The sequence below is a fragment of the Lithobates pipiens genome, unplaced genomic scaffold (genome assembly GCF_037356315.1).
Source record: "Lithobates pipiens isolate NorthernLeopardFrog02 unplaced genomic scaffold, aLitPip1_a1.2 Scaffold_27, whole genome shotgun sequence".
Classification (NCBI taxonomy): Eukaryota; Metazoa; Chordata; class Amphibia; order Anura; family Ranidae; genus Lithobates; species Lithobates pipiens.
Genome location: NW_027507788.1, coordinates 38,442,411 through 38,586,589, shown reverse-complemented (window position 1 = coordinate 38,586,589; position 144,179 = coordinate 38,442,411). Strand labels below are relative to the sequence as shown.

The following is a 144,179-nucleotide window of genomic DNA, read 5'->3' as shown; positions in this document are numbered from 1 at the left end:
TGATCTGGGAAGGTGATATGTCCAGTTTACGTGGAACATAGACCATCAGCAGATTACGTTTTTGGACCTTGAAGTTTAAATTAAATAGCTGTCATCATAGGTCATGGCTGTGTAATATTCCAAGGGGCTAATTTATTAGACTCCAACGTAATTGTACGTTGGAGGAGGAGTTTGTATCACAGTCCCAATCTACAATCAATGCGGAAATTGAAAACGTTAGACTTATAGATAGAAAGTCTATTGTGGCTGATAAAATTACCAATGTCGGAACTGCCGACACCACCTCAGGTTTTAAAGTTGTGATGGACTATAGTATCCAACACAAGAAAATGGAGAGAATTATAGCCAAATATTGGCCCATTTTGAAGTCAGACAGGATCCTAGGACCTGTTCTTCCAGATCGGCCTGCATTTATATACTGTAAAGCGCCCTCCCTTCATGATAGTTTGCCACCTGGTGTCATTGACCCACCTAAAATTGCAGACAATAAATTATTTAATTTTTTCTCTGGCTTTTATGGTTGTGGGAGGTGTGCCATGCGTAAAAATGCTAGCAAAAATATTAAGAGACGGAAGGACTTTGTGGCCACTGTTACAGGTAAACAGTAAAAAAATCGAAAGTTTAATTACTTGCGCCTCCGAAGGAGTAGTTTATATGCTTGAATGCGACTGTGGCTACAATAAGTAGGGCACACATCCAGAGCATTACATGCAAGGGTGGGAGAGCATATCAGTAATATAAAAAGGGGTGTCAAGACTCAGTGTATCGCTGCATTTTAGGACGTGTCACAACAAGGACCTCAAATGTATGAAATTTTGGGGCATTGAAAGTCCCTCGGCATTGGAGAGGTGGCCACTATATCCAGCAGTTGAGTCACAGAGAATTGTATTGTATTTTTGAGACTAAAGTTATGACTCCTGCTGGAATGAACGTTGATTTTGATCTTAATTGTTTCATTTCTAATAGAGGATTTTCTATAATTTTTTTATATGTTTTATTATTATTTTTTTGTACGTATTTGATAATTATGTACCTATTTGATGGTTGCGGGCTGACGTCTTACACTTGTAAGTGTAATTTGATTTTATAGTCTAGAGTATCCCTTTAAGTGAAAGGTTTTTGTCTCCTATATACCTTTTAGGCGTTTTAGCTCCTCTCTTATACATTACGTTTTAACTGATTATTAATGTTTATATTTTATACTTTTATGTTACCCTTGTCACCAGTGTATGCAATTGGAGCCAATAGCGGTGATTAGGCCGTGGCTTCCGGGTTCACCGCTAGGCAGACTGTGGGTTCCTATAGTTATTTATACACATTTGCGGGCCGTCTGGGTACACCCTGCCCTGTGCTGAGGAAGTCCCACCTACGGACATAACGCGTACGAGGGGTCAGGTGTCACGCACGCCGTTACCCGCAGCCATCACATCGGATTGATACACATTGTTGTCTGGATGCCTAGCACTCAGCTTGAGGGCGATATTTTGACCTTTTGAAACTTCAGATCCCGATATTTCCATGATACTAGGACCTGTTTGCTTCACCGTTCGTTCACATTATAGTGATTGGCAATAGATTGATGGTCGTAAGATGTGTGGATCCTGACGATCGTTTACTGAATAGTGACCTTTTAGGTCGAAGGTTGGAGGTGAGAGGCCATCCTTTTATGTGGTGAAGGGATCACTGAATAACAGATCTATCGATCTACATCTATCCACTTGCACCTTTTCGGATTGTCTTCCATAGATTATGGACATTTAATACATTTTTTGCGCAGCACTTTTTACATGTTTTTTTTTTTTTTCACTATAATGTCTGATATTGCCTTCAGTGTTTCAATGTTGAACTTTGTAAGTTCCTGAGTTGTGTATGTTATGTTTTGAAACATGCCTGTTTATGTACCCTAAAATTTTTTAATAAAATAAAAAAAATAACCAATAATTGGTGTTTTTATGAAAAATTTGTTTTAAAAACGTACATGCAAATGTGCACAGAATAAAAGATTTTATACTCAACACTGTGTGGCTTTTTCTTTCAATGCTCAATATCAGTTTTTGTGTAAAGTTGGTGTTTATACAGTGACAATGGGTGTTATTTAGTCAAATAACTTTTTATTAGTTTAAAGTGAAACATTACACGTCAAACACTTCGGTTCAGCATTGGGGGAGCGAAAGAAAGAGATCAGAAAAATTACAGGGGAGAACATACCATAAAAGCATATTGGCCTACGTAATATAGCCACCTGGAGCAGGTACAAGCCAGGCCAGGTAGAGCTATTCACAGACAGCATGTTCTGCAACACATGTAAAACAGGGATACAGTCCAACCAGTAATAAACCAATCCTCAAGACTTAACCACCAGTCAAGAGTGGCAATCCGAGGATACATGTGTCAACTAATAGTGTAAGACACTTATAATACACTTTAACCCAATCAAACAGCCCCCCTCGGGGGGGGGGGGGGGGGGGTCTGGAAGAGTGATAGGCATAAGAGAAAGGAAGAAGGGAAAAAGAGAAAAGAAAAAAAAAAAAAAAAAAAAGAGAGAAGAAAGGGATACCAAAGGATAGAAAGAAAGGTAGAGAGGAAAAGGAGGGGGTAGGGGTGGGTAGTCATCCGAAAATTTCCGCTTGCCTGTCAGGGTCGATCGTCCTTAAGATTCCAGGGGTTCCAGACTACGTCATGCGCTTCCAGCCGGTCCTGTATCCTGGCGGTCATCCTCTCCATAAGCTCCACATCTCTAATGCGGGCGTATAATGCGTCCGGGGTAGGGGGGTGCGTTTTTTTCCAGTGGAGAGCAACAAGACACCTCGCTGCGGTCAAGATAACTTCTGTAGGGATTTGGACAATTTGGGGAAAGGGACTCCCAGTAAAAAGTGCTTTGGGTTCAAGTCCAGGGGTTGGTCCAGGATACTGGCCAAGAGCGTACGGACTTCCGTCCAGAAAGGGACTATACGAGGGCATTGCCAGTATATATGCAAGAGGGTGCCCTTATGCCCCACACAGCGCCAGCACCGGTCTGTTGTAGAAGGATAAATAGCGTGCAGGACATCCGGGGTCATGTACCAGAAGAACAATATTTTGTATGCATTCTCCCGGTAGAGCGTACACATGGAGCTCTTGGATGCCTGTGACCAAATCACCCGCCATTGCTCCTCCGTGAACACTTCACTCAGAGCCTCCTCCCATTTAAGCATATATGCATGTTTGCCGTTAAGACCCATAGGAAAGGCGTTATTTTATAAATATCCGAGATCATCCCCTTCTGTGCCGTACCTGATGAGACAACTATTTCAAACATGGTAGGCGGGGAGAAACGGAGGTCTGATGAGATGGTCTGGGCAAAGTGACGGATTTGTAAGTAACTATAGAAGCTCTGCCGGGGGAGGTCAAACCGGGATTGGAGTTCAGTGTAAGTCAGTAGTCTCCTAGATCTGGGATCCACCAGAGATCTCAGATGGAAAAGGTTCCGGGAGGACCAGGGGTGTTGCATCTGGCGGGATAGGCTATCTGGCACTCGAGGGTTGGATATAAAAGAGGTCAGGAGCGATTTAGCCGAGGTCAGGGCAAATGCCTTGGAAGACCTACGCCATAGGTTCTGCAGGTGGGAGGGTGTTATTTAATAATCGAAAAAACCACTAGGCACTACAAGTCAACTAGGAGAACCTAGGAGACATCAAAAATAAACCCCCAGCAGTAAATGGTGCGCAACAACTTAGAGTAGTCACTGAGGATGTCACCCATGGACCGCGCCCCGGGACTATGATGTCAAAGGGCAGGGTCACCGGGTGATATCCTCAGTGACCATGCCTATATAAGTTGTTGCGCACCATTTACTGCCTGGGTTTATTTTTGATGACTACTAGGGCGGTAACCACACCCCATGCCTATATAAGTCGTTGCACACCACTCACATGACATTACAGCGGGAGAGAGCGCTGTGTCAACATTGGGAGGAAGAGAAGAGGGAAGAAGGACTACGCAGAAGACCGGGCCAACGCTAGCAAAAAAGCTGGAAGAAGATAGCGGAGGAGCCCAGCAGAAGAACCGGAGAGCGGGAGAAGAGGCCGGAAAGAAGAAGAACCGGACAGCTGGAGAAGAGGCCAAAGAGAGCAGAGAAGTTGGAAGAAGACCCCCGGAGCTGCCTAATTACTTTAAAGACCTGTCCAGTGTGTTTTTATTGACACTTTTATTCCCTCAGGTGAATGGGTACCCCATACTTATTCACATAGGGTAGGGGTCCTCTTATTAAAGGGGGCTTCCGGATTCCAATAAGCCCACCGAAGACCTTGACAACCAACAGCCAGGGTTGTCGGAAGAGGCCCATGTCCTCATCAACATGGGGACAAGGTTCTTTGGTGTGTGGGGGGGGGGGGGGGCGATCGCTCGTCCCTACCCCCTTTCCTGACCCTTGCTTGCGGTGTGGCTCCTTATTCTTCCTCGCCTGTGGGAGCAAGGTGCTCTTCCCACCTGTGACATTCTTAATGTCATCCAATGAGGCTCCAAATAGCCGCTCACCAAGGAAGGGTAGATCAGCCAAGGCTTTCGGAAGCCTGGTGCGCGGACCAGCATTTTAGCCAAATCAGGAGCTGCAGCACCACTGCTGACACTGAAGTCCTGGAGTGCAAGGGAAGCGTATCCAGGGTTGCATCAAACGTAACTGGTCTGCTAGTTCCACGCTACTCCTCCAATTCACGGTGCAAACGTTTTGCCCATTCAGCAAGTGTCTGCGACACTAGTGCTGTGGCCAGTACTGGTCGTACTGTTGACCCCACAACCGTAAACAAGGAATGGGCCACTGCCTCGACCTTCCTGTCAGTAGGGTCCTTAAATGCAGAAGTCCCCTCTACCGGGATCGTGGTTACTTTGTTTAACCTGGATACTGGGGGGTCCACGACCGGAGGAGCCGACCATTTTTTTTAAATATTTTTTTTTTTTAAGAAGGCTCTCCTCGAAAGGGGTAGCGCACTGCCATTCTTTTAGGAACCGAGAAGGTCTGTTGCGGGCTTCCCCATTCCTTGTATATGAACTTATCTAAATAAGTCAGGTACGGAAATGCTTTAGGTGCATGGACTGGCTTACGGGACCCAAAAGGGATCGCTTCTTCAGCAGAGGATCCTGCTGTATCCTGAATTTTCAGGGTATCACGCACAGCTGTAATAAGTGCACCAACTAGCGCTTTGTCTTGCGTGGACCCGGACGGGCAATCTTCCTCACTGTCCGATCAGTCCTGGTCAGCGTCATCTGATCTATCAGAGCAGGGGTGGCCAGTCACTGCGGGGCCAGAGTCTGAGCTCTCCCCGGAGGACCGGGGGGGGGGGGGGGGCGCTTTTTACCCCCCTTTGCGCCGGTGTGGTTGCAATTGCAGGGAGTTCTGGGGAGGAAACACCAGTTTCTGAAGCCATGCTGATCCACCCTGTCTGCCACCCTTGGGGACTTAGGAAAGGTGCACAGTCCCACCCTCCTAGCTGCTACAGACTGAGGGGCCCCCACTGCAGGACTGACCACCCCGACCAAGTGCTGCGCCGTTCTATTACAGGTGCCTGTGTCCAGAGCAAAAAAAAAACACACATGCTGTGCTGAGCTCCAGGGACTAGCGCTGAGGATAAAAACTGCGCTGAGCTACAATAAAATGGCCGCTGGCTGCCCTGTATAAGGGACAATCACAGGGAAAATGGCCCCCGGCCATACTTTCCCCAAAGACTCTCAGAAAATGGCCGACAAGTAACTGTACACAGTGAATGAACAGAGATAATGGCGGCAGACAGCGCTAAATGGCGGCAGCACATGCAGACCCCCAGAAACCAGCGGAGAGACCACAGACCACCAGCACAACCGCCAATCCAGGATCAGAGCCCCCTGGAGAAACCCTGGCTACAGCTACACACACCGCTCAGCAGCCCAGCCATGCAGCATCCCCCACGGGGGGGGGGGGGGGATAGGGACAGGGAGAGAAGAGGGAGGAAAGGGGCCCCCTAATCGACCTCCCAGGGAATGCCCAGCTGCTCAATCCTGCCGAGGCCGGAAGAGCTGTACTTACCATCTGAAAGAGCTGGGGACATCCCATCACAGACCCACTCCCGAACAGTACGGGGTGGCTGCTGGCCACGGCACACTGTAACAAAGACATCTGTAGTCCAGTCGTGTGTGCCCCAGAGCGTTGCGCTCACCGGCCACCCATGGAGCCTGAGGGAAATGTCATGGCCGACGCAGTGCGTAGCTAGGGTCTGCACACGCTCGATGGCCAGGCTGGGGAGACTACAAGGATCTATATTATCTAGCCTGTCACTCAGCCGGCTGTTGATAGCAGATCACTGGATCTTAAAATCTTGCGCAAAAGGCAAAAAAAAAAAAAAAAAAAAAAACTGAAAAATTCCCAGGACCGATGGCCCCGCAGGGAGCCTAGGTCCTTCTTCACTAGGTAGAAAAAACTGAGCTGCAGGAAGCAGACTGAGGGGTTATTGCCAGAGGGACCTCCCCCTGAGAAGAACTGTAAAGTTCTGTTTTTCACATTTATTACATGTTCTGCCTAGTCCTCTCCTGAAGGTGGTGTAATAACCCTACGGTCAAGATTACTGGAGCTGTGTCAGTGAGTGAACGAAAGAAAAGGTTATTCCCTTTTCCAAACGTCATGAATATACTGTATATGAATATGGTGCTTGTCTTTTAGAAATATAATATCAATCTGAGCTCTGTACACGTTATGCTGAACATACATATACATTATATATATATATATATACACACACACATACATATACACACACATATACACATACATATACACACACATATACACACACATATACACACACACACACATATACATACACACACATATACATACACACACATATACATACACACACACGAAAGTTTACATGTAAATTTTGTGATATTTGATAGAGGAAGTAGAAAGGTCCTCATTAAGGATCTGAACTCAAAGCAGTGCCCAAAAAAGAAAGGCTAGAGTCAAAAGGACTATTTACCGATATTGGCTGTAGGCTCCCCGTGAATTAAGTCCCCCCGACCCCTGTACTTTGGATCTCACATTGCAGATATACAGCCATAAGGCTATAGGCACACTTTTGTACCAGGAAGTGTACGGCCATTTCTCAGAAGGAACATAAGAGATAAAATATACATTTTTCAGAGTCTAGCTTAGACACAAATTTACATTTCTGGATTTTCCCTATAACAAAGCATGTCTTTACTTTTTGAGTTCAGGCCCGATTTGATAACATGCGGTTACAAATGGTTTTAAGCAAAAAGACGCAGAGAACCGATTTTACGTTTATAAAATGGTTTTATTTTCAAAATGCTCTTCTCATTAAAAAAGGGTTGCAGAAAGGCCTAAAGAAAAATACTTAGCTATACTTCCCTAGTGTCAGAGAATTCCTCGGTTATCCAGTGACAATGCTGACTGGTCTTCAGCTGTTCCTGTATGCAGCTTTTCCATTGCTGACCTGGCTGGTCTTTGACCCTGATCCTGGATTCTGCCCCCGGCTCTGCTTACGACCTTGATCCTGCCTACGCTTCTGTAGCCCATTGCACACCTGCTGCTGACGTCTGCTACCCATATGGCCACGCTCTCGTCTCAGATTCGGCTCTACGTTACCATCAAGTGCCTGTCCTGGCTGTCACCTGCATCAACTATCACAGTGGGTTCATGCCACAGGCTTGGGAGTTCTGAGAAATCACATTTCCTAAACTTGCAGTGCAGGTGGAGTTCCTCCCCAACTCAGCCTGGTCTGCCCTGCAGAATCCCTGTTCCAGGCCTGATGTGCTGCCAGTTCTATCATCAAGCTTGACTGGCACTTGTGTTTCTCCTACCCCTCGGTACTGTTTTACCCTCAGTGGGTCCTGGGCTGCAGAGAGGCAAAACTTGTCAGCTCAGGCTTCTATCAGGTATAAAACACCTAGCTGGAACTTGGCTACTCCCAAACTGGACCACATAATAGTTTATTATCAAGGTCAAATTCAGTGGAAAGTAAATTAGTTACTTGTATCACACTGTTTTGGTCTGCCCAAGCTGGAAGGAGATTGTATTGTTTAAGTAATGCACTGTAGTAAGTCAGGTTTGCTTTGATAAAAGGACAAAATTTAAACATAATGCACGAGTGCTCGACTTATTCATAGAGCCCTAGTTTGCGGTCATGTGATATAGGAAACAGGGTGGCCGATAAGGGTGGATTTTCAAGACCTCAGATAAAAATGTTAGTTTGGTTGAGAAGCAAATTAACGCTGCATTTCCATCTTTAAGTCCACATCCATGAAATGAGGAATATGGATTATTTGATACTTTAACTGCTGGTAGGTTATCCCAGGAATTAGGCTGATATACGTACGCAACACTGGATGGCGTTAAAAAAAAAAAAAAAAAAAAAAAAAGCAGTTTGCTCTCAAACATCACACACTTTCAGATTCGTTTTTAACACTAGAATTTACTAATGATTTTTTTTAAATATCTATAATAAGGAGACAATGATACCTGCCTCCAGCGCTGACAGCTGTAATATGTAATAGTGCAGTACTTTTTTCAGAACCCCTTCCCATCTGTTTACTGCATTATCATACATTGGCAGCCAATTCTTAATAGGTTTCTTTATCCCAAAGCAACAGCCCCAAAAAAAAAAAAAATTTATTAAGGGGGCTTCCTTGCGTGCATCAGTGTTTTTCACAGAAAAGGTTCTTAAATCCTAATCTGAAAGTTTTGGTATATGGACAAAAGTGATTAAGGGAAATATAAAGCAATTTTTTTTACGTGGTCAGGATGAAGGTGGCTATAAAGCTAAGATTATTATTGCCCAATCACACAGGGTATTATTTTGCCTAAGCTAAACATTTCAACCCTTCTATAACTGTTCACTAACACAGCAAGCAATGAGTTTAAACAGTAAATGTTCACATCAAACGCACTAATATTTTATGCACTATTCTGAGAAGAGATCATGAAAACATGACTGTTATTGGCCCCCAAGAACAGTTTTGAAAAGCACTGCTATTAACTTTTCACACCAAACACATCAATTAAACATGCTGCTTTGATGTGCATTGAACCCTAAATGCAGACTTCAAAAGAGCAGTCCAACACACCCAAAATGCAGATATTTTCCAAATGCAGGGCAAAAAAAATGGTATAAACTGCTCAGAGAAACAATGGATTTTCACATCTATGCATTTACCTGGACTGGAAGTTGCAGCAAAATGCATGACAAGGAATCTGGTGTGATTGAGCCATGAATGAAAATTTACACAACTATGGTGTGCTTCTACGTGACAGTACAGTACTTAAACAGAACTTCCTAAAAAGCTAAAATGATTAAGAATGGCCTTGCAACAAACTGGTTATTAGGAAGAAGTTGGAACAACAAATTTATAACCAATGTTTGGCAGAGATCACGGTATAAAAATAACACAACACACATTCCATCTCACCGCATTTATTTAATTACAGAACAGTATTTCAATGTGGTTTGGAATGTGTATATTCTCTATGAAGTTATACAGGGTTACAAAAGAAAAAAAAAAAAAAAAAAAAAAAAAAGGGTCCTGCCAATCCTTCTTTGTCCCTGCTTTGGTTATCCACCCCTACTTCATTTGGTTGGCTGTGTCATCCCTTGCCTGCAAAAATCCTTCCTAAATTTTCCATCAAAATAAGCTATAGCATAAAAAAAAAAAAAAAGAATATTCCAGAAAACAGACGCTTGTTGCTGACAACAGGACACGGGTGCATAAATTTACTTTCTTTGAAATAGAATAGAAGCACCCCTCAAATATTTGGGTGCTTGAAGGAATATGGTCTTCATTCTTGCCAAAAGGAGAACATAAATGTATTGCCCTAAAGTAAGGAATAAAAATATTAGAAATAACAAAATTCTGGATCCCTCTCTGGTAAAGGAGTGCACAGAATTTGCAGGATAGTTCATATTTGGGATTTCTGCTCGCCTTCAAGACATACAGAAAAATCCTATAGAAGCTTCTATCCATCCTGATCCTGAAGATAATCTGTGGAAAATACACCACCATCCTTACAGGATCTCATATTTGTCCACAAGGAAAGCCGTCTCAGTTGAAAACCTCACAGGACTGTTCCCATCCACATGAGTCACTTTGGCTACCTAAAAATAAAAAATAAATAAAAATTGGAAGATGCAAAAACATTGATTAGCCATAAGAGATCCTGAAGTGTTACTAACCTCAGGACCCTGCATTCATTATATCTGGTTTTCCACAGTACACAGAAATGAAATTATTTCAGTAAATAAACTGCTAAATACAAGTCTTCTATATATGGCTTATGAGAATAGGTAACTTTCATCTGAGCACTGGTTAAAGATTGTAGGAGGAGTTTTCATTCTCCTTCAACTGTTCTATGAGGCGGCATGATCCCTGACCTTCTGTCTGAACAGTGTTGACTGGCCATGTGCTGATGACATTGCACCCTCCCAAAACACCACACTATCTAGCAATACACATAAACCGGAGAATGCCTCCAAGGCTCCATACTATCAGCAGATGGATTGGGAGAAGGGGAGGATCAGAGAAGACAGGATAAAACAGCCTTTTTACACAATGCGGAAGATTAACCCCTTAGGTACCACAGTGAGTATAACTAGCATGCTTTACCGCATATACAGACCGATTTTACTGTTGTGGGTTTAGGAATACTTTAAGTGAATAAATCAATAAGGTTTCACTGTTCACATGACAAAATTTTGACATCACCCTTTTTTTCCTCTTTCATTGTTTAATGTATTTTCACTCCACTAACAGTTCATTTAATTACATTGTAAATGGTTACATTTTTGCATGTTTTAGATCTATATTTTGTTCATTGCTTAATCATTTTAACATAGTAAATTAATCCACTTGTCTTACCTCGTATCTTCAACATTATGGCTTATTGCTCTGCATTACCAATTCTAAAATTAAAAACCTACCCAACAGGCTTGGGCTGCACACATCCTGCAAGCTACAGGCAAAAATTTCCACGCAAAATTAGAACGTGACCAAAGGTTGTGAAATCAGTCCCATCGGTGAATGCACCTATACGCTACAATATTCTTTATGTGAAAAACACAACCACTGCATTAATTATATAGACAATGTTTGTGGTTGACTTACTAAAACTGGAGACTGCACAAAATCTTGTGCAGCTCTGCATGGTAACCAATCAGCTTCTAATTTCTGCTTATTCAATAAAGCTTTGACAAGATTAAAAAAAATAAAAAAAAATAAAAAAGCTGATTGGTTTCTATGTAGAGCTGCACCAGATTTTGTACTCTGATTTTAGTAAATTAACCCCTTTGTGTCCATTTAAAAGCCCAAAACCACGTTTTTTACCCATATTTAGGTTATTAAAACATGGTCATGCACATCATCCCCAGAATCTACACTGCCCCCTTTACCAGAATTGCAGGAGAATCCAAATGTTTTTCTTTTTGCACAAAGCTCTGCTTGCACAGCTGCCTCACCCAGGGTTGTTACTATTTACATGACATTACTACAAGTCCGAACTGCCATCACGGCAGAGGGAAGACATGTAGAGCATGCCAGCGATCTGTCCTACCTCCCCACCATGAAGTTCAGCTGGCTACAGACCTGAGGCTGGAGGAAAAAAAAAAGCGTGACAAATTAAAGTAGCGTGGGGAAAGCTTACCTGTATGCTGCAGTAGTTTTTCTTGGACACAAAAGACACTGATACTGGGAAGAAATCATTAGGGTGACCAGCAATGCTGAATTCCAGACTTCCAGTTTTGTTTTTGCTGTCAATGACCGGAAGTGTCCACTCTAATATATTCCTTCGGGTATCATGGTGGTAGTCTCCATCTATGTCTCCAATCACTGGAGCCCCAACTCCTGGCCTGAAATAAAGAAAGATAATAAATCATAAACAAAAAAAAAAAAAAAAAAAGGAAGGATTGTTTTTTGTTTTTAAACTGCTTCCTGTCCGGCCTATTGACAAATGACAGTGGAGTGCGAGCTCTCCCATCTTGTGTGGACATGATATAACATCCTCCCATAATTGCATCGCAAGAATCCACCATACACTGTGGATGACCGATTATTGTAACGGCCAGTGATGGTACCATGTGAGCACTGTGATTAATCACAGTGCTTACATGACAGTTGTACACAATGGCTTTCATTCATGGTGTATGGTTGCGTTTATCACTGTGATTGGTTGTAATTTGTCACCACTATTTTGGAAGAAAATTAAATAAAAAGTTTACACTTTTTGTTAAATTCACTGTCACCAGAGCAGTACGGTGGACACAGCAGTGACATTTTGTGCCACAGTGCAACACCTACGGCGTGTGACTAGGATGGTGTCATAACATCCACCCAGGATGGGAGAGCTACTGCTTAGCAGCTATTTGGTTATAGGCCAGGAGGGAAACCGCTACTGATGAGACATCCTAAGACATTACAATTCAGGCTTTAATATACTAATAACCATCTCTGCATTTTCAACATGTAGCCACTGGGGGGCAGTCATAATGGAGTTTAGCTGAACTACGATAGTGATGGCCGGGCCTGTGGTGTAAATGGGTGGGGATCTTATTGTGCACTTCCTTGGCCGGCTTCAACTATCCACGAACAACATGCATATGATCTCTTTTCCTTCTTACCTTATGCCAGATATTCATCTCAGGCAGATTTCAAAAAGGTATGCGCTGCCTCCACCCCCCTTTTTTTTCCACAGAGTAAAGTACAGATTTATAGATATTAGGATGGTTCATCTAGTCACGCAAGTCCAAGATTTTCCATCAAAAAATCTGGCCAGGACCACAAAGCTACTCTGCTAGCTGTGGCAGAACTGAAAGTTTTTCCCGGGGTCATTCACTTTGCATAGGAAACATGTACCACCATTTACTTTATGGAACATCAGCAGTGGAGCTTATTTTGTGTGCTCATAAAACAGGTTAAAGCATGCCTTTTTAATATATAATTTTACCTTAGTTCCATTCGGCCCCGCTGATATGGGTCTCATCTCTCTAAAACTAAAAGCCCCTATTTGCTTCAAAGGTCTCTTAAGGATCTGTACAACTAGTCTGAGCATGTCTAACTTCAGACCATTTATGTCATAGTATGCCTCAATATCTCTCCTGTTTGGTTAGCTGCAAGTTTGTACATGCCTCACTGCTGTCTCTCCAGTGTCTATATAGTTTTTTAGTCCGCTCTGGTACTGTGACGTGATCTCACAGCTCCCCTATACTGTATGTCAGTGAAGGGTAGTGGCTACAGGGAAAAGGAGGGAGCACCAACAACAGCTGTGCCATGGGAGCCTATGAGTGACATCACAGCTCCCAGAATTTATGGCCGTTGAACACTCACTCTTCCTTTCAGCTGCCACTCACTGGCACAGGGAATCACTTAAATGAACCAGACTAAAAATAGGCAAGCATAAACATCTTTTTTTACACAGGCTTCTTATGGCTTTCTTCTTGCCACTCTTCAATAAAGGCCAGATTAGTGGAGAGCACGACCAATAGTTGTCTTGTGGACAGATTCTCCCACCTGAGCTGTGGATCTCTGCAGCTCCTCCAGTTACCATGGGCCTCTTAGCTGCTTCTCTGATTAATGCTCTCCTTGCCCGGCCTGTCAGTTTAGGTGGATGCAACATCTTGGTAGGTTTGCAGTTGTGCCATACTCTTTCCATTTTCGGATGATGCTCCGTGAGATGTTCAAAGCTTGGGATTTTTTTTATATAAACCTACCCTGCTTTAAACTTCTCCACGACTTTATCCCGGACCCGTCTGGTGTGTTCCTTGGCCTTGATGATGCGGTTTGTTCACCAAGGTTCTCTAACAAACCTCTGAGGGCTTTACAGAACAGCTGTATTTATACCGAGATTAAATTACACACAGGTGGATACCATTTACTAATTGGCGACCTCTGAAGGCAACTGGTTCCACTAGATTTTAGTTAAGGGGGCGAAATACAAAAATGCACGCCACACTTTTCAGATATTTGTAAAAAAAAAAAAAAAAAAAAAAGAAGAATGTAACCATTTTTCGTTTTCCTTTCACATCACAATTATGTGTCACTTTGTGTTGGTCTGTCACATAAAATCCCAATAAAATACAATCATGTTTTTGGTTGCAACATAACAAAATGTGGGAAATTTCAATTGGAGTGAATACTTTTGCAAGGCACTGTATATCTGCCATCTTCAGCTTTATATATATATATTCTTTAGAAAGTTCAGATAATGTTAGGAGATTTTTCTCTTCCTGGTTAGCACTGCAGTGAACCCTGGGGATACAGCCAAGACCACCGATAGGAGGAAAGGCACACACCCCCTCTCCCCATATGTAGAGATTTTCAGCTCTGTTTGTTGAATCGTTTAGCACTCTGCTTATTTATAGCATCCTCCCCAACACAAAACTCAGGCTGCTTTTATCTCCTGTGTCAGACCTTTTCATGCTGATAACAGAACTGGGCAGGAGACAGCTACGGGATATAGGGCTTTGAAGAGCGATAAGAAAACACTGCAATTATATGTGCCCAACTCAAATTTCATGAATCGGGTTTACATCCACTTTAACATAATCCAGTTACAGGGAATGGAAGAATGCAGCATTTGGTACTAGGGATTGACCGATTACCGGTACGGCTGATTATTACGAGCCAATATGAGCATTTTTTCGATACATTGCTATCAGTCACAAACTAGACTGATATTACCGATATTGGTCTCTGCGGGCCGTGGCCATCTTTTTGGCCTATAGGGAGACGCACACAGCATCATTACGCCTCCACTCACACATGTTCCGAGTCCTCCACCTCGACACTTGGGGGGACACACCAGCCAACCCACAGCAGGGTGCCAACTAGCCAGCAGCCACCCACATCAACACATTGGAATTCAACACTTCACTTGCTGCAAAGAATAATGAACAGAAGCGAGTTCTGAGCATCTATTCAGGAAAACACTGAGGATAAAGTTGTCCTATTGCTGATCAGTGGGACATTGTAGCCAATGTCATTGAGACCCTCCTCCCCATAGAGGAAGTGACACTAGAGGCGAGTCATTACAACTCATCTGTGTCATCTGTCAACCCATGTGTGAGTGCTGAAGATGCTTCTTCAAGAGAACGAAGAACCCAACACACGTGGCTTTAAAATATTCAGGCAGGTCATGAGAGATAGCCTTAAACGCTTTAAGGGAATAAAAATGTTCTGCTGGCATGTCTTTTAGATCCTCGATGCAAGAATCATTCTTTCTCTTCTGAGGATGTATTGGCCAAGGCAAAACAATGGCTGACAGAAGATTAACACGAGCTGCTGGAGGTTCCTGCAAAAAGGTCAAGTTTGGAAGAGCAGGTGCGTGGCTTGGCACATGGCAGGATAGGACGAGTCTCATCTGAGCTCCCGCACTGGCCGTTATAATCAGCGATACACCGACGGCACTCATCTCTCCCCGTGAGCAAAAGTGGCAGCAGCACAGCTCCTCTGGAGCACAAAAAAAAGAGTGTGAAATTGGACAGTATTTCTAGAAACGTGGCCCGGACTTCAGGACCACCCCAGCTTCCAAGATGGCGGTGTTATGTGCAGCCACAGCTCAGGCTGCCTCACAGGTAAGCTCCAGACATCCACCACACTCCCTGCTCGGTGCACGGTTCTCCCTGCTGCGAAAGCCCCTCGCCCACATCTCACAGCTCCAGGCATGTCTGGGACATAGAAGCATATATGAAAGCACTGCCTACTAAACGATAGAGAGTCCTATATTAACAGGCTGGAGAAATCGTACAAACAAGAGCTAAATGACCTCTGCAGGGACATAGGTCACCGCATTGAGGACATTGAACATACAGTGGATGATTCAGTTGCACAAATCACTGACCATGAGGAGATTCTCCATGAACACACCATACAAATACAGCAACTGTTCTATGGACTGGACAACCAAGAGAACAGAAGAAGACGCAATATTATAAGAATCGGTGGTCTGCCAGAAACAGTGGCACCGAAGGACTTAGCAGTTGTAGTCACAGCCATATTCCACCAAAACCTTGTTAAACCTACTGATTCCCCCGATTGAAATTGATCGTGTCCACAGATCACTGGGGCTTCGCAACCCAAATCCAGCCTACCCAAGGGACGTCATTTACAGGACCCATTTCTTCAACATCAAGGCTTGCATGACTCTGCTGATGAGAAAAGTTTAGACCCATCACAGATGCATTGCAAGCTACAAAGAAAAGAAAAAAAAAAAAAATCAAGTACAGATGGTGATTTCCCTTTCAGCTTTTCACAATGGCAAGACAGCAACCTTCTTCATGCTTTCTCCTTCATCCCCCCACCGTCTGGTGGGAAATATCTTTTCTCTTCTCCTGATCCCAGGAGCCCTGACTAGGAGTGCCGACTCACGATTGGATGTGTGACCCAAGTTGGACAGGGCCGCTGGGATCTGCCGAGTGCGCTGCCAAGAGTTATGTCTTATCTGCATTGTTACTAGTTGAAAAAGGTTTTTTTTTTTTTTTTTTTTTTTAGCTATATGTCTTATTTAATAGATGCTTGCTATTACATTACCTCTGCAAGCGGCTGAGGTGGGTCCTTTGCACCTCAGCTGGCCCCAATCATGGCACGGGCCCTCAAGGAAGAAGACGACACACACCCCCCTATCCTATCACTTACTTCAAGCCAGAATAGTCGTCATTCCCAAAACAGGGGAAGATCACGCGAGCTGCGGTAACTAAAGACTCGTACTCCCTGATTTGGTACACAGTGATCAAGTAGGCTTTATCCCAGGCTGCGAGGCCAGGGATAACACTACAAAAGATCCTTCTTCTGATTTCCTATGCTGAGCGTAAGCATATCCCCGCCTGTCTGCTTGCATGCAACACGGAGAAAGCATTCGATAGGGTCAGCTGGCATAAATTATCACCCTCTACTCCAAACCTTTTGCGAAAGTTATGGCTAACTGAACACTAAGGAGACATTTGAGATTACCAATGGGACCAGACAGGGCTGCCCTCTATCCCCCCTTATTTTTGCTAGAACCATTGAATACCTAGCCCAGGCAATTCATAAAGACGAATCCATACAGGGTACCACCACCCCATCGGCCCATTGTAAGCTCTCCCTATATGCAGACGACCTATTACTGTACGTGACACAACCACACATTACCAGCCCCTCTTTCCTTCATGAGCCTGATCGAGTCAGCTCCCATTGCAACTTTAAATTGAACATAGCTAAAACCGATGTCATACTTCTGGAGGAGATGCAGACTAGAGGGAGACGACAAGGACAAATACCTTAAACTGTGGTATGTTTGGGTTCACTATTCCAACTCCGTACACCGTGCATAGATGTGAGTAAGTGCCTGAGAACTTGTGAAGGTGTGAGGAGCAATCCCTCATGAGACATGTAGTCCTGGGCAGGAAGTCAATGGTTCTAAAAAGGCAGAAGTTTTTTTTTTACCTTGCAATAGGGGGCACGCTATGCTATAATTTGCAGCTTGCTATTTGGGCACTCTGAAGCCAGGAGGAGAACAATGGCTGCTCTGTGTAAACCACTGCACGGAGCAGGCAAGTATTAATATGTTTTTTGTTTAAAATAAAAGCCACTTTAAAATACTCTGTGCAGGGAAGATCAACATCTGAACCCAATGAAGGTGGGAGGCTATGGGTGAAGGTAGGGCTGCAACGAACAATTATTTTCATAATCAATTAGTTGGCTGATTATCGTTTCGATTATTAAGATAATATGGAAACGTGTCCCACAGGAAACCATGTAAAATGAACTCTAGACTGTGACAGGGACCGCCCTGTCAGATCTCTGCTCTCCTCTATGGGGGATCGGATGAACACAGACAGTCTGTCCGTGTTCATCTGATCCGCTCTGCGGACGGATAGAAAAATTGTATTTTCCTCCGTCTGCAGAATCGGACCATTGCGGAGACTGACTATCGGGTGTCTGCGGATATTTATCCGCAGACACCCGCTATCCCATAGGAATGCATGCATGTCCATATTTTATCTGCAAATGGATGGCTGAAATACGGACATACTGTCCGCATGTGTAAAAGGGGCCTAATAGTGTCAGTGTGTCCTGTCTACTGTCTAGCTTTTTGCACTGCAGTAGTGATTTAAATTTAATCAGTGCAATGCACTAGTAACAGTTATACATCTTATATGTTTTGGGAAGCCATTTGAGAAATTATTTTTAAAGCACTTTAATTTTTCCCCATTTATTTTTAGACCTTGTTCATCACACCATGTTGCACTGCACACAGATGTCAGTTTTAAAATCTGTGCGTGTGTTTTTCTCTCATCAGTTTTCACGTGAAGAACGAGCCCTTAATGTTAAAATTAAACATTAACATGTTCCGTTTATACCAGATTTGCGCATAAAATTGGTGTTATTTTTGAAAAGTTTAGATGTACAATATATCAGCAAATATCATCGGCTATCTGCAAGAGAGGTGGCCGAAATATCGGTAACGTATCAGCACCGAAAAAACCTTAATCGTCGATCCCCATTTGGTACTGTTTGAAATAATACAGTTACCCAACATCATTGATCGCAACACAGTTGTTTGCCCATTCAAAATGCAAAGTTTAAAAGCTTGAGTGTGGGGTGCATAACTTTTACCAGTCATGAAAGAGGTACAAAGCTGACGACAATTCCAAGGTTGTCCTTTGGACCCCAAATAAGTATGCATACAAGTCAGAATTTCCTATCTGAATACTTGTTCTGGGTCAGGGACTCCTAAGTTAAGCCAGAGGGTCAGCATAACATCTAGGGAAATAACATTTCCAATGGGGGGGTCAACAATGGCAGTATCCATGTTCCTCTCAAAACTGGTTCCTTTTTATTACATAACAGATTGGACTTAAATTCATATGGTATATCACTTACGGCAATGGAATTGTAATGACAACATCGTTCAGTTCTAGCTTGTCCTCCTGAAGTTCATATTCTATATTTACATCACAACCACTTCCACTTTCTGAAGGCCAACAGTTAACTGTTAAGAAAGACAAAACAGTATTTTCATGAGAGGTACATTTTGTTAAAAAGGGGTTGTAAACCCTCATGTTTTTTCACCTAATGCATCTGAAAAAAAAAAAAAAAAAAAACAAACACTAACCAGTAAAGTTAATCCAATTTTTTTGTATAATGTGAAAGATTTTACGCCACAAGAATCATGATTTTTTTATTCCAAGCAAAACAAATAAATTTTATTTTGGCCAGAATCGTGCAGCTAGTAGGTAGCAGTAGTATGTCACATTAAACGTGACTTGTTCTAGAACCTTATTAAAGCTTAGAAAGCTGCTTAGATGAGTGTCAGGAACATACCCCAGCATTTAAAGCCACAAGGTTAACTCATTTGTCTTAATCTAACCACCATGAAAAGCGTCAATGTGGTAAGTGGTAAAAACAATGTTTGTATCAAAGTGACAAAGTTATAGGTGTGGCTTTGTTAGGGAATGTTGTATATACTTGTAGCAGCCTCCAAACGTTCTGACCCTCTGCTATTCTGCCAGTCAAAGCTTTAGCACTTCACGATACTGAAATTTGTCCACTCCTTGCTGGCTGCTGCACAGTGCCTTTTGGCCAGAGGAGCTTCCCATTACGGTTATGCTCAGGTCCAACCAAAACTCAAGTTCTCATGCTAGAGTACCAACGTTCAAAAGTCTGTACATATGTATGTGCAGACTGTCACCGATAACAAAAAACACATTTATTTGAATTGAATCTTGTGGACCTTACCATTAGATGATTCTGTCAAAATAGTGAAATCAAAAAATATCTATAATATAATCCATAAACAATTCTACAATCTTACTGGTGAGAGGAATTGAGGCCTCATCTGTTGTCTGTAGTCGCCATTTTAAGACTCCAACATCATTATTAAGAGGGAAAGATTTCTCTGGGTTTTTCAGTCCAATAACAGAATCTGACGTAAAAAGTTTCTTGTCCACATTGGGGTGGGTCTATGGGGAAAAAAAAATTTAAAATTATATATATATATATATATATATATATATATATATATATATATATATATATATATATATATATATATATATACACACACACACACACATACACACACACACACTTTGAGCTTAACCTACAACACCTCTTGGTGAGGTTCATTACTTCATTCAGAACAGTTCTTCCACGAGACTTACCTGGAGCTGCACACCTTTCTTGTCCTCATTATCCACATGCACGCGGATTCTTCCAAATTTATCATCAGCCACTCTAAGCATAATGAGACCGTGGACTTCCATATTTTGCAGACCACCATCCCTACTGCAGGTTAAGGTTATCTTCTCTTCAATCTTCAAATGAACGCTACAATTTAAGATCAATATATCTGGTAAATAAAACTGAATGTTGTCTTGGATGTTTGGGCAAATCAGTGAAAGCTGGTAAAACTAGAAAAAAGGCAAAGCTCTTCTATAAGAGAACAGAAAGATGAAGGAAAGACTTTGCAAAGTACTGACCTATCTATGTGGGCTGGTGGAGGAAGGACTTTTGTTGCTTCGTGTTGTTTCTTTCCAGCAGATGAAGTAACAATAGTTTCTCCTTCGGATTTCAATTTGTCCACAAAGTTATCTACTTCTTTTCCTTTAGCCCCAAGTTTTAGTGCTTTGTTGGAACCAGATGGCCTAAAATGATACAAATGCAGCCAAGTCATTTTCATAATACAAGTCCTTTGTATACCATTATTCACATACAGTATACTCAATGCTAAAGATTAGATTGCAAATGCACCCGAACTGCAATTAGATGCGAGAACCCCCAACATGTCCATTTAGAAGTAAGTGGAGAAGTGTTAGCATCCCTGTCAGTTTTTATTGCTAAAGCACAAAATTTACCAGCACATCAGTAGGTAAAAAAAATCTCATATCAAAAGGTCTCAAATGTAACAGCATATTTAGCCATGGAAGACATCAAAACAACAAAGTTTCAGAAAAACTATGGCCTACTTCTTTAAAGGTGACACATGAAGTACGCGGTTATTGCAATTGTTTGTCTTTGTGACCACTGTCACCAGGACTTAAAATGAGAGAAAATCCAAAATGCAGGAGTTGTTCCCAGAAGAAGAATAAAGGGAAAGCTTTTCAGCGGCGACACTTGTTGCAGTAACCACCATCTAGGGGAGGATGTCCTTCACTTAGGAGAGATTTCCTTTTGCTTCCTGTCCCGTAGGCAAAACTGGAAGTGAAAGTAAATCTCTCCCATGGCTTATTATGTTATTTACCAATTGTGATATACCACTAGATCATAAAAAGTTCACTAATTATCCAGCTTCTCAATTCTGCAAAAAAAAAATTGATTTCTTTACACTGGAAATGGAGTTCAATCCCCCAAGTAAAAAAGAGTTGTACAAAATTGATTCCCTGTGTCTCATAGAAGAAATTACATTACAGCTGTGAAAACTTTGGTAAAGTGGTACCTATTCAAGGAATAACTTGGTATAAAGCACTCTATTCTAAACATCTTTATCTACACCTCGTGATTATCACCATGTTCTCCTATCTTTATTTTCTGACTCACTATATTTCTTGCTTCCTTTCTTACACACATTCTACTTTATTTTGTAAAACATGTAATTTATAAATCTTCAGCTCTAAACCTGTGGCCTACATACACAATTAAAAACGAGCATTGAGAATACAGCACAAAGTTTAGGTAAACAAGCTCTTTATTGTGGCAATTGTATGATAAAGGAACCTGGTCTTACAGATTGTGTGTTGCATAAACGCATTAGACAATATTTACGACTATAATGTGTGTTATTATATCATATCGATATGTCATTTAATAAGGGGGATCCCTCCCTATCAAAGTGAACGATGAGCGAGTATGTTTATAAATAAATTGCTGCTAGACCTGAAAAGTGTATACAGTGCACTTAAAGTGGGTATGATATAAAAAGTGATCAGTGCAACTTATTAACAGATGTGTATATCTTAAAATTAATGAGTAGATATTGCTCTGTAAATATTACTGTGCAACCGAATAACTATGTGCAGCTTCAGTAAACGATGATATACTAGTTATCCTGTATGGGTAAATATGCGTAAACGCAGTGCAATATCAGATCCTATATAGCAAGTTAATGATTGCTATACTCAGTATATGAGTAATGAAATAATCAATTCCATATAATCAGACGATAGCGATATAATAGTCCATTAGCTCTGAAAAATAATAATAAAAAAAAAAAAAAAGGTGCAAAAAGTGCTAATGTGCAACAAAGTAACAAAATAAAATCTTCAATAGGTTGTTTTCTGATGTGTGATCTTCCTGTGCTCCACTTAGTGCTCTCTATAGTCTTACCTCAATGGGTAAAAAACGCCAGAGAAATCACTTTGTAGTTTGGGGCCTCCAATGGACCCAGCAACATAGGATATCTTTCAAAATGGTGCATTACGAATGACAGCTTCCAACCGTTTGAAACTTATCATTCGTAATGCACCATTTTGAAAGATATCATCCTATGTTGCTGGGTCCATTGGAGGCCCCAAACTACAAAGTGATCTCTCTGGCGTTTTTTTACCCATTGAGGTAAGACTATAGAGAGCACTAAGTGGAGCACAGGAAGATCGCACATCGGAAACAACCTATTGAAGATTTTATTTTGTTACTTTGTTGCACATTAGCACTTTTTGCACCTTTTTATTATTACTTTTCAGAGCTAATGGACTATTATATCGCTATCATCATCTGATTATATGGAATTATTTCATTACTCATATACTGAGAATAGCAATCATTAATAGATACTGCGTTTACACATATTTACCCATACAGGATTACTAGTATATCATCGTTTACTGAAGCTGCACAGTAATATTTATAGAGCAATATTTACACATTCATTTTAGGATATACACATCGGTTAATAAGTTGCGCTGATCACTCTTTAGATCATAATTTTATTTCATGTTCACTTTTATACTGGATTTATTTTTTATTTTTTCAAAAGTTTTACACTGGATCTTTCTTTGATGAAACTTTATAATATATTGATCACACTCACCGGCCACTTTATTGGGTACACCTGTTGAATTGCTTGGTAACAAAAACTGCTAATTAGCCAATCACATGGCAGCAACCTAATGCATTTAGGCATCTAGATGTGGTGAAGACAACCGAGCATCAGAAAGGGGAAGAAAAGGGATTTAAAAGGCTTTGAACATGGCATAGTTGTTGGTGCCAGACGGGCTGGTCTAAGCATTTCAAAAACTGGTGATCTACTGGGATTTTCATGCACAACCATCTCTAGAGTTTACAGAGAATGGTCCGAAAAAGAGAAAATATCCAGTGTGCGGGGGAAAGTACCTTGTTGATGTCAGAGGAGAACAGGCAGATTGGTCCAAGATGATAAAAAAAAAAAAAAAAAAAAAAAGCAACAGTAACTCAACCGCTCGTTACAGCCAAGGTATGCAGAACACCATCTCTGAATGCACAACACCTTGAAGCAGAAGACCATGCTGGGTGCCACTCCTGTCAGCCAAGAAGAAAACGGAGGCTACAATTTGCACAGGCTCACCAAAATTGGACAATAGAAGATTGGAAAAACGTTGCCCGGTCTGAGTCGTCTTGATTTCAGCTGCGACATTCAGACGGTAGGTTCAGAATTTAATATAAACAGCATGACAGCATGGCTCCATCCTGCCTTGCATCAATGATTCAGGTTGGTAGTGGTATAATGGTGTGGGGGGGGGATAGTTTCTTGGCACACTTTGTGCCCCTTAGTACCAATATGGCATTGTTTAAACACCACAGCCTACTTGGGTATTGTTGCTGACCATGTCTATCCCTTTATGACTACAGTGTACTCATCTTCTTAAGGTTACTTTCAGCAGGATAATGCACCATGTCACAAAGCTCAAATCATCTCACCACTGGTTTCTTGAACAGGACAATTTGCTCACCGTACTCCAATGTATTCCACAGTCACTAGATCTCAATCCAATAGATCATCTTTGGGATGTGGTGTAACAGGAGATTTGCATCATGGATGTGCAGTCGACAAATCAACAGCAACTGCATGATGCTATCATGTAAATATGGACCAAAAACTCTGAAGAACGTTTCCAAAACTCTTGTTGAATTAATGCCACAAAGAATTAAGGCAGTTCTAAAGGTAAAAGGGGGGTTCAACCCGGTACTATCAAGGTGTACCTAATAAAAGTGGTGGATATATACAGTATCTCACAAAAGTGAATGAGCTCACCCCTGGCATTTTTGTAACTGTGATTTGTATGAAAGCCTATTGTATTCGAATGCACTTAATAATAATAAAAACTTTTGTAAAAGAAAATGTCCAAATTGGGCCCAATTAGCCATTTTCCCTCCCACGGTCATGTGACTCGTTAGTGTTATAAGGTCTCAGGTGTGAATGGGGAGCAGGTGTGTTAAATTTGGCGTTATCTCTCTCCCTCTCATACTGGTCACCAGAAGTTCAACATGGTACCTAACAGCAAAGAACTCGGAGGATCTGAAAAAAAAAAAAAAAAAAAAAAAAAAAAAGAATTGTTGCTCTATATAAAGAAGGCATAGGCCAGTGATGGCAAACCTTGGCACCCCAGATGTTTTGAAACTACATTTCCCATGATGCTCAACTACACTGCAGAGTACATGAACATCATGGGAAATTAAGTTCCAAAACATCTTGGGTGCCAAGGCTCGCCATCACTGTCCTAGGCTATAAGAAGATTGCCAAGACTCTGAAACTGAACTGCAGCGCGGTGGCCAAGACCAAAAGCAGTTTAACTGTCAAGAATTGGGAATTCTAAGGATATTGGGGCAGTTGGTGAGGCTGCTCCCTTGATATCCACACCCAAAAATGTTTGTTGAGGGGACTATTGCGGTACTAAATAAATCATAAAAGACTTTGTTATAAAAAAATTACAAGTAATTTAATAAGGACAAAAAAATGAAATCCATCAAAACTTTCATATTGCTAAAATCATATACACCACAATTTAATAAACTACCGACGGGTAACCCCGTAAGGTTTCTATTGAAGAGGGGTACAGAAACGTTTCCTCTACCGGTTTCGCGGCGAACCGCTTCTTCAGGAGGATAGTCTACAGAGTAAATAAAAATATTTGCAAATAATCAAATAGCAGCGAATCATATAATGACATAACAGGGTGGATAACACACCCGTTTTTAAGAGGCACCAACCTCTGAACAGCAACAGTGGTGGGTGTCTCTTTTGAGTGCCTCTATTTTTTGTATCTAGATATACATTACTTTACTTATTTTTTCACCACGATAGCTAGTGGGATTGTCATTCCTTATGCCGTTGGTGACACTGAAGTATGGTTGTTCCCATGCTTTGTTTATTACATTATTACCTTGATTATACGATGTTTGTAGTATTATTGTTTATATATTATTTTTGTATTTTGTGAATAGTGTTGCTGTAAAGGAGATCCGCTCCCCCCAGGGGGAAGCTTGGGTCTTTTCTTGGATCCTTTGTTGTGTTCTCCTGTCTGGCAGATGTGCGCTTGCCCTGGTGGGTCCCTTATTTTGGGTCCTTCTTGTGCTGGATGCGCCCGGACCTTTGGTCCATGGGCCCCTCCGGCACGCACATGCGCTGTGCGCACATCCATGCACAGTGCGTCCGCATCAGCGTGCGCGATGGTTGCATGGCCGTGCGAGTGCGCGGTGTGGGTGGGCGGACCCCCGTGACATCAGACGCCGCCGTTTAGCGGCGTGCGCTGATGCCCGAAGGGTTGGGGGCTTAAATAGTGGTCTGTGTTAGACCACTGTTGAGCAGTTTTCAGGACTCCACATGCCGGGTTGCGCTGTTGGACATGTCTATACAGGTTAGAGTATTGCTGTTTTTGTACTCGATGACTAGGACCTCTAGTACCCTAGGTCTCCTGGTCTTATCTTACTTTATGCCTTTTTTCATATGTGCTTAAAGTGATTGCTCTGTGTGTACCCCCACAGATGGCGATCAATACCCAGGTTCATGTTTGTTTCCTGGCTAATGAATTACCATATTAATCATGATTACCTGGTGTGCTAACCTGTAATACACCTGTGGTGTCCATCTACAACAGCAACCTGTGCATACATGCTTACCAGTTCCTCCCTTTGGGGGAGTGTATTATATATATAGTAGGTGATACCTGCCCTGCACACTATACATTTGCATTCCTTGGCTACTATGGTGTTGCCCTGTTCGATCTCCCTCTATGAACATGGGTGGTGTGCACTGGATAATATAGCACAAACGGTATGTTTGGCTTTTACTTTCACACTTGTTTCACTTATATCCTTTTTACCCTATATTTTGTGGTGGTTTGCCCTTTTCCACAGACTTCTTATTTCTTTTTCCTTTTCTTCCCAATTTGGTCACATTTCTTTGATAATTTTTTGCTTGTTTAGGACACCTTAGGATGCACAATTAAGCATTTCCTTTTTATAGGCTCTTTTTACAGCCCCTATACACAGTCTATTTTCCATCCCTTTTCACCTATATATCGCTCTTTAGGTGTGTATAGGTTAATGTCTCATCTCACTTTAACTCTCATATCATATATATCTGTTTAAATTTGAAGAGTCCTTTACAACCCCCCGCATCTGCCGTGGGAGGAAACCGATGGGTCCTGTGATCTACTGCTTCCTCCTTTGTGGGTGAGCTGATCCCCTCGCTATTTAAATTATTGTAACTCTTCTGTTATGTCATTATATGATTCGCTGCTATTTGATTATTTGCAAATATTTTTATTTACTCTGTAGACTATCCTCCTGAAGAAGCGGTTCGCCGCGAAACCGGTAGAGGAAACGTTTCTGTACCCCTCTTCAATAGAAACCTTACGGGGTTACCCGTCGGTAGTTTATTAAATTGTGGTGTATATGATTTTAGCAATATGAAAGTTTTGATGGATTTCATTTTTTTGTCCTTATTAAATTACTTGTAATTTTTTTATAACAAAGTCTTTTATGATTTATTTAGTACCGCAATAGTCCCCTCAACAAACATTTTTGGGTGTGGATATCAAGGGAGCAGCCTCAGCAACTGCCCCAATATCCTTAGAATTCCCAATTCTTGACAATTATCAATTGGGATGATGGTACTGTTATATGTATTACGTATATTTTGTATTTGAGGCTATACTCAGTCTATGGCTAAAAGCAGTTTAACAAAACAGGTTCCACTCAGAACAGGCCTTGCTATCGTAGACCAAAAAGGGGTTGAGTGCACGTGCTCAGTGTCATACCCAGAGGTTGTCTTTGGGAAATAGACATACGAGTGCATTGCTGGCAGCACTGGAAGGGGGGGGGGGGGTCAGCCTGTCGGTGCTCAGGCTATATACCACGCACTGCATCAAATTGGTCTACGTGGCCGTCATCCCAGAAGGAAGCCTCTTCTAAAGATGATGCACAAGAGAGTCCGCAGTTTGCTGAAGACTAGCAGTCTAAGGACATGGATTACAGGAACCATGTCCTGTGGTCTGATGAGGCCAAGATAAAGCTATTTGGTTTAGATGGTGTCAAGCGTGTGTGGCGACAACCAGGTGAGGAGTACAAAGACAAGTGTGTCTTGCCTACAGTAATGCATGGTGGTGGGAGTGTCATGGTCTGGGGCTGTATGAGTGCTGCCGGCACTGGGGAGCTACAGTTCATTGAGGAAACCATGAATGCCAACATGTACTGTGACTTATTGAAGCAGAACATGATCCCCTCCTTTCAGAGACTGGGCCGCAGGGCAGAATTCCAACATAACGACCCCAAACACAGCTCAAAGACCACCACTTCCTTGCTAAAGAAGCTGAGGGTAAAGGTGATTGACTGGCCAAGCATGTCTCCAGACCTAAACCCTATTGAGCATCTGTGGGGCATCCTCAAACTGAAGAAGGCAGAGCGCAAGTCTCCAACATCCACCAGCTCCGTGGTGTGGTCATGGAGGAGGAGTGGAAGAGGACTCCAGTGGCAACCTGTGGAGCTCTAGTGAACTCCATGCCCAAGAGAGTTAAGGCAGTGCTGAAAAATAAGTGGAGGCCACACAAAATATTGATACTTTGGGCCCAATTTGGAAATTTTTACTTAGGGGTGTCACTTTGTTCCCAGCGGTTTAGACATTAATGGCTGTGTTGAGTTATTTTGAGGGGACAGCAAATTTACACTGTTATACAAGCTGTACACTCACTACTTTACATTGTAGCAAAGTGTCATATTTACAGAAACGTGAGGGGTGTACTCACTGTTGATATTATATCCCCAAATGGGACACAGACAGCAAAACAAAAAACTGACAGGTGTTTTAGCCCTTCCCTATGGTCCCATTCACACCTGAGTGTTTTGTAGTGCATAGCTCCAAAATGCTGAAAAATCTATTATTTCCTATGGGCATATTGGTGTGTTTTTAACCGCTTTCCGACCGGCGTAAGACGATTTACGTTGGCAGAATGGCACGGACAGAAACATGGGCATACAGGCATGTCCCTCTAAATGTGCCATCATGCGTGCGCTGGCCGGGATCTCCATGACTGGCTCACGGGTCCCATGGACTTGATCGCCCCTGGGATACTAGCGATCGCCTCAAGGGGAGGAAGAATGGGGAGATGCTAAAGTGAACAAGCATCTGCCCGTTCTGCCTAGCAACAGTGACACTGATCTCTGCTCCCTGTGAATGGAGTGTAAAACATAGCCACACCCACAACAGTTAGCAACATGCCCCTAGGACACACATAGCCCCTACACTGCCACCTCCCGGTTAACCCCTTCATTGCCATTTACACAGGAATCAGTGCATTTGTATAGCACTGAATGCTGTATAAATGGCAATGGTCCCAAAAACATGTCAAAAATGTCCGATGTGTCCGCCATAATGTCGCAGTCATAATAAATCACTGATGGCCGCCATTACTAGTAAAAAATAAATAAAGATGCCATAAAACGATCCCCTATTTTGTAAACGCTATAACTTTTGCGCAAACCAATCAATAGAATGCTTATTGCGATTTTTACCAAAAATATGTCGAAGAATACGTATCGGCCTAAAACTGAGGAAAAAAAAAGAAAAGTGTTTTTTTTATACATTTTTGGGGGATTTTTTAGAAAAAAAAAGTAAAAAATTTGTTTTTTCAAAATTGGCGCTATTTTTTTTGTTTATAGCGCAAAAAATAAAAAACCAGTGGTGATCAAATACCACCAAAAGAAAGCTCCATTTGTGGGGGAAAAAAAAGGGCCGTAACTTTTGTTTGGGAGCCATGTCATACGACCGCACAATTGTCAGTTAAAGCGACGCAGTGCCAAATCACAAAAAGTGGTCTGGTCTTAGGCCAGCAAAATGGTCTGGTCTGAAAATGGTTAAAGCAGCGGAAAGCAGAAACATAGCCAAAAAATGATGCAAAAGATGCTAGTTTTCTCTATTGTCTAATATGAAAACACCAAAGCTCCAAAACAATTGGAAAATGCTTTACAAAATCTCTCATAAAACATACATAGAAACATGCAGCAAAATGCCAGAAAATATGTGCAAAAAAAAAAAAAAAAAGCAATGCTCAGGTTTGAATGTAGCCTAAACTAAGGTTTGTCTTTAAATTTACCTAATCATGCAAATTCTCACAATGATAATGAATATAATATAATAAATATTACCTGGTTGATACAGGAGCGGTCTTTGTTTTCTCCGATTCAATAATGTTCTCTGTTATCAGGGCTGCAGCATTACTGGAAATAGATGAAGTGCCAGAACTTCCAAAACCTCCAAATCCTGGAGCTTTCTTACCCTGACGCTCAGCATCCCTCCTAGCCTGCTGTAACTCTTTTGCTTTACGTCTCATCTCAGCCTTTGCCTCTCGTTCCTGAGTCTAAAAAAAAAAAAAAAAAAAAAAGTGTGTTTACTTCCTCCATCACAAGAAATATGAGACATCTCAGTAATCATCATAACACAGAAACTGAGATGTAATGCATAATTCAAAAGGATAAGTGATTCCACTTACAATGAAAGTAAGGTGCCACTGGCTGCCTGACTTCCCTGTGCTTTTATAAATGCTGTCAAAAGCTCACTAAGATTTTTCACTTCTGAAGGAAAGCTGCAGTGCAATATTAGCAGTCACAGCTCCACTTAATATAAAAACACACAAAAAATACAGTTTGAACTTTTAGTAACACATTTAAGAAAACTGGGTTTGATAGCTCCTGAGCTATGGAAGACACGTTCTAGGAACCGGGAAAACAAAACCCCAGTGGCACAGCTATCATTTATAATGTAGGCTACAGCACTATTATTCAGCAAGGGTGAGACTATATTGCAGAACCTTAACGTTTCAACATTGGTTCACACTGATGAGAGAGACCAGGCCATAAATCAAATTAACTGCTGCTGCACTCAAATCTCATTGCATAGGCATCGTGAAGAACGTGAAAGAAGTTGCCCTGCATGTGTTCCTACAAAAATCGCAGTACGGGAATTGAAAAAAATAAAAAAATAAATAAATGGTATACTCACCCAGCACCGATCCCAGCAGATTTCTCAAATTTCACTCCTCAACCTACAGACAGCTGGTGACTGTTAGTGAGAGGCTGTCTGCTCCACTCCACCAGCACTCACTGGAGCACAAAACTGTGGAGGGGGATTGCTAAGAGGCAGAGTCAGTTGCTGGTCCAGGATTCTGGGAGATCTTAATCATATGGTCATGTTGGCTGAAAATTGGCCACAGAAGTACAGAACTGCATTCCAGTGACCCACAGGAGAATAGCCACATGTCAGCCCAGGCCAAGAGCCTTCCTGCCTTTCCCCCTGACTTAAAGTGGAAGTAAACCATGCAAAATACCAATCGTACACTTTTGCCATGAAGATTACAAATATACAGCCTCTTACATCAGTACAGCAGCTGTTGTTTAAAAATAGATACACTGGATCTCACCTCTCTGACGGCTCTGAACACTTTCTCTTCATGAGAGTCCATCTCAGTGAATGTTCTAATTTGGGCCAAGTTCACATTTTCTCTATATCCCAAAGCCACAATTTCATCAAATGCAAATATCAGATCAAAACAGTGATCAGAGATTTCAGTCTCTTCCAAGGCTCGACAATATTCTGGAATCTGAAAAAGGTTACAATGTGTTACAAACATTACTCAACATATGAGGGGGGAGTATCAAACATCATTTTGCCAATTCAGGACTGCAAAAAAAATAAAAAATAAAATAAAAGAAGGAGACTACAGAATAATAAAATATAAATTAAGCTTTGGCGCTAAAAAAGGGTAATAATCAATGGTGCTATGAATAGATCTCATTGATCTTGTACCCGATGTGTGCAAAATCAGATAGGGACTGTCATATGAGCACAACAGGCAAAGGGGGAAAGCTGCAGCTGTTGTGAATAACTAAATAAAGCTCCATAGTGAAATGTAAACTGTGGCTATTGAAGCAATGTATCCATAAAGTTCAAACTGTACCTCACTGTTTAGGGGTCCAATTCACAAAAGCTGGGAAAAGGGAATTCCACATCCTGGCCGCACTTACAGTAAAGAACCCTCTACGCAGTTTAAGGTTAAACCTATTTTCTTCTAATTTTAATGAGTGGCCACTGTGTCTTGTTAAACTCTCTTCCATGGAAAAGTTTTATCCCCATTGTGGGGTCACCAGTACGGCATTTGTAAAATGAAAACATATCCCCTCTCATGCGTCTCTTCTCCAGAGAGAATAAGTTCAGTGCTCGCAACTTTTCCTCATAACTAATATCCTCCAGACCCTTTATTAGCTTAGTTGCCCTTCTTTGTACTCTCTCCATTTCCAGCACATTCTTCCTGAGGACTGGTGCCCAGAACTGGACAGCATACTCCAGGTGCCGCCGGACCAGAGTCTTGTAGAGCGGGAGAATTATCGTTTTATCTCTGGAGTTAATCCCTTTTTTAATGAATGCCAATATTCTGTTTGCTTTGTTAGCAGCAGCTTGCTATTGCATGCCATTGCTGAGCCTATTGTGTACTAAGACCCCCAGGTCCTTTTCCATCCTAGATTCCCCCAGAGGTTCTTCCCCAGTGTATAGATTGCATTCATATTTTTGCCACCCAAATGCATTATTTTATAATTTTCTACATTAAGCCTCATTTGCCATGCAGTTGCCCACCCCATTAATTTGTTCAGATCTTCTTGCAAGGTTTCAACATCCTACGGAGAAGTTATTGCCCTGCTTAGCTTAGTATCGTCCGCAAATACAGAGATTGAACTGTTTACCTCATCCAGGTCGTTTATGAACAAAATTAAATAGGATTGGTCCCAGGACAGAACCCTGGCAATTCCGAGTACTCCCCATTTATTGCCACCCTCTAAATTTGCCCATGTAGGCAGTTTTCAACCCATGTACTCATCCTATATTGTATAGTAAACGTTTATGGGGAACTGTGTCAAATGCTTTTGCAAAACCCAGATACACCACGTATAGGGGCCTCCCTTTATCTAGATGGCAACTCACCTCCTCATAGAAGGTTAATAGACTGGTTTGGCAAGAACTAGGCTGCCATTTCAATTTCTTTTTTCTGCAAATTCCAGTTTCTGGTGTCATGCTGATCCTCTTGTTTCAATCAAAAATGTGTATACAGATAAGGACCACTGACTTTATCCAGATCTGCATCTTGCTCCAGGTCAGTAATAATTTAGATTTAAATTTATCTCACACAGATTCTCAATACCTTCACCAGTGCAATTTAATTCATACATTATGAGATGCGCTGAAATATATTGGTCAAAAATTGTGTTTTTGGCATTTTGCAGATAGAGAAAAAAAAATAATTAAATTGCTTATGTGTGTTTTTCATAGGTCATGTGACTCAAAAAAACAAAAAACTTAACACAGGTGTTTAATTAATGTGTTACCAATGCATTTCAAATGGGGAGGTGCGTTTATTTTTTTTTATACTGAACAAAAATTCAGCAAGAATTTTTAACACCACAAAAGGAGGCGCAATAGAACAGTGTGAAGAAATACATGACATTTAAAGGAATGCAATCTTCTTGCCCTAAAAGGTGCCAACAGCTGACAAATTCCTATTAAATTTAAATTCATGATAAATAAAGTTGAATACAAAATTATATTATATTTTATTATTATTATTTTCTATTTATTTTTTTAACTTTTTGATGATATTCTAAATTTTCATGTGTGTGTATACTGGATTAGGATGGCCTCAAGTTCTGTGTTGAAGTACCACTTACCACTCTAGAGAAAAGTCTGAGAGTTTCAAGGTCCTCAAGGATGTTGCTGTTTTTTGTAGTAATTAGAACCATGTATAGTTTTTCCATGGGCTGGTAGACATAGCGAACACTTTCAGTTTCCACAAAGGTGTGCTGTTTTCCAGTATTCATTAATTTTGGAAAAGCAGCCAACAGTCCCTCAATCCGTGTCCGAGTCATCTCCACAAACTGCCTTGATACTATGGCCTTCCCTGCCTTCGTACAGACCGCAGCAGCCAGTAGCACCTGAAAAGAAAAAGAAAAAAGAAAATAAAAAAATCTGGCAGTTCCAACTCTAAAGAAAGCTTTACAAAGAACTTGTAGTATAAATAGTGTAAATCTTAAGAAAAATAAATAAAAAAACCACCACACACACACCACAAAAAAGCCCCCACGCATTTTCATGCATGTAGGAGTATAGGAGTAGTGATCAACAGTCAAATGTCTATTTGACTGAGAAATATAGCAATCAGACAATGGACTGGTAACTGATGAAGCTTATATCAGTATTATACATCTTTGTTTAAAGTGGTTGTAAACCCTTTTTGGTGACTTACCTATAGGTAAGCCTAGAATAAGGCTTAGCTATAGGTAGTGGAAACATATCTTAAACATGCACCGTTTAGGAGATATTCCACTTGTAGTGCGCCAATGTCATCGGTGCATGTGCTGTGAAGAAACGGACCACCATGCCGTTTCTTCCCCCAGCGTGTGCTGTGACTGACGACCCCTGTGTGGGAGTAACGTCATGTGACTCCAGCCAGTCACAGAGTCCGTGGCCCCAGAAGGAAGAGGGGCAAAGATGGACGCGGCCTGTGCAGGGGACATCGCGGGCTTCGTTTGCAGGTAAGTGTCATACTAGCCCATTATGCTTTTCATTTGCAGGCCTTGCAGGGAGCAAAAGAGTTAATAAAACTTGTCGGGGTTAACTTCCTCTAAGCCATGCCCCTACCGAGACTTGCAACGAAAATCTCCCTGAAAACAGTCTCCAAATGTCAGACCTTCTGAAGAGTAGCGAAGGCAATATACAAAAATGCAATGCTCATGAGTGCTGTCAAAGTGGGAATGCCCAGTTACCAACTGTGAGGAACAGTTATAAAAGCAATACAATCAGCACCCTTTGATGTGCTCAATTTATTTAAAGTTTAATGGGAGTTTTACATAGGGAGGATTAGACCCCTTCCACTCTCTATCTTGTACAAGTGCTCCTTTTTAGGTCGGTCTCATTGGGTGCCTGCATTTGTTCAGTCTTCAGTTGTGTTTTGCTAAGTTTTAGCTTTTAATGTACAATTATATACACATTCTATTGATAGCAATCTCCCCATTTAGTGTAGTGCTGCAGAATACAGAAGCATCTTGTCACAGCTACAGAGCTTTCACATATACATTTTTTTTCGAAGTGTGATAGAGATAGATATCTATATCTATATATCTCTCACACTTCAAAACAGGAAACAGATTCGATAATTATATTTCTGACTGGCAGGGCATGGGTTATTGATGGCTTACACAGCACATTACTGCTTATTATGCAGGGATGTGCTTATCCTAATATGTTTATTAGTAACAAGGATGGAATTCAACCACCTCCCTACAATTGCACTGTACAAAAAAGGGAGGGGAGTATTTTTGAAGTGCCAAATCAAAACAGCACTGCAGAAAGAAGGCGAGGGCAGCCAGTGCATTGGTCGAGATGTCATTAGATCAGATCACAGACAAAAGACACAAAGGCCAATCTGATGGACTATGAACATTGTTAATAGCCATTATGGTCAATCACAGTGATTGGAAGAAATGGTATTAACATTTGTAATCTCAGCAACTCTCTCACTTGCAAGAAATATTACTTCCATTGGCCACCAGCAAAAAGGGGCCAGACTCACCAAGTAGCAAAAAAATTTACAGCGAGGGCACATGGACAGCGAGGGCACATGGACCACAAAAGGAGGCAAACTGACTACCAACATTATAGGGCAAAACACCACGGACCACCAACAGTTATGTGGCACTCGCCACTGAATACCAATATTTAAGGGGCATGCATCATTGACCACCAACATTCAAGAAGGAATTCATTACCAAACCACCACCAAAAAGGGGCATTAGCTCCTAACCACTGAAATCTGCACGTTGTTCTGTGCATTACATGGTCCTGACCACTGCACTCTACATGAAATGTCCGAAACCAATGAATTTGGGAAGCATTGCAGGGCCCCAAGAATTGTATCCCTTTATATAGGAAAATCTAAAAAAAATAAAAATAAACCCAACAGTAATTAAGGATTACTAAACCCTCTTTTTTTAAAATAACATATCATACTTACCTCCTCTGTGCAGTTGGTTTTGCACAGAGTAACCCCGATCCTCCTCTTCTGGGGTCATTCCTCTCTCCGTCAGAGAAGCGTGATCCCGAATCCTGCTGCTGTGTCTATTGACACAGACAGCAGGACTTGGCCCCGCCATTGGATTTGATTGACAGCAGCGGGAGCCAGTGACTGCGCTGCTATCAATCTATCCAATCAGGATGCGAGACTCCAGCTGAAGCTGGAGTGCTCATTCCTGTCGCAGGAATTATGATGCTCAGGTAAGTAAAGGGTTGCTTGAGGGGCTGCTGCATGACAGGAGGTTTTTCACCTTAATGCACAGAATGCATTAAGGTGAAAAACCTTGAGGGTTTACAACCCCTTTAAACTACAGCCTGTATACACGCCCACATGTGTGATGTCAATAGCATGTGACCTGGCTAGCTCTGAGAACAAGAAACTGTTCTCTCCAGCATAAAACACAGACACAACGGAGCATGTGCAGGTCGGCTACTCTGCCTGCGGTAGATGGCCTTCCCCAGATAGACAGTGCAGGGAGGGGGATGATCTGTGTATACAGCATAAAAATAGGATTTTTTATACTCACCGTAAAATCCTTTTCTCTGTAATTCACCAACAAACACAGCTCCTCTCTGTAACTAAATGGGTTGTATAGCCTGCCATTAGGAGAAACTAGGCAAAATTGTTACACAATACACAGAACTTTAATCCTGCCCCAGGGGGGGGCAGGCCCCGTGCTAGCAACCCTTGCCACTGCTCCTAGCAGCTTCAGTACGTCAACAAGCAGTATAACGTAGAGAAAAGGAGGGGTGGGTGCTGTGTCAGTCAGTGAACTACAGAGAAAAGGATTTTACGGTGAGTACAAAAATCCTATTTTCTCTTATATTCATATAATGTAACTAAATGGGACATCCCCAAGCAGTGCCAAATGAGGGGTGGGAAAAAAAAAAAAACGCATTAAAACTTCATCCACCATGGCAAGTGGGAACTAGTGAAACTAAACCCACAAAAAAAATAAAAAAAAAAAAAAAATAAAAACAGCAGTGTACGGAAAAAACACACCGCCATATAACCGGGCATTCTCAACAGGAGAGAACGGCAACCTTTTTGCGGAAGTAATGCAACAGTGCATTAACACACAATACTGCGTTTTTAATCGAAAAAACACTCAATTGCAACTACATGGCCGCCTGCAAAACTTTGCGGCCAAAACAGGCATCAGCCGATGCACTGACGTCTACCCTGTAGAACTTTGTAAACGTATGGACAGACGACCAGGTCGCCTCCTTGCACACCTGAGTGACAGACGCTTGGTGTCGGAAGGCCCAAGATGTTCCGATTGCTCTTGTAGAGTGGGCCATGACTGGAAAGGGGGGCACCTGCCCCTTAAAGGTGTAGACTTGGACTACAATCTGTCTGAGACCGCCATACCCTTCCTTGGACTAGCCACCGAAACAAACAGTGAGTCTGACTTCCGAAAGGGAGCCGTGGCAGACAAGTACACCTTCAGAGCCCTAACCACATCGAGAGCGTGAAGGGCTACCTCTTTGGGGTGCTTCGGCTTAGGACACAACGATGGTTATACAATGTCCTCATTGATATGAAAAGCCAAAACAAAGGACGGTTGTGGACGCAACACCACCTTATCCCTGTGGATGACCAGATAAGGCGACTTGCATGACAAGGCCGCCCTTTTCCGAAACCCTCCTGGCCAAGGTAATGGCCACTAGGAAAACCACTTTCTGTGAAAGGGTCAACAGGGGAACCTCCCTGATATTCTCAAACGGCGGCTTCTGAAGCGCCAACACCAGGTTCAAATCCCATGGGGGTAACAGAGGACGCACCAGAGGGACTACATGTCGCACCCCCTGAACAAAAAGGTACTCACTAATGAGTGAGACACCATAAGTCGCTGGAAAAAAAGACAGCCAGAGCTAAAATCTGCCACTTGATGGTGCTCAACGCCAACTTCTGGTCTACACCTTGCTAAAGAAACAGCAGGATCCTGGATATAGAAAAGGAGCGCGGATGCCACCCTTTCTCCTCACACAGAGATATACCATCGTACTTGGAAGGCTTATATCTTCCTGGAAGAAGATTTCCTCGCCCTCAACATAGTTGGAATCACCAAGTCAGACAGACCCCGGTTCCTCAACACCTGGCTTTCAACAGCCATGCCGTTAAAGCAGGGTGAAAGATTGGACCTTGCAGGAGGTCCTCCCGCAGTGGCAGCCGCAAGGGAGCGCCTGCTACCAGACGCACCAGGTCTGCGTACCAGGGCCACTGAGGCCAATCTGGGGCCACCAGGATTACTGGGACCCCCTCGGCTTCCACTCTGCGCAGCAACAGTTTTAGCAGAGGAAAGGGCGTAGATCAGCTGGTACTGATCCCACAGAGCCACCAGCGTATCTGACACATCTGCCCATGGATCCCTGGTCCTGGACACGAATCTTGGTACCTTCCGATTGAGATGGGAGGCCAATAGATCCACATCTGGTGTGCACCACTTCAGGCACAGCAGCCTGAATATCTCCGGATGCAATGCCCACTCTCCTGGGTCCAGCATCTGTCGACTCAGATAGTCCGCCTGCCAATTTTTCACCCACGGGATGCAAATGGCCGACAGGGCCGGTACGTGTCACTCTGCCCACCAAAGTATGCGAGTGACCTCCCGAGCAGCGGCTGAGCTTCTTGTTCCCCCTTGGCGATTTATGTATGCCACAGCCGTGGCGTTGTCTAACTGTATCCTGATCGGACGCCTTTGAAGACTCATCGACCAAGTGTGGAGGCACAGCCTGATCGCCCTCAATTCGAGCAGACTGATTGGCAACTTGGATTCCTCTGTCCACCGGAGGCCCTGAGCCAACTGAATCCCCATCACTCCACCCCAGCCGGACAGACTAGCGTCCGTAGTTATCACCGTCCATTTCAGAGGAAGAAACGATGTTCCGGACTGAATCACCGGGGACCTCAACCACCAGATCAGGGAGTCCCTAACTGGTTGGCTCACCTAGATCTGCCGATCCAGGGACAATGGAGACTTGTCCCATTTCGTCAATATCTCCTTCTGCAGGACTCTGGTGTGGAACTGGGCATAAGGTACTGCCTCGAAGGAGGCGACCATGAGCCCCAGTACCCGCATACAAAAGCAGAGCGACAAACATTTGCGGTTCTTCAGTAGATTGACCGCAGATCTGAAGGGAGAAAAACCCTTGCTTCCCTGGAGTCCAACAGTGAACCCAGGTACTCCAGATGCTGAGTCGGTAAAACCAGCGACTTCTTTAAGGTTCCACAGCCACCCAAATTCTTGCAGGGTCTGCATGGTGATCGCCACATCCTCCTCTAATTCTGAGGCAGAAGAAGCTCTCAGGAGGAGATCGTGGGTTACCTATACTAACGCGATCCCACGTTGTCTCAGCAACGCCAATACTGGAGCCAGTACTTTGGTAAAGACTCGGGGGGCTGATGCCAGGTCAAAAGGAAGAGCCACAAATTGGTAGTGGGCTTCCCCGACTGCCAAACGCAGAAATTTTTGATGCTGAAGGCATATGGGTATGGGCAGGTACGCATCCTGGGTGTCCAAGGATGCCAGGGAGTCCCCTTGATGGAGTGCAGCGACTACTGAGCGAACGGATTCCATTCTGAGCCTCTGCACTTTTACAAAGTGATTGAGGGCTTTTAAGTCCAAGATCGGACGTACCCCTTCCTTCTTGGGAACCACAAATAGATTTGAGTAGAACCCCTGGAAGCGTTCCGGAACTGGTACCATCACTCCCTGATTCAGCAAGTCCCTCACTGCCGAACCAGGGATGTGGGTATGCTGGAGGGGGAAGAATCTGTTTGGCGGCCAAGAGAGAAACTATCTTGTAGCCTGTGGAAATCAGGTCGCAGACCCATTGGTCAGATAACCAGGAGGTCCACCGGGCTGCAAACTCCTGAAGGCTACCCCCCCACCCGAGATGTGGGTTGGGGCAAACCTTCACGCGGTAGCACTTTTGTTTGCAAGCTTGTTAGGCTCTCGGTTCCAGGGACGCTTTTGACCGTCCATGGGCATCCTGTCGGGGCTCGGGGCCTTTTGTCGAAGCACCGGGCGGACGAAAAAGCCGCTTGTGAGTGGAAAAAGAGGGCCCTTGCCTGCGGCGTGAATGCTTAGCTTTCCTGGCCTGTGGGAGTAGTGTACTCCTACCACCCGTGGCATTTTTAATAATGTCATCCAACAAAGCTTCAAAGAGCCGGTCGCCAAGGAAGGGAAGATCCATCAGGGCTTTCTTGGATGCCTGGTCAGCAGACCAGCATTTTAGCCAAATCAGGCTCCTCAGCACCACAGCTGACACTGAAGCCCTGGATAACAGAGGGAGAGTATCCAGGGCCACGTCACAAACATACTTAAGGCCTTGCACTAGTTGATCTGCTAGTTCCACGCAGACAGGGGAGGCCTGTTGCTCACCCAATTCACAGTGCGAAATGTTTTGCCCACTCAGTCAGTGTCTGCGACACTAGTGCAGATGCCAGTACAAGACGCACGGCTGACCCCACAACCCTAAACCAGGAACGAGCCACTGCATCGGCCTTCCTGTCCATGGGATCCTTGAATGCAGGAGTCCCCTCAACCGGGATCGTGGTTACTTTATTTAACCTAGATACTGGGGGGTCCACGGCCAGAGGCGCCGACCATTTTTTGAGAAGGCTGTCCTCAAAGGGGTAGCGCACCACCAAGTTTTTGGGGACCGAAAAGGTCCGTTGCAGGCTACACCATTCCCTGTAGATGAACTTGTCAAAATAAGCCAAATATGGGAACACCTTAGGTGAACGTGCTGGCTTGCAGGACCCAAAAGGGACCGGTACATCAGCAGAGGGATCCGCTGGCTCCTGAATCTTCAGGGTATCATGCACCACTGTGATAAGTGCTCCAACAATCATCAACCAAGGAATCATCCTCACCGTCCGAACGGTCCTGGTCAGCCACATCTGATAGGTCAGAGCAGGGGTCCCCAGCCGCAACAGGGCCCGAGTCTGCATCAGAGCTCTCCCCAGGAGGACAGGGGGGTTTAGGGGCCTCTTACGTGCACCTTTCCTTCCACGCACAGCCTCTATTTTAGCAACAAAAGAGTGAAGGACCACCGTCGGGGTGTCCATGGGCACAGCGATATCCGCAGGTGACCTGGTTGCAATAGCCTGAATTTCGGGGGAAGAAGCACCAGTTTCTGAAGCCATGCTGACCCTAGCCCAGTGATGGCGAACCTTGGCACCCCTGATGTTTTGGAACTACATTTCCCATGATGCTCATCCACTCTGCAGTGTAATGGAGCATCATGGGAAATGTAGTTCCAAAACATCTGGGGTGCCAAGGTTCGCCATCACCGCCCTAGCCTAACTGCCACCTGCAAGGGGACTTAGGACAGTGAAGGTCCCACCTCTCCTGCTGCCGCCGCCGTGTGGGGGGGAGGGGTACTTAGAGCCAGACTCACCACCCTGGGGCGTTCTGTGAATGCCACTAGCTGTGCCTGTAGCCCCTAGGGAGGTTACCCAGATGCAGAGTGGAGAAAACTGTCGGCAACAGCTGTCTACAATAACGGTGAAACTTTCTGCAGAGCTTGCTCCAGCGTTCAGCAAAGAGCCATCCAGCGTCCTGTACACACAGTGGATGCAGAAAACAGCCTGTGAGCACTTGTAAAAGCTGTCACAAGAGAACTGCGGTGAAAAGAGCGCTCGGGCTTCAAGAAAATGGCCGCCAATGCAACTAATAGGAGAATCCTATAGAAGATGGCTGCTGAGGCTCACAAGGAGAAAACTGCATTTCCCACAGTCAAGAGGGCCTCCGGACAGCGCCATGCGGTGACAGGACAAACCCAGAACAGTGCTGCCTGCCTACAGCCAGAACACCAGAACACCTCCACAGACACCCTTTGGGACCCCCCAGACCGGGACCAGGACCAACGCTAGCCACACAAAGCCCTCACAGGTGAGAGACCCAGCGAACCCCTCTCACACACACTGCCAGCAGCGCATGCAGCCACCCCCCTCAGGGGGGGGGGGGGAAGGAGGGGAGATAGGGACTTGGGAGAAGATAAGGAGGTGAGGTGGTCCCCGAATCGACCCCCAGGGAATGCCCAGCTGCTCAACCCACCGAAGTAGGGAGAGCCGTACTTATCAGTCCTGAAGAGCTGGGAGACATTCCATCACAGACCTACTCCTGCGCAGTTACAGGTTAGCTGCTGGTCCGGTATACTGTGATGCAGACATCAGCAGCCCCGTCATATGTATACCCCGGAGCACTGAAGCTCACCAATCACCTCTGGAGCAGAGGCATGTCGTGGCCTGCTGAGCCTTAGCTGCAGCCTGCACATGCTCGATGGCTGGACTGGGGCGACTACAAGGAAAACATTAACCAGCCGGCAGTTGATAGAAGATCCCAGGATCTTTCATCTTGCGCAAAAATATCAAACCTGCAGCAAAAACATGGACCAAAAAGGGCCCGCAGGGTTCCTAGGTCATTCTCCTTACTAGGCAAAATAAAAACGGCGTCTGCTGGGAGCAGTGGGGAGGGTTGTTAGCACAGGGTCCGCCCCCCTGGGGCAGGACTAAAAGTTCTGTGTATTGTGTAACAATTTTGCCTAGTTCTCCTAATGGCAGGCTAAACAACCATTTAGTTACAGAGAGGAGCTCTGTCGGTCGGTGACTATAAGAGAAATTACACAGAGCAGGTCAGTATGACAGGTTTATGATAAAATCCCTAAGACATTATGGGGAGAACAAGAAAGCTTCCAAGTACCAGGAAATCATTTATTTTAATGAGCACCATTACCACTGAATCTCAGGTATCCACCCATCTTTCCCTGACCTTACAATAATAGCTTTTGCCAAAACCTGAGACAAATCTTTTTCTAACCCAAACTCCAGGCCCCGAATAGGATACCTTTACACTATCTAAACTTGCAGCGTTGCTCTTCTAGCAGACTTAAATCTACTGAGGATCTATACACATCACAATAAATTTTCTACCCTTCAATTATGAATAAACATCAAGCAACATATTGCAGCACTCAAGTTCCCCTCTATAAAATGTACTATTATCATGAATTCTTATTTATATAAAATCAAAACAAACCCCCACTTTTATCCCCTTCCTGAGCAGGCCAATATTTTCATCTTTCAGCACTGTCACACTTTGAATGACAATTGTGCAGTCATGCTACCCAAACTTTAAGGCTGCTTTCACACTGTGGCGGTATTCAGGCGTTACAGCGCTAAAAAAAGTGCCTGTGTAGCGCCTGAAAAAAACCGGCCCCTTTCCCTCCAGTGTGAAAGCCGGAGGGCTTTCACACTGGAGCGATGCGCTGGCAGGACGGTGAAAAAAGTACTGCTCGCCGCATCTTCGGAGCGGTGTATTCACCGCTCCTACCCATTGAAATCAATGGGACACCGCGGCAATACCGCCGGCAAAGCGCCGCTGCAGAGGTGCTTTGCGGGCGGGTTTAACCCTTTTTCAGCCGCTAGCGGGGTTAAAACCACCCCGCTAGCGCCCGCAGACCGCCGCTAAAACGACGGTAAAGCGCCGCTAAAAATTGCGGCGCTTTACCGCCGACGCCGCTCCCGCCCCAGTGTGAAAGCAGCCTTATTTATTTATTTAAACACAACTAGAGCATTCTTTTGGTGGTGTTTAATCACAATACAGGGCACTTTCACCCGCTTCCTGCCCAGTCCAATTTTTCATCGTTGCTGTATTTTGAATGACAATTGCGTAGTCATGCAACACTGCACCCAAACAAATTTTTATAATAATTTTTCCCCCCATAAATAGAGCTTTCTTTTGGTGGAATTTGATCACCACTGGGGTTATTATTTTGCGCTCCAAATAAAAAAGCCCGAACATTGAAAGATAAAAAAAAAAAAAAAAAATTCTCGATTTCTGTTAGAAAACTTTGAAAATAAGCAAGTTTACTCCTTCAGTGATGGGCATTAATATGCAGCACTGGCAGGCAATCACTGATGGGCATCACTGGTGGGCTCAACTGGTGGTCTCCAGTGGGCATCCTCGAAGGATCTGCACTGATAATCACTGTGCTGTCAGGAGAGCAGACGATCGTCTCTCCTCTACTCGTGTGTCAGTGCAAGTAGAGGAAAAGCCGATAAATGGCTCTTCCTGTTTGCACTGTGATTGGACACAGCTGATCACATGGTAATGAGACATCAGACACTCTTTACCAGGATCAGAGATGTGGTGCCTTAGACTGACACACTGCCGATCCCCTCACTGCCAGGCGGAAAGTGGGTAATTACCACTGGGTTCCCCCCACCAAAAAAAAAAAAAAATTAAGAAAAAAAAAACACCCTTTCATAGTTTGCTATAAAACTTTGCAAACAGGTAATTTTTCTCCTTCACCGACGTACGGTGAAGAGGAGGCATTGATGGCCACTGATTGGCAGCACTGTTAGGACTGCAATGATAATCAACAAAAGCCGGTAATTGGCTCTCTTTTTTGTTTAAATCCGTGAACAGCTGTGATTGGACACAGATGATCATGTGGTAAAGAGGCGCCGGTTGGCTTTTTACCTCAATCTGTGATCTGTGTGTCCTCCAGGCATTGAGATCACAGAGTGCAATCACGACACGCCATTATATGTTGCCGCCCCAGAACTAGTCGGCCGCGCTGTAGCTGTCGTTTGGCAAGTGGTTAACAAGGTGTTGGAAACATTCCAGAGATTTTGGTCCATATTGAAACGATAGCATCACGCAGTTGCTGTGGATTTGTTAGCTGCACATCCATGATGCGCATCTCCCATTCCACCACATCCCACTGGTGCTCTATTGGATTAAGATCTGGTGAATGTGGAGGCCACTGGAGTACAGTGGTAATGTTCATGTTGATTGTCATCATCCAGTTTGACATGACTTGAGCTTCATGACATGGTGCATTATCCTGCTGGAAGGAGCCATCAGAAGATGGGTACACTGTAGTCAAAGGGATGGACATGGTCAGCAACAATACTCAGGTAGGCCGTGGCATTTAAACAATGCTCAACGGGCCCAAATTGTACCAAGAAAATTTCCCCCATACCATTACACCACTACCAGCCTGAACCATTGATACAGGGCAAGATGGATCCATGCTTTCGTGTAGTTTACACCAAATTCTGACCCTACCATCTGAATGTCGCAGCTGAAATCACGACCTTTTCTTAGCTAACAGAAGTGGCACCCAGCGCGGTCTTCTGCTGCTCTAGCCCATCCGCGTCAAGGTTTGATGTGTTGTGCATTCAGAGATGGAATTATGCATATCTTGGTTGTAACCAGTGGTCGAGTAACTGTTGCTTTTCTATCATCTCCAACCAACCAGTCTGCCCATTCTCCTCTGACATCAACAAGGCATTTTCCTCCATGCAACTGCCACTCACTGGATATTTTCTCTTTTGGGCAATTCTCTGTAAACCCTAAAGATGGTGGTGCTTGAAAATCCCAGATCAGTCATTTTTTTTTTTAAACTCAGACCAGCCTGTCCGGCACCAACAACCATTCCACATTCAAAGTCACTTAAATCACCTTTCTTCTCCATCCTGATCCTCAGTTTGAACTACAGAAAGTTGTCTTTAAAACATCTAGATGCCTAAATGCATTGAGCTGCTACTATGTGATTGGCCGATTAGAAATTTGTGTTACTAAGCAATTGAACAGGTGTACCTAATAAAGTGGTCAGTGAGTGTATATATCTAATCAACATTTAATAGTCCTTCAGACTATCTTGTGTAACATCTGGAGTGTTTACACCACCGTGTAGTTTCCAACAATGGTGAAATCTTCCACCGTCAATATCGGTTTTGGATGTATTGTATGTATACCTTTGTTGATGGGACCACTTTCTGGCTGATCAATCAGCATATGTTTTCCAATAGGGTTAAGTGCTCATGCACACGGACGTTTTAAAAAACTGTCTGCAAAGCTAGCTCCGACGCCTGGAAAAACCTGCGTTAAAAACGCGATTTTTACCGCGTTTTGCTTTGGCGTTTTCACGCGTTTTTTAGCGTCAGCGTTAAGTAGCGTTTTTAAAGAAACATATCTCTTGGCTATAGCACTCAGAAAACAAAGAAAATATGTTACGCGTTTATGCGCATTTTTTGCGCGATTCGCGGTTTTACAGCTCTAGCTCCGCGCCACGGAACACACTGGTCCTGGGTTTTTTTTTTTTTACAGCTTAAAAACGCCTATGCCATTTGCAGATCAAAAACGCCTAGGTGGGCATGAAGCCAGAGACTAACATGGACAGGCGTTTTAAGCTGCAAAAAATGCTCAAAAAAGCAGCTGTAAAAACGTCCGTGTGCATGAGGCCTAAGTATCAGATCTCTGCTCTAAACTGTATTACCCATTCAAACTCAAGATAAAAATAAAAGGAATCATGGTGCTTTCCATTTTAAAACCAAATTAATAAAATAAAAATATCACTCAAATAAAACTGCTTTGTAGAGCTCTGCAGCATGAAGAATAAATAGATAACAAATCCTCGGCATATACAGGCAAACAGCAACTCCTGTAGTAAATCCTCCTGGCTAGTAACAGTCGCTGCCCCTCCACCCCCTTTATTTTAATACATTGTTTTTAAATGATTTCTTTACTGTGTATTTCTCCTGAGTTGGGGCGATAATACAAGGGAGAGCAGAGATCTTTTACTTAAAGCAGAACTTCACCTAAAATGTGAGGTTCTGCCGATCCTCCTCCCCTGTGCAGTTTTCAAATTTTTTTGTTTTTAGAGCTGGTACCAATTTGTGACCCGCATCCTCTTCTGCTCTGTTTGCCTTCAACAAAACCCTTCAATTTAATGGTTTCAAACTGTTTTCTAGCTGGGTGGATAGAGAAAAAAAAAAAAAAAAAAAAAAAAAAAAGGATTCTGAATTTCTATTTATCAAAATTATAAAAAAAAAAAAAAAAAAAAAAAACAACAAAAAACACACCCTATCTAAAGAGAGTTTTCTATTTAAAGATGCATTAATAATTTTGTTTATTCAGCATGAAATGGAGCTTAGTTTTGTAGCACGAGGCTGTATATTCTGCAATATTTACATTTTTGGTAAACTCATGTTCTGCAAGCTGAGAACATGCACTGCATTGATGCATTCACACAATTTCACAGTAATCATGAGATCAAACAAAGATCAGGACTATTCCTTTATTCTATTGCTTTGCAAATCTATGTAAATTACAAACTGTATGATTAAATCAGTTCTGATATCACTGTTTTACTAACCTGACTGACCTTATTATTCTAAACAGGAAATCTTCAATTTTGTTTGCAAACATTAAAGAGGAAGTAAACCCTCTTTTTTTTTTTTTTTAAAAACACCCTGCAGGACAAAGGCATAATGAGCTAGTATGCATAGCATACCAGCTCATTATGAATTACTTACCTGAGATTGAAGCCCCTGAAGCGACCCTTGTTCACCTCCTTCATCGCTGACATGTTGAATCGACGTGTCTTCCAGGTATCGCTGCTCCGGCGCTGTGACTGGTTGGAGCAGCGACGACGTCACTCCCACGCATGTGCGCTGGTACCGCCACTAACGGCACGCAGTGCGTCTGATGTCTATGGTGCATGTGCCTTAGACATCGGTGCTGCTATTTCTGCAAATATCTCCTAAACCTTTTGGTTTGGGAGATATTTCTTGCACCTACAGGTAAGCCTTAATATAAGGCAGCGCCTGTTCGGGGGCATCCACTCACCTGCTGCCACATCACCAGCCGTCCCATTAATAAAGTGAACAAGACTGTCGGTGAGTCAACAGTGGATCAGAGGAGGAGCCGCTGCTGGACAGAGATGACAGTTGCTCTTTAAAAATTATGATTTAGTGCTGATTCACACTTGTGCGATATCAGACATCACATGTAATTCGCAGCGCACTGCTGTTCACATTACATGCGATGTCTGTGCGGGTGCGATGTCAGCCATACAGATAGTATGGCTGATATTCACACCGCATTCGGTCCAAACACACACAGGACCCTTTTTTCTGTTCGGACCAGAATCGGATCGCATGTGTGTTCACACATATGCGATCCGATTCATGTTCGAACTGTCAGTTCGCAGTGCAATACGCGAGCTGAAATGGGGGTGTCATTAACATAATGACACTCCCCAGCAGTTCGCATATGGCAGTGTGAACTGCCATGCGTGTCAGGAGCGATGCGGGAACCCAGACATTATTTGCAAGGTTCTCGCATCGCTTAGAGCGCAAAAAAAACAAACACCACAGAGGTGATCAAATACCACCGAAAGAAAGCTCTATTTGTGGGGGGGGGGGCATAAATATTATTTGGGAGTTAAAGTAACAGTGCCGTACTTCAAAAAATTGCCTGGTCATGAAGGTGGTGTCAATCTTCCTGAAGTGGATATGATAAGAACATTTTACCTATACATGAGAACTGGTAACCACCCCCACATTCCCGCAAAAGCAAAAAGAAAGAAACCATAAGCATACAAAATCAGATTTGCCCCTTAGGACCAATAGCAAATAAATGGATAAGTAACTGGCATTATGTAGGATATGGACATGGGGGGGGGGTCCATATTTGGGTATAGCATCGCATGTCCGCGCAATTGTCAGTTAAAGCAAGGCAATGCCGCATCGCAAAAAATGGCCTGGTTAAAAGGGGAGTAAAGTGGTTAACAGCAAATGACGCTCATCTTAGCCTCCGTTTAGTTTGCAGGTGTCCTGGGGCTCATATGTGATCAGTTATGACAAGACATTTGCTGGCTTGCCAGTTCAGTTGAGTACATAAGAAACTGACAGTTACCCACTGGATGACTTTATTGGAACTGTTTTGGGAAACAATTAAATTGATGGGTTTAGTTTTGTTTCAATTTGTTAATCAAGTCCATGTAAATCTGCTAGTGCACCTAACACTACCCTCTTCCCAGACTGACAATACTGGCTGCTGTACAAAGGTGTGTCCATTGCACCTCAATCCAGAGTGGAGATACCCCAAGACAGGAAGTTAGTAACTGGCCAGATCCCCAGGGGAAACTGAAAAAAAGCCTAAAAAAAAAAAAAAAAACAAACAAATGCAGCCACTACATTTAAGAACTGGTATGCTGCAATAGATTAAAGATTTGTTAAACCACCGTAACTATGAAAATATTTTCCCATCAGGTCCGCCTTGTGATTGACAGCAGTGGATGGATCCCAAAACGGCTGTAAAATCTGCCCCTTGCCATCTACTGTCAATCACAATGAGGGCGGGCAGACCCGATGGAGAATTAGGCTCTCGTTAGTTCTCTGTCAGGCTCCACCCACTGTCAGTGTTTAGCCTGCAATACTGGTTGCTAGGATGCTGGTGGCCTGTGTCCTAGAAACCAATGGAGGAAATACAGTAATGAAGTGAAACACACAGCCTCCCAAAACAACTCTGGACTGTCTGTATCCCAACAGAGTTGGCAAAAATTACCTCCAGGTTTATTATCTATGAATTGGAAGTAAATCTTTTGAACTGTCTCAGCCATAATGGCCCATTGAAAACGCAACACAAATAAGTAATAAAGTCAATCTGTTGCCAAACGGATTTATGAATTAGATGCAGGAAACTTTAAAAACAAATCTTCACCACCCCCTCCTACCAGCTGCTCTTTCAGGTTTAGCCGGCGAGCCTCTTGATGGCGCACTGCTAGGCCTGCCCCCTCCTCCTTTGTGAATGAAAGACTCTAGGCCTCCTGGGATATTTGACATGCATACCCCAGGAGGCACAGTGCACATCATTTGCCTAGGCAAGCAAAAAAAGAAAAAAGCATTATTGATGTAGTTCAGCAGAGGAGGGAATTTTGATTTGAGGGTGAAGATCCACTTTAAAGTGATTTCTTTATTTTTTTAAAGAGCAAACACGAAGGTTTACAAACATACTTCTACTGTACAGCTTGTTTTGCAGTGTGGCCCCGATCCTCCTCTTTTGGGGTACCTTGGTGGCTCTACCTCGCATCAGATAACCCCCTGGGGGTTACCGTGCAGGCACCCTCCCGAGTCCAGCATTTGTGTCCATAGACGCGAATGCCAGACTCGGCCCTGCACCCGCTTTGTTGAATCTGGCTGACATCAGTGGGAGCCAATGGTTGTGCTGCTATCAATCTATCTAATCGAGAGCTGGGACCCCGTGCAGAGAGGGACAGCGCATAGCATTACAGTAAAATGGGGAGGGGGCGGTCACTGTCAGAAGTTTTCACCTTAAAACATAGGATGCATTGGGTGGGAAAAAAAAAAAAAAAAAAAACACGAAACGTTAAAACCCCTTAGGACTGACCCATACCAGTTTTACTGCTATGCTGCAGCTCTCCTGAAAATTGATGACAAAGACCGATTAGTCCAACGGATTTTTTGTTAACTTTTTTTGTCTGACTATAGATCTATGTTTGTCTCAAGCATATTCAAAGCCATTTACTGTTGACTGTCTCACTACCTCTACTGGTAGTTTATTCCAAGCATCAAATACCCTTTTAGTAAAATACTTTAAGATTAGTTTTGAAATTTCTTCCAGTTTGAGGTCATGCCCCCATGTTTTTGATTTCATATTGAAAAAACTGCCCCTCCTGAACCTTATTTACCACCTTGGATGTATTTAAAGGTTTCAATCATGTCGCCCCTTTCCCTTCTTTCCTCCAGACTGTACATATTAAGTTCCTAAAGTCACTCTGGATATGTTTTATCCCCCAGACTTTACATAATTTTTATTGCCCGTCTCTGGACTCGTTCTATTTTATCAATATCTTATATAGGCGACTCTGCACTTACGCCTGCAGGGGGTGTGTGCGCGCCACTGGTGGACCACTTCTGCTCCGATTATTCACAGCAGAAGGTGATCTGTGGTTGGCAGGCACTGGATATCCGCCAGCATCTGCAGATTTTTGTTAATACACTCAAAACTGAGAACTGCCTACATAAACAAGGCAGATCTGTTCTTCCCCTAATAAAAGCACCTCACACAGTACACAAAACATACATTGCACACAGAAACCCTTTGATTGCCCCAGATGTTAACCCCTTCCCCGCCAGTGTCATTAGTACAGTGACAGCGCATGTTTTTAGCACCGATCCCTGCATTAGTGTCACTGGTTCCTGCAAAGTGTCAGTGTGATTGTCCACCTCAATACCGCAGTCCTGCTATAAGTCACTGATCGCCATTACTAGTATATAAAAAAAAATTCCATAAATATATCCCATAGTTTGTAAATGATACAACATTCACGTAAACCAATCAATATACGCTTATTGGGAATTTGTTTACCAAAAACATGTAGCAGAATACATATTGGACTAACTTTATGAAGAAATTGGATACGTTTTAAAGCATGAAGTAAAAAATATTTTTTCCCCCCAAATTGTCGCTCTTTTTTCATTGATAGCGAAAAAAACAAAACAAAAAAAAAAAAAAAAAAACACAGGAGGTGATCAAATACCACCAAAATAAAGCTCAGTTTGTGGGAAAAGATGGCAAATTTGTGTACAGTGTTGCATGACTGCACAATTGTCAGTTAGGGCTCATGCACACAACATTTTTACAGCTGCCATTAGGGCCGTCTTTTTTTTAATTTTTATTATATTTATTTTTAACGGCCTCTAAACGCCCTTCCATGTTAGCCTACGTGTCCATGCACACAAACTGTCAGAGGCATTTGGAGGTAGATAGAGGTCGACCGATATATGATAAAAAGGCCGATTTAGACTTGCAAATGACTTCTGTAATAGAAGTCAATGGAAGTTGCCTGAGTCTTCATAAAAGCAACTTTCCTCCTCTCTGGGCAGTCTGCCAAGAAAAGAGCCAAGAGATACAATGTTTACACTTGAATGAACTCAGCTCTGTGTGTAGAGTTTAACCATTTAAAGACTAAATCTTTTCTGACACTTGTTGCTTACAAGTAAAAATACTGTATTTTCTGCCAGAAAATCACTTAGACCCCCCAAAAATTATATATATATATTTTTTAGCAGAGATCCTAGGGAATAAAATAGCGGTTGTTGCAATATTTTATGTCACATGGCATTTGCGCAGAGGTCTTTCAAATGCAATTTTTGGGGGGAAAAAAAAAAATACACTAATGATTTAAAAAAAAAAAAAAAAAAAAAAAAAAGAAAACACAATTAAAACAGTAAAGTTAGCCCATTTTTTTTGTCCAAAAGTTTTAACTACCTGTTTTTATTTAATAAAAAAACAAAAACTATATATTAAATAAAATCAGGTAGTCAAACCTTTTGGACGAAAAAAATAAATCGGGCTAACTTTACTGTTTTTAGTTTTTTTTTTTTTTATCTAAATCATACATACAAGTAAACTGATTGGAGGTTTGTTTTGTTTAATAAATGTTTAAACGTAGGAAATTTTCTGTACCACAGCGGGCAGGCGTTGATGGTAAAATGCTGCTAGTTTTAGCGGCGCTTTACCATCATCTTAGCGGTGCTATTCGGCTGCTCGTGGGGCGTATATAACCCAGCTAGCGGCCAAGGTTAAATGCACCCGTGAAGCACCGCTGCCACATCACATGCACTTCGGCAGTGGTGCCCATTAATATCAATGGGCAGGAGTGGAGGAGGAGCGGTATATACACCACTCCAAACGTGCTGCTTGCAGGACTTATTTTTTATTTTTATTTTTATTTTTTTTAAACATCCTGCCAGCGCATCGCCTCAGTGTGAAAGCACTCAGGCTTTCACACAGACTGCAGGGGAGCCATTTTGCAGGCGCTATTTTTAGCCCAAAAGCGCCTGAAAAACGCCCCAGTGGAAAAGGTGTCTGTTAGATTTTATGAGATGAAGGGGGATAAAAGAGGAAAAAAAAAAAAAAAATCTGCATCATATATTGGCCATCGGCCTCCATGATTTCTAAATATCGGCATCGGCCAGAGAAAAACCCATATCGGTCAACCACTATTTGGAGGCATAAGCGTTTAGGGGCATTAGAAAAAAAAAACCCACACGACAGCCTGTGCTTCCAGGAGCAGTAAAAATGGAAAATGCCCAAAAACACAGCTAAACACATCAAGCCGTGTTTGACATTTTTACATTGTAGGGAGTGTTCTTAATGAAAAAACGCACTATAACGCTAATGCAAAAACGTGGCTAAACAACCTGTGTGCATGAGTTCTTAACCCCCCTGGCGGTATTCCCGAGTCTGGCTCGGGGGTGGAAGTTTTATACCAAAAGCGGTAACCCCGAGCCAGACTCGGGACCGCATCGCTGAATGCAGGAGGAGGTTTACTTACCTTCTCCCTCGGATCCAGCGATGTCCCCCCGCTGTACGAACGGCTCGTCCTCCACTCGATCTATCACGGAGCCGATCTCCGTCCCCTGCGAGCGTTGTGACGCACAGGGACGGAGATCGGCGCCAAATTCAAAAAGTGAAACACACAGTATACATATAGTATAATGTAATCTTACAGATTACATTGATGTATTTAATAATGTCACATCCCCTTTGTCCCTAGTGTTCTGCCCAGTGTCCTGCATGTAGTTTTATATTATAAAAACTGTTCTTTATGCCTGGAAACTGGAGATTGTCCATAGCAACCAAACTGTCCCTTTACATCGGAAATGATTTTAGACCAGCTAGAAAACAGCGATAATAAATTAGAATCACTCGCAGAATTGAGTGATAGTGATTTGTGTGGAGATCCGTCATCAAATATTGAAAAGTAATGACAGTGACAATTCTGCAACTGAGCAAATTTCAGTGTTTTTGATTTGATTATTGAATAATTTTTATTATTATTATATTATTATTTGGTATAAATTATTTTAGTTATTTATTATATTATAATTTAAGATTTAATTTTTCAATGTTATCTTACCCGGGATGTCTACTACACTCTGGTTTGGACAGATTTAAAGTGGTTGTATAGTCATTTTTTTAACTTTTACCTACAGGAAAGTCTATAATAAGGCTTACCTGTAGGTAAAAAAAAAATATCTCCTAAACCTGTACGGTTTAGGAGATATTCCCCTCGGTATGCGCCGCTGACTGCAGCGGCGCATGCGCACAAGGGGATTCTCGGCTGAAAGTCCGGCAGCGGTCGGCCCGGATGAAATCTCCCGCGCGCATGCGCGGGAGTGACGATATCGCGGCTCCAGCCACTCACAGTGCCGGAAGAAACGCAAAAGGAACATGTCAGCTCCCTCAGCGTGGATCGGGCCAGATGTCGGGGCCTCGTTCTAAGGTAAGTATTTCATAATGAGCTAGTATGCGGTGCATACTAGCTCATTATGCCTTTTGCTTTGCAGGTGTTAAAAATAAAATAAAAAAATTAGTGGGTTTACTACCGCTTTAAGTGTTATTCCTAAGAATTACAGGACTACAATATATAACGCCAACATTTTCATGCAAAATAATTGTACCGCTTTTAGCACCTAAAATCCGAAATAATCATACCGCCAGGGAGGTTAAAGCAACGCTGAGTCGTAACGCAATGGTGTGGGGGGGGGGGGGGGTACATCTTCTAGAGGTCAAGTGGTTAAAGGGTCCATACTGTCAGAAAAGTGTTACCAACCCTTGATTAAATTGCCCCTCCCCTGCATGCTAAACCAATCTGTGCCCAAAATCTGTCCTCCAACCAATGACATTGAGCCATACACGCTGTATATAGTGCCCTATGTATTAGGCCCCGCTTGCGCTTATGTGCGGGTTTTTTTTGAGCACTCATGCGGCAGCACAGGGCAACCGAGTCGCCTGATTGGCCTGCCCTACACGCAGCACACGCGCCAAAGTACCTCCCGCACCTTTTTTGGGTGGCGAGCTTCCCATGTCCTGTTGTGTGTCGGGGTGGCATTGAGAAATAATGGCAGTGCACACCTTTTAGGGACGTGTGCACAATAATAAAATTAAAACAAACAAAAAAAAAAAAGGGAAATGCGTTTCTGTGAACATTCCTGGAGCACACAGGTGTGAATGAACGTAGAAGAAAAGGTGAAGAATATTCGCGTTTCCCTCATAGGTATGCTGTGTGAGTCCTACAATGAGGGGCCTCAGGTGAGGCTGTCATGGTGAAGTGTAGTAATGAAGTATAGAGAACCTCACCAGTCCAGAGCAGAGGACCCCCTACCCTCCCCCTCATAACAAGAGAAGGCCCGTCCCGGGGCCCCCCTCCTACACTCAGTATATGAGGGGCCCCTGTACTCTCCTGTATCGGGCCAACTGACAGGACGCAGCCAGTGACAGTTCCTGTGCTCCGGCCGGCTGTGGCCCCGGGTCCCCCCACCAGGAGGATGTCCGCTCCCCCTAAAACACCCCCCCGAACCCCCTCCTCACCATGTTTGCAGTTCTCACGGCCGGTTATTACGCCTTTCTGCCCGTTCTTTGGACTCCAACAGCCCTCTCCACAATATGGCAGTCCCGGGGCCACGTCTTCAACAGGAAGAGACGTAACGTCCGGGGGAAAGAAACCTAGTAATGGCACGTCTGACAGGGGGAGGCGGTAGCGGCCATGTTGGATGAGGGCAGTGCGTTCTGTAAATGACGTGTGTTCCGAAGTCCGTGATTGTGTGTGGAACACGTAGACGGTTTAGACGTTCCTACCTGGGTGTTCACAGGAGGAATACAAATATATATTGTACTCTGTGTGTAACGAGGTTTTATATCATGTCCATTAGAACAACAAAACCTGAGAGAGAAGTCATTTGTGAAGGAGGAATCTACATTCCCTGGAATCCTCGCATACTTATTTCTGTAGCTAAAATTGGGCAGATTTGTGCATTTTGGGCACAATTTTATTCCCTTAGAAACAAATGGAAACGCGTCGTTTGCGCGTTTTTGTGTGTATTTGTGCATTTTGTTGCAGGGTTTGTGTGATTTTCCGCTCAAATGAAAAAAAAAAAGTAAAAAAAAAAAAAATTGTAATAATATATGAATAAATAAATGTAAAAGAAATACATGAATAACTAAAAATCATCATAAATAAAATAAATTCATAATGTGTAATAATACATAAATAAATAATAATTAAACCCTAACCTTATAAAAAAGAATAATGTATATTGTTAATAATAAATTAATGATAAATAACCACCAAAACCCAAACAGAAAAAGAATATTCATAATTTATTTATTTATATTGTGTTAGGGTGTTTATTATTATTATTGTTTCTTTTTTAAGGGTTAGGGGTTCATTATTTATTGATTATTACAGAGTATTAATTTATTGTATTTATTCATTTTTTTTATTTATTTGTGTATTTATTTTACATTAATTTTTTCATTTATTATTATAATTATTAGTAGTAGTATTAAAGCGGAGGTCCACCCTAAAGTGGACCTTCCGCTCATTGGAACCCTCCCCCCCTCCGGCACCACAATTGGCACCTTTCAGGGGGGAGGGGGGTGCAGGTACCTGTACAGTACAGGTATCTGCACCCATTTCCGGCGTAGATTCTGCAGAAGGTACGCCCCTTTCCGCAGAATCTACGCCCCTTTCCGAAGGTCCCCCGCTGCCTGCTGGGAAACACACGGATCCCAGAGACAGCAGGGACCATCCTTATTGCGCAGCGCGACTCGCGCATGCGCAGTAGGGAACTGGGAAATGAAGCCGAAAGGCTCCACTTCCTGATTCCCATACCCAAGATGGCGGCGGCAGCACCCGAGAGACGATCGAGAGATCGGCTTCGGGTGCCGACATCGCAGGCGCGCTGGGCGGGTAAGTGTCATTATTTTAAAAGTCAGCAGCTGCAGTATTTGTAGCTGCTGGCTTTTAAAAAAAAAAAAAAACGGCGGACTCCCGCTTTAACACTCTAACAAAATGAATAAATAACCCTAACCCCAACCCCTACTCCTAACCCTAACATAACTTTAAAGTGATTGTAAAGCTTTGTTTTTTTTAAAAAATAACAAACATGTCATACTTACCTCCACTGTGCAGTTAGTTTTGCATATAGTGGCCCCGATCCTTGACCTTTTGGGGTCCCCCGGAGGGCTGGTAGCTCCTCCCCACATCATATAACCCCCTAGGAGAAGTGCTATCCCATGGGGGTTACCTTGTGGGCGTGCTCCCGAGTCCAGCATTTGCGTCCATAGATGCAGAATGCCAGACTTGGCCCTGCCCCCTGAAGCCCACGTCATTGGATTTGATTGACAGCAGCGGGAGCCAATAACTGTGCTGCTATCAATATATCCAATCAATAGCCGAGACACCGAGCAGAGGGGAAGAGCGCGCTTCAGCCGTGGGAACGAACGGGCTCAGGTGAGTAAAATTGGGGGGCTGGTCAGTGACAGAAGTTTTTCACCTTAATGCATAAGATGCATTAAGGTGAAAAAACACAATGGTTTACAACCCCTTTAAGTCTAACCTCTTACCCTAAAAAAAAATAAAAAAAATAATAAATGAATAATAATAAAAAATCTAACAACAAATTATGGAACAGATGATAGTTTTCTCTATTGGCTAATAAAAAAATGCCAAAGCTCAAAAAAGTTGTATAAAACGGTGACAAAATCGAACATAAAATGTGCAAAAACAACAACGCTACACTCAGCGGTGAATGCAGCCTTATGCCTTGTACAGACAGTCGGACATTCCGACCACAAAATCCGTCCGATTTTTTCGGACAGATTTTGTCCAAAACTGGTGTTGAATGTACACGGATGGAGAAAGTTGTCGGAAAATCCGATCGTTCAGAACGCGATGACGTTCGTTCGTTACGACGGGACTACGTTCAGGCTAGTAGCCAATAGCTTTGGTCTCGTAATTTGATCTGAGCATGTGTGGCATTTTGTCCGATCAGAATTCTCTACAAATGATCAGAAAAAGTCAGATCGGATTCTTTTGTCAGAAAATTTGAAATCCTGCTCTCAAATTTTTTCCGTCTGAATTTCCGATGGAAAAAGTCCGAAAGAGCCCACACACGATTGGATTTTCCGACAATATAATCCGATCGGACCTTTTCTGTCTGAATTTCCGACCATGTGTACAAGGCATAAGGGTTCATTCACACTGATTGATGTTCGGGGGTGGTTAAACCCCATGTTGAGCTGTAATTTCACTGCAGCTTAAAAAGCAGCTTGAAAAAATGCTGCAATCGCAGTTCACATTTGTGGAGCCATTAATTGGAAATGATAAAACAAAGCAAAAAACAAATCGCCTCTAAGTGTAGCAGTACATGACTTTAAAAGCCCAAAAGGGTTAAAAACACTTATTAGACATAAGATAAAAGGGGGCTCAACATGGTAAGTGAATGGGATGGTGGTCCTACGTTCAGCGCCAGGGTGGTCCCGATCAGGTAGTCCTGGAGGTGGTTCTGTGTGCGGCAGGGGTTCCAGCTGACCAGCAGAGGGAAGCCACAGTGGAAGAAATCACCAGAAGGATCAGCCACCCTACCGGGAACAGCATGGAACGTTGGACCCGGAGATGACACCAGCGGAAGGGGACCAGAACCAGCGTGGAACGCATGGACCGGAGGTGATGTGAAAAGGCGTGATGCGTTTTGGAATGTCTATTGGTTCCTTCTTCAATTTGGTATGAAGAAGGAACCAATAGACATTTCGAAACACGTCCCGCCCTTCAGGTCACTTCCAGCCCATGTTCTTCCACACTGGTTCTGATCCCCTTCCGCTGATGTCATCTCCGGGTCCTGTGCTCCAAGCTGATCCCGGCAGCATGACAGCTAAAGTAAAGTTGAGGAAAGAGTGGAGAATAGGCAGAGGTGGACTGACAACTCATGGGGCCCCCGGGCAATAGGAGATTATGGGGCCCCCAGGCAATCCGAGATTATGGGGCCACACAGTATACACGCACACAGTATACAATCACACAGTATACACATAGATGTACACACAGTATACACAGACAAGTTTCTATTGGCTGAAAGGGTACTGGAGAGGTGGGGCAGCTATAATCTTGGGATTTTTAGACCAAAAGGATGTCGGCAAGGGACATTTCAGAGACAGATGTAAAAAAAACATAGCCTGGACAGAGGTCAGGAAAAAAATAGAGATATCCCCCTTAATGCTGTCTCGCGGCCATTTTACTGAAGTCCAGCTCATGATGAAGAAACAAGAGGCAGAGCCCAAGTGGCAATGAATGCGGATGCCAATAGAAATGGAGCTCCATTGTCACCCGGGCTCCGCCTCTTGGTTCTTCCCCTTCGGTATCCACGAGCTGGTCTCCTGTGATGGAGAGTCCTGGTTCCCAGCGACACGCTGAGTGAGACTCTGCTCTGTCTCACACTCACTGCGGCTGCCTCCTGTCTCAAGCATGCCACTCGGAGAGTGACAGTCTGAGCAAGCAACTCTTACACCTGGTGTAAAGAGGGACACTTCTGGGGACACCTGGTGTAAGGAGTGACTTTGCTGGGGACACCTGGTGTAAGGTGGGACTCTGCTGGGGACACCTGGTGTAAGGAGGGACTCTGCTGGGGACACCTGGTGTAAGGAGGGAATCTGCTGGGGACACTTGGTATAAGGGGGGACTCTGCTGGGGACACCTGGTGTAAGGAGGGACTCTGCGGGAGACACCTGGTGTAAGGAGGAGCTCCGCTGCCAGGGACTAAGATCTGTAAGGAGGGCCTCTGCTTTTGGGGGCACTTGATGTAAGGACGGACTCTGTTGGGGGTACCTGATGTAAGGACACTCTGCTGGGGGCACCTGATGTAAGGACAGACTCTGCTGGGGGCACCTGATGGCATCTGGTGGCAAGCGACGTGGCAGGTGACGCGCTCAGGAGTCCCACTGATTCTGGATCTTTCCTTCCCTCTTTCTTTCCTTCTCTCTCTCTCTCTCCCTCTCCTCCCCTTTCTTTCTCCATCTCTCATTCATCTCAGACTCTAACCACACCCCTATTTTAACCACGCCCATATAAGCCACGTCAACTATTTCACGTAAACCACTCCCATCATCTGGTGCGGCACGCTGCGCAGGCCGCATTTTTAATTTTTTCCTATGTCACACCAACAAACGCATGCCTTGCCCCTAATTATAATAAGACTCCGCCTACAGCCAAAAAAGTGTCCCTAAATTTTTTTTTACAATGCTGGCAACTATGCAACATATTTCCTGGTGATTAGGATGGACAACCCCTTATAGCTTCTCAATGAACAGAGGACTACAATGTGCAGGCAGAAGGTGTTTGTGTAGGTTGTGTCTGTGAGTGCATTAAAATGTGAGGGCCAATGATGAAAGCCCCCTCTTTCTCCTGGAGCCCAGAGAACATACAGAACATTGAGGAAGAACTTACGTAACGTATCATCTCTGCTCTTCTGTTTTATATGCTCTATATTACTATTCTTAGATTTTATGTTAGTGTTCTAATTTTTTTGTAAATAAATAAGACCTTTGCTTCTTTGAGCATTGTGTTTATTTTTATAATTAAAGTGGATGTAAACCCTCACATATACTCAGTGAAGTGAACAGCCTCAGATGACAAACAGAGATGAAACAAATCTCCCTACATAAGTTTTACATGAATATCTGCTGTCTTCAGCTTGCTATATTCTTTAGAAAGTGCACATGGTGTTAGAATTTCTTCTTCCTGTTTCAGCAGTGGGAGGGGAGTCTTCTCATACACTGTGTGACAGCTGATTGGAGGCAAGGCACATCCCCCCCCCCCCCCCCCCACATAGGGAGAAGAACAAAGATACTTGCTGTGAATAGACCAGCTATCTGCTAATCTATTTATAACACTCACCTGAACACAAATTTCCAGCTGCTTTTATCTCCTGTCAGAGAACTTGTCAGAAGTTATCATGCTGATAACAGAAGAATGGAGCAGGAGAAAAACACAGGACTTAGGGCTTTGGAGAGAGATAAGAAAATACTGCAGATATATGTGCCTAGGCCAAATTTCATTGTTGGGGTTTACATCCACTTTAACCACTTAACGACCAGCGCACGACGATGTACGTCCTATTTTTGAAGAGGGATATCTCGGTAACGGCAGCAGCTGCTGCCACAACCGAGAGATCCATCTCTTCAGGTGCCGGTCGTCTGTACGATAACGGTGGTCTCCGCGGCGGATTCGCCGCAAGATCACCGCTATCGGCGGCGGGAGAGGTGCCACCCCCCCTCCCGTCGCCCTCCTGCACCTTCCGCCGCTTACCGGAGCCGTCGGTAGCGGCGGAGGCGATCGGGTCCTTTTGCTAGCTAGGTATGGAGACAAGTGAGGCTAAGATGGCCCCCACTCGTCTCTATACCATAGGAGGGAGGAAGCAACGTCAAAACGTCACTTCCGCCCATAACTCTTAAAGGTATATTTTTTTTTGTTGCATTTTAGTCCAAATATGAGATCTGAGGACTTTTTGACCCCAGATCTCATATTTAAGAGGACCTGTCATGCTTTTTTCTATTACAAGGGATGTTTACATTCCTTGTAATAGGAATAAATCCATTATTTTTTTTAAAAACAGTGTAAAAATAAATAAAATCAATTAAAATAAATAATAATAAAAAAAAGGTTTTTAAAAACACCCCGTCACGACGAGCTTGCGCACAGAAGCGAGCGCATACGTGAGTAGCGCCCGCATATGAAAACGGTGGTCAAACCACACATGTGAGGTATCGCCGCGATCGGTAGAGCGAGAACAATAATTCTAGCCCTAGAACTCCTCTGTAACGCAAAAAATGCAACCTGTAGAATTTTTTTAAATGACGCTTATGGAGATTTTTGAGGCTAAAAGTTTGACGCCATTCCACGGCGCAATTTTGAAGCATGACATGTTGGGTATCAATTTACTCAGCGTACAATTATCTTTCACAATATAAAAAAAATGGGTTAATTTTACTGTTGTCTTATTTTTTTATTCAAAAAAGTTAATTTTTTCCAAAAAAAGTGCGCTTGTAAGACCGCTGTGCAAATACGGTGTGAAAAAAAGTATTTCAATGACCGACATTTTATTCTCTAGGGTGTTAGAAAAAAAACAATATAAAATGTTTGGGTGTTCTAAGTAATTTTCTAGCAAAAAAAACTGTTTTAAAGCGGGAGTCCGCCGGGAGTCCGCGTTTTTTTTTTTTTTTTAAAAGCCAGCAGCTACAAATACTGCAGCTGCTGACTTTTAAAATAGTGACACTTACCCGCCCAGCGTGCCCGCGATGTCGGCACCCGAAGCCGATCTCTCGATCGTCTCTCGGGTGCTGCCGTCGCCATCTTGGGTATGGGAATCAGGAAGTGGAGCCTTTCGGCTTCATTTCCCGATTCCCTACTGCACATGCGCGAGTCGCGCTGCGCAATAAGGATGGACGCGCTGCCTCTGGGATCTGTGTGTTTCCCAGCAGGCAGCGGGGGACTTTCGGAAAGGGGCGTAATCTACACCCCTTTCCGCAGAGAGCTATCCAGGAAGTGGGTGCAAATACCTGTACTGTACAGGTACCTGCACCCCCCCTCCCCCCTGAAAGGTGCCAATTGTGGCGCCGGAGGGGGGGAGGGTTCCAATGAGCGGAAGGTCCACTTTAGGGTGGACCTCCGCTTTAAACATGTAAACACCAAATCTTAAAAAGAGGCCTGGTCCTTAAGTGATTAATATTGTTGTTATATCATTACTATTAATATTAGCAGAGCTTTGATAGACTAATTATAGGAACAGGCAAGATAGTACATATTTATAATTCAAATAGGGGGAATCCAAAATCACCCCCTATTTATTTCACTACACAAAAAACATTTCATCCAGTCTTCCTATTATTGCATATTTTATTTTTCAAAGGCAACCTTTTTTACATAATAATGGGGAAAAAGCACTTTTTCCTACATACTTTGTGCCAAAGCATGTTCCTCTTTGTTATCTCGCAAAGTTAAAGGGTGAGTGTCAGATTCCACATCCTGCGCTGTGATCTGTGGTTTCACCTGGTTGCTATAGACACAGTAGTGACATAGGAGCTAGAAGGCGGAACCAGAGCATGCAACAAAGAGACTCGGCATCCACCGATCCCGGAAGTGTTGGATAGCATCAGTGGCTGCAACAAGATAATGAAGATTGATCTAATTCGGCTTCTTGAACACGTCAGTTCAATGTCATTTTTTTTCTTTCTTGGGACAGAATCACTTGACAATGATACTTAACAATATCCAATAAATACACATCCACTACTTAATGGCTCAGTAATCTAGCAAGAAAGTGTTAGTACCACTTTAAAGGCCCATTCATGCCATAGACCTTGGGCATCTTTGCCCAAAATGTTATACATAGAAAAATGCGTGCCTACTGGTTTGAATCAAAGACAAAACAGAAGAGAGTGCCATCTCTCTAGTCTAAAACCATTTATTTAAACAAGTGTCAAAAACAACTTGCAATGCACTCACATTTCGTAGAAAGGCTCAGGCGCATCAACACAATCCTTGCCACCTCTCCTGGATGGTCCAATATTCAGCTCTTAGGGGAGATGCCTGTGCAAACAAGCAGTTGCTAAACAGCAGTCTTGGTCTTCCAGCCACTGCTCATAACACTGCCGTCACTCTGCAGAGCAGGCAGGACCTAGTGCGGCTGCTTGTTTGCACTTCTTTACAGAATAATGGGTTAACGTGGTTTGTAGTGCACTGCAAAACGTGTCAGAGCTGTGTTGCCTAAGGCCGCGTACACACGCGGGGACTGTTCGGCCAACTTTGTCCGCTGAACAGTGTTTCGGCGGACAGTCCGCCCGTGTGTGGGCTTTCAGCGGACAGTTTCAGCGAACAGTCCGCTGAACAAGGTTTTTCGGAAATTCCGAAAAACTGTCCGCTGAAACTTTGTTTCAGCGAACAATCCCCTCGTGTGTAGGCTTGTTCGTCAAACTAAGTTCCGCGCATGCTCAGAAAGGATTTACACGCCGAAAGTTATAATGCAGTGTATAGGACGTCGTATTTTTCGTCCCGTCGTACGTGCCGTTCACGTCATCGCGCACGGTTTCAGCAAACTGTTCGTTCGTCGTGTGTGGCCATGTCCGTCCATGCTAATTTTGAGCGGACTGTTTGCTGAAACTGTTTGACGGACAAAGTTGGGCGAACAGTCCCCGCGTGTGTACGCGGCCTAAGTGTATTGGGGTGCCATTTAAAATGAATGCTATGCAATGTAACTTGCAGTGCAAAGGCATGGTTCATCCCAGGGCTGGGACAAGGCCACCCAGTACCCGGGACAAAGATGAGTACCTGGTTCCCTCCCAGCCGGATAGAGAACTAACATGTGTGGTACACTGCAGCAAATTGAAGAATTTAAAACTGGTTTACAAATATGAGGCTAACAGTGGCAAAGGTGATGTCACGGAAGTCTCTGTGTCAGTGTTGTCACTGATATGAAAAAGTGTCCCTGCATTGGTGGAGTGACTGACATTAAAAAACGTCCCTGTGCCATCAGTGTCAATGAAAAGAGAACATGTCCCTGCATCAGCGGTTCAACAGTGTCGCTGAAAGGGGAAAAATGTCCATGCATATTCAGTGTCATTGGATGGATTGATGGCCCCATCACCTTGTATGGAGTTAAAGGGGAAGCCCTACGCCGAAAAAATGGCGTGGGGGTCCCCCTCTAGGTCCATATCAGACCCTTATCCAAGCATGCTACCCAACCGGTCAGGAAAGGGGGGGGACGAATGAGCGCCCCCCTCCTGAGCCGTACCAGGCCGCGTGCCCTCAACATGGGGGGTGCTTTGGGGAAGGGAGGGCCACGCGCCCCCCCACCCCAAAGCATCTTGTCCCCATGTTGATGAGGACATGGGCTTCTTCCCGACAACCCTGACCGTTGGTTGTCGGGGTCTGTGGGCAGAGAGCTTATATAATAAGGGTTATTAAAGCTTATTTAACCACTTGCCGACCGCCGCACGACGATATACGTCGGCAGAATGGCACGGGCAGGCATATTGGCGTATATATAAGTCCATGCCTGCCCGTGGGTGGGGGGCCCGATCGGGCCCCCCCCCGGTGCCTGCGGCGGTCGGCATTCGTTCGGGAGAGATCAGGGATGAGGGGACGGCCATTCATTCATGGCCACCCCCTCGCGATCGCTCTCGACGAATGGAAATCCCCCGTGACATCACTTCCTCTCCTGTAATGTAAACACAGGAGAGGAAGTGATGTATTCTCTCCTCCGTGTCGGTATTTTCCGTTCCGACACGGAGGAGAGCGGATCGGTGAGTTGCACCAACACTCTACACACACAGTAGAACATGCCAGGCACACTCACACCCCCCCTTTACCCCCCGATCACCCCCCCAATTACCCCTGCCCCCCAGTCACAGTGACACCAATGTCATTTTTTTTTTTTTTTTTTTTTTTTTTGCATTGGTGTCATTTGTGACTGTAATAACTGTTAGGGCAGTTAGAGTTAGCCCCCTTTAGTTCTAATGTACCCCCCTAACCCCCCCAATAAAGGTTTAACCCCGTGATCACCCCCCGTCGCCAGTGTCACTAAGGCTGGGTTCACATTGCAGCGGTTTATGAGAACGAATGTGATTCGCACCGCACTGCAGTGCAAATCACATCCGATCTCTGTGCGATTCGAGTTCAGCCATTCGCCGCACCCGCCGCACCCGCCACACCCGCCGCACCCGCCGCAAATTCGCACGGGACCCTTTTTTTGGCCCGCAGCAGAATCGGATCGCATGGGTGTTCACACCATGCGATCCGAGTTTGCAGATCGCACTGCGATATGCGAACTGATCTGGGGGTGTCAGTAACATTTCACTGACACTCCCAGCAGTTCGCATAGGGCAGTGTGAACTGCCGCCGGGAGGCATGCGATGCGGGAACCCGCCGCGGATTCGCGGCGTTTCCGCATCGCTCCAGTGTGAACCCAGCCTAATAAGCGATCATTTTTCTGATCGCCGTATTAGTGTCACAGGTGACGCTAGTTAGGCAGGTAGGTATTTAGGTTCGCCGCAGCTTTTTATAGCGCCAGGGACCCCCATATACTACCGCATAAAGCCCCCTGATTGCCCCCTAGTTAACCCTTTCACCAGTGATCACCATATAACTGTTACAGGTGACGCTGGTTGGTTAGTTATTTTTTTATAGTTTCAGGGCACCCGCCATTTATTACCTAATAAAGGTTTAACCCCCTGATCACCCGGCGGGTGTCATTTGTGACTAATAACTGTTAGGGCAGTTAGGGTTAGCCCCCTTTAGTTCTAAGGTACCCCCCTAACCCCCCCAATAAAGGTTTAACCCCGTGATCACCCCCCGTCGCCAGTGTCACTAAGGCTGGGTTCAGATTGCAGCGGTTTGAGAACGGATGTGATTCGCACCGCACTGCAGTGCAAATCACATCCGATCTCTGTGCGATTCGAGTTCAGCCATTCGCCGCACCCGCCACACCCGCCGCACCCGCCGCAAATTCGCACGGGACCCTTTTTTTGGCCCGCAGCAGAATCGGATCGCATGGGTGTTCACACCATGCGATCCGAGTTTTCAGATCGCACTGCGATATGCGAACTGATCTGGGGGTGTCAGTAACATTTCACTGACACTCCCAGCAGTTCGCATAGGGCAGTGTGAACTGCTGCCGGGAGGCATGCGATGCGGGAACCCGCCGCGCATTCGTGGCGTTCCCGCATCGCTCCAGTGTGAACCCAGCCTAATAAGCGATCGTTTTTCTGATCGCTGTATTAGTGTCACAGGTGACGCTAGTTAGGCAAGTAGGTATTTAGGTTCGCCGCAGCTTTTTATAGCGCCAGGGACCCCCATATACTACCGCATAAAGCCCCCTGATTGCCCCCTAGTTAACCCTTTCACCAGTGATCACCATATAACTGTTACAGGTGACGCTGGTTGGTTAGTTATTTTTTTATAGTTTCAGGGCACCCGCCATTTATTACCTAGTCTCACTAGTGTACCCCTAAATTTAGGGGTGTCTACTTTCCAAAATGGGGTCATTTGGGGGGGGTTTGTGCCATCTTGGCATTTTATGGCCTTCAAAACTGTAACGCCCTTAGAAAGCCTGAAGGCGGTGCTTGGTTTTCGGGGCCCCGTACGCGGCTAGGCTCCCAAAAAGTCCCACATATGTGGTATCCCCGTACTCAGGAGAAGCAGCAGAATTTATTTTGGGGTGTCATTTCACATATGCCCATGGCATGCGTGAGCAATATATCATTTAGTGACAACTTTGTGAAAAAAAAAAAAAAAAAAAAAAAGTTTGTAATTTTCCCGCAACTTGTGGCAAAATATAAAATATTCCATGGACTCAACATGCCTCTCAGCAAATAGCTTGGGGTGTCTACTTTCTAAAATGGGGTCATTTGTGGGGGTTTTGTGCCATCTTGGCATTTTATGGCCTTCAAAACTGTAATAGGTAGTGAGGAGTGAAGTCAAATATTTACGCCCTTAGAAAGCCTGAAGGCGGTGCTTGGTTTTCGGGGCCCCGTACGCGGCTAGGCTCCCAAAAAGTCCCACATATGTGGTATCCCCGTACTCAGGAGAAGCAGCAGAATTTATTTTGGGGTGTCATTTCACATATGCCCATGGCATGTGTGAGCAATATATCATTTAGTGACAACTTTGTGAAAAAAAAAAAAAAAAAAAAAAAGTTTGTAATTTTCCCGCAACTTGTGGCAAAATATAAAATATTCCATGAACTCAACATGCCTCTCAGCAAATAGCTTGGGGTGTCTACTTTCTAAAATGGGGTCATTTGTGGGGGTTTTGTGCCATCTTGGCATTTTATGGCCTTCAAAACTGTAATAGGTAGTGAGAAGTGAACTCAAAAATTTACGCCCTTAGAAAGCCTGAAGGCGGTGCTTGGTTTTCGGGGCCCCGTACGCGGCTAGGCTCCCAAAAAGTCCCACATATGTGGTATCCCCGTACTCAGGAGAAGCAGCAGAATTTATTTTGGGGTGTCATTTCACATACGCCCATAGCATGTGTGAGCAATATATCATTTAGTGACAACTTTGTGTAAAAAAAAAAAAAAAATTTTTTTTTTGTCATTATTCAATCGCTTGAGGCAAAAAAATAAAATATTCAATGGGCTCAACATGCCTCTTATCAATTTCCTTAGGGGGTCTACTTTCCAAAATGGGGTCATTTGGGGGGGTTTTGTACTGCCCTGCCATTTTAGCACCTCAAGAAATGAGATAGGCAGTCGTAAACTAAAAGCTGCGTAAATTCCAGAAAACGTACCTTAGTTTGTAGATGTGACAACTTTTGCGCAAACCAATAAATATACAATTATTGACTTTTTTTTTACCAAAGACATGTGGCTGAATACATTTTGGCCTAAATGTATGACTAAAATTGAGTTTATTGGATTTTTCTAATAACAAAAAGTAGAAAATATCATTTTTTTTCAAAATTTGCGGTCTTTTTACGTTTATATCGCAAAAAATAAAAATCGCAGAGGCAATCAAATACCATCAAAAGAAAGCTCTATTTGTGGGAAGAAAAGGACGCAAATTTTGTTTGGGTACAACATTGCATGACCGCGCAATTACCAGTTAAAGCAGCGCAGTGCCAAAGTGTAAAAAGACCTCTGGTCATTTACCAGCAAAATGGTCCGGTCTTAAAGTGGTTAATAAGGGGGCCCCCAGATACCAGCCCCCCACTCTATGTGAATGAGTATGGGGTACAATGTACCCCTACCCATTCACCTGTGAAAAAAAACAAAAAAAAAACCACAACACACAATATTTAAAAATAATTAATTGCACTGCTCTGGGGGTCTTCCGCCTTGGGGGGTCTTCTCGCCAGACTCCTCCACTATCTTCTGCTAGCTATTTTACTAGCGGAGGAGCCCGGCTTTCTTCTTCGTCGCTGCTCTCGTCTTCCGACTTCGGGGGTCTTGTCCCCCTCTTCAGTTCTTCTTGCCGGGCCTCCTCGCCTTCTTCTAGCTCTTTTACAAACGGTGGCCTGGTCTTCTGTCGCCGCCTTCTGTTCTTCTCTTCTGTTCTTCTCTTCTTGAGCTGTTGCCTCGTCGCTGTCTCTGACAGGCATGCGGCGTGCGGCAACTTATATAGGGACATCGCCGGATGATGTCCCCGGCCATAATGATGTCACAGTCCCAGCATCCTCTTTTTTTTCACAGGTGAATGGGTAGGGGTACATTGTACCCCATACTCATTCACATATGGTGGGGGGCCGGGATCCAAGGGCCCACAACCAACGGCCAGGGTTGTCGCGAAGAGGCCCTTGTCCTCATCAACATGGGGACAAGGTGCTTTGGGGTGGTTCAGGGGGGGCTCGCTCATCCCCACCCCCTTTCCTGACCGGCCGGGTTGCGTGCTCGGATAAGGGTCTGACATGGACCTGGGGGGGACCCCCACACAGTTTTTTCGGCGTAGGGCTTCCCCTTTAACTCCATACCAGGTGACGGGGCCAGCAACGCTTCCTTCGCTAGCCCCGGCTACCTGGAGCCGCGCTCAAAATGAGCGGACTTTTTTCCGGCCGGGAAAAGTCCGTTCATTTCACAAGTACGGCGGACTAGCACACACACAGCTGTATTGTCCTCTGGACTAGCACACACACGGCCGTATTATCCTCTGGACTAGCACACACACGGCCGTATTGTCCGCCGGACTGCGAGTCTGGCGGACATATTTTGCTGCAAAACTACTTTCTTAGTCCACCGGACTTTTGGGTAAAAAAAAGTCAGTCGGGGCCCCCAAAGTGTCCTGGCATCTCTCGCTCCTACTGGGCCCTGCTCTAGTATCTCTCTGTGTAGGCGACTCTAGTACCTCCCTGTTTAGGCAGCCCTGCCTCACCTTGCAGGGAGATCATTCTCTTTTGCTTGCAGGGATCTGTTAGATTTGAGTGCTGTTGAGCACAAATCTGTCCCTTGTAAACACTGAACCCTTCTATGTTTAAAAGTAACAGCAGGGAGCAGCAGCGCTGAAGGTGGCAGAATGGAGTTCCGCCATGTCCCAGCTGCAAAACTCAGTGCAAGGTCTATATGACAAGGCCTGACAGGCCGGATTTGGCCCATGGGCCTTGTGTTTGACATATGTGGCCTAGGAGATGCCATGCCTTATATTTTAATTGTATTACACATATTCAATTCACTAATGTGCATTGCTATGTGCTGCAAAAAATGCTGCATGCACTATTGTTTTGGCAGAGAACCTCAATACACATTAGTGCGCTGCCACACATTACGCTGCAATGTATGTCTGTTGAAAAGTGTGTAGGGATGTGACATCATATCGGAGCACTTAGATATTGCTGTAAAGTGAACTTTACCGCAACATAGCGTGAAAGGGCCCTGGGTGGTGTGTAGCGCTATCCCTGAAGGAGCTGCTGGACTGCGGGCCTATTTCCCTCTCACAGCACCCACAGCCAAGCCAAAGCTATTTTCCACACTCTCTCCGATGGCTTAAGAAACTAGAGGTTTTGGTTTTTAGTTTTTATTTTGGGAACATAGAACTTGGATAGGGTTTGGGTGTACATAGGATGCCTAGAACGGAAGAAATTACAAACTCCAAACAAACGGTAGAAGGACGTGCTAGTCTTTGGCTGCAATAATCCAAGCTGAACTGGGCTGTACATCAGTGGGAGTAATGGTGCAGCTAAAACAGGGAATAAAAGTCCCAAAAAGTAATGTCAAAGACACAGCCCCTGGCTATATTGCATGGCACCTGGCTACTCTGGGCCCAAAGTTAGAGGTCTTAGGGTGCTCCTGGCTGTCTTGCAGTGCACTTAAGCTACCCCCGGTCCCAGCCATATGAGATATTGAACTTCACAGTCCTTTCCTTCCTGTTTAGCTGGCTTGTACTCAGTCTCCTAGAAACCAGAGGACTGCTGTGCTGGCCTTTTCCTGAACAGGCTGCTTCTGGCTTGGCATGAAGTTTGCAACTAAGCCTTGCTGAAACAGTAGCTAAGTAATGTCCTGGAGCTTCCCTTTTCTCTCTCTCTTCGGCTCTCGCTCCTTGTTTTCATCCCCAGCACAGAGTTCACCTTCAGACAACTGGACCCTGGACTCTGCTCCCAGACTGCCAGGCTTCAGAATATGTATTGGCTTTTTCCCCACCTTCTAGTTCTGCCGTCCCAGGGATTCATGGAAGCTTCAGGAATATGCAGGCTGAAGCCCCTGTTACTCTGCCCACTATCTTCTGGAAGCATCCAGTGAGTTCTGGGAAAACGGGGAGGTAACAGAGCCACAGCCTTTAAAGCACTGCCCAGCCTTCTAAACACAGCTCCTCCTCCTACAGAGGAGCCAAACTAAATAAACCTACACTAGCAACTGTGAGGGTGCTACAGGTGGCTCCTCCTTTCATAAATCGCTAGCGCTGCTCACTAGTGCTAAGATTCATAAAAAACAGACATTATAAAATGATTTACTGACATAAAAATCACATTGGGGAGAGAAGGCTGACAAAAGGGCAGAGAGATGAAACATCCCATCTCCCCCTGCGCAATGACGTGTATTCAAGTATTGAGCAGGCGCTTTAAGAAGCGCTCACTCAGTACATAGGTAAGTTGGCCAGGAGGTGCAGGGTCATTTATCTGTGTGTAACACTCCTGGCTGTCATGATGATTCTCTGTCTTCAATATTTTATATGCACTGACCCAAAAAGAACATGGTGAGTGGTGTAAGAATTCCTGATCTGCATACTTACACCACATGAGTCATTCATTATAGAGGAAAAAGCCACCCACTACGACATTCCAGACTGACACCCACTCACCCTCAAACCCCTGACAACCCCAACTGACACCCACCTATCCCAACCACTGACACCCCATATTGATACCCACCCCCAACCACTGACACGCACCTACTACCAACCCTTTACACACTCCGAACCCCAAACACTGATACCCCAGACTGACACCCACCTACCCCCAACCACTGACACCCTAGATTGATACCCACCTCAACCATTGACATCTCAGACTGACACCCACCTACTCTCAAGCATTTACACCTCCCCATCCCCAACAACTGACACCCAAACTGACACCCACCTACTCTCAGTCACTAACACCCTCCCACCCCCAACCACTTGCACCCCAGGCTAACACCCACTTAGTCATTGACAACTGACACCCCAGGCTGACACCCACCTACTCTCAGTCACTGACAACTGACACTGAAGACTGAACGCCCTCCCCCCCAAGCTTCTGACACCCAACTTAACTCTCAGAAAAAACAACGATTGATCTCCTGCGCTGTGCAGCAAGTCCCAACACAGTGACAGACTTCTATAACAGAGTATAATAGTATGTGGATAGTGCACCCCTCGCTGCCTTCCAAAGACTGGGGAAGTCCGAAAATAATTAAAGCACAAGAAGGAAGCAGATGGCGTGGGAGTCTGGTGCATTACCCTCTATACATTTTTTATTGAATGAAATAAAATAAAGGTGAATGTACTCACAAACGAGTACCTGTGTCAAAGCCTTATCAAAAAATCATCCGCTTAAGTCCATATTCAAAATTTGCTATACTTGTAGACACATAAACTAACGCATTTCAAGGTTTCCCTCTTCTTCAGAGCCTTGTTTGGATAATAAGTGCTTTATACGGTGCAGGGACATAAAACTCTGTTCAAAGCTGCTGCCATGTGTAACCTCTGCTTATTCCTCCAAGGAACAAGTGGAGGTTCTAAATGGTGGCAGCTTTAAACAGAGTTTTATGTCCCTGCACTGTATGAATCCTCCTCCTCCTCTGCTGTGTATATCTACACAGCCTAGAGTAAGGATACCTACGCTGTTCTGAGGTCTGTACTACATTTATTTTATTGTAGATGGATACAGGAGGGGGGCAGAGTGACCAGGAGGGAGGTCTGTACTGAGGGACAGGGGTCTGCACTGAGGGACAGGGGTCTGTACTGAGGGAGGAGGTCTGTACTGAAGGAGGAGGTTTGTACTGAAGGACAGGGGTCTGTACCAAGGGACAGGGGTCTGCACCGAGGGAGGAGGTCTGTACTGAAGGACAGGGGTCTGTACTGAGGGAGGAGGTCTGTACTGAAGGAAGAGGTCTGTACTGAAGGACAGGGGTCTGTACCGAGGGAGGAGGTCTGTACTGAAGGACAGGGGTCTGTACTGAAGGACAGGGGTCTGTACCGAGGGAGGAGGTCTGTACTGAAGGACAGGGGTCTGTACTGAAGGACAGGGGTCTTTACCGAGGGACAGGGATCTGTACTGAGGGAGGGGGTCTGTACTGAAGGACAGGGGTCTGTATTGAGGGAGGAGGTCTGTACTGAAAGACAGGGGTCTGTACTGAGGGAGGAGGTCTGTACCAAGAGACAGGGGTCTGTACTGAGGGAGGGGGTCTGTACAGAGGGACAGGGGTCTGTACTGAGGGAGGGGGTCTGTACCGAGGGACAGGGGTCTGTACAGAGGGAAGTCTTTACTGAAGGACTGTGTCTGTACTGAGGGAGGGGGTCTGTACTGTGGGACAGGGGTCTGTACTTATTGGAGGGGGTCTGTACTGAGGGAAGGGGGTCTGCACTGTGAGACAGGGGTCTCTACTAAGGGTCTGTACTGAGGGACAGGGGTCTGTACTTAGTGGAGGGGGTCTGTACTAAGGGAAGGGGGTCTGTACTGAGGGAAGGGGGGCTACACTGTGAGACAGGGGTCTCTACTGAGGGACAGGGGGTCTGTACTGAGGGACAGGGGTCTGTACTTAGTGGAGGGGGTCTGTACTGAGGGAAGGGGGTCTGTACTGTGAGACAGGGGTCTGTACTGAGGGACAGGGGTCTGTATTGAGGGAGGAGGTCTGTACTGAAGGAAGAGGTCTGTACTGAAGGACAGGGGTCTGTACCGAGGGAGGAGGTCTGTACTGAAGGACAGGGGTACTTAGTGTCTGTACTTAGTGGAGGGGGTCTGTACAGAGGGACAGGGGTCTGTACTTAGTGGAGGGGGTCTGTACTGAGGGACAGGGGTCTGTACTTATTGGAGGGGGTCTGTACTGGGGGAAGGGGGTCTGTACTTTGTGGATGGGATCTGTACTGAGGGACAGGGGTCTGTACTTAGTGGAGGGGGTCTGTACTGAGGGACAGGGGTCTGTACTTATTGGAGGGGGTCTGTACTGGGGGAAGGGGGTCTGTACTTTGTGGATGGGATCTGTACTGAGGGACAGGGGTCTGTACTTAGTGGAGGGGGTCTGTACTGGGGGAAGGGGGTCTGTACTTTGTGGATGGGATCTGTACTGAGGGACAGGGGTCTGTACTTAGTGGAGGGGGTCTGTACTGGGGGAAGGGGGTCTGTACTTTGTGGATGGGATCTGTACTGAGGGACAGGGGTCTGTACTTAGTGGAGGGGATCTGTACTGGGGGAAGGGGGTCTGTACTTTGTGGATGGGATCTGTACTGAGGGACAGGGGTCTGTACTTAGTGGAGGGGGTCTGTACTGAGGGACAGGGGTCTGTACTTAGTGGAGGGGATCTGTAGTGACATCGTGTTTCTAGGTATACAGAGGTTGTGTGTCTCCAGAATAGCAGACTTTGGGCACTCGGGTTCAAAAAGGTTCATCAAAAAGGATTTTCACATCACTGCCCTAGATTATTATTCGCCCCCAAACATGACACCCATCCCAACCAACGCCACCCTAGGTAATTCTTACCCACCCCCAACCATTGACACTTCTGACACCCATCTACTGTCAACCACCCAGACTTACGCCCCCCTCTGGAGGGCAGGTAGCAGGAGATCTGATGATTGTGGTGTGTAGTATGTATACGGTAGAGATCTCGGGAGTGCAGGCTGCTCCGGGGGGGAGGGGGGGGATTGATTACGCGGCTCCTCTGTGCGATGACATCTGTCAGATAACCACCCGCTTGTTACATAGTAAGGTTATCCGACGGGCACACACAGAACTCATTTATGCACGCTCGTCGTTCGGCCCCATGTCCTGCTACTTGCAAGTGAAGGAAATGGCGCATGCCCAGTAAGTAGGTAGTCCCAGGTAATCAGGTATAGCTTGCATTGGATACAGAAGAAGAGGAGACGAATGTGTCACATGGCATAATTCTCCGCACACCTCACACCGCCCGCCTCATCCGCAACGTCACTTCCGCCAATCTCTCACCTTGTGTAGCATCCGCGGTCTCCATAGTGATTGCTCGGGGATCTGATAGAGGACGGTGACTGGGCAATCACCTTACCTGCACGAGGCGGGCGGGATGGACAAGAGGGACGCAGAGGGGCTGCAGGTAATTGTACAGAGATCATAGGATAGGATGGTGACACCCTATACTGATCTATGGGACGGAGAGAGGAGGAAGACTTGTCTGCATAGCAGTCTCGTGCCAGCTGCCCTTCTTCCTCTCAATTTACCTTCTTTTCACCCCCTCGATGGTGTTTTTTTTCCTTCTCGCCCATCGTTCTTTTCCCCCCTCGCACGTCGTTCTTTTCCCCCCTCGCACGTCGTTCTTTTCCCCCCTCGCACGTCGTTCTTTTCCCCCCTCGCACGTCGTTCTTTTCCCCCCTCGCACGTCGTTCTTTTCCCCCCTCGCACGTCGTTCTTTTCCCCCCCTCGCACGTCGTTCTTTTCCCCCCTCGCACGTCGTTCTTTTCCCCCCTCGCACGTCGTTCTTTCCCCCCCTCGCACGTCGTTCTTTTCCCCCCCTCGCACGTCGTTCTTTTCCCCCCCTCGCACGTCGTTCTTTTCCCCCCCTCGCACGTCGTTCTTTTCCCCCCCTCGCACGTCGTTCTTTTCCCCCCCTCGCACGTCGTTCTTTTCCCCCCTCGCACGTCGTTCTTTTCCCCCTCGCACGTCGTTCTTTTCCCCCTCGCACGTCGTTCTTTTCCCCCTCGCACGTCGTTCTTTTCCCCCTCGCCCGTCGTTCTTTTCCCCCTCGCCCGTCGTTCTTTTCCCTTCCTCACCCGCCATTCTTTTCCCTTCCTCGCCCGTCGTTCTTTTCCCTTCCTCGCCCGTCGTTCTTTTCCCTTCCTCGCCCGTCGTTCTTTTCCCTTCCTCGCCCGTCGTTCTTTTCCCTTCCTCGCCCGTCGTTCTTTTCCCTTGCTCGCCCGTCGTTCTTTTCCCTTGCTCGCCCGTCGTTCTTTTCCCTTGCTCGCCCGTCGTTCTTTTCCCTTGCTCGCCCGTCGTTCTTTTCCCTTGCTCGCCCGTCGTTCTTTTCCCTTGCTCGCCCGTCGTTCTTTTCCTTTCCTCGCCCGTCGTTCTTTTCCCTTGCTCGCCCCTCGTTCTTTTCCCTTGCTCGCCCCTCGTTCTTTTCCCTTGCTCGCCCCTCGTTCTTTTCCCTTGCTCGCCCGTCGTTCTTTTCCCTTGCTCGCCCGTCGTTCTTTTCCCTTGCTCGCCCGTCGTTCTTTTCCCTTGCTCGCCCGTCGTTCTTTTCCTTTCCTCGCCCGTCGTTCTTTTCCCTTGCTCGCCCGTCGTTCTTTTCCTTTCCTCGCCCGTCGTTCTTTTCCCTTGCTCGCCCGTCGTTCTTTTCCCTTGCTCGCCCCTCGTTCTTTTCCCTTGCTCGCCCCTCGTTCTTTTCCCTTGCTCGCCCCTCGTTCTTTTCCCTTGCTCGCCCCTCGTTCTTTTCCCTTGCTCGCCCCTCGTTCTTTTCCCTTGCTCGCCCCTCGTTCTTTTCCCTTGCTCGCCCCTCGTTCTTTTCCCTTGCTCGCCCCTCGTTCTTTTCCCTTGCTCGCCCCTCGTTCTTTTCCCTTGCTCGCCCCTCGTTCTTTTCCCTTGCTCGCCCCTCGTTCTTTTCCCTTGCTCGCCCGTCGTTCTTTTCCCTTGCTCGCCCGTCGTTCTTTTCCCTTGCTCGCCCCTCGTTCTTTTCCCTTGCTCGCCCGTCGTTCTTTTCCCTTGCTCGCCCCTCGTTCTTTTCCTTTCCTCGCCCCTCGTTCTTTTTCCTTCCTCGCCCGTTGTCTCTTCTCTCTCTTTCCTTCTCGTTTGTCTGTCTTTCCCTGTCGATCTTTGTTTTTCCCTCCTCTGTCGTAATTTTTTCCTCTCGGTTGTCACTCTTTTCTCCTCTGTCTTCATTAAAGAGGTAAAATTTCTGGAAATGTTTAGTCCATGAGAAGAAAACATTTTTTTTCCCTATTGTTTTCCATACATATTTTTTTTTTTTTGTGGAAAAATTGAAAAAGAAAGTGAGTGTGGAGGAGTTTTTACAAATTTGGAAGTCATTTTGTTACCCTGGGAAGGTGAAATGTATATAAAGTATTACGCTCGAAATAAAAGGACCGTTTATTCAGTAAATAAATGAAACTTTCTTTTTAAAATCATATTTTTAATTACAAATGTAATAACAAGGACTGCGAGATGTAATCACTCGCCGACCACCCCATAGCACATTTATTTACTGCTACAGGGCGGCCGCGCTGCGCAGGACCACGTATACAAGGGGTGCTGATAAGTATTGAGCCTTACCTAATTGAGATAGGAAGCTGTAACTGCCACACTATTCTACATATTCCACCAGGAAGTTGATGCACTTATGATATCTGTCCTGCAGCTTCTTAAAAGAGAAGTTCAGCCTGAGCTCATTCCGCTGGGCTTCTCCAATTCGTTTTGCTCTCCTGTGACCCGTTTTCAGCAGAGAGCGGGCTGAAGTCTGCTCTCTGCTGATGTCACACAGATAAGTCCACGAACCGTGTCATCCCGAGTCTGGATCCGCCAGGTGCCTGGACTGATGGTCGTCTCAGCATCTCAACAAGCAGCTGAGATGGCCGCTCCCCGTCCCTCCACAGCTCAGCACTCCAGTGAGCATGGAGGAGCAGAGCAGGAGAGATGCTGATTGACATGCAGATGCTCTCTTCTCTGGGAGCCGAGAGAATCAAGTTATCGGTGGTGTTCGGTGGCTCGGTTTTCAGTGCAGAGACAGCGGGGGACAGATGCAGCATTGCACCGATGCTGCATCCATCTAAGTAAGTATCATGATGGGGAAAAAAATTCCCATACTTCTCTTTTAAATTCCTACAATTAAAATCTTTTTCCGACTGCTGGTGTAACCACTCATTTGCAGCATTAGTTGCCTCCGGAACTGTCACGTACCTGGTAGGAGAGCCCAGAATGCAGGGAGCGGCTCCTCGTAAGCCTCCGGCTCGAGAGCCCCTGGAAGTGGAGACAGGGATTCAAGAGTTCGGAGGGAACAAGTGCCAAGCTGGAATATGGTAGGTCGGACCTGTAGCAGCAAGAGATCCACGGAGGTACTGGAAGGTAGACACCCGGTAAGCAGCTGGGGATGCGGTCACACAGTAGGCACAGGTGAACGACTGGAACAGCTGACGGAGGTCCGTGTGAACAGCAGGCACTGGTGGTCAGGCTGGAACAGCAGGTGACAGTCAGCGGGTATCAGCAGGCACTGGCAATCAGGCTGGAACAACAGGTGGCAGATGACAAGGTCGGAACAAGCCAGGTCGGTATCAGGCGGGCAGCAGAGGTACATGGGAGGAGACGTAGTCAGGCAGGCAGGAGGTCGGTGGCAGGCAGCAATCAAACGAAGTCGGGAACAGGCCGGGTAACGGTAATCAGGAACAACAGGAACAGATAGCAGAATCACCGGACACGCTGTAGACAGGACAGCAAGAAGGAACAGAAGCTGGTTCCTTAAGTAGTCCTTTGGGCGCCAAGAACGGTCGCACGGCGAGTCTGCGTGCCCCCGCGGGTGACCGTGCGCCCGTTCGTGACCCCGCGTGTGCCCGTTCGCACCGTCGCGCACCCGCGTGCGCTCGTTCGTGCCGTCGCGCACCCGCGTGCGCCTGTTCGTATCTACGTGCACTCGCGTGCGTTCGTTCGCGCTAACGCGCGCCCAAGGATACCGACAAGCTCTCCGCAAGGGAATCCTGCGAGCAGGTCTCCTATGTACGATCGGGACAACAGATCGACCATGACAGGAACACTCCCAAATCATTGTCCCTTTAGGTGTTTTTTTGAGATTGGGGAACAGATAATAGTCAGAAGGAGCCAGGTCAGGCAACTAGGGTGGATGGGGCATCACTTGAAAGCCTAAGGCTTCATTCCCATGAAGCGGATCCGCTGCCTCTGAGTCCGCCTGTGTCCGCCAGCTCAGCAGGAGATCTCTCCATTGATCTCTGCTGAGCCAGTGGAGAGATGGAGAGATCAGATGAAAAAGGACAGCATGTCCGTTTTCATCAGATCTCACCCGATCAGCCAGCGACGGATCCAGACGTATCTGCTTTTGGCAGATCGGACCGGGTCGGATGTCAGCGGACATGTCACCGCTGACATCTGTCGCTCCATAGACCAGCGTGGAGCGCCTGTTCAGGTCCGCCATCAAAACTGACAGTCGGACCTGTACGGTCTGACAGTGTGAAAAGGGCCTAAGGAAGTCAGTTTTGCCATTGTTTCACCTGCAGCGTGTGATGAGGCATTGTCATGCAACAGGATGACACCTTTTGAAGAGCTTTGCAGACACAGAGACAGAAACAGGCCTTCCACTGAGTTTCTCACTTTCAACACAGAAATGGCCAGTTTTAAAGAGGAAGTAAAGCCTCTTAAAAAAAATAAATAAATAAAATACACCCTTCAAGGCAAAGGCATAATGGGCTAGTATGCAAAGAATACTAGCTCATTATGAATTACTTACCTGAGATCGAAGACCCGGCATCGACCCTCATTCGCTTCCTCCGATGCTGCCATCTATCCCGGTGTGACTTCCGGGTATCACGGCTCCGGCGCTGTGACTGGCTGGAGCTGCGATGACATCACTCCCGCACATGCTCGCTGGTGCCGCCACTAACGGCATGATCGCCGTTAGAAACGGCACGCTCAGTGCGCCTGCGCCTAATGTCTATGGCACATGCATTTTTTTGGGGGAAAAGTGCGTGTTATAGAGTGAAAAATAGGGTAATTTGTCATACAAATTTACCCTATATTTCTACTGTATCCCAACAATCGCCCAACTGTAGGAGGTACAAGATGGAGCCCACAAGTATACTAAACTGGAGCCTTTCCCCTGCAGTTCCCCCTAGTTCTTTTGTTTGAGAACAACATTGAGAAGTACAGTGTTACTTGAATTGTATTCCAGGATTTGCTTGTCATCACCTGAGTGAACTTGCAATAATTTAAGACTTTACATAAAGTTTCAGAAATCTTTAATTAAAGTGGTTATAAAGGCTGCTTCCACCTCAGCCCTCCCTCAATACCCACCTGAGCCCCCTCTTGCTCCAGCGATGTACACGAGAGCCTCGGCTGTCCCAGGACTCCCTCTCCTGATAGGCTCCCCCTGCTATCTCAGCCAATCAATCACAGCTAGTGAGACAATGAGGAGAGAGCGGGGGGAAGGGCTGAGCCACAGCTCTATTTGTCTTAGGGACGCATAGAGCAGGACTTGGGAGCGAGCATGCGCCAGTGCCCCTATAGCAAGCGGCTTGCTATTAGGGGCACTGGTCATGGGGGAGGAGCGCCAGTGGGGGACCCAAAAGGAGGAGGCTCAGGGCTGCACAGAACAGGTAAGTTTACAGGTGTATTTATTTCTTTTTTTTTAAAGCCGAACCTTTAATACCACTTTAACCGGTTCCCAACCAGCGCACGCTGATGTACGTCGGCAGAATGGCACGGGCAGGCATATTGGCGTACAGGTGCGTCCAATCTTTAATGCCGCCCTGCGGGACCCCCGTGAGTCCGGTCGTGGGTCCCGCAGACTCGATCGCCGCGGGCATACCCGCGATCGTCTCATGGGGTGGCTGAACGAGGAAATGTCGTTGTAAACAGCATTTCCCCGTTCTGCCTAGCAACTAGTGACGCTGATCTCAGCAGAGATCAGTGTTCACTAAATTAAAGCCCAGCCCCCAACAGTTAGTAACACACCCCTAGGAACACTTAACCCCTACACTGCCACCCACTGGTTAACCCCTTCACTGCCAGTGTCATTGTCAGTGTTACACAGGAATCACTGTATTTATATAGCAGTGATTGCTGTATAAATGACAATGGTCCCAAAAATGTATCAAAAATGTCCGATGTGTCCGCCATAATGTCGCAGTCACAGTAAAAATCGATTTTTTTTTTTATATATATATTTTTGGGGGATATTTATTATAACAAAAAGTAAAAAATAATGCTTTTTTTCAAAATTGACGCTTAATTTTTGTGTATAGCGCAAAAAATAAAATTCACAGGGGTGATCAAATACCACCAAAAGAAAGCTCTATTTGTGGGAAAAAAAGGACGTCAATTTTGTTTGGGAGCCACGTCGCATGACCGCGCAATTGTCAGTTAAAGTGACGCAGTGCCGAATCGCAAAAAGTGGTCTGGTCTTTGACCAGCAAAATGGTCCGGGACTGAAGTGGTTAAGGTCTTCATGTTATATAGATTGAATACTATGTCATAGATCTATTATATACCATTGTAAATTAACATATTCCACACACACTTATGTTTTTTTTCCAGGGGAAAAAAAAAGGCTTTGTAAGAAAATTTAAAAAAATGTGTTTTTCCAGGCCTTCCCATCTCTATTCTTCATTCTTTCCCCCTCAGCAATTGTTCTTTTTCCCTCGGTTTGTCGCTCTTCTCTCCTCAGTTGTCCCTCTTTTTTGGTTCAATGTACTATAGACCTCAATAAAAATCTACTAATCTACTACCAAAACTGTTATACTGCAATATGTCTTTCATATAACCTCCTATATTTCTGCATTTTGTTATATTTAAAAATCAAGAAAATATATTAAAAAAAGCACTTGTTGGTTTACCTGAGCATTTTCTTGTGTATTGATTCTTCCTGATCCTCATCCTTGGGGACATGGCGGGGCTGCGTCCTTTTTCATCTACATACGTTGTGCTAATGGTGTCCCTTGTTTTACCGTGGTAAACAAATGCATAAGATAATAAAAATGATTAAAGTTACAATTATTTCTCCCAAATTTTTTTTTGTTGAGAAAGAGCTTTTTTAAAGGGAATAAACAAAGTGATATATACAACAGTGGTATACAGAGCATAAATATATGGGGTATGGACGGCTATCGCAGGGCAGGAACTGCATTGCCGGGCATCGCAGCACATAGGTAGACTTTGCTTGTAGGAACAGGTTCTTGCTAGTAGTGTTGTTTGTGGATTAATACAACTGTCTGTAGGGGCATGTTGAAAATCTACTTCTCCCGATGTTGTCATTAGTTGTACATAACTATTTGGTGACCTATATACCACAAGTATTAAAGTGGAGCTCCACCTTAAAAAAAAATTATTAAAAGCCAGCAGCTACAAATTCTGCAGCTGCTGACTTTTAATAAATGGACACTCACTTGTCCAGGGTGCCCGCGATGTCGGCAGCAGATGACGAGCAATCGCTCATCTCTCGGCTGCCCCTGCTGCCATCCTCGGTCAGGGAATCAGGAAGTGAAAGTAGGGCTGAAACAACAAATCGATTATGAAATTAATCGATTACTATTTTCATAATCGGCCAGTAACATAATGGGGTTACAAAAAAAAAAAATAGCCCTTTATTATACAAAGAACAAATAATTGCTACTGTAAATATTACTTTCACATTTCTACAGTAAAAAAAAAAAACGAACCCATTACAGTAGTGATCTGCTTTTTTTTTTTTTTTTTTTTTTTGTACTATAAAGGGCTAATTTTAGTTTTTTTTAACCCCATTATGTTACTAAACATCTTAGGCCGCGTACACACGGGCGGACTGTTCGCCCAACTTTGTCCGCTGAACAGTGTTTGGGCGGACAGTCCGCTCGTGTGTGGGCTTTCAGCGGACAGTTTCAGCGGACAGTTTGACGGACAAGGTTTTTCGGAATTTCCGAAAAACTGTCCGCTGAAACCTTGTTTCAGCGAACAGTCCGCTCGTGTGTAGGCTTGTTCGTCAAACAAAGTTGCGCGCATGCTCAGAAAGGATTTTCACGCCGAAAGCTATAATGCAGTGTATAGGACGTCGTATTTTTCGTCCCGTCGTACGTGCCGTTCACGTCATCGCGCACGGTTTCAGCGAACTGTTCGTCCGTCGTGTGTGGCCATGTCCGTCCATGCTAAGTTTGAGCGGACTGTTTGCCGAAACTGTTTGACGGACAAAGTTGGGCGAACAGTCCGCCCGTGTGTACGCGGCCTTAGACTTGGTTCACATCTATGTGTTTTTTTTTCAGAAACGCACAACAGTTCATTTGCATGATTTCCAATGAGACACATTCATGCAAAACTGTGCTTTTTTGGTTCAATCTACTGCAGAGAAGCATGTAATGTGTTTTTGCAGCAATTTGTGTTTTTTATTCTGCCCAACAACAATTTGGCCAAAAAAAAAAGCAAAAATGCAAATTGCAGCAAAATCACGTATGCAAAAATCAAAACGCACAGCAAAAAGTACTGCAGAAACAGATCAAACGCAAACTGCATACAGTGGTGTGAAAAAGTGTTTGCCCCCTTCCTCATTTCCTGTTCCTTTGCATGTTTGTCACACTTAAGTGTTTCGGAACATCAAACCAATTTAAACAATAGTCAAGGACAACACAAGTAAACACAAAATGCAATTTGTAAATGAAGGTGTTTATTATTAAAGGTGAAAAAAAATCCAAACCATCATGGCCCTGTGTGAAAAAGTGATTGCCCCCTAAACCTAATAACTGGTTGGGCCACCCTTAGCAGCAACAACTGCAACCAAGCGTTTGCGATAACGTGCAATGAGGCTTTTACAGCGTCCTGGAGGAATTTTGGCCCACTCATCTTTGCAGAATTGTCCTAATTCAGTTACATTAGAGGGTTTTCGAGCAGGAACGGCCTTTTTAAGGTCATACCACAACATCTCAATAGGATTCAGGTCAGGACTTTGGCTAGGCCACTCCAAAGTCTTCATTTTGTTTTTCTTCAGCCATTCGGTGGTGGACTTGCTGGTGTGTTTAGGATCATTGTCCTGCTGCAGAACCCAAGTTCGTTTCAGCTTGAGTACACGAACAGATGGTCGGACATTCTCCTTCAGGATCTCTTGGTAGACAGCAGAATTCATAGTTCCTTTTATCACGGCAAGTCTTCCAGGTCCTGAAGCAGCAAAACAGCCCCAGACCATCACACTACCACCACCATATTTTACTGTTGGTATAATGTTCTTTTTATGAAATGCAGTGTTCCTTCTACGCCAGATATACTTGGACACACACCTTCCAAAGAGTTCCACTTTTGTCTCATCGGTCCACAGAATGTTGTCCCAAAAGTCTTGGGGATCATCAAGATGTGTTGTGGAGAAATTGAGACGAGCTTTGATGTTCTTTTTGCTCAGCAGTGGTTTTCTCCTTGGAACTCTGCCATGCAGGCCATTTTTGCCCAGTCTTTTCCTGATGGTGGAGGCATGAACGCTGACCTTAACTGAGGCAAGTGAGGCCTGCAGTTCCTTGGACGTTGTTGTGGGGTCTTTTGTGACCTCTTGGATGAGTCGTCGCTGCGCTCTTGGGGTAATTTTGGGCGGCCGGCCACTCCTGGGAAGGTTCACCACTGTTCCATGTCTTCGCCATTTGTGGATAATGGCTCTCACTGTGGTTCGCTGGATTCCCAAAGCTTTGGAAATGGCTTTATAACCCTTTCCAGACTGATAGATCTCAATTACTTTCTTTCTCAATTGTTCCTGAATTTCTTTGGGTCTCGGCATGATGTGTAGCTTTTAAGGATCTTCTGGTGGACCTTACTGTGTCAAGCAGCTCCTATTTAAGTGATGCCTTGATTGTGAACAGGTGTGGCAATAATCAGGCCTGGGTGTGGCTAGAGAAATTGAACTCAGGTGTGGACAACCACAGTTATAGTATGTTTTAACAAGGGGGACAATCACTTTTTCACACAGGGCCATGATGGTTTGGATTTTTTTTCACCTTTAATAATAAACACCTTCATTTACAAATTGCATTTTGTGTTTACTTGTGTTGTCCTTGACTATTGTTTAAATTGGTTTGATGTTCCGAAACACTTAAGTGTGACAAACATGCAAAGGAACAGGAAATGAGGAAGGGGGCAAACACTTTTTCACATCACTGTAGGTGTGTACCGAGCCTTGTGCTGGCCAAACGGATCAATTTTCAGACGAGAATATTCAGACGAAAAATCTTTGTACATTCGCTGAATTCGCTGGTAATTTCTTAATGGAAACCACATGCACTGTTTGAAAATTTCTTTGACCAAGCAGTTTTCGATTTCCAAATTTTCCCGCCACTGTGATTGAAAACAAACGTCGATTTGACCCAACTAACGATTAGAAAATAGAACGAACATTCTTAAAATGACTTTTTTTATTTTTTTTTGAAGGAAGACTTTGTTTTTAATAAAAAAAAAAAATTGATCTCTGAGTCTGATGATATTTACCAGATTCACCCTCTAATAGTATATACAGTATATCTCCTCTAATAGTATATACAGTATATCTCCTCTAATAGTATATGCAGTATATCTCCTCTAATAGTATATACAGTATATCTCCTCTAATAGTATATACAGTATATCTCTTCCATTTGTTAATCTCAGAGTGGATTAAATATTTTGCTCCCTAACCATATAGTTGGTTATTTATATTTACCAAGGCATGGAGACATTTAAGAATAAAGTGCCTTTTTTTTTAAACTTGACATAGTAACTAAATTGTACACCACATTTTTTTTTTAAAGGTTATTAATCGAAACAATAATCGGCCAACTAATCGATTATGAAAATAATTGTTAGTTGCAGCCCTAAAGTGAAGCGTTGCAGCTTCACTGCCCGGGTCCCTACGCAAGTAGCGCTGTGCTTCTTCACTGGTCCCCGTTGTGTTTTGGGAACTGTGTGTTTCCCAGAACACAACAGGGGGTGGGGGGAAAGGGGGCGGGCATCCGCGGATATTCTGCGGCCAGGGGCGGACTGACAACTCATGGGGCCCCCAGGCAATCGGAGATTATGGGGTCACACAGTATACACAAACACACACACACACAGGTTACACATACATGTATACACAGATATGTTTCTATTGGCTGAGAAGGTACTGGAGAGGTGGGGCAGCTATAATCTCAGGATTTTTAGACCAAAAGGATGTCTGCAAGGGACATTTCAGATGGCAGATGTAAAAAAAACACAGATTTTTACATACTGTCCCTGGTTTTACTGAGGCTGATGCAAACTGTTGAGTTAAGTGAACTCATTCTGATGCCGCGTACACACGGGCGGACTGTATGGCGTACTTAGTCCGTCGAAACACATTTCAGCAGACAGTCCGCTCGTGTGTGGGCTTCAGCTGACTTTTTCAGCGTGCAGTCCGGCGTACTAAGAATTTCGGATTTTTAGAAATTCTGTCCGTCATACTTTGGTTTCAGCGGACAATCCGCTCGTCAGTATGCTAGTTCGACGGACTAAGAATGGCGCATGCCCAGAAAGGATTTACACGGCGGAAGGGTGCTTTGCTGTGTATTGGACTTCCTATTTCTAGTCCCGTCGTACGTGCTGTACACGTCATCGCGCAAGCTTTCGACGGACTGTTTGGGTATCCGTGTGTGGTCAAGTCCGTTCAGTGGAAAGTATGACGGACTGTCCGTCGGATTGTATGACGGACTAAGTACGCCATACAGTCCGCTCGTGTGTACGCGGCATGAGAAGTTCCAGGTCTAGGAAACTTGGTCTGCTGAAGCAAAGGCTGTAGGGATGCAAGTGTGCTGTAGAACCTCCAACTCAGATTCTTGAAACTTTCGCAGCCCGTCTATGGACCTTCCTTTACTGTCAGATGATATAACCCATTCTATGGAGTTACTGTCCATACACAGACTGGTTCCTGCATTGGTCATTTTTGGAAGACATTGCCAAGTCCGCACACTTGAATAAAGCATTGCAGGGAGTCCTCCCCAGAAAGGATTTATCTTTACGCAGAAAAGCAAATCAGGCTCTGTCTGTATACATAAAGCATGTGTGTTACTTTTTTGTTTCTCTACTCAACAGGGTGATTTTGATTTAAATCAAGTCGATTTAAATCATGATTTAAGTCACTAGGGAAATGGCTTGATTTAAATCAACTTGATTTAAATCACAATTTTTAAAGAGCAACTGTCATCTCCGTCCCACAGCGGCTCCTCCTCTGACCCGCTGTTGACTCGACAGTCTCATTCACTTTTCATGGGATGGCTGGTGATGCGGCAGTGACACAACAAGGTGAGGGACATGCCGGCAGCAGGTGAGTGGATGCCCGCTAACAGGCGCTGGCATGATTGATCTGAAATGACAGGTGCTCTTTAAATGTAAGGACTCTTGCTTGCTGGTAGTTAGGATATTTGCAAACAAAATTAAGGTTTCTCTTTAGTTCATTGACAGACACAGCGCTCCATTATTCAGAACCATAGGGTTATACTGCCCCCTACAGGAGTAGGACACTTGGCAGAAAAAAAGACTTGGCTATGCCTATGGGCAGTCCTTGATGGTATACACTCCCCTCTCTGCTATAGGCTTTCAGTTTTTTTTTATGTCTAGTCAGGAGTAAGGACCTAGTTCCCTGCTGGGATCTCTAGTCCAGAGAATTTTTTTGTTTGTTGTTTTCTTTTTTCCTGAACTTTTCTCAGATGAAATCTACAATCAACTGCTGGGCTGGGCGATGGCCTGGACACAAAGATATAATGGTCTTCCCAGTCTGGCCAGCGAGCGCGTGCAGCCCGCAGATACGCGCTAGGTCAGCCATGACATAGCCCCACTGGATGGGGGCTGGCCCTGTGAGTAATACATCTTGCGAGGTCGCATACGACCGGGTCTAGGCCTGAGTCACACCATGGCCGACAGCCCCCCCACATCGGTGGTGAGGGGATCTGTCTGGGAGCGTTACCTGTGTGCTTCGCTGGATAGGTAAGCACAGGGCCCCCTCTTCTCCTTCCCCGAATGTGGTGTGGGGCACGGGTACTCCCTAGGGTGGTCGGTCCCTCCGGGGTTCTCCTCCACCCTCGTCCCTCCCTTCCTTCCCAGAGGCTTCTGGCCTAGGTGCTTTTGGGACACACTGTCCCCCCTTCGACCCTCGGGGGTTGCTACTGGGGGGGGGGGGTTTCCCTTGGGCCCACCAGACGTCCGTGATCGGGGGACCGCCTTAGGCGGCCCTCCCGTAATTCAGGCTGTGGCTTTGTGGCCTACCAACCAGCACTGGGTGGGCGGCCTCCGTTCCGCGGCTCGGATTGGTCCGTTCCCCCCGCGGGCTGCGCACTCGCAGCAGGGGGCCGGAAATCTAGGCCGCGCCTTTTGCGGCCTGCTAGGCCTCGTGGCTGCACCCCTACCAGAGGGGTGGCACTGTGGGGGCTCTGAGGGCAATCTCATTTTGGGGGTTCATTAGGAGGGGCCTTGGCGCTCCCTGTGAGGCCCCCTGTGGGGGACCTTAGAGGTGCACCGTGTGGGCAGCATCTGTCAGTGCCCCCTGAATAAACTAAATTATTAATGTATCTTAAATAGAAAACTATCTTTGGATAGATTTTTACTCCAAAAGCATTTTATTAAAATTAAATTTGATAAAAAACAAAAAAAAACAAAAAAATGTTAATAAAAAAAAAAAAATTATATATATATATATATATATATATATATATATATATATATATATATATAAACAATTTGAATATTTATTTTTTATTTTTATCAAATTTATTTTAATAAAATGCTTTTAGAGCAGAAATCTATCCAAAGATAGTTTTCTATTTAAGATGCATTAAGAATTCAAAATGTCTACTTGAGAGGCAGGTTGGATATATATATATTGGAAAATGGGTAGTAAGCCTTACTTTCCAAGAAATGTTCCCACTTTCTCCTGATGTTCTTCTCTTGTATGCCCTTGGTGTGGCTGTTATTGCTTTTAAATTTACTGAGGGCCAAGGGGGATGAATGGGATTTTTAATATATTTTTTTCCTTCAAATGTTATATTGTATATGGCTGCCATGAATGATTTATCACATTATTGCACCTGAGGTTTTTTTTTTTTTTCCACCTGAAAGAAAATGAAACATATGCTGGAGTTTATTTTATTATTCTTACGCTCATTCCAGACGAAACTTATCCAGAACCAGCCATATGACGAGAGCCTTGATATTAATGACTCGGAGGACGTTGCTAGTATTCACTCTCCAACTCCACGTAAACCAGGTGAGAAGAAGCTTGGACAAAATGAGAATTATGGACATTTTTCAGGGGGGCAGATAGCTTGTTTACCATCTTTGATAATCGTATTTTATTTCACCAGCTCCTAAACTCCTATCTGGGAAATTGAAAGGTATAATGCATCCAAGCAGCCGTGGAGGTGATGAAATGACTAAGGTAATTATTAAATGTGATGATGGCAAACGGAAGGTTGCTGTTTGTTTTACATTGCATTGTAATTTGAAAACTGTATAGGTTAGTAACATAGATGCAAGCTTATATATATATTGTATATAACTGTGACAGTTATCATTCATGCCTTGCCTTCAATGTAACCGTTTTGGGAAATGGATAATGTTACCGCTAACAACTTTATAAAAAATTGTTCTTTAGCAAGAAACATACATTCCACAATAATAATTATGCTAGCAAACTTAGCTTGTGCTGTAAATTGTTTCCAGCATTGTTCCTGTTTCTTCTTACTGGAGGCTGCCATTTTGCTGAAGCCAGAGCCCCTGAACAGCGGTAAATCTTTAGGCTGTCAGCAGATCGGCCTCTACAAATTCGGCACAGTGATGAAAAATAGAGAGCAGCTGAGCATGTGCAAATCAGGATGAGACTGTGTATTACTGGATTTTAAACAGTGTAGACACTGATTTCTTTAATGTTTTACATAGCTATGCCTGCAATAGGGACCAGCCTGAAGTGATGTAGCAGGACTTAATTTTTTGACTAAAGTTCCATTTTAACCACTTCAGCCCCAAAGGATTTTACCCTTTTCCTGACCAGAGCACTTTTTTGGATTCGGCACTGCGTCGCTTTAACTGACAATTGCGCGGTCATGCGACGTTGTAATCAAACAAAATTGATGTCCTTTTTTTCCCACAAATAGAGCTTTCTTTTGGTGGTATTTGGTCGCCTCCTGCAGTTTTTATTTTTTGCGCTATAAACAAAAAAGAGCGACAATTTTGAAAAAAAACGCAATATTTGTTACTTTTTGCTATAAAAAATTTCCCTCAAAAAAACGATTTTTTTCCCTCAGTTTAGGCTGATATGTGTTCTTCTACATATTTTTGCTAAAACAAAATCGCAATAAGTGTATATTGATTGGTTTGAGCAAAATTTATAGCGTCTACAAAATGGGGGATAGTTTTATGGCATTTTTATTTTTCATTTTTTTTCATTAGTAATGGCGGCGGTCTGCGATTTTTATCGGGACTGCGACATTATGGTGGACACATCGGACATTTTTGACACTATTTTGGGACCATTGCCATTTATACAGCGATCAGTGCTATAGTTTAAATGATAGTGTTTTATTCCCTCGCTACCACTGGTGATCTATCAAATGTCAGGGGCTGCTGCTACTACCGGAATGGATCACACCGTATCCACTTAATATGAAACTAAAGATATGTTGGTATTGCGCTGCCCCTATATTAAATAACCCTCCGAAGGTGATAAGTATAATGCCTAGTTACACAAATCAATAGTGTAATATAAATATATATATATATATATATATATATATATATATATATATATAAATGTCTACTAAATAATATCAAAAAGTGCAAAGTGCTACATTAAATAAAATAAACACACCACAGAGGTGATAGAATCCAAATAAATGAAAATCAAGTGAACAAAGGTAAGTAACTAAAAACAGTCTCTTAAAAAATTACTATTTTGATAAAGTGCAGAGAAAATGCAGAAAAAAAAAAAAGTAAACGCACTACAGAGTCAATTGAAAACCTCCACGGAAACACAACTGCTTCAATTAAGTGCAAAGCCAAAAAACAGTGAATTGATCATAAAGTGCCAAGTGCGTCTTATAAATGTGCAAATAAGTAAACACTCTCCAGAGGTGATATAAGTGAACTACCCTAATAATAAACAAATGATATACAAGGAAATAAGAAAGAGTATACCTAGACCAAAAAGAGGGTACCCTCTCCTGATCACATGGAAATAAACTTTAGAATTACACAGAAAATATTTATAGTAGTAAACGCACTACATAGCCGGCTGTAACATACATTATATCAGAATGAATCTGGCCTCTATAGATTAAATATACATATTGAAATCCATCAAAAATAAAAAAATAAAAAGATAGAAATATTCAAGTCCATAAATAAACAACGGTCTCCTTTAAGTGCAAGTGCTTTATGCAAACTTGTGCAAATTCAACTGAGGTGTGGATCTCCCAGTGCTTAATCCCGCTGTGATCACACTTTAGTGGGCAGTGGCCCCTTACCTATAGCAAGGGGGGATTCGCATAGAGGTATATAGATTTCTTTATATGTCTTCTCTCCTGGTAAATTCGGTCACCTTCTCCTTTAAATTGTATTCTTATTGCTCCATAGGACCCAATAGATTAATAGAGAGGGAATACCATAGTGTAGTATTTCACAAATAGCATTTATTAAAAATTTTCATACACAGGGTACTCACACATTAATAGATTGAAAAAAAGCCTTTTTCTTAGTAATCAGCAGAAAGTGCATCCACAGTCAGCGTCCTTCCCGTCCCTACGTGTGACATCACATCACGTGACTTCATCAGGGGATTCTCCCCTGATAAACCCTGCTGCGTGGAAAGGTAGTGGAGATTTTCTCAGGAATCTCTCCTTCCATGTATTGTGTTGTCATGTCATGTCTATGTCTCACCACTGGAGACTGTATTGAGCACTCACTATTCTGACACTGGAAAGAGGAAAAGATGCACTCTCCTCTCTGTTCAAGCCAGCTCAGAACCTCAGGTATGAAGGGGGGTTGTAATCACTTCTTGGACCCTCAGATTGTCGGTTTTTGATCCTTTTAATGCCAGCCAGCTGCCTCTTTTTCTAGGCAGGTCGCGGCCGCTCGTCAGGAGGAGGACTTACACCCCCACCACGATGCCGGCGCTCACACACTTCCCTGTTGAAAGAGGAAGAGGGGGGCATTTTCACGCGGGCTGATCTAGATCTCGGAGATCTGAATCGGCACTTGAACATCCGATCCTTTCATAATTCGATTGGTTGTGTCCATCCTGCAAGGAGGGGAGTTGCATATCTCCATGTGCCATCCGGCTTAGCCATAGCACAATGAGTGTTCTGAAAGATTCTGGCACCTCCTTTAGGGAGGCTAAGTGCTCTAGGCATAACAGTCCTAGCCTATTAAAAGGATCTACTTTTAATAGATCATTCAGTCTCAGGTCTAAAGACAGAGTCTGATCTCAGCTGTAGACATCTGAAATCTCTAGGTTGGATTCTGGAACCTAGGAAGATTCTCCTTAAAACTATCAAGCCGGTTACTTGGGGGCTGGTTATACATATCATACAGAAGAAGGTATTCTTACCCCAGACAAGAATCAGTTCCATTCTAGGACTAATTCAACTTATCAAGATTAAGGAAAATTCCTTCATTCGGCTGCAGGAGATTTTTAGGGGAAATGGTGGCCTCCTTCAGGACCGTCCCTTACGTGCAGTTTTATTCAAAGACTGCTTCAAGACACCATCCTGTCGGTCTGGAATAAAGAGGATTCAGGCCTTGTTTGTTTCCAATAAGCTTGGCTCCCGACATAGGTCAGAGCCTAAATTGGTGGTTGTTATCCAGCAGGAGGGAAAATCTTTATCCTGCAAGGTGTTAACAACAGATGCCAGCCTTCTAGGCTGGGGAGCAGCCCTGGAAGAAGATTCTGTCCAGGGGAGATGGTCCAGGTTAGAGGACCTTGCTGGCCATAGAATCTTGGCGGTCAGATTACGGGACTGTCCTGACAGGATTCAGTCTGACAGAGCCACGGCGGTGGCTTACATCGATCACCAGGGGAGGCACGGGAAGTCGTGCAGCCCAAAAAAAAGAGGTGAATAATGTTCTAGCTTTGGCAGAACACACAGTCCTTGCCTATCGGCAATTTTAATATTTCAGGCGTACTGCTTGAGACGGCAACAATTATTTCCTGGATAATGATCTCTTCACCCCGACATCTTCCTAGCAATATGTCAGATGGGGTACTCCTGACATGGACCTATTCGCGTCCAGATTCATTAATAAGGTCAACAACTTTATGTCAAACAAGGCTCCACTAGAAGGCGGAACAGACGCATTAGTCTTCCCAGGGGATCAGTTCTCACTGATCAATACATTTCCTCCAGCTCTGCTACTTCCGTGCCTTTTCCACAGGATTAAGCAGGAACAGAAGGAGGTGATTTTGGTGGCCCCAGCCGGGTCCCAGAAGATCTTAATTTATCGAAATCATAAAGAGGGCAGTAGAAGTTCTTTAGACTCTCCCATTATAGCCAGACCTTCTTGCACAAGGTCCGGTATTTCATCCTACTTTACGGACAAGGAGTTTAACAGGTTTGACTGTTGAATCCCACTCTATAAAAGATTGTGGGTGATCTCCTTCAGAAGTGTCTACTCTGACTAATGCCAGGAAGCTGGGTTCCAGAATCACTTACTATAGAATCTGGAAGGCACAGGTTTCTTGGTATGGATCCAGGGGTTGGCACCCCAGGAAGTATGTCAATAGGCAGGATTCCAGCATATGGGATCTGAAATGAAGCTGGCCTTGACTTTTATCAAGGCCATGTTGATGTCTTTTCCTATGGCCTCTTGCTTCCCACTCTTGGTGCATAGCTTATACAGGGTGTAACACGGTTTATCCCCCTATCAAGGCACCTTTTAAATCCTTAGGATTTAAAATCAGTCTTTTCGGCTTTCCTGAATCAGCCGTTTGAACCTTATGAGAAATTCTCTTGGTTCTTTGACAAGAAAGATCTGGGGAAGAGAAAGCACTACAGTCTCTTGATGTAGTAAAAGTGATCAGAATCTATTTAAAGGCAACCACTCCGCTTCGCAAAACACAGGTTTTGTTGTACTGCCAGAGGGTCCAAGATATGGAAAGGCAGCGTCAAGATCCAATATTTTCCAAATGGGTTTGTCAAGTGATTGATCCAGCTTCAGCTTAAAGGGATTGTAAAGTGATTTTTTTTTTAAAATAACAAACATGTTATACTTACCTCCACTGTGCAGCTCGTTTTGCACAGAGTTGCCCCGAACCTGCTCTTCTGGCGTCCCTCAGGTGGCTGTCTCTGCTTCCTCCCGCAGGTACTTCTCACATTCATACGAGCTCCCTCACATGGTGAGAAGCATCTGCGGGCGCCCTCCCGTGATACAGCCGGCGGCTATAGCCGCTCTCTGTATCACATGGCCCCGCCCCCAGCGCTCCGCATCAGTGGATGTGATTGACAGCAGCGCGAGCCAATGGCTGCGCTGCTTTCCATCAATCCACTCCAGCCAATCAGCAGCCAGGCTGAACGGTGGAAAGGACGTCGGGGGACAAGCGCGGGACTTTCGAGGGGTGAGGTAAGTAAAACGGGGGGGGGGGGGGGGGGGCTGGGGGCGCAGACACTGTCAGATGTTTTTTCACCTTAATGCATAGAATGCATTAAGGTGAAAAAACATTTACCTTTACAACCCCTTTTTAAAGAAGAAAATTCTTCCTTCTCATACAAGATAAAGTACACCATAACATTAAATGAGTTTGGTTTCTCCCCTGCTCGTAGAATTACTTCATTCTGGGCTGTTTTCTGCCATTATGTTGTGGAGAAGGACCCTCAGTGTAGGGAAGCAGTGGTCTCTCTGCAGAGGTCAGACATTCCCTCACAAAGCGCAAAGGTTCTTCGGTGCAGCATGCTGTCAGGGGACACGCTTTTCTACTCGGGCTGCAGCTGCTTTCTAAAGAAAACTAACTGTAAGTTTTTGCAGGAACATATTTAGCTTACCAAAAAACATTTCATCAACGCATTTAGAAAATTGTCTGATTTGATAAATACAATATGAAGTATTAGGCTGGGTTAACACATGCTGCAGCTGCGGCTCACAGCAGGGGGTCCGGTGCATCCCCGTTCACCAATACAGGTGCGAATCGGGTCCAAGTTTGTGCAGACCGCGGCCGCCCCGGAGGTGTGTGAACCGACTCAATTGCGAGCTGGGCACACTCTCCTGTCATGCGAATTGGATGCTGGGAAACCTGCATCCAATTCGCATAAGTGTGAATCCAGCCTTAGTCTATCTATGTTAAAATACTGTTGATCATTTTATTGTTATGTTTATTTTTAATGCACTTGTATACTTCAACATAAAGAAAGGGAAAGCTGCTAATAAGCCTGGAGCGGTTCGTGTCAGCTCTCAACACGATTTTAGTGATGATGAAGATCTAGACAATACAGGAGATGGGGATGAGGATGATGACGAAGATGATGATGATGACGACGATGATGATGACGATGACGACGACGACGATGATGATGATGACGAGGAAGGAAATAGCATTTCAAATGTGGGGTGAGTGTACGAAAATAGTTTTATGATATAAAAAAGGGAGAAAAGGTGGGTAAATAGAGGCCACTAGCCAAGAAGTTGGTTGGCAAGATGGCTTCCCACTTTTATAATAAATGGGGAGCAAAACTTACAGAAAACTATCACTAACTCACCATAATGAAACTGAAGGCACCCTGTAAAATAAGAAAAACAATACACACTTATCCTGGGTACATGGACTTCAGTCTTCATTCCGTTGTGGAGCGAAGGCTACAACTGGTATCCACCTGGTCCCCGCAGTTTGCTGTGGTACCTCCCATCAGCCCCTACATCTCAACAAGACATAGTGCCCTGGGGGGAGGCAGGTGAAAACGCAGTACATAGTGAGGGACCTGATCTCTGACACACCAGAAGTGTTGTATACCAGTGGCTGCCATAACTTTTCATATTAAAGCACAACAGATTGCCCGCCAACCAGACAAGTAAGCTTTTTTTCTATTACAGTGTACCTTTCATTTTTATTTTGGTGAAGTATGTGTATTGCTTTAAATGCATTTATATGGTAACTGTAGTAACACCCAATGTAAGCTAAATGCAGAGCTTGATCTCCATTTGTCAGATGAAAGATGAGTATTGTACATATAACAATGAGCTGTCAAAAAGTCATATTGTTAAAATGTGTTCATCTAAAACTGCTAGTCTACAATTAAAGAAGTCTCATAACCTGTCTCCCCAATGAAATGTTTCTACAGGTAATCTCTCTGCATTCTGTCATTGTGGTTTGTTTTTTTTTTGTTCTTTTTTCCTATAGGGATGGTGTTAAACACTTTAAATATATTTCTAGGTTTGGATTCAGTGGGGAAGGATTAGAACCCTTCTCTGATTTTTATTTCTATTAGAAAATGCTCCATATTTAGTGCCCTGGTGACCACAGTTACCAAAATCATTTGCATTTTTGTTTGTGCTGCTGTTGGAGATTTTTCCTCACTTCCTGTCTGGTGAAACCGTGGTCACTGTGACAGTAGGTATGAGGAATTCTCTCTGACAGAGCCCTCAGTAGCAGGTATATATAAAAAGGGTCTATTTTGTATCCACTCTATCCAGAGTGAAAATGTAAAAGATTTTCATTTTCCTCTTGGCAATATATATAGTTACATAGTAGATGAGGTCGAAAAAAGACACAAGTCCATCAAGTCCAACCTATGTGTGTGATTATATGTCAGTATTACCTTGTATATCCCTGTATGTTGTGGTCGTTCAGGTGCTTACCTAATAGATTCTTGAAACTATCAATGCTTCCCACTGAGACCTCCGCCTGTGGAAGGGAATTCCACATCCTTGCCGCTTTTACAGTAAAGAACCCTTTACGTAGTTTAATGTAAAACCTCTCTTCTTCTTATTTTAATGAGTGGCCACGAGTTTTGTTAAACTCCCTTGCTTGAAAAAGTTTTATCCCTATTGTGGGGGATAAATGGTACAAATACAAATATGGTATTTGTATATTGAATATTGAAATCATATCTCCTATCAAGCGTCTCTTCTCCAAAGAGAATAAGTTCAGTGCTTGCAACCTTTCCTCATAACTAATATCAGACCCTTTATTAGCTTTGTTGCCCTTCTTTGTACTCGCTCCATTTCCAGTACATCCTTCCTGAGGACTGGTGCCCAGAACTGGACAGCATACTCTAGGTGCGGCCGGACCAGAGTCTTGTATAGTGGGAGAATTATCGTTTTATCTCTGGAATTAATCCCCTTTTTAATGAATGCCAATATTCTGTTTGCTTTGTTAGCAGCAGCTTGGAATTGCATGTCATTGCTGAGCCTATAATCTACTAGGACCCCCAGGTCCTTTTCCATCCTAGATTCCCCCAGAGGTGCACCCCCCAGTGTATAGATTGCATTCATATTTTTGACACCCAAATGCATTATTTGACATTTTTCTACATTGAAACTCATTTGCCATGTAGTTACCCACCCCATTAATTTGTTCAGATCTTTTTGCAAGGTTTCCACATCCTGCGGAGAAGTTATTGCCCTGCTTAGCTTAGTATCATCCGCAAATGCAGAATTGAGCTGTTTACCCCATCCTCCAGGTCGTTCATGAACAAATTAAACAGGATTGGTCCCAGCACAGAACCCTGGGAGGACCCCACTCCTGACCATTCCGGGTACTCTCCATTTATTACCACCCTCTGAACTCGCCTTGTTGCCAGTTTCAATCCATGTACTCACCCTATGGTCCATGCCAACAGACCTTATTTTGTACAATAAACGTTTATGGGGAACTGTGTCAAATGCTTTTGCAAAATCCAGATACACCACGTCTACAGGCCTTGCTTTATCTAGATGGCAACTCATCTCCTCATAGAAGATTAATAGATTGGTTTGGCAAGAACAAAATATTGTATATAGTCCCTTATCATCCCCTCCAAGAGTTTACATACTATTGGTGTTAGGCTAACTGGTCTGTAATTCCCAGGGATGTATTTTGGGCCCTTTTTAAATATTGGTGCTATATCGGCTTTTCTCCAATCAGCTGGTACCATTCCAATCAGTAGACTGTCAGTAAAAATTAGGAACAATGGTCTAGCAATTACTTGACTTTTTACTTGACTTGGTGCTGGACTTTGAGTTCCCTAAGCACCCTCCGGTGCAAGCCATCTGGTCCCGGTGATTTTATTAATTTTACGTTTCCCAAGTCTAATTTTAACCACTTGCCTACCAGGCACGAACACCCCCTTCCTGCCCAAGCCATTTTTCAGCTTTCAGCGCTGTTGCATTTTGAATGACAATTGCGCGGTCATGCAACGCTGTACTAAAATACATTTTTTATAATTTTTTCCCCACAAATAGTTTTCTTTTGGTGATATTTGATCACCTCTGCAGTTTTTATTTCTTACACTATAAACAAAAGAAGCGGGACAAGTTTGAAAAAACACAATAATTTTTACTTTTTGCTATAATAAATATCCACATTTTATTTATTTTTTTAAAATAATTTTTTTCTTCAGTTTAGGCCGATATGTATTCTTCTACATATATTTAGTAAAGAAAAAAACCCGTATATTTATTGGTTTGCGCAAAAGTTATAGTGTCTACAAAATAGGGGATAGATTTATTACATTATTATTATTTTTTATTTTTTTTACTAGTAATGGCAGCGATCTGCGTTTTTTATCGTGACTGCGATATTGCGGAGGACATATCAGACACTTTTGACACATTTTTGGCACCATTCACATTTATACAGCGATCCGTGCTATAAAAATGCATTGATTACTGTATAAATGTGACTGGCAGGGAAGGGGTTAACACTAGGGGGTGATCAAGGGGTTAATATGTTCCCTATGGGAGTGATTCTAACTGTGGGGGGAGGGAACTGACTGGGGGAGGTGACCAATCGGTGTCTCTATATAAAAGGGACACACCATCAGTCTCCTCTCCTCTGATAGCACGTGGATCTGTGTGTTTACACACACAGATCCACGTCCTGCTCAGTTACTGGGCAATCGCCGGTGCCCGACGGACATCGTGGCCCACCAGTGGCCGCAAAGGAAATTCCGTCATATGACGGCAGCCCAGAACAACAGATGCTTCTTGTCGCCGTCATATGACAGTGGGTGGGTGGGAAGAGGTTAATTCTGTCCACTGTTAACCATGGAGGTGTTTCCTGCGATGTGTCATGAGGATAAACACTGCAGTTTTGGTTACTGAAGCCCCTCGATTCCCCCGTGAAGACTGGGGAGAAGAATAAATTCAATACCTTCGCCATCTCCCCATCCTTTGTAACCAGATGTCCTTCCTCATTTTTTTATGGGGCCAATATGGGCTGTCCTCCCTTTTTTACTGTTTACATACTTAAAGAATTTCTTGGGATTTTTTTTCTTGCTCTCCTCCGCTATGTGTCTTTCATCATGTTCTATCTTAGCTGTCCTTATTACACCCTTCCATTTCTTGTTGCATTCTTTATAAAGTCTGAATGCTGATGATTATCCCTCAACCTTGTATTTTTTGAAGGCCTTCGCCTTTGCTTTTATATGCAGTTTTACATTGGAGTTAAGCCATCCAGGACTTTTGTTTGCTTTTTTTAAATGTATTACCCAATGGGATGCATTAACTAATGCCCTTATTTAATATGCTCTTAAAGCAAACCCATCTCTCCTCCGTGTTCTTTGTTCCTAAGATTTTATCCCAATTTATGCCTTCTAGCAAGGTTTTTCGTTTAGGGAAGTTGGCTCTTTTGAAATTCAGTGTCTTTGTATTCCCCTTATGTTTCCTATTTGTGTGATTTATACTGAAGCCAATTGACCTATGATCACTTTTACCTAAATTGCCCCGTATTTCCACATGCGTGATCAGGTCTGTATTGTTGGTAATCGGTAGATCCATATATATATAATTTTTTTTTCTGTAGCAGTATTCTGTCATTGTTCTCTTCTATTGTAGTTATGACCCTGCAGACTTTGAACACCTCCCAGTGACGTCGGACATTAAAGAGCTGTTCCAGTACATTATCAGGTAATATGTAAACTGTATTGTAGAGTTGTTCAAATAAGAAAAAAAAAATGAAAAATAGATTTGGTTTTAATGGATGAACTGAATCTGGTTTTCTATGATTGCCTAATGTTTTGTTTCTTCTAGGTAAATTTGTTCATTTTTTTTTCTTTTTATACCTTCACATGGATCACCTTTTGAGGTCATTAGTACAAATAATCAGGTGCAGGTGTAACTGGTGGCAGTATTTATTCAAGAACCAAATAATGCCAGCACTTTAAAAGAACAATCCCTTTACTTGATGCGGAGTTCCACCCAAAAATTTAATTTCCGCTTAGTGCAGGGTACCCCCTGACAGGCCGCATTTGGGGGGGAGGGCGGTCGGATATCTACTTTTTATAGGAGTCCCACTCCCACTTCCTCTAGGGGCACTGGAAGCAAGTTTACCTCTCCACCCACCCCTTCGGCAATCATCTGGGACACATCACAGGTCCCAGGTGATTGCCCGGCCAGTCACAGTGCGCAGCGTGGCTCACGCATGAGCAGTGCGTACCCAGCTGTGAAGCTTCAGCCAGGCGCCCTACAATGACAATTCCGGCACCGCAGAGAGGAGCGGGACTTCATTCGCCTGCATCACTGGACCGTGGGACAGGTGAGTGTCCGATTTAATAAAAGTCAGCAGCTACACATTTTGTAGCTGCTGACTTTTATGTGGGTGGAACTCCGCTTTAAAGTGGAGGCATTTTTTCATGTGTAGCCAGCAATACTTCTAATCAGTGGGTCTTGTACATTTTTGATGTTCCAACATTTTTTTTTTAGCTTTTGGGCATTAAATCTGGATAAGAGATAATCTGGGCTGTAGTGGTGGTATTCACCATTGCTTGGATATAGTCTGGTGCTTTTGTCTTCTGTTTAAAGGATAAGTTCACCTTTTCGCAATGTTACATCCATATTCAGGCTGTAACATGTTACAGAAGTAGCAGCCACCCCCCTTTCCCTGTTGTGACAGTGAGGGAGCTAGGTAGTTCATTGAGTTTTCCTGTCAGTGTGTAACTGCCTGCCAGTACAAAGTATGAGCAGACAACTTATACAGCCTGTCTGCAAGAGCCCTGCATGGCAATGCTTTGCAGGCTCATAGAAAAAAATTAAATAAATGCACATTTTTTAACCTAAAAATGTGCATTTATTATTTTTTTACAAAAGTGAACTTATCCTTTTAAGAGCATGTGAGCAGAAAACGTCAAAATAAAAAAAGTGTCAGGGATATAGTGCCACTTGCTCAAGGTAAGCTCAAACTAATCATACGCAATAGTTTAGATACAGCACACAATCTTTTAACGACAGTGTTGCCTTGTTGCATGCACATTGTTCGGTCCTAGGTCATAAAGCGCAAAGCAAATTCAACCATCTGATATTATAATAAAATGATTGCTGGCTTTGTATTATACCTCTACCTATCTATTCTCTATATTTTATATTCGCACAAGCACAAGGTGGACGTACTGGTATACTACTGTTTGCTGGATATAGCTATGCCCCTTTGCCCAACCACACTAGCAGACATTTTTTAACTCGTTATGTTTCAGAAAGCAATTTAGACACTGCAAATCAATGTGAATAACCTAAAATAGAATAAGCAGCTGATTCTTTCTGTTTTATATATAAAAAAAATGTATTAACCTCTTGCCACCTGCTTAACATATGTGTGGTGGCAAAGGTGTTGGCTTTAACTCGCATAAGCGACACATATGCGTTCAAGGGAGACCGAGGTTTCTGTGCTGAGAGCATGCTCACTGCACTGGATTGTCCAAAATCCAGAGAATTTACATGGATTTTTACAATGTGTGGTTTTAAAGAGCTTTATTAAAAAAGCTGTATATATGATTCTGTTGGTCTAAGGACCCTTTCATGCCAGCGTGCCGCATACTGCGCACACACTGACATGTATTGCATAAAAGGAATTCAACTCTGCAATAGCTTTTTTTTGTTGTTGTAATGGGCCCCCAAGAGGTTTATGTCATAATGTGTTGGTATGCACAGCATATTTAGTGCATTATGACAGACTTCCTTGTCAAACAAAGCCCTCCAGTATAAAGCTGTCAACACTCTGGTGCTCCCATTTTCTCACGGTCTTCTGGGTTAATTTTTTTTGCATACTTGAATGGCTGTGCTGAGATGACATCAGCCACTTCATCTAGGCACAGGTGCTGCATGTACACTACTGCTGACAGGCTAGGAAAAGCATTCATGGCATAAGAGATCAATAGGGTGTCTTTTGTCATAAACACCTCTGCCTGTCATTTTTGGCAGTGTGCCACAACACTGAGCACTGACTACCGTCAGTTTACGTTCCTCTGTCCTCTCCCCTTCCCTCCTTGTCTGTCAGCTCCAGTCTGTGTCTGCATAGCCAATCTCCTCTGGGCCCCTCCCCTTTCCTCCTGCCTCAATTCCAATGCATTACACAACACAATGACTTGTATCTTCTCTGTTTTAGCAAGGTATTCACAGCAGTATGTCTGTTTTTTTAAATGATAATCCTAAATACCTTTTTGCACAACTCCTCTGTGTGGTCACATGATCTGCCTCCGCTGGCTGACATCACTGGGGAATCTCAGCCCCTCCCACTGCTGTTCTTAGATCAAGGAAGAAGAGCAGAGGGAGATCATGTGACTGCACAGAGGAGCTGTGAAAAAAAAAAGGTATTTAGTATTATAATTTAAAAGAAACACACACTGCACTTTATATCTTGCAAAAACAGAGATTATACAACTAATTGTGTTATGTGACTTTACAATCTCTTTAAGCATGAATGACACCACGTCGCACTGACATGCGTTACTTCAGTGTGATGGTGTGAATGAGGCCTAAAAATACGCTATTGTAGGATGTTTTGCTATCTTGGTATCTTATAATAAAATATTAAATGTCTTTTGGGGAACCTTTGGATAACACTTAGAAATTACCCATTACGTATATGGTCCTTAAGAGACGTTTTCAATGACATGCTGACATTTTATCCTCCCTAAATATGGAGGCTGTTGGCACAGGCTACACAATGCATTCACAACTTCCAAAGATCTACAGAAAAATGACATTCTGTCATATGCAGGTTTATGGAGATATGATTATGTGGAACTTTGGAAGTAAGTAAGTAACATCAAAAGTGTAACACTGGCTGACACACTTGTACAGCCATATTTGATGCACTTGTTCTAACATTTCCAGTCCAGACTATCCACATACTAAATTACTATCTGGGAAATCACAAAATGGGTCAAACAAGTCACACTAACTTCTATACTTGTTTTTTTCTTTCAGCAGATGCTTTACAATTGGGTAAACTGAATTGAAATTAATTGAAATGTTGCTGAAATAAAGAATGTATTGGAGTGTTTGTGCTGCAGCTACTCTGTTATACAGTATATTTGCTCTTGCGTATAATTCAGAAATACATTTTCATTTATATGTACAGTTATACTTTAGTGGATTCCTCCCCTTACTTTGAAGGATCTGTATGTATAGATTGTGGTGAGATTGAGTTTTAACCTACATAGAGCTTCAGTAGTTTTAAATGCTTTGATTATTTCACCAGATACACTCCACACACCATAGATTTGGACCACAGATTGAAACCTTTTATCCCAGACTTTATCCCTGCTGTTGGAGATATTGATGCATTCCTAAAGGTATTGTACTTACTACAGCAATAATGAATTGAAAAAAATGGCTTATTTAATTTTATATCTGTATTGGTATTGTGCAGAACGAAAAAGTCTTTTTAATAATAATTATTAAGAGCCATTTTCCTAATTGTACATCACAGGACGCAGGAAATTGTTAATTCTTCCCAGACCACTGGGATATGCTCTACCTCCAAGTGATTAGACACAGGCAAATAGCAAATCTTGACTCAGCCCTGCAAAAGCACTCCCACTCCCAGCATTGTCTCAGCTTTTTGCTAGTGTGCTGGGTGACGGACATACCATTCTCTACTGAGTTTTCCTTTCTATAGTGCTTTTTAGGTCTTCTAGCAAGATTGCATCCAGCTGCTGAGGCTTTGTGTTCTTGAAGTAGCCTTTAACCGGATTAGTTCCTTCTGACTTTAGTTCCTAGAGGTACTGTACCCAAACCCTGGGGGAAAGGACAGGGCTGACCTGTAAACTGCTTGTGCACTGGTCCCTGTGGAAAGCACTTATCTTGGCAGGTGGTATAGCCCATATTTTGTAGACTCAGTGGTGCATGCCTGACATAGAAGAGGCAATATTGAGCTATTACGTGGCTCTGAAGCATTTTCACTGTAAGTAGATGCATCTGTATTGGGCTCACTTGTGCTTTGTTCCTGCCTTCAGGCTTTGGGGGACATTGGTTTTATTTTATGGCTATCCTACCACCTAAGGGAGCGGAGGTGTGCAATCAGTTGTGGTGCCTCCCTGAGGTCATACCATGTCCAGAGTAGTGAGGCCTTGCATGGTCCTCCGGCTGTGGCACAGATGTTGGCTGCCCATGCTGGGACACCACAGGCTGAGCACTTGTTTGGCAATGCTTCAGATAGGTTTATCCAAAAGATCATAGCAAAAATTAGTACAACCCTACCATTGAAAAAAAAGGCAGAAGCTGTTTGCCCATTCATGTTAGGGGCCAAAAAGAGTTCCATTTGTTTTTTCCTCTAGAACTCACAAGAAAAAGACCCACGTTTAGAAGAAGAACTGGACTCCCAAGCCTGCCCAGTAGGGTTAAATGTCCTCTTCTCAATGAAGGAGCACCCTCACTTCAAGTGGGGGGACATCTGGCAGCTATTACAGCCATTTGGACCTGCGATATCTCAGATGTCTGGGGTCAAAACATTGTATCCAGAGGGTACAAGCTGAAATTTCAAAACTTGCTACGTCCTTGTTTCATGCCTTTTGAATGTGCTTGCTGCACCCAGTAAAGGAGCAGCCCTGTATCTGCACTGGATCTGTCACACTCAAGGAGTTATTGCCCCTGTTGCAGAACCAGAGTAGTTTTACTGTTAGTATTCCAACTTGTTCACTTCGTGCAAGCCAAATGATGATATGTGGCCCTTTCTGGACTTAAAGCACTCAAACAAGTTTCTGCATGTTCAAAAGTTTTGTATGGTTAGTGATTACTTCTCTCCATCAGGGGGGTTTCTGTGGCTTCATATCAAGGATGCCTTCATGAACATTCCCATATTTCTGCCTCACCGGCGTTATCTGCATTTTGCATTAGTGGAACAGCACTTCCAATTTGTGGCTCTGCTCTTTTGGCCTTGTTATGGCACCACAAGTCTTCACAAAGGTGTTGATTTTGGTGCTTGCTATAATTTGGAGTGTCGGCAATCCCCATTTTTAAGTATCTGATGATCTACTTCTGCAGGAACAGCCAGAAGACAGCTTTAAGGCCAATGTGTAAAAAAAGATTGTGCAAAACCTACAAAACTTCAGCTGAAATCCTGAATGTATTATGTGTTTTAACATGCGTTGAGTTAAGCCAGCACATTTTCTATGAATATCTGCATTATTGCAGCATTCAACCCTATCCAGCTGCAGTATGCTTCAGTCTGCCACATACTTTGACAGGTTGCAGAGGGTGGGCCTGGACGCTGTACCTGTGCCTCCTGGATGCACTGGATGCTGAGATTTGACTTACAGGGGCCAAACGCCCTATGTACAAAGAAACTAAAAGTTTGCAAAAAATGTCATTCCAAGTTCTAATATAATAGGATTTTTAATAATATTCATAAAGTACATATTTTAAGTGGAACTTTACACTGAATTTTAAGCCCACATTCACATCAGACCGTTTTGACATGCAATTTGTCATGTCAAATCGCATCTCAAGTCGCCGGCTATTGCCAGCAACGGCACCGTCCGAATCGGTGCGACACCACGCTGATTACCAAAAGTAGTTCCTGCACTACTTTTGGTAACTTTGGGGGCAATTTCAATAGGGGCAGGAACCATCACTCACTCTGAAATCACTCACGAAATCAGACTGACATGCGGGTTTGAAATCGTGCGAGTTCAGCTGAACTCGCACAATTTCAAACCCGCATCAGTGTGAACCTTATGTCAATCTAAACTGTTCTAATATTGCATCTTTCCCTCTCGGAAGCCTGCAGACACAAACCTAACACATGCCTGGCCATCAGTTATTTTTCATATATATCGTGCTTAAAAAGGTGTGCTGCATATATTAAAATACTCATTGGTTGGGCCTATTCTGTCAGCTTTGTGTTGTAGCTTTTTGCAATAAAGGCTTAAATATTTCATAGAACTGTGATGCCCCACATTTTCTGGAGCTTAGTAGCTGGATTATGAGTGTGTCTGTCAGCCATGTGCACTGACATACATTACCTGCAGGGAGCTACATAAATGTCTGTGTATTCCTGTTTTATTGAAGGCAGACTCCTGATGTGGAGATGGTGTTGAATGGCTTAAAAGAGGATTAAAACCACTGTCAAATATTTTTTGCTTCTTTTTAAGAAAAATGCATTTAATTCTGACTATTTCTCTGGATCTTGTGATAATTTAACACGCTATTTTCATTGAGGACCCATTTAGACCGGCAAACTGAGCTGATTGCCCATCTACTCATATGTGCTAGGAGACACCGTGCCGATACACAGATCCCGAAGCATTGCGCTGTTTACCTTTCTTTTCACAGAACTTTGTTGAAATGCCATAATTGACATTTCAACACAGTTTGATTCAGCACAGCAGCATTGCAGTGCAGTGGTTCGCCTCGCAACCTGCTGCTCTGAAAAAAGTGGGACTGGGTAGCTCCATTGCTTCTGGTGTGCATGGGCCCTCAGGGTCCCTTCACACTTGTCCATTTTACTACATGAAAATGCATTTCAAATAGTAATCTCATTCATTGTTATGTGACCAGTTCACATCTGAACATTGCTGCTTATTGTATTTTTCAATTATAGGGCATGCTGCACATGTGTTTAAGGCCTGATTCACACCTATGCATTTTTAGTGCTTTTTGCAATTTGCAGATTTGCCTTACAGTCCATTTAACATGGTTTCCTATGGAACACATTCTGTAGTGCAAATCTGCAAAATGCAAAAAGCACTAAAAATGACATAGGTGTGAATCCAGCCTTAAGCAAGTTAAGCAGCTCCATTAGAATGAGTGTATCATATAGTTTTGTCTGTCTGTCTGGAAAAATTCCTTGTTTTTAGAAGTTGTGATGGAACAAATATCTGATTTTGTTGGCATACCAATTGCATTTTTTTTTCTTTTCATGCATCTTCCATGTAGGTTCCACGGCCTGATAATAAACCGGATAACCTTGGCTTACTAACTCTAGATGAACCATCAACAAAGCAATCTGATTCCACTGTTATGGCTCTATGGTTGACTGAAGGGTCAAAGCAACACAGTGTTTCGGTGAGTAACTGTGTCAGGAAGTACAAATTATGGAAGCAAACATCATGAATCCTTGAGGGATAACATAGAACAGTATTTCCTAATCGTACATCACATAGTTCCTGTTAATTATGACCACTGCTGTCACCTACAGGTGCATTGACACTAGACAAAATAAAAGGGTACTTACCTAGCCACTTCAAGCCTGGAAGATTTTACCCCCTTCCTAACCAGAGCACTTTTTACAATTTGGCACTGCATTGCTTTAACTGACAATTGCGTGGTCATGCAGTGCTGTATCCAAACGAAATTTGCAGATTTTTTTCACCACAAATAGAGCTTTCTTTTGGTGGTATTTTTTTTTTTTGCGCTATAAACAAAAATATCCAACCATTTTCAAAAGAAAACAATATTTTTTACCTTTTGCTATAATAAATATAGCCCACATTTCTTCATCAGTTTAGGCCAATATATATTCTTCTACATATTTTTGGTAAAAAAAAAATCGCAATAAGCGTATATTGATTGGTTTGTGCAAAAGTTATAGTGTCTACAAACTATGGGAAAGATTTATGGCATTCTTATTATTTATTTATTTTTTTACTAGTAATGGCGGCAATCTGCGGTATTGCAACAGACAGATCGTATACTTTTGACACATTTTTCAGACCAATGACATTTATACAGCGAAGAGTCCTATAAAAATGCACTGATTACTGTGTAAATGTCACTGGTAGTGAAGGGGTTAACAGTAGGGGGTGATCAAGGGGTTAAATGCATGTTCCCTGTGTATTCTAACTGTATGCAGATAGGACTGAGTAGGAAAGGAGACATATTGCTATTCCTACTTAGTAGGGACAAACGACATGTTTCCTCTCCTCTGACAGCACAGGGATTTGTGTGTTTACACACCCAAATCCCCATGCTGGCGCTCATGCATGCGATCGCATGTGTGCCCGGCAGCGATCATGCCCACCAGCCACGCACATCGGGTCCCCTGCCCTCTGGTGGTCGAAAAAGGGAAGGACGTACCCATACGGGATTTCGCCCATAAGAGCCATTTTGCCGCAGTATATCTGCGTGAACTGGTTGGGAACCGGCTAGGCATATCACCTTGCAGCACAGGACAGTCTTAGTTTTGTGCTAGTGTCATTTGGTGATGGATGTGCCTCTGAAGTCTATGAAGAATCCTATCTATGGTCATTTGCCTCTGGATTTTACTGCCTATTCTATATGCCCCTGCTGGGGAATAAGAAGGGCATTTTCCGGATGGTACCCAGATGCCACCGTGAAGGTTGTCAGCCAGCACTGGACCATGTGGATAGCAATGACCTGGGTACCTGGTATCCAGTACCAATGCTCGCAGGTTGCTATACAGGTCCAGTGCAGGGCTCCCCAGGGAAAGTTATATCCCCTTAAGCCCCTTTGGGGCAAGCCCACTGTGATGGGTAAAGATTTGGGCATTCTGAAAGCCCTGCAGCCTAAACCGGTGAGTAACCCTGTTTGAAAGCTGCTCCTATGGCTATCCTCCTTGCATACAGTATACCCCATACTGCAGGATCCTGTTCTGATATGTTGCTGCAGGTGGGGCAGATTGTGAGCTGCCTGTGTTTGTTACTGTGCCTTCTGACAATAGCTAGGTCTCTGATACTGTGTTTGGTGGTAGTGGAAGGGGTGAGTCTGGCTGGTTGGTGCATACAGTGACATGACGAACACATGCGTGGTCACAATTATGGATTCCCTGGGTGCTCTTACACATGTGGATAAGCTCCTGTGAATATACCTCTCACTTCACGACACAATGGCATAAGCAGTGCTGCAAGACTCCTGACCCAGGGTATCGCTCTGCAAAACACTCCTTTCTGCTGGGTGGCCGTGCTCCCTGGGAGGCCTTGCATCTCTCAACAAGCCATGGTGGATCTCAGGTGGAGGTGTGGGGGTAAGGGTGAATTAAGAGGAGTAGGCCCCTACAGAGTTTACCCTGTAATAGCTACTCTCAAGGTCAGATTAGTTCTGAATCCCTGTCCTTATCTGGTCTTTCCACTGTTTCAGGGCACAACCCTTGGTGTCTAGGGAGGAATTTTTATTAGCCATGTCAGGCTAATGAAATCTGATTTCTTTTTATAAATGAGCAGAAACTTAGACAAAAGAGTGGCCGTGGGTAAATTATACTGTGTTTGACATAGTTCCCCACATATGGCTAATGTGTAAATAAAGTCTACAGGCTCAGAAAATTCAGGTTGCAAATGGATAGAAAACTGGCTAAAAGAGTAGTGCTTAATGATTCTTGCTCTGAATGGTCTAAGGTTATTAGTGGTGTATCCCAAGTCTTGGCACCTTTTAGTTTTTAATGTGTTTATAAATGACATAGGGTCTGGGATTAAAAGTACCATTTCAGTGTTTGCACATGACACCAAGCAGTGGAATTCTGTCCATACAGGATGTCTCTAACAAGCAGCAACTATACAACCATATGGCAAATGAGGATTATTGTTGATGCATTTAAAATGATGCACTTGGGTGGTAAACAAATACATAAGTGATCCATATAGTAAACTTGGTGTAGGGTTATTCACTTTCAGGTCATTACAGAGGAAAAGGGGGCACTCTTTGCATCTGGAGAAAAATAAATTAATTTTCTTACATCAGGGGACACAGAGCCATAGTAATAACTATGTGGGTTATATCGGACCATCAGGTGCTGGACACTGGCACACCCCTTAAGGCATGAACTTCTTACACACAAGGAGGTCTATTTGTGGCCATTTCTTCAGCTCCTAGAGACTGGGAACTGAATGAACTTTACTATTATCAACATTTTCAGGTCCTTTACTGAGATAAAGTAGTATTTCAGAAAAAAAGCCTAAGGGGTGTCTTCTTTCTACCTGCACTTCTGCATTAGGAGGGTCTCTTGAAAAAAGTACTCAATCAAATGAACACTGCCCCCTTCTAAACACTGTTGGCCGATATTTTGTACCAGTCTTTTTATCACCCCTGATACCCAGGAGGAGATGCAGCATATATATGTGCATAAATAAATCACCAATAATCTTCTTGCTTCTGCATCCAACATGCGGCCCCTCTGATTATTTTTTCTTACCAGGTCAAACAAGCCTGGTCTTGGTCTAGAGGTGAATGGATCCAAGTTGAGCTGTTAGTTATAAATTGAAGCCAATGGAATTCTGTAATTTATTCTACTGTGGATTCCCAATATTCACAACCTATTCTAAGAAACAAAATAGTTCAAAATTATTTAGCGAACGGTACATCTATAATTATAATTAAATAATTTTTCTGTAATTCCCACATAAATTTACTGCCAGTCTAATGACAATGTAAAAAGCACAACAAAGCAAAGGAGGACCCTTAGCTTTTCATGCTAACGTTATGTCTTCCTAGCAGCAGCAAATAAAAGTGAAGAGTCTGGACAATGCAGAAAAGAATCACAAAGCTATAGATTCTTGGATGGCAAGCATCAGTGAATTACATCATTCAAAACCACCTGCCAGTGTTCACTATACTCGGTAAGTTCTTAATTTTTTATTTTATTTTTTTAAACATATACCCATATATTGGTCTGTACTTGAAATAGCTCTGCCTGCAAATTGGAAGAGGACCTCTTCCCTGACTCCCATGGTGTTCCTCATCTTTAGTTTCCCACAGATAGCTCCAGCTCTAAGGATTTTTCATAGACATTGATAAAAAATTTCAGCTGAAATCGTTTTTGGAAACGGATTAAGGAGGACTAATGAACGATAAACTTGATAGACATTTACATAAGCAGGTCAGATAAACAGAAGACAGTATGAGAAACAGCAGTTTACACAATTCACTTCTCTTTCTTGCACAAAATATTTGAATACAGTTTGCCTTCAATGTGTCAGTCATTGCACAGAGGCTCGGCCAGTGAGCAAGCCATTTGTTTATGCATATGGAGCTGCATGCAAACAGCCTGTTTTGGCCAATGAAGGTGCAGCGGCTGTACAGACACCTGAGTTTGTCAGGTACACTGGGATGGATGCACAGATGCAAACATACACTGTATGCGCTCAGGGCCATACACCGTTCCGGCTTAGCTGTCAAATTCGGATGTCTGTACATCTGCTGTGCCATCATTGTCTAGCATTACTTTTCTGCACGCACCTTCATGCTGTTCCAGACACATGACTTCTGCACACTATATGGACCTCTATGCCTGTGTAAATGAGTCTTTAAGGATATGATAAGTCTCCAAATCCGATTCTAAGATGATTTCCAGTAAATATTAATATGTCCTCTTTTCTTGTAAGTGCATCTTAAACATATAAATCATTTGTCTCTAGGCCTATGCCAGAAGTAGAAACATTAATGCAGGAGTGGCTGCCAGAATTTGAAGAACTCCTTGGAAAGGTTTGGTTACTAATGTGAAATTCTTATTCTTAGATTACAGAACAGCCATTCTAAACTTCTGTCCTTGCTTGTTTTATCAGGTTAGTTTACCATCAGCTGATTTGGATTGTGACCTAGCCACCTATATTGATATGATATGTGGTAAGTTTGCAAATCAGGAATACAAGCCATTTTCTCAGTGAGGAAGCTGATGGGCTCATAAGGACAAGCTGCCAGATGTGCGTATGAATAGCTGCAAGAACTGGAAGGAGAGAGCCTGAGGAGCTGCTGAGGCTCTCTTCTATTGGGAGAGCGCTGTCTGGGAGATGTCCAGATGATCTCCTGCCACTCTGCTACCTGGCCAAATTCTTCCTATGTTAGTGCCTGCATGCTAATATCCCCGGGAACTGTGCACTTGTTCTTGTAAGGATCTGCAAAAATCCCTACTGTACCAATCTCAGGCTCCCTTTCTCCAGTTTTCAAAGGGTATTTGACAGGTAATAATGAGGTGTTATATTGCCTCCTCACCACCTAATTTAACCCTGTATGCTGCACTACCGCGCTGCAATTGCATGCATCGCAGCCATATTAAAGTGGTTGTAAACCCTTACACTCCACTTTAATCTGCAGGTAAGCCTATAATAAGGCTTACCTGTAGGTACCATAAATATCTAAACTTGCACCGTTTAGGAGATATTCACTATAACAGCATATGCCGGCATCATCGGCTCATACACACGTTCCTTCAGCTGCTGTGCCGTCCCCAGCGGCTCCCACGTGCATGTGCGGGAGTGATGTTATCGCGGCTCCAGTCAATCACAGCACCAGAGCCTGCGATACCCGGAAATAACTCTGGGAGACATGTCACTGGCCACAGCGGTGTGCCGGGACCTCTGCGGGGTCTTTGCTCTAAGGTAAGTATATGCATAATAGCTCATTATGCCTTTGCCTTGCAGGTTTTTTTTTTTTTTCCGTGGGTTTACAACCACTTTAAACTCAATGGGAGAGTTTGACAATCAGTGCCACTTATCAGACTCTGGAGTCCATGTTAAAAATTCCCCGCCACAGCATGTGACTATCTCTGGCCGGCTGTTATTTGATATAGTTTGTGTTGGCGGTCCAGGGGGCTGGTAAAACTGCATCTCAGCTGCCTGTTTTACCCCCCCCCCCCCCCCCCCCATTTGAAAGAACTATTTCATGAGCAGTTGTACCTATTATACGTAGTACCGTAGTGCTTGTTTTCTACATGTTTATGTACTTATCGACCTTCTCAGGTCCAAAATGAATATTTGGAAGAAATAAGTTGGGCCCTCCACAACAGTCCCAGTTTCTCATGTGACCCCTTAGGAAAATTAATTGCTCACCCCTGATCAAGACTTAGCTTGATTGCACTGACTGGCAGGGACGTTTCTTTTAGCCTTTGAATATACATAGCAATGTGCTACAGACAGTCAACAACATGATGTAGGAAAGACTGTCTGTCGCCCTCTTAGGCCCCTTACACACGGGTACCATCAGTTTAGCCACGTTAAAAACCTATCAGTTCTGATCCATTGACTCATCCGTCTTCTGTTACGTTAATCTCCATTTTCATCCATCTTCCTTTACGTTAATATCCGTTTACATCCATTAATGTACAGGTTTACATCCTTTTTTTATCCTTTTACAGCCGTTTCTGTGCCTTTAAGGAAATTACCCAGAAAGCATTGCTCCTCCCTCCTATATTGACATGCGTGAACAATTTGCTGACTACTTATTATCTCCATCAAGTTCCATGGCAGTACATATATATATATATATATATATATATATATATATATATATATATTATATATAAAAATGCAGTGCAAATTTAAATGTATTATTTAATTAATTTGGTTATTTCATTGTGTTTTGATAGCATAAAAAGACACAAAAGCACATGATATGTTCAAAACAGTTTTAGTTTTATTATTCTGCTTAACTCGTTTAAAATAAAGGTTTTTTAACTTAGTTTTTTTATTTGTCAAAGTATGAATTATTTCTTCAAAACAGATTTAAACTGACCGGACGTTGACGGACATTGTCTGTTAATATCCGTTTTGACAGATCTGGATGTAGCCTTGTACGTTAAAAAAATTGATAAAAACTGAAACGGAGGTTAACGTATGGTCATCCGTTTGCCCATAGGAATGCATTGCCATCTGTTGACGGATGGAAGAAAAACGGATAGACGGTCCATCCGTGTGAAAGGGGACTTACAGTCCTCCCACACTAGGCCATGACCTATGTTGGCTATGCAGAAATCAGTCCTGGATCTTTAATTTATAGATTTTATCCTCAAAGTCTGTGAGATAAAAGAAAACAATAGGTGATATATGATACAGGCATGTGTCAAAAACTAAGACTTGTTTGCAATGACCCTTTAAAGATATGTGTAGCTTTTCACATAACTAAAAAAAAGGAATATTAGCCACACCTTTTTCTTTATGAAAATGTACTTGCTTGTTGCTATTATGATTGTCATATTACAGTTGATTTTTTTTTTTTTTTTTTTTTTTTAGGTATCGTAGATATCCCTGTTTATAAGAGTCGGATACAGTCTTTACATGTCCTCTTTTCTCTGTACTCTGAATTTAAGAACTCTCAGGTCGGTACTTGGTTCCTAGGATCACTTTCTTTTCCAGTATCTTTCAGAACGAATAACAGGGGATTATTTGGTGAAACATTTAAACGCTAACTCCAGCTTTTAGACCATATTGTATGTTACATGGTTAAAAGAGGACCTCCACCTCCATACTGATCTCACCCCCCTTCCCCCATGATAGCACGCGGTTGTAGTACTCCCGTAAGTCCCACACAACTGCGTCATTAATTTACAGAGATGTGCGCATGGATGACGTACAAGTCCTGTCTGCCACTGCAGCAGACAGCCTTGTAGTTCTCAAATGAATATAAATGTGGTGATTACCACACTCGTAGTCCATTGACATGTCCTCCAGCTCAATAACTGAAAGTCTGTATCTTGGTACAGACAAGGAGGTGGAGGAAAAATATGCAGGAGCCTGTGCATTGCACCTGTAAACCATTGATCGTGATTTCAATGCTTTGGAAGATAAATTGCAAAATAATTTTTTTTTTTAAAAATGTACGTTGTTTTCTGAAAATGTGAGCGCATTTATTATTTTTATACAAAAGGTGGAGTTAGCCTTTAGAGAAAAAAAAGTATTGCTTGGCCTGTCCCCTCTCCAGCATTACACTCGTCGTTAAAAAAAAAAAAAAAAAAATCAAAAGTTACATGCAGAAGGAAAGACTGGAGGAGAAAGTCAGAAAGGGGGTTGAGCTGTAGTTGGACTTTAAACTGGGTAGTTAAAGCTGAACTGTTGGAAAAAGCATTTTTATTAAGATATATTCCCAAATAGTCACAAAGGATATAAATTTAGTTTGTGAAAACCAAGTGCCTTTGCAGGCCCATGTAAAAGTAGAAATGATATCCTCACTGCATTGTGCAGAGCTGTAGGAGGGGCCCAGCATATCTGCCCACTAAAGGTTGCCTGCAAACAACTACAGGAAGGGGTGGAGACAAGACCATTCATCCTGCGCAAGGAGAGAAAGCAGCAGTGACTGGTCTTTATTACAGGAAGCTTCTACACAGAGGGAAAGTTTCACACTGGATTACTGCACAGATCTTGACGAAATGCACAAAGCACACCCAAGACACTTTTAATTTGAGTATTTGCTTATCCCAGAGTCTAGCTTTAACATCAGAAAATATAAAACCGATCATTCTAAAATAATTTTCTTTATTAAAAAATAATGAAACTTACTCTTACAGCTACCAGTCGGCTGTTTAAAAACTCCACACTTAGAAGTAAGCTACATTTCATGTTTCTGTTGGTAGGCAGGTTTCTTGCATATGCTTTCATGCAAAAAGATTCCCCCCCCCTACTGCTATTATATTCTGACAAACGCTGCTGGTGGCTGTCAGAATGCCCAATCAGCGGCAGCATTTGACTGAGTGCAGCTGTTGTTTGGCTTACAAGTTTCCTCCTGGCCGCTTTGATTTTTCAATTGGTAGACGTCTGGCGGAAAGGGTCCAACAAGGCCACCCAAAAAGTGAATTTCGTCTAGTTTATTGGGAACTGGCTGAAGTTTTCACAGTGTATAGCCAGATTAACGGGTCTAGTCAATACTTTAATTGGTCTATTCTGTATAAATTGGATAAAAGTGTGAATCCTGGGTGAAAATTGTATGAAATGTTTTGCAAGTGGACCTCTTTGCTACTTACACAAGTAATAACAAATGATGTTAAAAGAGGGGATCTCCAATTTACCAAACTGCAGGTAAAAGCACAGAAAAATCTGTTAGCTGTTATGCAGCGTACACACGATCGGAATTCCAGACAGAAAAAGACAGATGAGAGCTTTTCATCGGAAAATGCGACCGTGTGTATGCTCCATCGGAATTTAGCTGTCCGAATTTCCGCCGGCCAAAAATTGATAGCATGTTCTCAATTTTCCCGATGGAAAAACGTTCTATCGGTAATTCTGATCGTGTGTATGCAATTCCGACACGCCAAAAATCACGCATGCTCATATTCAACTACGAGACAGAAGCTATTGGCTACTGAACTTCCTTTTTCTAGTCCCGTCGTACGTGTTGTATGTCACCGCTTTGTAAACTATCGGAATTTGGTGTGACCGTGTGTAGGCAAGACAGCTTGAGCCGAATTCCGTTGGAATTCCATCGGGAAAACCATCAGAGCTTTTTCTGTCGAGAATTCCGATCGTGTGTATGCGGCATCGGGGAGAAAACTTGTAAGTGTTGTTTGACTACGCTACAGAAAAATCAGGTCACCTATTCCCTCAGACAGGGCTGTGCTGTGTGGCAGAAATGAGTAAATTGTAGGAATGGATAGACGAGTAGAAATTCTTTGGCAAGTACCACCGTCCCCTTGGCAGGTAAAACATCTGTTTATATGGCTGTTTGCCTGGACTCCAGCTTTACAGTTTAACACTCACCTTGTAGAACAGCCCATTCAGTTTAAAATAGAAATAAACAAGCAAGACATTTCTGTGTGTATATAAAAAAACATTATATATACCTTTTCCCCCTTTTTATAAGTGATTACATACCTTCTCAGCTGCATAAGGAGTTCAAAGAGGTAGGGGAGGAGAAACAGCAGCACACTAAACTTCCCAATGAATGGCTGTGTTTGGGGGTGGGCGTGTCAGGACAAGTCTGATCATTAGAGGAGAGCACAGGCTGAGTTCTTAGCACAGCTAGAGAACTGACCAAGCTGTCCTCTTATGCCTAGTTTGGCCAGTTTTTTCATAGGAAAGCAGAGAGACTGGCAGAAGCACCAAGTATTTCACACACATTAAACAAAATAAAGAGAACGGTATACTTTTTCATAGAAGTATATGGTACAGCATGCACATGTAAGGAATATAAAATGTTGGGTTTGCATATTCTTTAAATCAGAACATATCTTCCTGGCTGACTACGTATTAACTCGCTTTATACTAATAACATTTTTATCTCTTTACAGCATTTTAAAGCTTTACTTGAGGGAAAGAAGGAAAGAAATTCATCTGGCAATAGTGCAACCACAAGCAAGGATAATGAAAGTACCCCCTACAACTAAAAAGATCTTCTTTATTAACTTTCTGACTGATCTTGTGGTAAATATTTACAGGATTAGTCTATCCAAACAGTCTACTTGTTACTCTACACTTAGGAAGATGCTGGAAATCTGAAAGAACTGGACTTTAAATGTATTTTTCTATAGAGAGTGCATCAAGTTCGGGAAGACACAAAACATTGGATGTGGGCACACACAGATTCATAAATGATGGCAAGGAGTTCTTGCCACTGGAGTCTCCAAGGGATTGTTTTGCAATTGGCCACCTAAAACACTAAACACGTTTTTCTTATTTCCATTTTTTTATGAATCATCCACATTGGTTAGCACATGGAAAAGTAAAATAGAAATTAGTAAGTGGTCTCCAGTGTACAAATGATCATGAAATGACCCTTGTTATTCCTAATCCTATGCCATCTATGTATATAACAGCCAATAGGAAAAGAATTTTAGCCAATCAAGAAAGCAGGGCTGATTTCATTTGTATCTTGGCTGATGTCATAAAGCTAGTGTGGATTTTACAGTGTTTGAGCTGCTATCCGGGAATTGTTCAAGAACTGTGACATGAGAGAGGGAGCAATATAGAGCTTACGATGGCTTCTGTGCAAAGGTACAGTTACATTAGATGGCAAGAGGAATAGCATGGATTTTTTTAAGTGTAGTTGATTTAAAATCTCTTCTCTAATTTATGCACTTGTGATACTTTGTATATTTCTATTATATGAATTACATTTGAACAATATTTACCCTTAATATCATCAAAGGATCACATCAATATATTTTTTTTGTCCTGTAGATCTTTGTAAATACAAATGTCTGTGAGAATTATATACTTTATTTTCTGCAAAAGTAATGTTAATTCCTTTGTCTATATTACATTTCACATAAAAAAATTTAAAGCAAGAGTGTGTTTTTTTTTCTAACACCTACAGGAGCCTGTCCGTAGCTACAATTTCTCTGGGACCCTCACTCAGTGTTAATAAATGTGACAGGTGGTGTTATGGAACTTTATTGAGGTGTAGATGGAGAGGGGGGCACGCCAAAGCAGAACCTTCTGAGGTCTACTTAACATTTAGGGATTGATTTACTAAAACTGAAGAGTGTAAAATCTGGTGCAGCTCTGCATAGAAACCAATCCACTTCCAGGATTTTTTGTCAAAGCTTAAGACAGAGACAGATACGAGCTGACAGGCAAGGAGGAAGGGGTGAGGGGGGAGAGAGGAAAGCAGAGAGGAGAGCTGCGGACGACAAAAGGATGTACACTGACCACAGTGGTCAGGGCTCAGCAGCCCTGATTATTGTGGTCAGCACAGGGAAGGGGACAAAAGAAGTAGCAAGATCAGCCAGGTTTTTTTTACAGTTTAGAGGGGCAGATTACATAGCACAAGAACTGTACTGTTTAATCTGCTTTAAGGGACCAGGATCTCTATATTGTTTTGTTTTTTTTTACACTTTAATTCATAACCAGTGGCAGACATTATTAACTATAGTTTTGAACTTTCCTCCAGTTAGTTTGAGGTCATGTCCCTGTGTTCTTGATTTTGGTTTCATATTGAAAAAACTGCCCTCCTGAACCTTATTCTCCCCCTTGATGTATTTAAAGGTTTCTATCATGTCTCCCCTTTGCCTTCAGACTGTACATACCAAGTTCCTGAGGCGTCGGCAGCTGATCACGCCGAGGGAGCTGACATTTCCCCTCAGGGTGGCTTCCAGGTTCGTGGCTCCAGTGCTGTGAGTGGCATGCGTGCAGGAGGCTTCCTTCTATCAAGGTCCGGCAGCGGCTGCCGTACCTTCACAGCACATGCGCAGCTGACATCAGCGGCTGCATGCAAAGTGAATATCTCCTAAACCGTACAGGTTTACGAGATATTCATTTTACCTACAGGTAAGCTTTATTATAGGCTTACCTGTAGGTAAAAATACAAAAAAGGGTATACAACCACTTTGAGGGACACAAGTGATGCATATATCGATCTCATAGGAACCTTAGACCCGATCATGCAATAAACCAGAATGAGGAAAGAAACTCATTGCGCAGCATTCAATTAAAAGCACAAGAGTTTAATGGCAAATCTACTTACAGCAAAGATAAGTTACACAGGCATATCGGAAAAACATCAGACACTCTCCAAGAGTACCAAGACGTCACCGCTATTCCTTGCCTTGCCTGACATACGTTTTGTTCAATAGAACATATTCTGTGAGGCAGTAGGGACCCAATATCAAACCTATTACACACCTTTGTGTCATCATCAAAAATACATACCTTGCCCAACAAACCTTTAGTTTTACATATCGATTATTATACATATAGATTAAATAGAACAGGACCCAGGACCGAGCCTTGTGGTTCTCTTGTGTGCTCAACCATACTGCCAAACCATCAAATGCTGGTGTCGTAACTGATCACATATCTGCTTTAAGTGCCTGACCTGCTACTTCTAGCTTCTTATCTTGATTGCTCATACAGATACTGCTGGCCAATAACTCTCCTGATCCAGCAATTAGCTTCCATTCACAGATTCAACCAAGGAATTTCCATTTTGCGTTCTTCCAAGGTTCTTATTTGAACTGAAGCCCTAATAAAGGGGGATTTTTTTTTTCTAACCCCAAAACGTGTTGGCTGTTTTATAGTGCAACCTAATAAATTCATTTGGACTGTTGTTTTCTAGGAACCTGTTAGGTTACCCATCAAAGTCCCAGAGCCTCTTAGATGCTTTTTTCTTCATTGGGTTCCTGCTACTTTTGGGGGGTGTGACACCCCTTGGGCATAGGCAATTGACCACTTAGCCCAGTCACAAGAGGGCAGGGTACAGTTTGTAAGGGCGCTCTGAACTTCAGGACCAAGCAAAAACAGATGTCTTTATGAACCGGAAAGTCTATAATAGGGTATCCTCCACACTTAGGGAGAGAAGCAATCTCTGAATAGGAAACAGAAAAACGAAGAAAAGGCGCCTCTAAGTGTACAATTAAAAGCTGTGTAATTTCCAAGGCCTTGCCCCTGTGTAAGCTTCAATGGGGTGGGTATAGACATATTGTATGAATACATATGTGGTCCATAAAGTCCAACTGAACTTTGTTTACTTTACTTTAAGGTCACTGCAAAAGAGACAAAGGTACAGTTTGCTACTAGAGGAAAAGTGGTTTAACCTCAGCTTACAAAAGGCGTTGACTGTCCAATAAACCTAAAAGGCTGGTTTAGTAGCCTACTTAGAAAAGAGCTGGATTCCTTCTAAATGCATAAATGGCTACTAAAATGTATAAGAAATAATACTACACACATTTCCATTCATGTAAACCTTCTGAAGCTCAATAAAGAATGTGAAAATAGTACTTGAATAGTAAAAAAAAGAAAATAAAAAGAGTAAAAAAAGAAACAATACTGCAGAATGAAGATGCAGAGCGGTATACAAGTTGCACCAGGAGGTTAAATGTTTTCCCCAACTAAAGCAAATTGTGCCACACTTTAGGATCTTTTGGCTTTTTCTAAAAGTATTAACTGGATGTTTAGGATTTTTTTTTTTGGTTGAACTCAAAGTTGATTATGTAACTAAGAACTCCTATGGGTTTGGCACACGCAAGTTTTGTATCATGTCCCTGAGCATTCTGTTACAAAGTGCAGCATATGGGTTGAGCAAAACTAACTGCTGTTTAGCAAAATCGCTGCCTTGTTCGGCTGCTTGAAGAAAATCATTCTTAGCTTCTTCTTCATTTCCATTTAATCTGAGAATTAGTCCACGCTGCACCAGAGCCTGGCGGGCTGCAATCCCTTTCCCTCCACTCAGCTCCAATGCACGATTCAGATCCCCAAGGGCACCTGGGTGTAAACAGACCAGTGGATTTAGTACATATACAGTTTCAATTTATAATCAATTATTATATAGGATTAAGGCATGCCCCATAGCAACTACTCCCAACTTTCCCCCTCTTTGAATCTCTTTGCCACTAATTATCTTGTACTATATACAGTAGTGTTTGTTAATAAACAATGTCCAGGAATGCTAGATAAGGTTAGTAGGGACGCTTTCAGTATACAGCCATGTAAAAAAGTAAGTATACCCAATGGAAACGTTTGACTTTTTCAGGATGTTTAAATAGCAAATATTAAAACTTGATTCAAATAATGCCTACAGATAAAGATGATATATGTGAACAAATGACACAGACTTGACATGACGTATTCATTTTCTAAAAAAAAAAAAAATGCAGATTTGTCATATGGAGAATGTAAGTACACCCTACATTTACCACCACGTCAAATCTGAATCAGGAGTTACAGATAAGGTGCCAATGATTTCAACATTATAGAACCTCCTTAAGCCTCGTACACACCTGGATTTTCGGCAGACAAAGGGTCTTGCCAAACTTGTCTTGCATACAAACAGTACACAATTGTCGGCCAACAAACGCGAATGTAGTGACGTCCTACGAGGAGATTCAGCTCTTGAGTGCCACCCTTTGGGCACCTTCTTCTAATGTAGTGTTTGGTGAGCATTGATTCCGAGAATGCCTGTTTGTACTTTCAACTTGTGTGTTGAACATGTGTACAGACGATAGGAAAATCTGACAACAGACCGTTGGCTGCGGAAAATTTACTAGCCTGCCATCCAACATTTGTTGGTGGAAAAATGGACAATTGTCTGATGGAGTGTACTAACGGTCGGATTTTAGGCCAACAGTCTGTCATCACATAATTCCCTGCCAAACATCCGAGACGTTCACACTAGTACAGGCCATGCGTTCCGGTTGCAGGTGTGGGAATCGCATAGATACCGGCAGCCGAATCGCACTACTCTTGCAAGAGAAGCAGGGCTGAAATTTTTAATGGCACCCCCAAGCATCTCAGGCCGCAATGTGATCACAGGTGTGGGAACTGCATGGTCAAAAAGACTATGTGGTTTCCCTGCAGCCATGTTTTTTTTGTGCGTTTCACATGGCACATCAGCCCATTCAAATGAATGGGCTGACGTGCCTGGGCAAATGCGGGTCGCACAGCCTGCACTAGTGTGAACCAAGCCCTGGGGAGTGTGCAGGTGGAACATGTCTTATTTGAACTTCCGATATCCAGTCTATTTCTAGTTGTCTTTTTCCTATTTATTTACAGGTGTTGTCATCATGCCAAGATCAATGGCGCGCTCTACGGCCCTCTGTAAATAAGTCATGAATACCTATGAATCTGGCAAGGGATTTAAAAAGATTGCTAAATGATTTGTAATCAATCATTCCCACTGTAAGGAAAATAATGTACAAGTGGCTAAGATTTCAATCTACTAATTTGTTGCAGTACAGTAGCTTTTATGTAGTAGCGCTTCTAAAATGCACTATGCGTTTAAAATAAATGCAAGGTGTGTTTTAAATGCATTGCATTACAGCCAATATGCTTGAATAGCTGATTGTTAAGTATGCTGCCTAGCGCTGTGTTCTTCACAACTGGCACCAACAGGGGGTTGCTGTTAAGGAGCTGAAACCAGCAGCTATCCTTAACCAGTGATAATGCCTCCCCCAGTGGTTAGCATGCTTGAGCAGGAATGATACTACCACCAAGGGGAAAGGCCAGAATAGGAGGTTGCATTGGTGCCCAGAATCTGAACGGAGGAGGCAAAGGAAGGCCAGATCCACAACTGGCACTACTTGTAAGCACCAAGGGGACAGGAAGCTGTTTGTGTGTGTGGGGGGGGGAATGTAATGTTCACATTCACATGTTCACATTCCAGTGCCAGCTCCTTAACATTGAGAGTTTATCACTATCATTATACATACTGTATTTATCTGCATATAACACGCACATTTCATTTTAAGAGGGAAGTTTCAGGAAATAAAACTTAAATTGTAAATACAGAACTTTTAAGCAAAATAAGTGTCAGTGCCCATCTGCAGCTTCACCACTGCTTTCAATGCAGCCCCATCAGTCCACATCGATGCAGCTTCACAAGTGCCATCGATGCAGCAGCCTCACCATTGCCTTTGATGCAGCAGCCTCACCATTGCCATCAGTGCAATCTGATTGATGCCCATCTGCATCCTAGAGGAGACAGGGAGGGGGGCGGGACGAGTGCCGACAGATTACATACAGTAAGAATCTCCTATGATAGACAGAACAGTGGTCCAATGGCAGCCCAGGAGACGGGACTTCCTAGTACAGAGGCCACCAAGTAAACAGGAGTTTCTCGCTGTATGTAATCGTATAGCACTCGTCCCGCGACCCCCCTTCAGCTAAAATTGAAGTATTGGCTTATAACACGCATACTGTATTTGCACCCGATTTTCAGAGTAAAAAAGTGCGTGTTGTACGACAATAAATACAGTATATAGAATGCTGTTTTATATTGTTTGGAAGCAACCTGGCACGTGTTAAAAATTAAACTATATACTGTAATTGTGTAGATGCAGTGTAGTACCAGTTATGTCTCCCTGTAGGCGTAGCACTTGAGCACGGTTGTTGTATGCAGATGCTCGATCAGGAAGTAGCTCCACAGCCTTACTACATTTTTGCAGAGCTGTTATCAGATCTCCAGATTCTGCAGCTTGAACACCAAGTAGTTCCAGGTTCCGTACCTCTTCCAGTAAAGCAGGTGGGAAACGGCAATCTATACGAAAGAGAAAACATCCCCATAAAATATCTACACTTTTTTATTCCTTCTAAATGAGTACCCAAAAAAACACAATTCGGTAAAACAATTGGCTTTTAAGTAAAATATAAATAATAGTGCAGCGCTCATGGTGAAAAAAATGAAGAAATAATACCGTGCAAGTATTAATTCAGTCGGTGAGACGATAAGGTCATGAAACTGGTAATATGCACACAAATAACAAAACAAAGTCCAACAGCAAAATAAAACGGTGAATTCCGTGCTGTGATCAATAATGCAAAAATGATGAATGCATAAAATTCAATGGCTTCAAAATAAAAGATAGTCCACCAAGAAATTAAAATCCATGAGATGAAGATACCCATGTGAAGGCACAATAGAAAAAATACTTGCCACTGATTTGTGCAATCCACCACCAATGAGTAAAATGGGCACAATGTCAGGAACCACGAATACAAAAGTACAGTTAAATCACACTTGTTTAATAATAATAATAAAAAGATAAACAGAGTTGGTAAGATTTTGTGTAATTGTAAAGGGTGTTGTGACTGGAAAAAGGTTGAGAAACAATCCAATAGACCATAAAAAGCATCAGCAGATGAGAAAAGGGGGCAGGGGGCTTTAGTTGCAACAGAGGGACAGTCCTTCCAAATGACAGTTGAAAACTATTGGATTGGAGCATGTGTGTACATTTGTATTGCAAAAAGCGTTAGTGTTGAAGAAAAAAAAATGTGCAGGGTGCAGCGAAGGAAGACAGAGAGGGCAGAGGCAAGGTACAAAGAAGGACTGAGAAGGCAGATACCAGAAACTGAGTTAGGGACAGAGACCAGGTACAAAATAGGACAATAGGACAGGCAGGGTGGATACCAGGCACTGAGTGGAAAGGAACAGAGACCAGGCACAAAAGAGGACGGGGAAGTGGAGACCAGACACAGAGGAATATAGGGAAGTTGTAATGTACCTGGAGATGGAGTCTGAAGTGAAAAGGTAGGCCACTCTTACAGCTCTTGCTCAGGGGCCCTGGTAAGGTAACAGGGAATCTCCAGAGCACAGAATTACACGAGTGCCTGTAAAGTCTTCTGCCAGCAGGTGCAGATGTGCATGAGGCACAGAGGAGGCTGGTGAGAAACACACAGGTGGAAGGACCAGGTTGGAGACAGGCACGGGTCAGTGTAGGTCCAGATGCAGGTATGCAGGCCAAGACAAAGTCAGACAGTCCAGGTTGGCAAAGTTTGAGCAGATAAAGACAAGGACAGCAGGCAGCGGGATAGTCAGGAACCAGACCAGGGTTGGTAACAGTAAGGCAGAATAATAGTCTAAAGGCAGGGCCAGTATGGGCAGTGTTCAGGCAGAGTCAGGTTCAGAAAATGTCAGCAACAGAGGATCAGATACAGGAACAGATGCTCAAGAGCTGATAAGACCAAACAGGACTGACACAGTGATATAGTGCAGTTTAAATAGCTGCCTGGCACCAATGCGCTCTAACTACACAGACATGGGCAGGAGTTCTCTAATTACTGTGCATATGAGAATGCCAAACTCTTACCTGACAGAAGAACAGGCACAAACAAGTAACGGAAGTGGAGAACAGGCACAGAAGAGGAGAGGGAAGTGGAGAACAGGCATGGAGGAAGGCTGATCCATAGAAACTAGGTACCAAGTTAGAGGAGTGAACACTGGGTAGAGAGGATGATATGAAACCAAAGACCAGGTGCAGAAGAGGACCTCGATGTGGACCTGAGCTTTTTAGGCTGGGGTTTTCCTAAGGGTCACAGGCGTGCAATTAGTTTTGCACTCATGTGACCCATTTTCAGCGGAGAGCAGATTGAGGTCTGCTCTCTACTGACGTCACTGCAATCAGTCGAGACAGCATGTCATCCCCACTTAGCCCAGGCAGCTGGCAGATCCAGACTTCCTGATGGCAGTCTTAGCCTCTCAGTGATCCACTGAGATGGGCGCTCCCCACCCCTCCACAGCTCAGCACTCCAATGAATGTGGAGTAGAGCAGGAAAGATGCCGACTGACAGCCAGCACCTCTCCGCTTGGGGAAGTGAGAGAAACGAGCCACTGGCAGTGTTCGGTAGCTCAGTTCTCAGTGCAGAGACGCTGGGGTCGGTATGATGATGCTGCATCCACCTAGGTAAGTATGAATATGCTAAAAAAAAAACACATACTTCTCTTTTAAAGGCACACAGGAGCTTCTGCTGTCAGCGGTGACCCCTCCTGCTGTTTAAATTGTAGCGAGCCTATCACTGTGAGCCATAAATATATTTCTTTCTATCATCTCTTCCCGTCATGAGCTGTATGGAGTGTTTTAACATGGGGACTAAGGAAGAAAAGAGCAGCCAAGACCAGGTGCAATAGAGAATATTGGGGTTTGGAGAATGGGCACAGAGGAGGAGAGGAATATACTCTAGGCACAAAGGGGGCACTAATTGCTGAGTAGTAAGAAGAGAGGCAGAGATCAAACACAGGGAAATATTTGAAGAGATAAATACAGGTGTAGATGATGAGGAGAAAGTGTAGACTAATAACAGAAAGAGTCAGGAGAAGCCAAGAGAAGGCACAGAAAAGTATTGAAGAGAACCTAGGTTTAGCATGGAGAAGAAAGACAGGAGTCATCACTAGGTATGAACAATGATGGGGCAGATCGGTTTGGTGAAATGTTGCCTTTTATGGAGCAATGGTTTTATTGACCAATAAGACCTCAACTTGCAGCAGCCATGAATGGGTCACACCACACTTAAACCATACTGTATAGTGGTAGAAGGTTCTACTGATTGTGTGCACATGGGCAATCTGATTTATTTGCCAACTTTCTACTGTGTTTCCTTTAAAATAAGACCGGGTCTTATATTAATTTTGGCTCCAAAAAACACACTAGGGCTAATTTTCAGGGGGTGTCTTATTTATTTACGGTATGTACAATAATCTACATTTATTCAAATACAGTCATGTCATCTTCTGGGGAAAAAAAATATCCTGATCTTTTAAAGCATGATACACAACAACAGTGCTTGTGCTGTGTTATTTACCCCTCTCTATGTTCTAAAATAAAACTGTAATAAAACAATAAAATGTTTTTTAAATGTTCCTGTGTCCCCTGTCTTCTCTCCCCCGACAGCTCAGGATGTCAGCATTATGACATTCTGTAATCCCAAAAATAAATCTTGGTTAAAGTCATTGTAAAATCATGTAATCAGTTTTGTAAAAAGATGATATAATATGCAGTGCGTCTCTTTGTGTAACTGTATTGTGGAAAATACCTTAATTTACAGCACCACTGGGAGCTCATGTGACCCGTCTGAGCGCTTCTTCCCTGCTCCGAATCAGATGGAGGGGGCGAGATCCCCACTGGTGTCAGCCTCGCTCCGAGCACTGCAGAGGGAGAGGAGAAGATCTCCGGCGGGTCACGTGAGCGCCCAGCGGGGCACTGAAATTTAGGTATTTTCCACAATCAAGTTACAAAAGGAGACACACTGCACATTATATAATCTTTTTACAAAACAGATTACATGTTTTTACAAGGACTTTAACTAGGGCTTATATCGCATCCATCCCCGAAAATCACACTAAAGTCTTATTTTTGGGGTAGGGCTTAGAACGTGGTATTCACTTTGGTATGTCCTCAATACACTACAAATATGGCACAATGTTCATGGCACTGCCATATGGTGGTGGATGTGTTACAAAGTTTTATTGCTAGATATGGAGCAACTCAGTCAGACTGCACTTCTGTACAACAACCCTAAGCCTCTGCATTATTACAGAGCTCTGACTCACAGCTGAGTTTGGGGTGGGTGAGAAGCGGAGGGTTAACATGTAGGGTGTGGGACTCTGTTATAGTTAATAAAATATGTCTGCTTCCTGTATTTTCTAATTAAATCTGTGTCTAAATCTACTGACAGTTTAGTGTAGACTTGTAAGATGTAATTTTTAATTAAGCTTTTAATTGTTAATCTTGACAGAGCTCCATTACTAATATCCCAAGCGGTGAGGGTTCTTTGGTGCTAAGGAGTGGGTGAAAGAAAGAAAGAAAGAAAGAAAGAAAGAAAGAAAGAAAGAAAGAAAGAAAGACCCCAACAAAAGATGGCGTTAAGGACACATACAATGAGGCAAAAAAGTATTTAGTCAGCCACCAATTGTGCAAGTTCTCCCACTTAAAAAGATGAGAGAAGCCTGTAATTGCCATCATAGGTATACCTCAACTATGAGAGTCAAAACGTGCAAACAAATCCAGAAAAATCACATATTCTTATTTTTGAAAGAATTTATTTGCAAATTATGGTGGAAAATAAGTATTTGGTCACCTACAAACAAGCAACATTTCTGTCTCTCACAGACCTGTAGCTTCTTCTTTAAGAGGCTCCTCTCTCCTCCACTCATTACCTGTATTTGGCCCCTTTCACACATGCGGACAGTATGTCCGTATTTCATCCATCCGTTTGCGGATGAAATACGGACATACATGCATCCCTATGGGATAGCGGGTGTCTGGGGATGAACATCCGCAGACACCCGCTATTGTCCGCCTCCGCAATTGTCCGATTCTACAGACGGAGCAAAATCCTATTTTTCTATCCGTCTGCAGAGCGGATCGGATTAACACAGACAGACGGTCCGTGCTCATCCGATCCCCATAGAGGAGAGCGGAGAGCTGACAGGGCGGTCCCTGCACAGTGTGCGGAGACCGCCCTGTCCGCCGCCCGCTTAGCGGGGACAACGGAGCGATCCCCGCTGAGCGAGCGGATCATCACAGGGCGGATCATTACTGATCCGCCCTGTGTGAAAAGGGCCTAAATGGCACCTGTTTGAACTTGTCATCAGTATAAAAGACACCTGTCCACAACCTCAAACAGTCACACTCCACTATGGTGAAGACCAAAGAGCTGTCAAAGGACACCAGAAACAAAATTGTAGACCTGCACCAGGCTGGGAAGACTGAATCTGCAATAGGCAAGCAGCTTGGTGTGAAGAAATCAACTGTGGGAGCAATAATTAGAAAATGGAAGACATACAAGACCACTGATAATCTCCCTCAATCTGGTGCTCCACGCAAGATCTCACCCTGTGGGGTCAAAATGATCACAAGAACAGTGAGCAAAAGTCCCGCGGGGGGACCTAGTGAATGCCCTACAGAGAGCTGGGACCAACGTAACAAAGGCTACCATCAGTAACGCACTACGCCGCCAGGGACTCAGATCCTGCAGTGCCAGACGTGTCCCCCTGCTTAAGCCAGTACATGTCCGGGCCCGTCTGAGGTTTGCTAGAGAGCATTTGGATGATCCAGAAAAGGATTGAGAGAATTTCATTTTGTCAGATGAAGTGGCTGAGTCTTTTAGCATGGCAATAATCTCAAACACACCACCCGGGCAACGGAGTGGCTTCATAAGAAGCATTTCAAGGTCCTGGAGTGGCCTAGCCAGTCTTCAGATCTCAACCCCATAGAAAACCTTTGGAAGGAGTTGAAAGTCTGTGTTGCCCAGCGACAGCCCCAAAACATCACTGCTCTAGAGGAGATCAGCATGGAGGAATGGGCCAACATGCCAGCAACAGTGTGTGACAACCTTGTGAAGACTTACAGAAAATGTTTGACCTCTGTCATTGCCAACAAAGGATATATAACAAAGTATTGAGATGAACTTTTGATATTGACCAAATACTTATTTTCCACCATAATTTGCAAATAAATTCTTTCAAAAATCAGACAATGTGATTGTCTGGATTTGTTTCCACATTTTGTCTCTCATAGTTGAGGTATACCTATGATGACAATTATAGGCCTCTCTCGTCTTTTTAAGTGGGAGAACTTGCACAATTGGTGGCTGACTAAATACTTTTTTGCCCCACTGTAGTGTGTCACAGTAGTGTTCTCTGCTCCCCTTCACATCACTCCCCCTGCACAGTAATATCCTCTGTCCCCCTTCACATCACCCCCCATAGTACTGTCCTGTGCCCCCCCATAAGAGTGTCTCCTGCCCCTTGGGATATCAACCCCCCCACATTAACCCCCCCGTAGTGTCCTCTGCTCCTTCCCCCCTCCCATAGCTGTATCTTTTGACCCCCTTCACATCACCCCCTTACTGTAGTGTCCTCTGCCCCCTCCCCCCCAAAGCCCAAAGCAGTGTCCTCTGCCCCCTCAACATCACCTCACTCCTACCCCACTGTAGTATTCTCTGCCCCAACCTCCTCCCCCACACAGTAGTGTCCTGTGCAACACCCTCTCCCCCAAGCAGTGTCCTCTAAGACCCCCCCCCCCCCCACAGTAGCGTCCTGTGATTATACAGGTGTACAGCGAAGCGGAGAGCGAGAGCCAGCCCAGTACTGGATTGAGAATGGAAGCTGCCAGAGGTAACTTTTCATATCAACAAGCTGATGATTGGTTGTTAGGACTGCCTGGCGTCCTAGAAGCCAATCACCTGCTGGTTTACTTGAAAAGGTTAAATAAGGCTGTTCCCGCCCCTCATCTAGTACTGTGCTGCCCCTGCTCTGCAAGCTGCAGTGAAGATGAGAGCAGAGGAAATCCATCCCTCCTCCTATGCACTGAGAACTGAGTGATCATACACCGCTGATCGCTCTGAACAGAGAGCTGTGACTGTCAGTCACCAGCTCTCTGCTCTGCCCCTTCAGCACTCACTGGAGCCCTCGGGAGGTAAGAGTGGAGAGGCTGAGCCAGGTGCTTGTCCAGGCATCTGGCTGGATCCCGACTGTAAAGTTGGGATCTTTTCCCAGCCTGGACTGGCTGAGTCACGTCAGCTGACAGCAAACTTTGTCCTGCTGTTGGCTGAAAAAGGGAAACAGGAGTGCAGAATGAACTGCACTCCTGTGATCCATAGGGAGATGTTAGCAAAAAAAGCTTTGGCCATGCTTCTGCTTTAATTGAAAACTGTCAGATCTTGACAGATGAACATCAAAGAGGTAAAAATTCATATGTATTTATAGCTCCATGTGCTCCAAACAGATACTATAGACACACTAAAGCAGAGTGGGACTAACGGAACAGAGTATCCCCTAGATGTGAGAGTGATGTAGGGACAAAATCATTAAAATTGTGTATAGACACAAATACATGCTTTTTTATGGTTCGTAGGATTCCAAAGCCAGCTTATTGGTTGTACATTATTGTTTCATATACAGTGCCTTGAAAAAGTATTCATACCCCTTGAAATTTTCCACATTTTATCATGTTCCAACCAAAAACTTTAATGTATTTTTTGGGGATTGTATGTGATAGACCAACACAAAGTGCCACATAATTGTCTAGTGGAAGGAAAATGATAAATGGTTTTCAAATTTTTTACAAATAAATATTGTGCATTTGTATTCAGCCCAATTTACTCCTATACCCCTCACTAAAATCTAGTGGAACCAATTGCCTTCAGAAGTCACCTAATTAGTAAATAGAGTCCACCTGTGTATAATTTAATTTCAGTATAAATACAGCTGTTCTGTGAAGCCCTCAGGAGGTTTGTTAAAGAATCTAAAAGTTGGCCATACATTATACAATTTTCTTGTTCAATGTCCTTTAGATTTACCTTCAACTATGTAGTGGAAGGGCCTGCCTGATTGCATACAAATTGAAAGTGTTTAGGTGTGACCTCATATTATATGGTTTTGATAAATCTAAAGGAAAGTTGCAGAAGAAAATTGTATAATGTATGTCCAGCCTTAGTGAAAAGAGTCATGAAGTCCAAGGAATGCACCAGACAAGTCAGAGATAAGGTTGCAGAGAAGTTTAACAGGTTCCCGACCGGCCGCCGCAGTTTTACTGTGGCAGAATGGCTCCCTTGGGTTAGCCGGCGTAGCTGTTACGTCAGCCCTTTAAGATGCTGTAGGAGGCGCACGCCCACAGCGTGTGCCAGGAGCCGATTTGAGTGCCTGCGATCGCTTGTGACAGAGCAAGAACTGGGATCTGTGTGTGTAAACACACAAATCCCGGTTCTCTCAGGGGACAGGAGAGAGATTGTGTGTTCATACCAAGTATGAACACCTATCTCTCTCCTCCAGTCAGTCTCATCCTTCCCACAGTTAGAACACACCAAGGGAACAAAGTTAACCCCTTGATCGCCCCCTAGTGTTAACCCATTCCCTGCCAGTGATATTTATACAGTACTCCGTGCATTTTTATGGCACTTATCGCTGTATAATTGTCAATGGTCCCAAAAATGTGTCAAAAGTGTCCAATTTGTCCGCCGCAATATCGCAGTCACGATCAAAAACATTTAAATAAATCGCAGATCCCCGCCATTACTAGCAAACATGTGGAAGAAGATGCTCTGGTCAGATGAGACCGAAATTGAACTTTTTGGCCTAAAAGCAAAATGCTGTGTGTGGCGGAAAACTAACACTGCACAATACCCTGAACACATCATCCCCACCGTGAAACATGGTGGTGGCAGCGTCATCTTGTGGGGATGGTTTTCTTCGGCAGGGACAGGAAAGCTGGTCAGAGTTGATGGCAAGATTGATGGAGCCAAATACAGGGCAATCCTAGAAGAAAAACTGTTAGAGTCTGCAACCGACTTGAGACTGGGGCAGGGGTTCACCTTCCAACAGGATAACGAACCTAAACATACAGTCAGAGCTACAATGGAATGGTTTAGATCAAAGCATATTCATGTATTAGAAAGGCCCAGTCAAAGTCCAGACCTAAATCCAATTGAGAATCTGTGGCAAGACTTAAAAATTGCTGTTCACAGACGCTCTCCATCCAATCTGACAGAGCTTGAGCTATTGTGCAAAGATGAATGGGCAAACATTTCTCTCTAGATGTGCAAAGCTGGTAGAGACATCCCCAAAAAGGCTTGCAGCTGTAATTGCAGAGAAAGGGGGTTCTAGAAAATATTGACTCGGGGGCTGAATACATATGCACGCCACACTTTTCACATATTTATTTGTAAATAATTTTGAAAATCATTTTCCTTTCATTTCACAATTATGTGCCACTTTGTGTTGGTCTATCCCATAAAATCCTAATAAAATACCTTCATGTTTTTGGTTGTAACATGACAAAATGTGGACAATTTCAAGGGGTATGAATACTATTTTCAAGGCACTGTGTATATGTAAGATATAGATAATATATATATATATTTTTTTTTTGTGAGGATGGGTTAGTCAGGTTTTTTTTCTGTTTATGTCACTGACAAGGAGATTTTCACTCACCTATGTGGTCATTGGGGCAGGAAGTGAGCTGAATCTCTCCAGTGGGGACACAAAGTGCAAGAAACAATTTCACTTTTTTAGTAGCGTGGGGTAAGGCCCCTTTCACACGGACGGATAGAGCGGTGCTTTTAGCTGCGGGTTTTCTAGTTTTCTACCGCAGCTAAAAGCACACAATGCTTTCCTATGGCCCATTCACACACACAGCGTTTAGTTGCGATTTTGTTACACGCGGTTCGGTGCGAATAGAAAAAATAGAATTGAATGCGTCCAGGTGCGATGTAGCGCAGCTATATGCACATAACCGCAGGTAACCGCATTCTTTTGTGTCAACTGCGGATAGCAGCGTGAGAAGGGATTCAAGGGACCAAAAAAATTAAAATTAAAAAAAGGGTTGCTATGGGAACGACTATATTAGATAACTGCAGCTGAACGCAACTGCACAGAAACGCACATAAACTAGGGTTGCCACCTTTTCTTCATGCCAAACCCGAACACTTTTGCAGCACGGGGAATTTTTTATTTTCATTTTTTGCAGTAAACACTATAGGAATATAAAAGACCTTAGATACATTTGGGTGCCCTAAGGAGAGTAGCAATGTAGTTCACAGAGCACGCTTTGGCAAACAGTGAGTGTGGCCAAATTGCTCTTGCAATCTCGGTTACTTGGGGAGCCACAGCCTTGTTCTGAATAATGTGTCCGGGTTTCAGGTGGACTGAAACCATGACACATGATTCAAAACCAAAACTGTCCGGGTGAATCCTGGACAGGTGGCAACCCTAACATAAACGCATGTAATTGCACTGTACAAATGCAGCTGATCGCTGTGCCTGGAGTCTTGAATTTCACAGAAAAAAATAAACATGCTAAACTGCGGCAGAACAGCGGTCCCTGTGAAAGGGGCCTAAGTGTAAGGCCGCGTACACACGGGCGGACTGTCTGTCCAACTTAGTCCGCTGAAACACATTTCAGCGGACAGTCCGCTCGTGTGTGGGCTTCAGCGGACTTTTTCAGCGGACAGTCTGGCGGACTAAGTCTTTCGGAATTTCCGTAATACAGTCCGTCCAACTTTGGTTTCAGCGGACAGTCCGCTCGTGAGTAGGCAAGTTGGACGGACTAAGTATGGCGCATGCTCAGAAAGGATTTACACGGCCGAAGGTTGCATTGCAGTGTATTGGACGTCGTATTTCTAGTCCCGTCGTACGTGCTGTACACGTCATCGCGCAAGCTTTCAGCGGACTGTCTGTTCATCGTGTGTGGTCAAGTCCGTTCATTCAAAAGTAGGACGGACTGTCCGTCGGATTGTCTGACGGACTTAGTTGGCCAGACAGTCCGCCCGTGTGTACGCGGCTTCAGGTTTGTATTTCTATGTGTGTAACTAACTGTTCAAAAGTTATTTGAGCTGTTGTAGTGGTCTAGAAATGTAATTGAGAGCAGGGAAAGAATCATTTGAGATTGGTGGAAATGGTGTCATGTGGGCTTTCTGTACCTGTAGCAACACAGAGCATTTATCAGAAGCCAGAACATACAGCATATAGACAAAATATATCTCCAGTGAGATGGCCTCCTTTATCATCTATGACAGTATGGTGTTTTGTTGTACTTTTCCAAAACTGATCTATATTCAGACCCTTGAACCCATTGCGTGCATGTTAGTTATCCAGTATGTTATACGTGACCCAGTTCTTTAGGGATACTAATCCAGTTTGCAACCTTGGACAGTTCATAGACCAATATGCCAAATGCCAGTACTTCCCATTGGTATCCCTGCAGTTTTTTAAGTACTACAAGTCACATCATATACCACTGATATTTATCCTGTTTCTATGGAACTGTCTTATCAGGTCTAGCCGGACTACAAATAGCAGCATGCCCACTCCCTGCTCTCATCTTATGATTAATGGCCTCCCACATTCTTGCACTGTGTGTGCTGTCTGTGTGATGCATTTGAACCTTGCTGTCTCCTTTATATTCTGTTCATCAATCCAATCCCTTCTGTGCCCAGAATAAGGGCATGTGTTCTATTATGTGGATGTACAATGTATATGTAAAGCACTGCGTAAATCGACGGTGCTATATAAGTACCTTAAATAAATAAATAAATAAATAATAATAATAATAATAAATATAACAATGAAAAAAATTATTTATATAATAAATAACTTAGATCAAACAAATGTTGACTTACCTTGTTTTGCGTTCTCTTGAAGGTTTTCCTCATTCTGTTCATTAATGTCACCAAAAGGGGCATTAGGGTTGAAGAGGGCATGCAAGACTGCGGCATCATTGTGAGTACACATTGTGGATTTCTTCTAGAGTGACAGAGGATAGAAAAGTACTGACACTTTTATCTCAGAGACACATAGGGAGGAGCAGGAGCAACCAATAGAATGCAGGGGTGGAGGTGGCTTTTGACCAGATGTGACTTACAGCTGGCTTTGTTTAAAGCAAAAAAGAAAAAATGTGTCCTGTATAACATAATGTAGTTCCATGCTTATTCCACCACTTCTTCACTTACAATCCCTGATATGTCTTTGTTGTCACAGGGAATATGGACAAACTTGTAGCGAGGTCATTGGCAGCACTGGTTAATTAAAATAAAACCACGCTGAATTGTACTTCACGAGAATGATTACACAAGACTGGGCTGGTATTTACCCACTTCAATACCAAACACTTTTACCCCTTCCTGCCCAGGCCAGTTTTCAGCTTTCAGTGCTGTCACACTTTGACTGGCAATTGTGCGGTCATGCTACTATATACATATTACATTTAGTAATTTCTTCTTTTTTTTAACACACATAGTGCTTACTTTTGGTGGTATTTATTCACTGGGTTTTTTATTTTTTGCAAAATTAGTTGAAAAAATGCAGAAAGATTTTGAAAAAAAACCCCCATGTTTTTCATTGTTTCCGTTATAAAATTTTGCAAATAAATAATCTTCATAAATTTAGGCCAATATGTATTCTGCTACTTTTCTGGTGAAAATAACCCAAATCAGTGTATATTATTATATTATTTAGGACCCTTTTACAAGGACGTTCCAATTGGGTCGACCTGTCAGTTTTTCAGGCGGACCTGATTCTTCTTTATGGAGCGATGAATGTCAGCACATATGTGTTTTGCCGCGCACACACGAGCGGATTGTATGGCGTACTTAGTCCGTCGAAACACATTTCAGCGGACAATCTGCTCGTGTGTGGGCTTCAGCGGACTTTTTCAGCGTGCAGTCTGGAGTACTAAGAATTTCGTTTTTTTCGAAATTCTGTCCGTCGTACTTTGGTTTCAGCGGACAATACGGTTGTCAGTATGCTAGTTCGACGGACTAAGAATGGCGCATGCCCAGAAAGGATTTACACGGCGGAAGGGTGCTTTGCTGTGTCTTGGACTTCCTATTTCTAGTCCCGTCGTACGTGCTGTACACGTCATCGCGCAAGCTTTCGACGGACTGTTTGTGTATCCGTGTGTGGTCAAGTCCGTTCAGTGGAAACTACGACGGATTGTCCGTCGGATTGTATGACGGACTAAGTACGCCATACAATCCGCTCATGTGTACGCGGCATTAGTGGCATCCAATTTAATCCAATCCAGTCCACTAAAAACAGGCAGATGAGGATCCATTCCCCCTCCGTCCAGCGGATCGGATCAGATGAGAGTCGTATTGAAAACGGACAGGTGGTCCATTTCCATGTGACCACCCCATAGAGAACAGTAGACCGTGTTTGTCTGCTCCGCATCAGCGGAGAGATCCCCTGCTGAGTGGGCGGGTCCACTGCCGGTGTCCACCCCGTGTAAAAGGGGCCTTTGTCGGAAAATTGGAGTCCACAAACTATGGTAGAGTGGGGAAAATCATGATTTGATCCCCTGTAGATTTTGTAAGTTTACTCACAAAGAAATGAATGGTCTATAATTTTTTTCATCTGTGTATTTTAAATGATAAATGACAATACAATACAATACAGAATATCAACCAAAAATCCAGAAAAAAACATGATACAAATGTTATAAATTGAGTTGCAGTTCAATGAGTAAAATAGGTATTTGATCCCCAAACAAAACATCACGTAGTACTTGGTGTTGAAACCCTTGTTTGCAAGCAGAGGCAAGATGTTTATTGTAGTTGGTAACCAGGTTTGAACATATCTCAGGTGCGATTTTGGTCCACTCTTCTTTACAGATCTTTAAATCCTAAAAGGTTTCTTGGCTGTCACTTGGCATCTGGAAGTTTCAGCTCCCTCCATAAGTTTTGTATAGGATTAAGGTCTGTAGACTGGCTAGGCCACTCCATGACCCAAATGAGGTTTTTCTTGAGCCACTCCTTTGTTGCCTTGGTGGAATGTTTTGGGTCATTGTCATGCTGGAATACCCATCCACGACCCATCTGTAGTGTTCTGGCTGAGGCAATACATGGCCCTGTACATTGGCGCCTCACTGCAGCTAAGTCAGCCTGTCCCTTTAGCAGAGAAACAGCCTCAAAGCATAATGTTTCCACCTCCGTACTTGACTGTAAGGATAGTGTTCTTAGGATCATAGTCAGCCTTTTTCTTCCTCCAAACATGGCAAGTCTAGTTAAAGCCAAAGAGCTCAATTTTGACGACTGTGGTCCCAACTGCCTTGAAATCATTCACAAGGAGAAATCTTGCATGGAGCTCCAGACCGAGGGCGATTTATGGTTATTTTGTTATATTGATGGTTATTTTTGCATTTTCCAACAGTTGTCTCCTTCTCACCAAGCTTCTTGCCGAATGCTGGTGGTCTTGTGGTCCCTTCCAGCCTTGTGCAGGTCTACAATCTTGTCCCTGTCATCTTTGTCTTGTCCCTGTCAATCTTGTCCCTTACAGCTCTTTGGGCTTGCCCATGATGGTAAGGTTAGAATGGAAAAAAAGAGATTCTGTGGACAGGTGTCTTTTATACACATAACAAAGTTGTCATTAGGAGCACCTTCTTAAATTGACAGAACTAATCCATGTACCACATGAGCACATTTTGTAGCCAGTCTGTGGGAGCCAGAATTATTGTTGGTTGGTAGGGGATCAAATTCTTATTTTATTCACTGCACCTCAATTTGTATCATGTTTTTTTCTGGATTTTTGGTTAATATTCTATCTCTATCATTTAAAATACACCTATGATAAAAAAAAATTATAGACCCTTAATTTCTTTGTACGTGGACAAACTTACAAAACCTGCAGGGAATCGAATAATTATTTTCCTCACTAATATATAATGAAAAATCAAATCGATCAATCCTGATGTACAGATAGCTTATCTTATTTCTTGAGGCCTGAAAATGGCAAGATAGTACAAATGCTCCCCAAACTACCCCTTTTTGGAAAGTAGACAATCCAAGGTAATTAGTAAGAGGATGGCACCTTTTTTGTCATTTTGTTTACATACTGTCATTAGTGCAGCGCCCTCATATAACTAGTGTGACAGTGAGCAGGGACACTGACTGAGGACATTAAAAAAAATTGTTATCAATACCACGAGGGAAAAAAAGTATTCGACCCCCTGCTGATTTTGTATGTTTGCCCACTAACAAAGAAATGATCAATCTATAATTTTGATGGTAGGTTTACTTTAACAGCGACCCTGAAATGGGTCATAGATGGGTATTCCAGCATGACAGTGACCCAAAACGCATGGCTAAGGCAACAAGGGAGTGGCTCAAGCAGAAGCACATCAAGGTGCTGCAGTGGCTTAGCCAGTCTCCAGCCCTTAATCCTATAGAAAATATGTGGAGGGAGCTGAAAGTTACCAAACATCAGCCTCAAAACCTTAATGACTTGGAGAGGATCTGCAAAGAGGAGTGGGAAAAAATCCCTCCTGAGATGTGTGCAAACATGATGCCAGCTACAAGAAACATCTGACCTCTGTGATTGCCAACAAAGGTTTTACAACCAAGTACTAAGTCATGTTTTTCGAAGGGGTCAAATACTAATTTCACTCATTAAAACGCAAATCAATTTATAACTTTTTTGAAATGTGTTTTTCTGAATTATTTTTGCTCTTATTCTGTTTCTCATAAAAATGATATACTGATCATTTCTTTGTCAGTGGGCAAACGTATGTAGCAAGGTCCCAGACCTTTAGAGGCCTAATGGTGACCTCCAGAGTCAGGGAAAGCTGACATCCTTCTTGGTAGAGTGGGTTAACAGGCATGGTAGGTGTAATACAAGCTGCGTGATGGGCACCAGACACTTTTTGAATTTAAAGAGATTTATGTTCTCTTGAACAAGAACTGTGGGAGAGAGGTTGAGGACCAGGACACCCTTAAGTAGATGCAATGCTAATTGGCAGATTCGAGACTTCTATAGGTAGACAGCTATACAGTGGAAAGCCTCCAGCCTGTATAGGTAGGACCGCTGTTTCCTATGGCAACAAATCTTGTAACAGTCACTAAATGGTAGTTGTATTTAACTATTGGTAACACAAATAGCTTTCCTTACACTCTACAGTCTCACACTGTAGGTCTTCACTCACCTGTGCTGTGATTGCCTGTATGTTTCGTTGCTTCAGTGCACATGTGCCGATTACATTGGCACATGCAGATACAGGGGATAACTCCTAAAATGTGCAAGTTTAGTACTCCCCTATATAACCCCTCCCATTACTGGGAGCCCTCAGTTTTGTAGCCAAGCAATACAAGTGTATCCCCAAGGGAGGGACCTCTGTGTTCAGGGGAGGGCTGGCAGCCTTAGGCCTGGGGGGCAAGTCCAGTCAAGTGGCCCATTGAACCCCAGAATCAGCTGACCATCCATCTACACCACATTTCCCGTACAAAGAGGGAGGAAGACTGCTCCACATTGCCTCAGAGAGAGAGAGAGACTGCTTGACACTGCCGGTCACTCTCTGTGCAGGCAGTGTGAAGCAGTCACTCTCTCTGTGCGGGCAGTGTGAAGCAGTCACTCTCTCTGTGCGGGCAGTGTGAAGCAGTCACTCTCTCTGTGCGGGCAGTGTGAAGCAGTCACTCTCTCTGTGCGGGCAGTGTGAAGCAGTCACTCTCTCTGTGCGGGCAGTGTGAAGCAGTCACTCTCTCTGTGCGGGCAGTGTGAAGCAGTCACTCTCTCTGTGCGGGCAGTGTGAAGCAGTCACTCTCTCTGTGCGGGCAGTGTGAAGCAGTCACTCTCTCTGTGCGGGCAGTGTGAAGCAGTCACTCTCTCTGTGCGGGCAGTGTGAAGCAGTCACTCTCTCTGTGCGGGCAGTGTGAAGCAGTCACTCTCTCTGTGCGGGCAGTGTGAAGCAGTCACTCTCTCTGTGCGGGCAGTGTGAAGCGGTCACTCTCTCTGTGCGGGCAGTGTGAAGCGGTCACTCTATGTGCAGGCAGTGTGAAGCGGTCACTCTATGTGCAGGCAGTGTGAAGCAGTCACTCTATGTGCAGGCAGTGTGAAGCGGTCACTCTATGTGCAGGCAGTGTGAAGCGGTCACTTTCTGTGCGGGCAGTGTGAAGCGGTCACTCTCTCTGTGCAGGCAGTGTGAAGCGGTCACTCTCTCTGTGCAGGCAGTGTGAAGCGGTCACTCTCTCTGTGCAGGCAGTGTGAAGCGGTCACTCTCTCTGTGCGGGCAGTGTGAAGCGGTCACTCTCTCTGTGCGGGCAGTGTGAAGCGGTCACTCTCTCTGTGCAGGCAGTGTGAAGTGGTCACTCTCTGTGCAGGCAGTGTGAAACGGTCACTCTCTGTGCAGGCAGTGTGAAGTGGTCACTCTCTCTGTGCAGGCAGTGTGAAGTGGTCACTCTCTGTGCAGGCAGTGTGAAACGGTCACTCTCTGTGCAGGCAGTGTGAAACGGTCACTCTCTGTGCAGGCAGTGTGAAACGGTCACTCTGTGCAGGCAGTGTGAAGTGGTCACTCTCTGTGCAGGCAGTGTGGAGCAGTCACTCCCTGTGGGGGCAATCATTTTGGAGCAGTCTCCCAGAGAGAGACTGCATGATTGCCCCAGAGAGACTGAGAAAAAGAGTTTGCCCCTTCCCCACACCCAGTACAAAGACCAATAAGACTGCAGGAAGGTGAAGACTAAAGACTGTTCTGTCACTGCCGCCACACTAAGTGCTACCTCTGGAGTCCGGAGCTTCTCTGGTGAGTGAGCACCACACCAGTGGGCAAGCCAAGCAAGCAGAGTAGCCGAGAGCAGTGGCGGCTGGTGAAGTTTTTGGATGGGGGGGCGCCAGACCCCGCCCATCATGACCCCGCCCACCATTTTGGCCCCTCCCACTTCTCATAAAACACGCCCCTTATGTGATCGGAAAAAAAAATTGACGTGGGTTCCCCCTCCCAGAGCATACCAGGCCCTTAGGTCTGGTATGGATTCCAAGGGGAACCCCCTACGCAGAAAAAACGGCGTGGGGGTCCCCCCCAGATCCACACCAGACCCTTATCCGAGCACGCTACCCGGCCGGCCAGGAAAGGGGGTGGGGACGAGCGGGCGCCCCCCCCCCTCCTGAGCCGTACCAGGCCGCGTGCCCTCAACATGGGGGGGTGCCTTGGGGGAGGGGGGGCGTGCGGCCCCCCCACCCCAAAGCACCTTGTCCCCATGTTGATGAGGACAAGGGCCTCTTCCCGACAACCCTGGCCGTTGGTTGTCGGGGTCTGCGGCCGGGGGGCTTATCGGAATCCGGGAGCCCCCTTTAATAAGGGGGCCCCGGATACCGGCCCCCCACCCTATGTGAATGAGCAGGGGAGGGCTGGGCTGGGGGGCAGGGATGCAATTGCCCCCTGGGCTGCTCTGATATGCTGTGGCAAAGGCTGCTGTGCCATCAGCTCAAGAGCACACATGCGCAGATCTTGAGCTGGCCGAGTCCAGTACTGTGATCCAGCGATGTCTTCATTTCAGGGCTGACAGTCTGTGTTACACAGCACAGCCCCGCCCAGCCCCTCCCTCCTCCACACCATTGGCTGGCAGAGGCAGGACCTGCTTCTTTCCCCGCCCACACTCCGGGGCAGCCCGTGTGCTGTCTGTGAGGAGGATGTGTGGGGGCGGGAAAGTTCAATCTGAGCAGTCGGCTGGAATCCAGTGAGGCTCCTGGGAGGCTGAGACCATCCAAGTAAGTGAGCTCCTCCTCCCTCCCCCACTCTGCAGCCAAAGAGTTTTTTTTGTTTTTTTCTAGCAGCCTGAGCAGTACCTTCTAGGTGGTATGATGTGGGCTCACACTGGAATGCTGGGGTTTGGCTGCAGTGCTGATGTCCTGGCAGTCTTCCTGCATGTTGTCCCTGGTCCCATAGAGGCTGCACATTTTTACTGCATGTTCTGAAAGTACACAAAACGTCCTGCATGCTGCATCTTTGGTGCAATTCCAGAAAATGCAGCAAAAATGTGCAACCTAAAAGAAGTCTGGGGGACTGTGAAAGCCGCCAGTACACTCGCACTGCAGCACACTAAAGGCTTGTATTCACTTGCAGCAGCCACTCCTCTAAAAAGTGATCCATGCTCAGGTCACTTTTCAGAGGCATTTGACAGGCAGTGAGGAGTTGATATTACATTTCATCCCTGTCTGTTTTAACCCTCTAAATGCCAATCCCTGCCGGTAATTATACGGTTCACTTTGAACTCCACCTCATTTCCATTACTCTCTGTAGGTATTAGATGTGCTCTCACCTTATTGTTTGCACATCTAATATCCAAGGGTACTTTCACACTGGGGCGGTGTGGGCAGTAGTGGTAAAGCATTGCTCATTTTAGCAGCGCTAGCGGGGCACTTTTAAAACCCACTAGCAGCTCAAGAAAGAGTTAAAACCGCCTGTGTTGCTCATTTCAGTGGGCAGGGCACCTCTCCCAAACCGCCCCAATAATGCTGCTTGCTGGACTTTTCAGAATGTCCTACAAGCGCGCCACCCCATTGTGAGGGCACTCGGGCCTTTCACACTGGGGTGGCATGAGAGGCAGTTTACAGGCGCCATTTTTAGCACTAAAACGCCTGTAAAGCGCCTTCAGTGTGAAAGGACCCTAAAAAGAGTTCTGGAAATAAGGTGGATTTCAAAGTGAATTTCTACACCTAAGTGGAGCGCTCCTTTCAGAAGATTTGATGATATTATTAAACAGAGACTGGTGGACTTAGGCCACCATAGACAGATTGAAATTCTGCCTGTTCAGCAGAAATTTCAATCAATCGATGTGCAGACTGGCTGCACAGAATTCGATCTATCAACTGACAATACAACCAGCTTGTCTTTATTTCTTTTTTTTGTGATCACTGCTGGCTGCTAAGCTGCCGGCAGCGATCACTGTATTCTGATGGCTTGAAAACTTTCACCTCAGAGCACACACCGACACACGGCTCTTATGGATGCTTAGTAAATCAAGTGCCAGGCTTCACTAGCATTACACCTGTGTGACTGTGACCAAGTCTGGGCACAAGCTAGCACAGGCTCCTGGAAACATGGGAAGGATGGCCAGTAAGAGGAGAGCTGGGAAATGACATTACTTGCCTCATATTCCTGCCACTCCTAAACCTGCTCCACTGCAGCACCAAGCCCCAATGCCCTTAATCTGGCTGGTGCCCCAGGGTGTGCACCTGCATGTGCTTTTCTCACTACCCGCAATTGACACAGGAGGAGCCTGCACCCTGGTGAATATGGTGGTCATGCCAGGGAGAAAGCAGGACTTGCATGTTTAGCCTGCTGAACTCGCTGTGACTCTCGGCCAGTGGCGGCCCGCCCATAGGGGGCGCCCGGGCGCCGCCCCCCCTCTCCCTAGGTGTAAAAAAAAAAAAAGTTAAAAAAAAACTAAAAAAAAAAAAAAAAACGGGCCCTTTAAGACATTTAAAAAAAAAAAAAAATGTCATTTAACAATTTAACATAGTGTACTGTGGCGCCGGTCACAGTGCACTATGAGAAGCGCCACGTCGATGCAATCACAAGATTGTATCCATGGCGCTTCATTTGCGGGTTAAAAACCCGCCTTGCGGCGCACTGCAGAACGCCGACTAGCTTCTGCCCGTAAAATCACTGTGATTCTACGGGCGGGAGCATTGTCATTCTTAGACAGGCAGTCACTTCCGGCTTTCGGCTGCTTCACGAAACCCGGAAGTGACGTAGGCAGCTCCGTTCCTTAGCCCGAGCGGAGCTGCCAGACAGTGAGAGGTGAGTCACCGCATAAAGGCTTTCTAGCCTCGACTTTGTGGAGAATGTTCGTGCATTTAGCTGAATGAATGCAAAAAGCTTTCACAGCCAGAAAGGTTTCCCCAGGCCAGGCGACTTTTGCCGTGGCCAATCAGAGAATGAGCTCTGAAGGGGGAACTCCACGCCAAATTTCTGAAAAAAAATTTGACGTGGGTTCCCCCTCCGAGAGCATACCAGGCCCTTAGGTCTGGTATGGATTCCAAGGGGAACCCCCTACGCCGAAAAAACGGCGTGGGGGTCCCCCCCAGATCCACACCAGACCCTTATCCGAGCACGCTACCCGGCCGGCCAGGAAAGGGGGTGGGGACGAGCGGGCGGCCCCCCCCCTCCTGAGCCGTACCAGGCCGCGTGCCCTCAACATGGGGGGGTGCCTTGGGGGAGGGGGGGCGTGCGGCCCCCCCACCCCAAAGCACCTTGTCCCCATGTTGATGAGGACAAGGGCCTCTTCCCGACAACCCTGGCCGTTGGTTGTCGGGGTCTGCGGGCGGGGGGCTTATCGGAATCCGGGAGCCCCCTTTAATAAGAGGGCCCCGGATACCGGCCCCCCACCCTATGTGAATGAGTATGGGGTACAATGTACCCCTACCCATTCACCTGTGAAAAAAAGTACAAAAAAAAACACAACACAGGGTTAAAATATTTTATTGCACAGCTCCGGGGGTCTTCCGTCTTCGGGGGTCTTCTCGCCGGACTCCTCCGCTATCTTCTTGTAGCTCTTTTGCTAGCGGAGGAGTCCGGCTTTCTTCCTCCCCGCCGCCGGCCTCTTCTCCCGACTTCGGGGGTCTTGTCCCCCTCTTCGGTTCTTCTGCCGGGCCACCGCGCCTTCTTATAGCTCTTTTAGAGGCGGTG

General features: G+C 44.1%; 3 protein-coding genes across 4 annotated transcripts; 1 reads left to right on the top strand and 2 right to left on the bottom strand.

The window, feature by feature from the left end:
- Positions 1 to 9,424: 9,424 nt before the first annotated feature.
- Positions 9,425 to 54,934, bottom strand: ARCN1 (archain 1 coat protein complex I subunit delta). Its single transcript, XM_077456829.1, has 10 exons — positions 54,784 to 54,934; positions 33,175 to 33,438; positions 30,879 to 31,058; positions 29,608 to 29,819; positions 20,472 to 20,636; positions 20,154 to 20,319; positions 19,805 to 19,952; positions 18,874 to 18,982; positions 11,660 to 11,864; positions 9,425 to 10,118 (listed from the first exon to the last, which is right to left on the bottom strand). The coding sequence occupies exons 1-10, from the start codon at positions 54,784 to 54,786 to the stop codon at positions 10,029 to 10,031; spliced, it is 1,542 nt and encodes a 513-aa protein (XP_077312955.1). The 5' UTR covers positions 54,787 to 54,934; the 3' UTR covers positions 9,425 to 10,028.
- A 19,396-nt stretch (positions 54,935 to 74,330) lies between these two features.
- IFT46 (intraflagellar transport 46) lies at positions 74,331 to 117,368 on the top strand. Of its 2 annotated transcripts, none has more exons than XM_077456827.1 (12): positions 74,331 to 74,495; positions 88,205 to 88,301; positions 88,399 to 88,472; positions 94,428 to 94,627; positions 99,050 to 99,121; positions 102,690 to 102,783; positions 106,367 to 106,495; positions 109,877 to 109,998; positions 110,797 to 110,863; positions 110,944 to 111,004; positions 113,386 to 113,471; positions 116,373 to 117,368. In XM_077456827.1, exons 1-12 carry the CDS (start codon positions 74,466 to 74,468, stop codon positions 116,466 to 116,468), a joined length of 1,128 nt encoding a protein of 375 aa, XP_077312953.1. In that variant the 5' UTR covers positions 74,331 to 74,465; the 3' UTR covers positions 116,469 to 117,368. The 2 variants fall into 2 exon arrangements, with proteins under 2 accessions (XP_077312953.1, XP_077312952.1); XM_077456826.1 differs by having other exon boundaries at positions 109,874 to 109,998.
- A 1,137-nt stretch (positions 117,369 to 118,505) lies between these two features.
- Positions 118,506 to 134,562, bottom strand: TTC36 (tetratricopeptide repeat domain 36). The gene is made up of 3 exons (XM_077456828.1): positions 134,407 to 134,562; positions 122,864 to 123,052; positions 118,506 to 120,282 (listed from the first exon to the last, which is right to left on the bottom strand). Exons 1-3 carry the CDS (start codon positions 134,516 to 134,518, stop codon positions 120,026 to 120,028), a joined length of 558 nt encoding a protein of 185 aa, XP_077312954.1. The 5' UTR covers positions 134,519 to 134,562; the 3' UTR covers positions 118,506 to 120,025.
- Positions 134,563 to 144,179: the final 9,617 nt, after the last annotated feature.

Excerpts from the sequence above, each read along its gene's own strand:
- IFT46 (XM_077456826.1), top strand. The coding sequence starts at position 74,466 with ATGGACAAGAGGGACGCAGAGGGGCTGCAG. Across the intron at positions 102,784-106,366 it reads ATATTGATGCATTCCTAAAG|GTTCCACGGCCTGATAATAA; the intron begins GTATTGTACTTA and ends TCTTCCATGTAG. Across the intron at positions 110,864-110,943 it reads TTGAAGAACTCCTTGGAAAG|GTTAGTTTACCATCAGCTGA; the intron begins GTTTGGTTACTA and ends TTGTTTTATCAG.
- ARCN1 (XM_077456829.1), bottom strand. Across the intron at positions 20,637-29,607 it reads ACCGCTCCTGTATCAACCAG|GCCATCTGGTTCCAACAAAG; the intron begins GTAATATTTATT and ends GTATCATTTTAG. Across the intron at positions 10,119-11,659 it reads AAAACTACTGCAGCATACAG|GTAGCCAAAGTGACTCATGT; the intron begins GTAAGCTTTCCC and ends TTTTATTTTTAG.
- TTC36 (XM_077456828.1), bottom strand. The coding sequence starts at position 134,518 with ATGTGTACTCACAATGATGCCGCAGTCTTGCATGCCCTCTTCAACCCT. Across the intron at positions 123,053-134,406 it reads TCAAGAGAACGCAAAACAAG|ATTGCCGTTTCCCACCTGCT; the intron begins GTAAGTCAACAT and ends TCTTTCGTATAG. Across the intron at positions 120,283-122,863 it reads CCTACAGGGAGACATAACTG|GTGCCCTTGGGGATCTGAAT; the intron begins GTACTACACTGC and ends GTTTACACCCAG.